We start from the raw sequence: 144,179 nt of genomic DNA on the forward strand, positions 1-144,179 counted from the left end.
TTGCTTGCTTGGTCCTTTTGGCAAGTTCTCGTTGGACTTTTATTTGCTTAATCTCCCTCAATTGAGATGTATGGGCCTTTAAGAACAGCACTTATTATTTTTTATTACATTTTACCTTTTGTCATTTAACTAATTGATTAATGTTTTTAAAAATAAGAGGCCTCCTTGCATTTCTTGCAAAATATTCTACTTTTAGAATCCACCTTATTAATACCTTTTAATGCTTGGAGTTTTATTATTGCTTGGACAAGGAGCATTGTTGTCCTTAGTTGCTTTCTAATAACAAGAGGACTTTCATCTGTAGTAGATAAGCTTCTGGAACCCCTTGAAGATCCATGGCATCAGAAGTGATTATGTCAGAAAAGAGGGAGCCTTTCTAGATGGATTTACAGAGCTTATGTTAAACCTTAGGGCTCTTCCCTTTCTAATTTACTTTTATGCGATTGAGAAATGGGACATTTTCTTCCTTAAACATGAGAAAATGGATATATATGCCTATTAAATGAGACAAGTTTTCAGAATAGCCACATGTTGGTTCTTGATTCACTTGATTCACTTGAGATTTCTAGTTATTACTTGGATTACTCTAGCACTTTATAAAACATTTCTTTACTTGGAATCACTTACCATTTTATAAACACTTCTTTAACGTTAGAAATGCCAAATGCTTCAAGAATGCTAAGATTTCATTAATGCTAATCTTGATTGAGTGAAAAAGATAACAACTGTGTGCCGACATTGAAGCATGGCTTCCACATAAAAAATGTATTGTCCTAACTTTCATTTTTGTTATGATGGTGCCAAGTGAGTTGGCATACCTCTCCATCAGGTTTGCATTGAAAAATCTAAGGCATGAAGGTATGGTGTTGGCAACTTTGAGGCATACTCTACAACGGATTATCTCCAAGTACTGATAGATTAGATTGAACATTCTATTGGAGACTAGTCATCAGTATTGTTGTACTTTTTGCAATGTACTAAAAAGAATGTGATTATAAAAATTGGCTCCTACTTGGACACTTTGTTAGAAGGAACGGTATGATATCGATTTTTCACACTTAGGTTGGTTACTAATGGACTATTCTCACTAGGTGTTTGAAAAGGGCAATAGCGGATGTTTGCAATTAGTTTACTTTGACATTGAAAACTAGTCCAGTAGTGTAGTAGGATAGTTGTTTGATAGGATGTACACACACGCACACACACACACACACATTTTTGCCGCTTGGTCTAAAAACTTTTGGCTCTTCCTCGCACTTTGTAGCTCTGATTGGTGCCCTGGTACTCGGTAGTTGTTTTGTTGCAAGCTCATCAGCTACCTTCCTCCTCCTCCTCCTCCTCCTCATCCTCCATTTACCTTCCCTAACGTGCATCGTGCTCCATTCCAAATCTCCCCTTATTTTCCATCAAAATGAATGCTTCCTTTTATATTTCATGATGTGGTCTTATGTAATGTAGTAATAGCTAGATATAGTGACTATGTGGTCTTATGTAATGTAGTAATAGCTAGATATAGTGACTATGTGCTTGGTGAGAAAGCTTTTGACTATTTCAAATAGGTGCAATTGGAGGGCGTGCTATCACATTTGTATGCATCTTGAAAGCATGTGCTAGCTTAGGAGCCATCCATATGGACTGAGGCCACATTTGAGATGGCAAGGCATTTGATGTGGTCTTATGTAATGTAGTAATAGCTAGATATAGTGACTATGTGCTTGGTGAGAAAGCTTTTGACTATTTCAAATAGGTGCAATTGGAGGGCGTGCTATCACATTTGTATGCATCTTGAAAGCATGTGCTAGCTTAGGAGCCATCCATATGGACTGAGGCCACATTTGAGATGGCAAGGCATTTGATTGCTTGAAGACATTCCTTAGATTGCAATGCATTCTTAGGTTCAGTAAGGAAATCTCTAGTGGCCTATAATGAGTGTATTCATGACATTTTTCCACTCAAAAGCATCGCATTTGAAACACGATTATTAGAGGCTCTCTTGTCCCCATTTAGAGCCTCTCTTGTTTTTCTAAGGGGATATCCACATGCAACCCTTTAGAGCCCTCTAGAGTAATGGTTGGAGACACTTTGAGTCATAAAAATATGCAAGTGTGTGGGAAGGAGAGTGTCGTAACGAATAACATTAAAATTCATGGGCACCACTTTAGAGAGAAGTAGAATCTGAATTTGAGGAATTTCCAGGCTTATATAGAGAACAAGTCTCGGCATATCAAGGTGATGTATACTTTGAGAGACTCCCGGCAGACTTCTAAGACTGCATTATTGGTAGGATTTGCAAAGTATGAATTTGTAAGTATTTTCTAATCTATATAGAGATGCATCTGGTGATTCATAAACACCATGTACCATTCATGTTTTTATTACTTTACATCGCAAATTGAATGAGCATGCTATAATCAAGATGAATTTTAGAGACACTCTCATCGATACAAAACATACATGTGAGTGTGATCTTGCGGTTTTGAAGAGCACTTTTAAAGAGATAGTGTCAAATGATTGAAAAGTGGAGAACAAAGGATGTGATGGTAAGAAGCAATGCTCCCCTTTGACTTCTATATATTTGGCACACTTTGCGTTCTAGGTAAGAAAACTTTTTGTATGTTATTCTCAAGACTGTGGGTTGAATATAATTTATTAGTCATCTTGAAGAATTTTTTGATTGTTTCTCTTGGTTTACAAGGTTGAGTATACAATTGAACTCAAGAAGCTATGGATAATGTGGCAAAGACATTGTTAGAGGAAAGTAGAGGAGAACCGGAATGCAAAGAGCAAGGGAGAGTTCATAAGAATGGTATTTACTTTTTTGAAAATTTCTTATTTTTTGATAATATGTAATGCTTGTGATAATATCTTACTTGAATGAAATTTCATTAGGTGTTGAACTACCTTGATTCAAAACTTTGAGATGTTTGTAAGTCAAAAGTTTTCACATTGCAATATGATCGTCATGACTCTCGTATCGCACTATCCAAATTAAGGTTCCTTCCAAATGTTGAGTTATTAATGGAGAAAAGAATCATGATACTCTTTCTTCTTGATGCAAATAAGATAATGAGAGACATATATTTTATGAATATGGAAGATAAAGATTTCAGAGGGTATAGGATTTACACTTAATTCATTGGTTGCATAACATTTTTTATAGCATACTAAAGTAATTCTTGTTTGCTTTATCATTTTTAGGTAGCTTAATGGAGAGACCTTTCTTGAGAAAGTAGGACTTGTGTGCACTTAGCATTATGATTTGTCCCGTTTATACTTTGCACCAATACTTAGAGGATATTAAGTTAGAGGGAAGAAGACATATGTGTTCTCCATGGAGTGCTGGAGATAGCAAATCAAAGCTCAAAGGTGCAAAGAGAGGGGATGGCATTACACCAAGGAAGGCAACAAGGATTGGTTAAACAGTAGCACGAGTCGTGTTCAGGTAAATATTTGTAACTGTAATGTTCTTTTAAGCATGATGTAAGTTTCTTCTATTCATAGCTTTGATAATGAATTTATATATCTTGCAAGGTATTCCTGTCATCAAAATAAGTTGACGGAGATGCCCAAGAAATGCAAAGGGTGGCAAGAAATAGGGAGCCTTGCCACTTGCATGTACCCTTCTAGCATATACATTATCATAATGGAAGAAACTATTGAAGATAGTCCATCTCATACATACATTGTTACAATGGAAGAAACTATTGAAGATAGTCCATCTCATCAAAATAAAGTGGAGAAAGATTTAGTTAAGCAATATTTTCAAGATAGATGACTCTCCTTTATTTTAAAAATTTGGATTTAGCATTGTGACATTGTGAATTACTACACTAAAACCGTTTCTATGGAGTGACAAGTAAAAAGATATTAGGAAAAGATCTTATGACTTTTGCATTTCATCCTCCACCATCCGTGGATGCTATGGTGTCCCATGGAAACACCTATGTTTGTGGTAGCGCTTGTAGTGATATAAATCAATTCCAACACCACCTAGAGATATAAACTAAGAGATGTGACAATAGTCACATATCAACAAAGGGAATACTATCCATTAATCAACCACGATCTTATATAACAACAACTAAATGCCAGTATTGGAAATATGAAAAGCCAATGCCAGTATTGGAAATATAAAAAGCCACAAGCTATCATTCAAAAAAGAAGATCACTAAGAAACGTTCATATGATATTTTTGTATGATGTGCAATACATCATTATTTCGTATGCACAATAATTACTTGGGATCATGTAAGAAAGGAACATACACATGATTGAAGTGAGTGCTTAATGAAACTACATGTGTGTGCACTTGCTTGGACTTTTTTGCTCCATTTTTATGCCTTGCTCGATTTTCACTACTCGAGTTTCTAACTATGTCCTCTGGCATAACTCTTTCAAATCTCTCGTCTTTGTTCTTTTAATGATATGTACTGTTGTTTGAATGGCCTCAACCCAAAAAATCCTTGGCACATTCTTTGCCTCCATCATACGTTGCACCATTCCATCCCTTCCCCATAATGACTCAGATCTTGCACTCCACTAGACTACTTTATTTTGGGAGTAAGAGGAATTGTGACTTGTCTCTTGATGCCCCTCTACGTGCAACATGCTAAGAAATCCTTACACACATACTCCGCACCTATGTCAGTGCAAAGAGTCTTCAATTGTTGCCCGCTTTCCCACTCACCTCAACTAGTTACTCCTTGAACTTCCCAATAGCAGTGGACATCTCTTTTAGAAAATACACCCACACCTTTCTTCTATAATTGTCTATAACTGTTAGAAAAAATAGATAGCTACCAAAGGATCTTGTGGGCCTGCGCCCACACAAATCAAAGTGTACCAATTATTAGGGTGGGGTGTGGTGCTCTTCTTCTGGCTATGTGGAAAGTGTTGCCAATGTTGCTCACCCTCAACGCAAGCTACATAAATAGAAGAAAGCTTTGGAAGTCATATCACAATCGTAAGAAATCCTAGAAATCTAATATCATTAGTGAATTAAGGAGCAAAGAGAATATTATATCATGGTAGAGAACAAGAATATATGTATTTCTTAGAATGTTTGAAGTGTATGATCCATACAATGATGCCGCTCCTATATAAAAAGTGAAGAGCCACACATGAAAAGGTGTCTACTCTAAAAGGTGTGTGCATGAAGAGGTGTGACACCCTGTGAAGGGTGTGACCCGTAATGAGAGGGTACACTACAATGTCACAAATAGAAGTGCCCTCTTCATAAGTGTACGGTCCTTTAAAAGAGTTTTAGCTCTTGTGAAGGGTTGTGCTTCATGGGAATTGTCCTGTTGAAAGGGCATATCCTTCCACAAGTGTCCATTCATCCAACCATACATAAGTGTGTCGATATGTGCCGCATAAGGAACTACGTGATGCTTTTTAACAAAAGACATCGAACATTCTTATCATGTGGAATACCAATATGATCTTAGTAATATAGAAGGTCATTTGCATAAGAATAGGATAAGAAATTCTTCTATTTAGAAGAAGAGGGTATTTTGAGAACTTATACTATGCTGACATCTTTATTTTAAACATATTTTCCTTTGAAAGAAGATGGGATGTCAACAGAAAGAGTAGAGATTATCATAGCAGAGGCTACATGTAACCTACTAAGAGAATTTGCAACACACATGGGGTAAGATCCTAGAGTGTACTCAACGGTCATATGGAAGTTGGCTAGAAAATCTACACAGTGTGCTTAACGAGCATCATAGTTGGTTGAGTATCCTAGAGTGTACTCAACGGTCATATGGAAGTTGGCTAGAAAATCTATGCAGTGTGCTTTACAAGCATCATAGTTGGCTAAGTAAAAATATACTTCAATCAGTGATGATCTATCTTCACTACGGAGTCAGTTCCCATAAGATAATGTTTCCATGTGCGGTAGGAATGTTCAAGAGCAAGGAACTCTTTATCATAAACTGGGTATCTAGTTTGCATGACTGAATAATTATGGCTGTCAAAAGAAATAACTCTACTTGCTTGCATTAAGATTGCTCTAGTAGCTATGTCAAAACCATCAATCATGACCTCAAATGGAAGATTTAGGTTAGCAATAGCTATAACGGAATTTGTAGTGAGTGCTTGCTTAAAAGCGGTTGGAAACTATAGTCTGTTTTGGGAAGCCACTCAAAAACTATAGTACTTTTCAAAATTTTGAACATAGGGGTTACAATCTTGGATAACATATTTTTGTGTAGTAGAAATTAGCGAAGCTGAGAAAAAAGTGTACATCATGAACATCCCTTGGAGTAGGCCAATTACAAATTACCTTGATGTTTTGGGGATCAATTGAGATGCCTTTATGATGAGATGACATGTCCCAAATATTCAAGCTTGGTATAGAATGTTAGATATCAATGCTCCACTCTCGTGTAACTATGCGGGAACTAGCTAACTCTACTTGTAAGCACCCCATATGAGGAGAAGGCATTTAAGTAGCTCAGTTATTCAGTAGGTCTTGGTTTGGACACCAGATGGGGGCCATGTGTGGCCTGATGGCTGGACGGCTTCAGATAGAGTTAGCACACCGCCAACTAGGCTACATGCAAGTGCAGGAAGGCATCCCTTGACTGACCGCACTGAGGGTAGACGGAGCATTTCCCAGGGCAGCCCACTCTCGAGTTGCGGGGCCCGTTTGGAGCCTCAAATGATCCCGGATGGCTCTGGGCCGAACGGTGACTGTAGGTCAATTGCTCTGTTTTATGCACTAGTTCTATCGTATAGTCAGTGGCCTATTTCGAGACCGACCCCTAGTCGACTGGTTTGGGCGGACTGCGTCGGTCACCCAATTGAGCCTAACCGACTATGACTGCTGGCTATATAAGAGCAAGCCTGTGAAGCCCATTTCAGCACTGGCTACAGCAACCCTGATTTCTTAGCATCCAGCATCTGTCTTCTACTATTTCCAACACGCCATCGAAGCTTCTTTCACAGGAGTGCACGGTTGGGAGGCAACGCCATCTATTGTATCAGTTCTACAGTAATCAAATTTTTGATTCTTCATACTATCTTGTTTTCTCTCTTCCGTATGAGATCCTGTTATCTATTGAGCACAGACGTATTATTTTCTTACATGGTATCAGAGCCTGGACTCTAGCAAGAAGATTTTGTAGTGTGTTTTTGTTTGCGAGCAGATTGTGAGAGATGGCCCAGCCTGCAAGACTGCAAATCCAACCGTTCGGCAAAAGCGAAAAGGTGGACGGCTCTAACTATCCACTCTGGAAGTTCAAGATGAAGACCATCCTAAGCGCATACGAGCTTTGGGACACTGCTACTGGGGTAGACGTGAGGCCGGTTGCGAGACCAAATCCAACCAATGTATGACAACAGATAGTACTAACTGCGGATGAGATTCTCGCGTAGACAAGAAGAAATGCAGATGCACTATGTTCTATTGTCTGCAGTGTTAGTGATTCCATCATGGCATTAATTCAACATGTCACCATAGCGGAGGAGGCATGGACGATCTTGAAAAATCAGTACGAGCCCACTAATCAGACGTGGATTCAGAATCTGGAGACTCAACTTGCGAACGAGAAGTTGTTTGAGTCTGAAGCGACAGAGAAGTTCATCACCAAGGTGAAGAATCTGTGCGATTAGATTTATGTACCAGATATCAAGAGGAACTTGTTGTCCATTACGGATCGGGACCTCAAAGTTTAATTCGATAAGAATGGTCCACATATCCTAGATCTTTAAGGAAAGGTCGTTGGTAAAGGTACATGGCGCAGCAACATTTACGAACTCTCAGCTTTCAGTGCTCGAGTGGATGTGACGAACACTAAGCTGTGGCATGAGAGGTTTGGTCATCTAAACCTTAGTTCTTTGAAGGAGATGCATAAAAGTGGAATGATTGCAGACCTACCAGAAATTTCAGATCTGCCCGATGTATGTGAAGCTTGCATGATGGGCAAGCAGCATCGGCAGCCCTTTCCTAAAGAGGCCAGCAGGGCAAAGGCTCCTCTAGAGCTCGTTCACACAAACCTCTGCGGAAAGATGGAGACGGAAGCTTTGGGTGGTTCCTACTACTTCATGACACTGATCGACGACTATAGTAGAAGGATATGAATATACTTCCTGAGGACGAAAGACGAGGCTTTTAGTAGGTTCAAGGAATGGCATATAATGGTCGAGAAAGAATCGGGGAGGAAGGTGAAGAAGCTGAGATCAGACAGAGGTGGAGAGTTCACATCGACTGAATTCGAAAGTTACTACTAAAGTCACAAGATCAAGAGGCAGAAACCCTCGCCACATACATCACAGCAAAATGGAGTAGCAGAACGTAAGATGCGCGTCATCTGCAAAATGGACCGAAGTATGATGAAAGGGAAAGATTTGCCAAAGACTTTCTGGGCTGAAGCATGTAACACTGCAGTTTACATCCTCAATCGTAGCTATACCAAGGCTGTGAACAAATCGTACCTACACCAAGGTTGTGAACGGGATGACTCCACTGCAAGCCTTTTCTGGTAAGAAACCTTCAGCTGCACATTTCAGAGTTTTTGGATGTGATTGTTTTGTGCATGTCCCTGATGCTACCAGGACCAAATGGGAACCGAAGAGCCGGAAGTATATTTTCTTGGGCTAGAGTGAAGAGGCGAAGGGTTACTGTCTCTATAATCCTGTTACCAAGAAGGTAATTGTAAGTCACAATGTGGTCTTCTCAGAACAGCCGCATCAATTGGAGGAGGATGCTTCCTTCCCAGACAACCAGGACTAGGATATCCATCCAGTACCACCACCAAAAGCAAACCGAACTCCCCCAACGGTGCTTGGGAGGATTCAAGACGAAGAAGATGAAGAAGAGCCTACAAAACCACAATAGAAATAGCCATTCTTGAAGTGGGTAAAGCAGCTTTTGGACGGAAGAGAACCTCCAGCCATTGAGGAGAAACCATCCGAACACCGTCGGTCCAAGAGATTAGAGGAGCAAAGAAGCATGCAGGAACACTTGGTCAACTATGCTTTGATGACAGAAGTGATCCGTGCTGATGAACCCAAGTGTCTTGAAGAGGCACAGGGAGATGATAGGTGGATGGAGGCTATGCAGTCGGAGTATGGCTCCATAATGAAGAACAACACTTGGAACCTTGTGGATCGACCACCAAAACGCAAGGTAATCGGAACCAAGTGGGTGTACAAGACCAAGTACAAGTCCAACGGCACGTTGGATAAGTAGAAGGCTCGGCTCGTGGCAAAAGGATTTGCACAGGTACATGGTTTTGATTATCAAGATACTTTTGCTCCCACAGCTCGACTAACCACAATTCGCAGTGTTTTGGCTTTAGCTGCCCAAAGAAGTTGGCCCGTGTTTCAGATGGATGTGAAATCCGCCTTTCTGAATGGAGATCTCAAGGAGGAGTTATACGTGGAACAACCACCAGGTTTTGAGATCCCTGGTTCAGAAGGTAAAGTCTGCAAACTGAAGAAGGCACTTTACGGGTTGAAACAGGCCCCACGAGCATGGTACCAACGAATTGATGCCTACTTTCTGCAAAACGGGTTCAGGAGGAGCCCATCTGATGCAAATTTGTATATCTTCAGAGAAGGAGGCAGGTGTATGATCGTGGTCCTTTATGTGGACGACCTTGTCATAACAGGGAACCATGAAGAGAAGATCTCGTAGACGAAGCATTTGCTAGGAAGAGAGTTTGAAATGACAGACCTCAGATGATGCATTTCTGTGGGATTGAAGTTTGGCAAGAGCCGAAACAGATCTTCATTTCACAGCTGGAGTATGCTGGAGAGATACTGAAGGCATTTGGCATGGCTGAGTGTAAGACAGTTGGTACCCCTATGGAGGTTGACGCAAAGCTCTCAAACGAGGATTCATCACCAGTGGTGGACGAAGCGAAGTACAAAAGGCTTGTGGGCAGCTTGATTTACTTGTGCAACACACGAACGGACATCAGTTTTGCGACTGGTGTACTAAGCAGGTTTTCCAATAAGCCCGAGGAGAACCATTGGAGGACAGGGATGCGGGTGCTGAAATACATCAAAGACACACTTGATTATGGCATCACCTATACCAAGGGAAACATCTTGAACGGATTCTGTGACTCGGATTGGGCAGAAACATGGACAGCAGGAGATCAGTGACAGGCTACTGTTTCTTACTTGGATCTGAAGTTGTGTCATGGGTCAGCAAGAAGCAACCCACAGTTGCTCTTTCTTCTACCGAGGCCGAGTACAAATCTGCATGCTTTGCTTCTTGCGAGGCAGTGTGGTTGAGGAGGATTTTGGGGGAGATGAGTGCAACAAGCCTACGTAGTTATCATGTGACAATCAAAGTTGCATGGTGATTGCAAAGAACCCGGTGTTCCACGATCGCACAAAACACATTGAGATTCAATATCACTTTATACGCGAGCTCATCATGGATGGAGAGGTTGACTTGGTGTACTATCCGACTACAGAGAATGCTGCGGACATCTTCATGAAGGCTCTTGGAAGAGACTTGCTGGAGAGGCATCTTCATCGACTTGGCATTAGGCCGAAAAAGTAAGTTTACTTGCAGGTGGACATTGAGGGGGGGTGTTAGATATCAATGCTCCACTCTCGTGTAACTATGCGGGAACCAACTAACTCTACTTATAAGCCCTCCATATGAGGAGAAGGCATTTGAGTAGCTCGGTTATCCAGTAGGTCTTGGTTTGGACACCAGATGGGAGCCATGTGTGGCCTGATGGCTGGACGACTTCAGATAGAGTTGGCACACCGCCAACTAGGCTACATGCAAGTGCAAGAAGGCATCCCTTGACTGACCGCACTGAGGGTAGACGGAGCATTTCCCAGGGCAGCTCACTCTCGAGTTGCAGGGCTCGTTTGGAGCCTCAGATGATCTCAAATGGCTCTGGGCCGAACGATATCTGTAGGTCAATTGCTCTGTTTTGTGCACCGGTTCTATCATATAGTCAGTGGCCTATGACTCCTAGTCGACCGGTTTGGGCGGACTGGGTCAGTCACCCAATTGAGCCTAACCGACTATGACTGCTGGCTATATAAGAGCAAGCCCGTGAAGCCCATTTCATCATTGGCTATAGCAACCCTGATTCCTTAGCATCCAGCCTCTGTCTTCTACTATTTTCAACACGCCATCGAAGCTTCTTTCATAGGAGCGCACGGTTGGGAGGCAGCACCATCTATTGTATTAGTTCTACAGTAATCAAATTTTTTATTCTCCATACTATCTTGTTTTCTCTCTTGCGTACGAGATCCTGTTATCTGTTAAGCATAGACGTACTATTTTCTTACATAGAAGACATGTCCCAAATATTCAAGCTTAGTACAAAAGAACTCACTTTTCTTGATGTTGATGTAGAGAGAATTTGCATGGAGAACTTCAAAAAATTGGCATAGGGGTTGCTTGTGTTCAATCAAGGATCTGCTAAAAATTACAATGTCATCCAACTAGTTGATGACACAATTATCAAGATATGACCTTAAGATGTCATTCATAAGAGTTGTGAATGTGTTAGGGTCATTGTTTAACCCAAAATGTTTAACCCAAAAGTATGACCAAACCGTGTACTTTGTTCAAAAGTTGTCTCATACTCATCACCTTCTCGTATGCAGATTTGGTCATAACCTGAACGGAGATCAATCTTGGAGTAGTGTGCTACATGTAAGAGTTGATCAAAAAGGTAATCAATGTGAGGCAATGGGTATTTGTTCTTGATTGTGAGCTTGTTAAGAGCTTTGTAGTCGATGCAAAGGTACAAAGATTTATACTTTTTTTCTATGAGTAGAATTGGAGAACCAAAAGGATTGCAACTAGGCTGGATGTGATGTTTGATCCATGACTTGTCATTGAATTCCGTAAAGCGCCCAAAAATGAGGCTTCAATGGTGGAGTGCTACTAGGAATAAGTTCCATTTGCATGGTCCACTCACCGTCGAGGTGGTAACTCCTTTGGAAAAATATGCCGAAAAGGCCAAAAAAATATGCTGAAAAGGTTGGAAAAATATTTGGTTTAAGTACACAAGAGAATCCTACTCAGGCATCTCTTTGACTAAGGTAACCAACAAAAGTACGTTTTGAACTTGTCTTTTACAAAACACTTCATTACTTGTAAAGACGAGACAATCGATGTTATAGGAGCATCCCTAGAACTCATTAACTCAATGAGTTTTCCGTTGTGGACAAACTAGATCAACTGACTATGAAAGCTAATTGAAGGATCGTAATCATAGAGCCATTGTTGTCCAAGGATGACATCATAAAGTGGCATGATGTCAAAATTCAAATTACCATGTTTTGTTGAATTTAGAAGGATAGCTCTATGACTCGTTTGTTCCACAAGAAAGTGGTTTCGCTTGCAAGTCCAATTTGGTAATCCATGTGATTAGCACTCATGGTCAGATGAAGTTGTTATACCAAGGAAACTAGTAATAAAATCATGTAAAAAACCAATGTCAATCACGATAGTGACTATGATACCTCGAATGGATCTTAACTAGCCACAGAGGCTTTGGAACTAGTGGCAAGGCTCATTTGAATGGTGTTAGCCATGCAACGTGCTTTGCCTTTCTTATCTTTTGTTGGAGGAGCATCTTCAACTTGCAAAGCGTTGGGTTCCATATTGGGATTTTGTCTGGTCACTAGTACAAATGGTGCAGTGTCCTTTTGATGATGTATCATTTTTCTTCGGCTATCCTCTAACAGCATCATTGGGATACTAAGGGCGTTCATTGCTAGGTTGAGGTTGAGTTTTAAGAAGAACGCTTCTATTGGGAACTAGCATAAGGTTGTTGGGATGCAGTCTTGAGACTATTGACAGCCTTGATTTCCAAAACATTTTTTGATTTGGGAGATATCTTGAGAGAAAAACAAGTGCTAGCAATTGTGGAGCTCTAGGAGTGTGTAGAACTGTAGTTCCTTGATCCTTGAAAGTCAACGATGCACTTTGCATAAGCAATAGCGTCTGATGTGGTAGAAATATTTGCACATGTAATGTGGAATTGACTCCTAGGATGAAGGCAAGAAACTAATCATCATCAATCAAGTCATCGATCTCCAGTACCAATGTGGTGAAGTAGGAATTGTAGGCAAACAAGTTCTTAGAGTTTTGTGCGTGCTTGGAAATCCGCATTGGCAAGTGCATACAGCTTATGGAGCACATGTTTGTGGTCCTTTGAGAGTGAGATAGCAAGCAAAATCTTTTTCTTTCAATTAATTTGATTGTGTAAAAGTGTAAGTGCATTCTAGTAAGCCATTGGTTAATAGTTCGATGATTTCACTAACCAACAGAGACTCCAACAGTTTGACGTCAATTCTTTTTTATTTAGAAGCTTGAAGTAGACGATAGAAAGCACGAAGTTTGATGTTCTTTACCTTTGAGAAATTGGATCCACAGGATCATCGATAAGTGGCAGGTCATCCTCATGTAGTGAACCGGCTCACAAAGACTAGTGCTGTTGTACTTTTTCCACAATACTGTCTTGTAGTTGAGAGATGTGTTTTCGCAAGAATTAATGTGTGCGCTGCAAAACATCTATAGAAAATTCAATTAGGAGAGGTTAGACGTGATGTAGGAGATCTAGGGAAGCCATGTCTTGAGTTCTTGAGTTGAGAGTTTGCATCGCATGAAGAGGGTTGGGGATACTCCCGAAAATTTCTCATTCTGTATGGGGACAAAGGTGAGGTAGGGGAGGCAGGGTGGAACCAACACTGGAAATCTCGTAGGGGAGGCCTTGAAGGGGGAACATTTTGAATGCATGTTACTGTCCATGAAGGGATCGATGTTTGTTGTAGGGTCCATTGATCTAGGAGAGGAAGGCACCGCTATTGGAATGGGTGGATTTCTTAGAGAAGGAGTTCCTTTGAAGTGAATAAAGTGTCTTGGTAAAAGAGGAAAGGTATGATCCATTTGGCCCCAACACTGAGGAGTATAATTGAGCATAGCGGAAACATCTCTTGCCAAGGATGGACAACACATTCAATAAGGAGATTATTAGCATGGCAAAGTCTAGGTTCATGGAACACCACTTGTACTATTCAAAGGAAGAAATGTAATTGGGACACCTCACAAAGAAAATATAGAATGTGATCCAATTCCTGGGGGTGTGCAAGTGATGCAAAAGATCCACAAGGCAACCACACCAAGGTAAGTGGATCGTGCAATTTGAACTTGGAATTGTGCAATGAGGAGTTCCTAGGGTGTCCTTTTGAAGTGAAGGAGATAAAGAGCATGGGGTATCACCTTGTGGGTCCATGCCTTTGTAAGGGCTTTGTCATTTGCTAATGTTTTTATGAAAGAACAAATTGTAAGGACTATGTGGAACCTCACAAGTGGCAAAAGAAGGCCACTCGACATAATGCAAATAATGCAATAGTATTGTTGGGGCTCTGTAGTTGCAATCCAAATGTGCCAACATATTGACACTGGAAATGATGTCCTGGTTATCTGGACCTGTGAATAGTCTTTAGCATCAAATGGGACCAAAAAGGGTGTTGCTACCAGAGCAAAGGGTGGCATTGTCGAGGCAATCATGTGTTGCTTCATTTGATGAATTTTAGGGTTTTGGAATGGGCAGCATGCAAGAGGACAATTGTTAAAGTTGGTAGAGTATTGATTACAAAATTGTGCGCTCGGAGAATAGGTCATTATAACAAGTAATAGTGGCTGATTGCAGTGAGTAAAAGACACATAAGAGGCAATAATTGTATAGCCAAAATCAAGGCAGAAGATGTAAAATCGCAAGCAGATTGGCAGAGATGGTGGTGCTACCTTGGGCGATTGCGTGACACAAACATAGACCAAGGACGAAGGCTACAGGTTGTGGTAAATCGGCAAGGTGGTGGGCTACAACAAGGTCACGACTGGCTGTGCAGATGCGACACATATTCGAAGGCACAATGAATTGAAAGAGGGGGTTCATAATTTGAAGGTTTTGTAATGGTGCCCAAGAGGTTTGAGTGGCCATTGTTGCAGAAATTAGATGCCTTGGGCAAAGGGGCATCTGCCCTTGGGTAAAGGGTTAGGTGTCCCCTGATGGTGCCATTTGGCTTTATTATTATAGACTAGCTTGAGAGATTGAAGCAACTCGTTGGCTAATGAAACTACGAAGCATGAATCCAAGGTTCTTGGCCGTCAAAGAATCCAAGGTTATTGGCCCAAGAAATACGAGGAGATAGTCAATTGGGTCGGGCGCCCATATTCTTCTCATGCATGTCCACCAACATGGTGAGTGGTACATGCCCAAAACGCTTGTGCCACAATGTGCTCAACAAATCTTTATCACGAGCAAGGAATGCATTTATTCGATAAAGACCACCATCATCGATCACAATCTTATTGATTTGGTGATTTCTCACCATAACTTGCTTGTCATCAAACTCATTACATACTCCATTGTTGTCTTCCTCTTTAAGTCTTTTACTGGCTCCGTCGACGACTCCCTTTGAGGCTAGGAATTAGGGACCTGTTGTTCACCTTAAAGATGGATGAACCCCACTATAGAGGGAGAATCTTCTCGAACTTATCAAGAGAATGAACCATCTCCTCCACATAATGGATCAATAACATTCATATCCTCACAATCGTTGCAAGGTATGATCATGTGGAAATGTTCTTTATCTTGTTTGTCTTCAGTTAATGAAGCTCCAAGCCACATTCTTTTGCTATTGGAGTGTGGACATCGATTGTTGCCAGATGGCGTTTTTCAACAAAAGGCGGCTTGGACTTATCTACTCGCGGCTTTAGCACCCAAACACCTTGTGATTGACGAATGCAATCAAATTTGTCTAGAACGGATTAGATTCTGCCAAAACAAATCAAATTTTGCAAGAACAAATCAGAGAAGGCATTACTATAAAAAGGAAGACACACTATAGTTGAATTTCAAAAGCTGTTGAAACTCTATTCGATATTTCAGCCCATGCATTCAAAGCTTTCTCTTCCCCATGACCAAAATGGAGAAAATGCCGCGTTTAAGAGTCATCAATCTACCTCTCCAAAATTAATCAAAGAGATTGAGGGCGATTGAGAGGGTCAAACCTCAACATCCTCTTCTCCTATGACTATTTGGAGCATGATGCAATAGAGATTCTTCAGCTTGCTAACAAGTGGAGAGAAAATTTTGTAGTAGCATCTTTGCATGTCACAGCTTGCAAAACAAGGAGTTACCTTGGACAATTTGGACCGATCCTCTTTCCCAAAAACTAGGGGCCGCTTTTAAACAGCGGATAAGTGGGGCATTAACTACTAACTTGAATGTCTTAAGATCCTAGGTTAATACAATTGGCTCACAAGGAGGCTCTATTGATTAAACCTTGCAACTGTGCACACTGCCTAAGTCACTTGAGCTACCTTATTACCGAAACTGCACTACCACTCGAACATCTAGTTCTTTACGCGAAATCGAATTGAAAAGTCATGCTTCAATTTAGCGGAACTTTTTCAACAACCTCTATTGAGGAGGATAGGGCAAGACATCAAACAATATACTATTGATGTATAAGTTCCACATCATCACCTTCATCACCCTACATTGAATCACGCCGATGCCGTTGCATTGAATCACGCCCTCCATCTCCTTCGTCGTCGTCGTCGCCATCACACCTCAGCCTTCGTCATCGTCGTCATCGCCGTCTACCTGCAGCTCCTTCCACGCCACCCTCCGTCTCCAGCAGCTCGCTCCTTTGACGCCACCCTCCGTCACCTGCAGCTCCACCACCCTACGCTTCATCGTCGCCATCTATCTATTCCCCTTGCCACTCTGAGGTTTGACGCCTCTGTGAGCGCCCGTCGCCATACGCCTGAGCTCCTTGCCGCTCTGAGGTTTGACGCCTCTGTGAGTGCCATAGCCAAACATATCAAGGGTTTTCGTCCTCCTCGAGCACGACACTGCCAACTACTACATCCTCCAAGATAGCTTCCTGTAGCAACACACAATGCCTTGGTACCCTGAAAGAGTTAGCTTCGAGCTCTCTTCGTCTCCTGCAGCTCCACCACCCTCTGTTGCTCGAGCTCCATCTCCTGCACCTCCACCACCCTCTGCCACCCTTCGTCTCTTGCAGCTCCACCACCCTCCTTCTCTCAGTGCCCTACCCTCTGCCTACTCCTTGCCTTTGCAGCTTGCTACTACGGTCTGCAGCAAATCTCGAGGGGGCAAAGGCATACAGAGTGCAGACATACGAGCACCCTTGAGCATCTATCTTCTATCTATTGCCTTCCCTTCCTTGCCTCATCCCATGCTCCTCCAGCACAAACATCCACTTTGAGACGTAACTGACCATCATCGGCCCAAAAGTGAAGGAAAAGTATCCCCTCACTCATGGAGATACATTGGAGGTTTGCGGCATAAAGAAAAAGGTGAGGGAGTGTGATTCAGTTTATGGTCCTTTCTCTCTTTCTAGACTTATGGATGGTTTGATGAATGGACACTTGTGGAAGGGTATGTCCTTTCGACGGGACACTTGCCCTTTCGACAGGACACTCCCTAATGAGGCATAACCCTTCACAAGAGACATTCTAATGAAGAGACATTCCTATTGTAATGTACCCTCTCATCAAGGGTCACACCCTTCACAAGGGGTACACACCTCTTCATGCACATACCCTTTGGAGTACACACCTTTTCATGTGTGACTCTTCACTCTCTATATAAGAGAGGCCCAATTGTATGGATGACAACACATCCACCCTACAGACATTCAAGCAATACAATTATTCCTTGTTCTCTGCTATCTCAATCTCCTTTCTGTTCCTTAGCACATTTCTAAATATAGAAAATCTAGGATTTCTTACAGTGGTATCAGAGCAAAATTCGCTCCTGCTTGTAGGAAATGCCCCCCTCCTTCTAGCGTTGATCTGATACATCTTTTCCACTAGAAGGACATCCGTGCACATTGTGCATGGAAGAGATGGAGAGGATGAGCGTAAAATTTTTAAAACACCTACCCGACCTAAAGTCATCTATGGCCTCTCCATCTCCCTCACATCACAAGTTGATGTGAATGGACACAGACATTTGACACTGTGCCTTTGGCTTGCGTGATGATAATATTATAGGAGTTATAGACACCACGAGAAACTACTGAAGTATTGGCAATTTCTCATAGAGTCTTGGGGTGGCTGCAGTAGTTTCATAATGGACAAAGGAGATTATTAGCACCATAGAAGTCAAACAAGGTTGCCCTTTTTCTTTGCAAAAGGTTGCACCATAGAAGTCAAACAAGGTTGCCCTCTGTCACCAACCTTATTTGGCCATTCCTTATGCCTTTACATTCATGAGTTGTCCATGTTCATTGATACTCTCAAGAGAATGTGTCACCCTTGGCTATGACAGGAATACCGATCTTGAATTATGCAGATGATGTACCTTATCGTGCAAGGATAGCCTCACATAGCCTCTGCATGCTCTACTAGAGTTGCAAGACTAGAGAAATCAAGGGATCAACTTGGGTAAAAGCAAGATTTATAATGTTAAACAATTCAAGACGAGCCAAGCGTGGAGGAGATTTTCATATAATGCAGTGAGCTATTGTCTTCTCCTTGAAGACCATGGCTTAAAATAGGACTTCAAGGGATGCACTTCCGTTGCAAGGCTAGAGTTCAGTGCTTACGGACCCTCTGACCAACAGCTATAAATGGGGCAGCTTTTTGCTACGCAATATACAGGTCATTATGTTCTCCATCATTTCCACTAGGCCCTTGATTCCACACCAAATTGTGCAAGCAGAGTTTTGGGCATCACCTCTGCAATTGGATGTGGCCTTCTAGACCTTCACATGCAATAGAGTGTCATGGACATGGATGCCAACAAGCTGTTTGCTTTGGACTGAGGGGTTGCATTTGTCTCTAGAGCATGTCTATGATCTGATGCACTATCTCCTGGCTGAAACTGAAGATTTAATGGTCCTCAGTCTCAATCTTTTGGGAGGCACATATCAAGCATATTCTTTGATCATGATGGATCATTCCCCGCCCTACCTCAATCCTCAATGTGTGCAATTAACATCTGAGCCGACAATGGATGACCTTATTGCTCTCATATCTACATAAATGCATGGTAGGGGCATCCAGGTAGGGTAACCTGTCCATGTCTAGACCCAATCTCCTGAGCCATCATGTGACTTGTGCATACCAAGATCCCTTGCTCCTCTCTGATGAATTGGAGAAGGAAGACTTTATAGGGAGATGCATCCAGAAGCAGGTCAGATGGATACATCCATCTTCACTGTATCAGCTGATAAGGGCACAGCTCAGTCGTCATGAGTCACCACATATCAACAAAGTTGCGTTTTGCACACGGTTGTGGTTTTCATATTGTGAGAACCTCTCTCTCTCTCTCTCTCTCTCTCTCTCTCTCTCAGCAATGTTCCTGAGGAAAGTTTTGTTTTCCTTTATTCACTACATTTTGGCTTGAAGTTCTGGTTGGTTGGGCCTATGGAAGGGGCACAGGCTTCGTTGGCACACTGGCTGAGATCTGTGCACCCAAGGCAGGTTGTATTGGCACACAGGCTGAGACATTGTGTAACCAAGGTGGTCCCTTAACAAGAAGGTTTTCATTTACAAAAACTTTTGAAGAATTTGATTACCGATAATAGGCCTCATCAAAAAGGCATACAACAAGATTTACTCCCAAGCCAGCAACCCTCTGAGATGTGGACAAAGATCTAGAGATTATGGCCCATGTAAAAAAGAAACCCAACAGGACATGCTGTGGGAACGCTTAACCAAACAATGAAGCTGAAGAGAGCAAGAACAAGAAAATTACGACCTGCTTCGCTCACTTGCCAAGGATATAATAAGATCCAAGGTACTGCGTCTCATATTGCTAACCATATCAGGGGTTACTTGATTCCTAAGCAGTATTCTGTATTTACTGGAACTCACAAGTCCATCCACATAGGCTTGGCAGAGTGCCTGAGCTATTGCCATCACGTACACACCACAATCATAACCATTTTCCTGCTGTGGAGTCCAGGGCTCCTCAAGCTTCGCACATGCAGCATCTGAACCTATACACAAACGATTGCAAATATAAAACTGCTTGTTTAATCACCACAGAACAATCCAGACTTCCAACTCGGTTGAGACCCTCTCTGATGAGTTGAGAACATCACGGGGACATCTATTTTATTGTTTTGCGAGCAGGAAGAAGCCCTGCCACACACTCATCCAACTAGAAACTCTGTATCTGTCGCCATAATCATCATTGATTATAAACTGAGCTTTGTCTACCCAAAAAACCAATGATTTGTACATTTGACAGCACTGGATGTTTGAGCCCCCATTTACAACACGAGACCCTTGAAATCAAAGTTGAATGCAATTCTAACGACAGGATTAATGATGGAATCCCTTACCTAAAAATGGTTTGATGATGGGAACAAACTTTTTTGCCAGTTTTGAATTCATTCCACCCATGCTATCGTAGTGCTCGAACCTGTTATGAATCCTGGAAAAGAAGCGACACATTGGGCAGTGATGCAAAGGTTTGGCACAATTTGCAAAATGACAGCTTTAAGACAAAAAAGCACCTGTAATAAACAAGCAATGACCAATGGGTTCCACCACCTGCAGACTCCATATCCTCATTGTCGTTCATAGCAAATATCACCACCTACAAGGAGGGGTGCATGGGCTAAAGCATAGTAGACATTTTATCTTTTCTTTCCAATTTCAAGCACTTTGACATGGGCAGAGAAGATCTAACCTTTCCAACCATATTGTGATAGAGAGAACCTTATGTGTAAAAAGTGATTATTGACACACAGTGCAGAATCTTCAGATAAGTCGATGACGCAAGAAAAAAAATAGGAGGAGCTGCAATAATTATCCCCATCTCACCTCACGCTCTGAAAGACGCAAGGGATCAATTGAGGAAGGAAGGCTGTCAACATCGGGGCAATGAAGGATCCAAAATGTGATGACAGGAGGGACGAAGAGGATAGAGGGAGGGCAAGTAGAGGTGAGATGAGCGAAGAAAAACTCGATAAGACGATCGTTGAGGTAGCAACGACCACGGAGAAGCTCCATATCTGACCTTCGCAAGAGCACATCACCGTAGCTAAGCAACCTCTCGTCAGCCATGAATGCAATTTGCAAAGAATACACTCCCCTACTGCTTATGCTTAAACTTAGAGGCCTGGCACCAAAGGCAAGTCCCGCATGCCTGGGTCCGTCACGGTCCTCGTATCTTCTCCGCTCTCTTATTCAATTCACATAGTACATACTTGAGGTGGCACCGAATAAATAAGGTGGGGGAACAGAGTTCTCGATGGGATGCCTAGCGGGTGTAAGTGCCTCACACAGCAAAGACGGCTCTCAAAACAAGTAAGTACAAGAACTCGTGAGTGTGTACATGTTCCAATGTTAACATAGTTGTTGATGACATTATAGTGGTCAGGCAAGTATTTTTGAGGTGTTGATGTTCTTGTTTCTTGGAGACATATAACGTCTGAATCAACAAGTTTAATTGTTTTGAAAATGTCCACACGGTACTATGGAAGTGATCTTGTGTTCAAGGATTCCAAAATTAGGTTGTGTTTGCTCAGAGACGCAGTGGCTTTGCTCGCCATTGTCTCCCATTGTGAGGTTTTGTTAAGTCGTTCCATCTCCAATTTGACATCCCTTTCAACAAGAAGTTTGAAGGTGTCAGTGAGGTATAGATCTTCAATGCATCTAACGCAGGAAAAAGAAGTGTAAGCAAGCTCGTGGGATCTTACTCCTCTTGGGGAGAAAGCGCTTTGTCCATGGTGAGCCCTTGTGCTCTATGTGTTATCCTTGCAGTAGTTGGTGGTTGTATTGGAAATTGTTGCCGTCTGAGAATGCTTGTTTTTGAGGGACCTACTTGGAGTTCTTTTGTTATACGAAGAGTGGTGCCCAACTCCACGCAATGTTTTTTGTGTATGTATCAATATGCGTAAGTCTTGTTTGCATGCCTACTTTTGGTTGTTGGAATAATATCCACATGATATCTTGAATATTGTGGATGGACATTCCCATAAACACACTATGAGCGCCATTGACCAAACCATCTCATTGGTTGATGTTACCTAAGCATATTTCAACTAGCATTCCTTCCTTTATGTTTAGTAATCCATTGGTAACTCTTGGGTCTTCAAATATTTTAGAAGACTTTGGAACGGATGGGGAGAAATGATCAATGGCGTGCAATGTTTGTTGCCTACTATTTGCAATCTCAAGCACTTTTTGGTTATGTTTGTTCATTTGGAGTTAGTGTAGAATAAATGAGGGAATGTATGACTTAATGATATTTCACACACGCAAGCATTGTTGATGTAATCAATGTCTTCTTGTGTGTGGCTACATTTTCTAAAAGAATTTAGTGCCCGGACGAAGGAGGCATTCTCTTGCCTCATGGTTGTTTGTAGCTCGTAACATTTTGGCATTGTTTCTCAGTATGTGCTTGCCATGCTGTCCAATGTGTTTGTGCTTTTCTTGAAAATCCAGTAGTATTCCACAGGCTTCACCTGATAGAAGTCACCGCAACAAATCACATCGACATCATCAAAGTAATTTGTGTGGTTTCTCTTCAATGTACGCATCCCCAAGTCCAAGAAGTGCATGGTTCGCTTTCCCACATGTGAAATCTTGTCGAAAACAAGTAGCTGCACTTGACTGTAAAGGGCTATTAGTGTATCCCAGTCTCTGCTTTGACAAAGATGTAAGGTTCTTGCTGTGGATTGGGAGTTGCATGGCAATGTGCACTGTTGTAGCTTTGCCGGTGTAAGCTAGTATCAACACTGTTGGAACGTCTACGTCAATATGATGGAGAATATTATGATAGTGTCGGACCAAGCCTTGCACGATTAATAGAAGCAAGTATGTCTTCCCTTCCTGCTCCGCCAGTGAGAAAGAGGTGGATCTTCTTTTTGAAGGCTGTATCCTCTTCAGTAGCATTACATTATCAAATAGTTCCCTATGTTCTGCGGTCAGCGTCTGAAGCCTATTGAAGAAATCTTTGTTTGGAAGTAAAATTTGTTTCTTTACTGAAATAATGAAAGGTCTATTATCGACCTTCTTGGGGATACGATGCATGTCTAAAGCTATGGCGTATCTTTCCTCTTGGCATGGTTGTTCGGGCTGGACGTTATCGAGCTCATCCTAAGCACATGCATGGAGTGTGTCCTCGCCAATCGCCTCATAAAGATCATAGTTGCAATTGAACTTGTCTCTTGTTCACATTGATAATCGATCGTATGGTGTGCCTCGTACGCATCCTTCCATGTTGTGTGATGTGCCAATTGTTCGGTCTCATTGTACCTAAAAGGGAGCTAAAAGGGCGGTAGAGGAGCATTTGCTCTCAATAGTAGTTCTTTGGGACCTTCACTTTATTAAACTTAGCAAACATAATGATTTTGGTTTTCTTTCTTTTTTTGATGGTGGTGTTGTCATGATTGTACTCCATTGCAAACTCAGTAAGGTAGACTTCATCCATGTTTTGATGAGCCGTGTACTTGTCAACAATTGATCTGCATACAATATCGATTGAGTCGTTGTCCAATGTTGCAAGGCAGACTGCCTTTTAAGCAAAAATTCTCGTGCACTCTTCTCATTTGTGTTGACAAATATGAACTCCCTTGTTGTTCGATGCAAAGGAAGGGATAGTGAAATAAATGAAGCTAATTGTGCACTCATTTACTGAGCATGCAAGAAAGTGTTTCCCAATCTTCGCATCCGTTCTTGTGTGCTTATATTTTCTTGAATACAATTGACATTATTTGTTTGAGACTGCCTATAAATGTGTTGTCCATTTTTGTTATGTATGAGGTATAATATGAAGCTGTTGCATATGGATCCATGACAAATTGAATGTCAATGTTTGATTGTTGCCAAAGGAAGCTTATCTTTTTATTGAATGCATTAGTAAGACTATCTTTTGGTATTCTCTTGAGAAGTAAGGTTGATTTAGTTATCTCTACCCAAATGCAAATAATATATGTAATTGAATATGCACAATCCATTTGTCTATGGACATGTTTTCAAGGGGTAGTTGCTTTAGTTCATTTGAAATTTCTTTGAATTTCTCCCTATAGTACTTCTTGTTTTGGCGTTCTAATGGGGTTAAAATCATTGTTTCTAGTAATGGTGGTTTTGGAGAATGGAAGCGGCAGGACCTTCCCTTGTTTTTTGCACAAGTTGATGTATGCCTTTGTGTTTGTATCTCTCTAATGTTTTCACTCAATAGAGTTTTATCACATGTTATGTATTTATCAATGGAATCGGTAACCTCTTTGTTCATGTTTTGCTTGTATATATCGGTGCATTTTTTACCCATACAATTCCGTGTTCATGTTGGCTCCATCTACTTTGGAATTCAGGCACACAAAGAAGTAATCAACTACTTTGCCAACTATGGTTTTATCTTTTAGAAGAAGATTCAACATATGTTGGGGTTTGTGTGCGTAATATCTAGCACAAGGAATTGGATTTTGCCTAACTAATTATCTTATGAGATCAACAATCACGTTTGATTGGCCTTCATGATCTCTTTGATTGAAAGTTTCTTGGAGATCCATGCACTCTGGATCCCATAGCCTCTCTGTATAGGAGAAGGTCACAAAGAATGTAGGAGATTAAAGTTGTTGCATCATCACAAAAGCTTCTTTTCAAAGTTTCTCCTTGTGATCAGGTGAGGTTCTTTTATTTTGGAAATCATGGAAACCTATACCTGAGTTGAGGACTTTCTCTATGTTGGTGTTATTCTTTATGTCCTTCACGGCGGTTAATGTTCTATTGAGCATCTTGCCCTTTCGCAAGTGCACCCATATTGATTGCATGACTTGATGAATCATCACTTTAATGGACTTGAAGAAGAGGTTTGGGATGTTTTGTGAAAACCTCAAGGATTTGTGCATTAATTCCCACTTCGCAATTTCGAAGTAACTCAACTTGTCATTTTCAATACATCTTGATGATGCGAAATACAATGTTGGGAAGTTTAACTCCTCACTATTTTTGTCTTTGAATAAACCTAAAGGCTTTTGATTCTCACAAGGAGCAACAAATGTTACATCTACATTGCAGTCTGTTATTTGTTCCGCACTTATCAAATTGTGAAAAAGAGTATCTGTCTCCAAGTCTTCCTGACTGTTAGAAGATTACCATCACTCTCCTCCAACATTGAAACATCGTCCATGCTCTCGCTTTCTTTTAACATGTCCTTGTACCATTGGGGAATCGGGATTTATAGTGACATTGTTGCTAATGTAAAGTGGTGTTCTTACAATATCATTCATTGCCTTCATTAGGATCTATGGTCGAACCTTTCCCATCAAATATGTAGATTTATATTCCAGGTTCTTCTTGATCCATACTATTATTGACCATATGCCATCCAAGCATCTTGGGAGCACATTTTGAATTTTGCGCTTGTCAGCCAATACATTTACTATGCTTCTCGTCACACCATATTGGCCATTCTGTGCCTTATTTGAGTAAATGCAATTCTTAGGGAAACTTTCTTCCACTTCATTTAGTATACTGGTAGATGGCAAGCACTATTCAATTATATTTGCAAAGAGACAAAGTACTTTGGTAAGGTTTTTGTTTTGATTGAACCTTTGCATTCCTAGCATATTAAGTGTTCTTTACTTGTGAATAGGGCATTTGAAGTGCCTCTCTTTGCAACAATCCATTGGTAACATTCATTTGTTTAAAAAGAAGTTTGTTTTTGGAAGGAAAATCGTTCGCAAGAGAAGCATACTTTTGGTAGATGCTTCTAAGTATTTCATTACATGTTTAGAGCAACTTCTAAATATTTCCTTGTACTTCTTCTTAGGCAAATGCTTCTCAATTGTAAGGGTTCTTTTTGTTTTTTTCGAATGCTTCTTCCTTTGACAGCCTTCATTTGGAATGTTGATACTAGGATCTATTGTATCACTCGGTAGTGCTTCATCAAAAGGACATGTATTTTTACTAGGTTCTAATGATAAGTTTGTCTTCTTTAGCTCCCTACACTCTTTGTTTTATGGCATCTTGCAAGATTTCAGCTATGTCATATCTAGCTTTGAATGCCATGATCATTTTCGACATCGTTGGCACTTTTGGCATTTATATGTATCCAATCAAGAATTGCTCCATTTCCTCAGTCCAACTTTTTCCTTTATCAAACTCCTTGCAAAATGAGCAAGGGTAGATCATTTTGCTTCGGATGCGTATGACAAGTTGAAATCTAATTGGTTTAATACCCTTGCTCTTGGACACGTATTGTTTATAATTTCTTTGCCATATTTGAGAGTAGATCTCAATATTAAAATTGTAGACTGTTGAGAATAGTTCCTGAACAAAACCATCTAAAGGAGAGATTTTGAAGTTCATGTCTTGCAATTTTTGCAAGTACCCTTTACTTGTTTAAATTGAGGGATACGAGTCTTGGGCGTTGAGATCTTGTATGCTTAAAATCCATTCATGTGATTCTTTTTCAACATACTATTTGAGTATGTGATTACTATAAGAAGATATAGTTTTCCTAGGAGAAAGGTGCGATATGGAATTTTAGTATGTATGCCAAGCATAGGCATATACATCTAGATGTCCGACAACTACTCAAAGAAAACTGAGAGAGAATAGAAAATATACACATCGTAAGAACAGTAAACAACAGCTTAGATTGAAGAGATAATATTTCTACATTTCTCGTTCTTACAAAAAGTTGATAAAATATAATTCAGTACAAGGGAGTTGGCAATTCCAACTACATCATGTTATTTCAAGAACCAAGTATTGAACATAGCACAACATCAAGCTTCTACAGAAAGATCATTTATAATTTACAAACTTTGCTAACAAAATGGGAGCCTCGTGGTGATACATCTACAGACAAATCTCCAACAGTCTGTAATTCTTTATCCACAGTATGTCCCAATTACACTATAATAAGAGAGTTTACATAAATCATGTATGTTCTTGGAGAGGAGATTCCTAAAATCTGCAAGAGCAGATGTCATACAATGTTTCTACTTTACTCCCTTAGAAAATATATGTTGAAAATATGAGAGAGAGAGAGAGAGAGAGAGAGAGAGAGAGAGAGAGTGCTACTTGTTCGGATTACCATGGTCCCAAATCTCTTATTTACAATTAGTGTTTCCTAATTTCAAGGGATTAGAGAGGGATTTAAGGTGTACCAATGAGAGGGCTCCTTTGTCTGGAGTAATGGTACATTGAGGTGTACAAAAGGACATGTTGAGCATTTATGGATGAGGAGATCTCTCATCCATGATTTAGACCCGTGATGTTCACTCCCAACCATTGATCTCATCTAAAATCCAAGGGATACATTCAAAAGTGTGGTAGAACTCTCCAAGCCATTAGATCAAGGTGTAGATCCAATGGATACCATCAAAGGATAGAAGGATCAAATCTAAACCCTTGAAAATGACAAGGATCTAATGGATGAGATCAAAAGAGAAGGGACCTCATTTTAAGCCATCCATTTAGAAATAGATCTAAGGGTGGAGATGCGAGGTATTGGAATCCGAGCCATTGATCTTAAGGAGATCAAAGGGTGGAGATGCAAGAAAAAGACGCTTAAATCCACACCATCCATTATGCGCTTGAATCTCCACCGTTGATCTCAATGCCTCCATCCACACCCTCCAAAATGCACCTCAATCTAGTCCCTTCTTTTGATCCTTTGATCTCCACCATTAGATCTAATGGTCCATAACAAATGGCGACCTCTCCCTCTTTATTACCCCTCTATTTTGTCAACCTTTGCCAGTTTGGAGCCCACCAAGGTACTTCCCACCAATATGAGCATCCTAGGCCTTTGATTCATTCACCATCCACCTCCATCCAAGGGCTAAGATTGATCAATTTTAAAATAAAGGTACCTATGCCAATTAAGTAAATGCTAGGAAATCCTTAGCCCATGGGTTACCATAGTGGGTTCACTTGATCTTAGCTTAATCCATTCCTTATGAGGCTCTTTTGAGACCCTAATTCTCCCCTAATGCCAACTTTAGAGATGATATTGCAACTGTGTCACAAGATCAACATGCAAGCTTAGATAAAGTGATTCTCCACTTGGCATGTCATATTATTAAGGATAAATTCATGTCTTTAACTCTTGAATTAAATGAGAGCCAAGGACACATAAATAATCTTTGACGACCATACCAAATTCACAGATGATGATTTGAACAAGAGCTAGCCTAGATAGAAAGACTAACCTTGCCAAAATAACACACCTTGAAATCAAAGGTAATACCAATGAAGAGTTAAAAACAAATCATTTTTCATCACATTTTGCATAATCAACTTGAGTTCAAGTATAATATCAACCCACAAGCTTCCATAAGATAAGCATTGGTAAACTCTATGAACTGCCCAACATTCTCCACTTGGCATGCCATGCTATGATCTCCATGAAACATGGTTGAATTGACACATAAACTTAAAACTATACATTCAAGGGGGTATCAGCTAGTCACCATGAGTTAATAACAACCGGATATATGGATTAGATAATATCGGCCAAATGGTGCCAACACAAGTACCTCCGAATGCTGTTGGCACTTTTACCCGAAAACTTGCATCCAAACTCATACGTATATGAGGAAGATTTGGATTGCAAATAAATACAAAGGCTTAAACATTTCAATTGCAATTCAAACCGTTAATACTCTTTCAACTGAACCAGGATATGGCTACAACTGACTGTCAATTGCTTGAAAGTTTGTCATATTGAGAAAGCAACACTACATGCATATGTCCACACGGGAAAGTGTGCATCGGGTTCAAATGCAGGTGCCGGTGCACCTGTGGAACATGTGCGCGTATCTTTGTGTCTGTGAGAGAGAGACAGATATATATATATATACAGAGAGAGAGTACCTTTCCAAATTGAGTCCGTAAAATGTGCCATACACCTTATTGCCAAGTAATACAATTTTGGAGAGGAAACAGGCCATTTCAACTTACATGATTTATCAACAATCAAATACAGAAATTTGTGTGGTTGCCATATACTTTGTAGCCAATATTCAAATTTTGGAGAGTATATCTGTGCGTATCCATTCCAAGAGGCATCCATCTATATGCACCTTTCATAGTACATCAGAAGCCAAAATACAATAATCACACAATTCCACATACTATAAAGACATGAGATGAAGACATATTACAAGAACTCAACTGGCTTTCTGAAGGTACACTGCCGCTAAATACACTCAAATGTAACAAGGAGATTTTCTTGCCTCCTGGATAGTTTAATAGAAAGAATTTCCGTATAAAAGAATGGCGAAGACCTGATAGACACTTCAACTCAAAACTGGTGGCTTCTAGAGAGTTTCATCACTGCTGTGAATTTGCAGTACTCATTTTCTCAGCAGACTCCTTCTCGAGTGCTTTTCTCCTCTCTTCAGCATGCTGTGCAAGGCCATGTGCCATAGCCTGATGCTGGAAGTCTAAAGAATGTGACAAGGTTTGAAATCTTGGAGGATCTGACAGAGACATGCCTGAAAAATGTCGTCAAAAGTTAGTTGTGTATCAGCAACAAGGATTGCTTGAAATTGCAAAGCGAACAAGAAACCATTACAGCTATGTATCCCATCAACCCAAACACTAGGCTCATGCACAATCAAGTCCACATACCATATTTAGCTCCACTTTTATATACACTTTCCTGCTTGATCCAAGTCGTCAAATTATTAAACGCATCAAGGCAAAACTTCTTGGGGTTTTCCCAAGACTAACGAGTAACATTAAGCTACTACCCCAATGTCAAGAAGATTATCATTGGATGGCATTTTTAGGGCTCTCTGGAAACATGATTATACTTCACACACACGTTTGCACCCACACATAGAGACCCATATACACAACTTACATATGTGTACAAGGTTTCAGTCGCCAGATGTTACATAGACACTGATTACATCATTTAATCACGACGAAGACAAAGGCAGCACAGACCTGGACCATCCAGCAAATTCCGTCGAGCAGATATTGACATTTATGGATATTGTATGGCCAGGTGCCACACAAATACTCATATACTTCTTTTTTTTTTATTAGGAGGACGAGGATGAGGACAGCACAGATGAGGACCATCAAGGGCCAGCAGTCCAAACGACTAATATGTGCACTACCTGAGCTACCTATACATGTGCCACCTCATCTAACATGTATGCAACCGAGATCTCCATTGTTAATGGGATAACATTGAGCAAGACTCAAATGTGTCCACCTTGATGCATCTGCAAGCTTATCATAGACAAGGAATACCAGGAGGCCGAGGGACTATTAGGACTACCAAGACTACTGCCAGCCCTAGATTATAGATATGCTCTAATATGGACAGGCCGCCATTCATTCCCCACGTGTTCCCCTCTACATTTTGATTCTTAAAAATGCGTAGGAGATGCATCCTGAGGATACATATGTCACCATCATACCAGCTGATGATGGCACACTTCATCTAGACTAGTTTATAGTGTATGCACCTCAACATAGTTGTACTTTTAACTTCATTGTATTTGTTCATATACATATTAAGAGAACCATGTACAACCCTTCTTTGTTGTACTTTATCTCATAGATGGTCTTATGAAGACATTTAATGCGATCAAGATCCAGCCTGATCAGAACAGCCCTCCGCTCAAACAGCTCATCCCTCTCACGCCTCTCTCTCTCTCTCTCTCTCTCCCACAGCCTGTCTGTCCATTCCAACCCAGGTCACTCCATCACCTGCCTCAACCACACGCCCCTCCTCTGTTCCAGCCCATGTCTCTGCTCCACCTCTCCCATAGCCTCTCCTCCATTCAAGCCAGTCCCACTGCAGCAGCAATGACTTCCTAGCTCCTAACTCTGGGCTGTGCTGAACCTCATGCCCTGTTCACAAGTTAGTTTACAATAGTGCAATGGCAGAGGCGAAGACAAATTGCAGCACAAGCAAAATCGTTGCACCCACAAGATGAAGGCCTTTGAGGTCCTATCATCCATGGCCAGCTAGCATAATGCATCTACACTTATACGATTTGAGAACCCATATCAGAGGGGTAGCAATATGTGAAACCTCCAAAAGACAATTTTTCATTACAGCAAGAAACCAGGGAGAAAAGCTGAATTTCCCAAGATGGAATCACAATTTTAAAAAGTAGCAACAAAGAAACTGAACACCTCTCCTCCATGACAGCTCATATAACTCCTAATGGCATGGTTATGAATGAATGAAAGAGAATAACCAAAGCAATGGAAGGCAAGATTGACACCCAGATATCAAAAGCTAGAATTGGTGGACTACTAGATGGAGTGATGTGACAATGTATGGTGCGCTTTTTTTGATATAAAAGAGTGATATATTCCATTCAAAACGAATCATACAACAGGTGGGAGAGAAAGTACTCTATCCCTAGCCTCAACAATGTGGCAAAAAAGCCATGGTGGTGGTCTAAAATGCCACGACATCCCAAAGGGGTCCAATGAAAAAATAATGAGCAGTCCCATGTCCTCATGAAGGATAAAAGTCTCCCACGAACTGCCAAAGAGGTGCCTGTACACCGCTCCCACTGACTCCTGAGAGTGAAGATAATCTCCACCCAAATGGAAGCGAGAGTGTCAGCCTCCGTGCATAAATGGTCCCCAAGGACAAAAGAACATCGCGAACACCAAATCCGCCATAGGGTAATGCTGGAAATCACCTCCCAGGCTGACCCTGCAGCTGAAGTAGGCATGGAATCCTGAGCTGGTACAGGTACCAAAAGTAAATCCTGCAGCTCCATGATGCTGGCCTCTGTGGGACCCCGTCTTTGGCGACGCTGCATGAAGAAACCGTGGTCTCCTGGCTCTGACTCAAAGATAGTAAAGGCTCCAGATCCTCTCCCCCAAAGGGCAGCGCCCCACGTCAAGAGACACTGTATGGTGCGCTTTAACTCAAGAGACACTGTATACCTTTTTAGATTCAAGTACCAAGAAATGGACAAAAAGAAGCTCATTCAAAATCAATTACAACAAATAGATGAAGGAATAGTTAAACTCCATTGACATCCGGAGAGAGAACAAGTAGGCAGTTATAGAGAAAGAAAGAAAGAAAGTTTGAATAGTCTCCAAAAGACCAAAGGGTCTATAAGACTAAAGAAAACCGGATACAACGAGAAAAATAAGGACTGGAGCCACTAAGGCGAGCATCTGTTAGAGGTCATCTTCTGATGTCACCGTAGAGAGAGAGGGCCTTGCTTGTGGGTGTGCCCGCCCAGTGAGAGGCTAGCATAGATGACCGAGGGCCTGTGCTGTGGGTGTGCTCGCCCCCCATGAGGATAGGTGTTCACCCCGTGTTGGCCTGCCATGTGGAGGCTGTTCAGGTCCTTCTTGAGGCCTGATGTGCTGCCACTTGGCCGCCCCTTTGAGGCACCTAGGGAGTCGGCTCCCTTGGGAGCAGGTCGGCTGGAGGGCAGAGGGCTGTGCAGATCCCGGTAGAGGGCTAGGAGCAGAGTCGGCTCCTAAGCCTGGATGGTCGGCTGGCAGGCCTATGCCTTAGGGCCTTGTGCAGCCCTTTATAGGCTGCTGATGGGTCGGCCATGCAGGCCTGTTGTCTTGCCCTACCCGACTAAGGAGGGGCTGGGGGCTATATATAGGCCCCCCTCTCAGCCCTCTTTGGAACATCTTGTGAAGCAGCAGTTCAGCTCATTCCAGGGCCTGGCAGAGGAGCAGAGCAAGCCCAGTTTTGCACCTGTGGAGCAGAGTAGTGGAGCAGTTCATCCACTCCCTTGTGCTCCCTTCCACGTGGTTGTTGAGCTGTGTGTTCCGAGCTCTCGAGCAGCCCGTTGTTTCCGTGGTTTTTCCCTAGATTTAGCGGGGTTTTCTCCAGAGATCACTTGCAGTTCTCTTGTGCCTCTCTCTCTTTTCTCTCCTTCTCAGAATGTGTGTGTGAGGCGTGCTATCTCTCTCTCTATTCCATTCATTTCCATTGCACTTCTCACAGCATCCACACCCGAGACTGATATCTGAGAACATAAAAGTTGAGGCTATGAAGGTCTCTTCACACAGACTTTGTATCGAGAGCCGCAGAGCAGAGCGACTACCCAGGGAGAGGCGCATATGCACATTGTGTGACATGCAAGACGTTGAGACAGAGGAGCACTTCATCTTCCAATGTCTTGTTTACTATGAGATCCGAGGCCGTTTCTACCGCCTCTTCAGAGATAGCTATGGGATTTTAGGATTCATTCATGAGGTACTCAGACACCACAAGAGGATACTCCGAGCACGGAGACAGGAGCACACTTTTTCCTTGGCTGATCCCTCTCAAAGCTCTATCACGGAGTTCTTTCAGCCAGATCACATGGACCCCCACGAGATGAGGCCTCAACATGACCATGACCCGGAGCTTGTGACCTCACAGTAGCCCTTGTTAGACGTAGAGCTACGTCCAGGAGACGTACCAGAACTGCACCTTTGAGTGGCCGACAGCACTTTATTGCCGATTTCATGCCCCCATTGCCTCATCCACCCTGATGTCCTGCTGTTGCTGATGATGGTGATGTGATGTTGAGATTGATTTATAGTCGACCATTGACATGACTATGTTGTACTTAGGACTTAGTACTACCATTCTGCATTTTTGCATTTTGCATTGGTGTGGATGCTCGTTTAGTAGCTCCACTACCACAGCTCGTTTGTACCAGGTTTTTCACCATCTCATAGACCCATCGGTCTTCCGAAGACTTTAATTAACTTGCTTTCTTTCTTTCTTTCTCTCACAAGGAATCAAATAGAAGTGGACTGAAATCTTACAAATGAATGAACGAAAATGTCTTTCAAAGGAATGAATGGAAGTCTCTCATCGGAAGCGAACTCTCACGGAGAACACTCAAGAGAACTTGCAATCACTCAATCTCTCACAAACACTCAATTACTCTCAATGTCTCTCACTCACTCTCACAAGGATGGCACCTCAATGAAAGGCAAAACCATGTACTCTGATACCATGAACAAATATGGAGAGAGGAGAGGGGAGATGAGGGTAGAGGGCACAGTTAGAGAGCACACCACAAATGACTAACTGTACATTAGATTTAGTCAAAAATAATGAATATATACAAACCCCTTTAGGATTAGGGTTAGGGTTTCCAACCCTTGTGCCTTAGCACTCTTTTGGTTAGTGCTATGCACATATGATCACATGATGTTGAGATGGATCTTGAACAAAGCCAATCCCACAAGCAAGCTAGCCTGCTATTGATCTTGCCGACACTAAAGGGCTCGGACAAAAGCATTCTCAATTAGCTCTACCATGTAGCATTGTCAAATGGAACTACCATGTATCACTGTCACAAGCTGGCACTATCACGTAGCACTGCCAATTAGCTTTGCCATGTAGCAGTGTCAAGTGGCACTATCAAGGCAACTAGCACTATTAACTAGCATTGTTTACTAGCTAGCACTATGAACTAGCTAGCAATGTCAGTGTCAACTAGCATTCTGAACTAACCAATACTGTTAACAAGAACAATTAACTATCTATTAACTGGTACTATTAATTAGCACTATTAAACAGTGCTATAATTCATAGTTCTATGTTATAGTTTGTCATAGTTTGTTAATAGCTTGTTATAGTCTATTCATAGTTTTTAACAATTTGCAATATATAATTGCAGCACAAAGAAAAATAAATAAATTTTGAAAGATATTTAAGTGTATAGAAAGAGAGAAAGATATTGAAATCTAGCAAAGCTATATACAACCAGTGCCCTAATACAAAAGAACCTACTATCATAAATTATGACAAAAGCATACAAACAGGATCCATACATTTCTATGATTGGAGAGAGCCAAATGAAGGGGGTCTTCACAAAGATTATTATATTAGGGATGGTTATTGGTGGAACCACAACAAAATTTGTAAAGCTAGAAACATGGCCACAACATTTATGCATGACTGTCATTCAACTTTTACTTTTATTGAGCATAAGAGGCAAGTCAAAAGGTCAAGTTGATAGTGCAACATTACATGAACTATTGGAATGTGCCGGTAGCAAAAGCATGTAGCCATGGATTTTATTTCAAGTTTCTTAATCCCCAAGTTGAGACAAGATCTGAGCTGGGATTAGTGGATTCAATATACAAGCTCAATTCATTTCAAGCAAAAATAATTTTATGGCATCTCTTTATATGAAGCACATTTTTATACCTCGTGGCATTCCAAGACACTCTCTATGGTCAAGATAGTAAGTTCACAAGAAATCTTCAAAAAGCTCCCTTTGATAATTTGGGAAGTACACGAGTTTTGAGTTTTCTTCTCCCTTCGATTCACACACATGAACAGCATGATTCCAAAATAGTTTTCTTGGGATAACTTTCCTGTTATGTTGAATTATCGAGTTACGAGAGAGATTAAATCGAGGTGAAACTTGTCTAAAATACCAGTATTTTCTTAACAAGACTCTGCAATACTTAAGGGCATATTTGAAATGATTTGCTCATGCAGACGAAAGATGAAGTTTTCTGCAACCAAATAGTTTTCCCAACATATTGTCTTTTGAATATGTTGAAAAGCACATCACCTAGTCACCATGGAAACTCCTCCAATCAATAATGGAGGGAGGACATCCCCTCCTCCCTGTTTAGAGTCGGAGCCCGACCGACGGGGGTCACAGTAGCCTTGGTTAGACGTAGAGCTACGACTAGGAGACGTGCAAGGACTGCACCTTTGAGTGGCCAACAGCACTCTATTGCCGATTTCATGCCCCCATTGCCTCATCCACCCTGATGTCCTGCCTGCTGATGATGACGAGGATGTTGATGATGATGCTGAGATTGATTTATAGTCGACCATTGACATGACTATGTTGTACTTAGGACTTAGTACTACCATTCTACATTTTTGCATTTTGATGGAAATGGGGAGAAGGTGAGAGACACATGACTGGAGACGAGCTGAGGCACGAAAATGATGTAGATTGATTGATAATCACAGCAAGTACATAGCCTCTTTTATAGGCTGGGCAAGCCTTATAGACACCTCATAGATGAGGTCACACACAAGAGAATCTAGATCCTATAATCTAGGTGAGGAATCACATGAGGTGGCACAAGTGGCCTCAAGATTCTTCACACTCACACAACTGTAGGACATTCCTAAGACTCTAGGACCACACACACTAGGACTCCGATTCCAACACATTTAGCATTTTGCATTGGTGTGAATGCTCATTTAGTAGCTCCACTACCACAGCTCATTTGTACCAAGATTTTCACAGTCTCATAGACCCATCGGTCTTCCGAAGACTTTAATAAACTCTCTCTCTCTCTCTCTCTCTCTCTCTCCCCCCCCTAGAAAACAAGGGGTGACAAAGACCGGAAGTACAGCCTCATCTGGACGAAGGCGGAGAAAATAGAAGACCCGAACACCAAGGTCTGCATATCAACACTCAAGGAGATATGCAAGATGCAAGACAAAAATCGAAGGCCTACGCAAGAAGCTGAGAGAGACTAGAGAAGAAGAAGAGCTCTCAAACCTTCGAGCCCAAATGCAAGATGAAATGAAGAAATGGCAAGAGGAGATGCAAAACAAATGGGTATGTGAGAAAGGTAAAATGATGCAAGACATTACCGAAAAAAAAAGCAACTTGACATCAAAAATTGAGACATTGGAAGCCCAAGTTGATGCCCTTAGAAATGAGAATCCCATTTTGTCAAAGAGGATTTTGGTGTCTGCCATGGGGCTATCACCAACTGTTAGGCCTCTGACCAGCACATTTAGACTCTTGCTGTCCCGTCGTTTTTCTTCCTCAATTGTTTCAGAAATGATCTCCCTTTTCTTTGGTGTTCTGTCTTTCTTTAGTACATCTTTCCATGCAAGCATATCTGCTGTCCCCTTCGTGATTTGTTGTGTGAACTCAGCATGTTTCCCTTGTACCATTGTTTGCAAAGCTGCCATTTCCTTTTTGAGTTGTTCATTCTCTGATTTCAGCATATCAATGATCTTGTACCCTTCCTCTGACGTCCCCTTCACATTCCTGAGTTGCTGCATTTGCTCTTTAATGGTGTTCAGCTCCTTGTTAAAAGGTGGCTGAAACTCCCCTTCTTCCCAATGAGCACTTGCTTTCAGTTTGTCCTCACTTGTGAATCAGCCTGGAGAGTGGGTAAAACAGATGCACTGACGAGGCCTTTGGTGGTAAAGCTGCGAACAGCCACAGATAAATCCACCCTTATGAGTACACGGGCAGCACTGAAGGGGACCAGGATCTTTCTAGATGAGGATCTCAAACTCCTACAACAGGAGCACATAAGGGAAGGGGTGGTGCGTGTGATGGCTGCAAGGCAAGAGGGGAATAGTTTACAAAGATGGTAGGGTGATCATTCGTGAGAGGGTAGAAAAAGAAGCACGAGATGCACCAGGAGGAGAAAGGGACAGCAGCAAATGACGGTGTCTGAACGATGTGGCGAGAATGCAAAACAAATTGAGGATGGCAGTGTGGAATTGTAATGGCACCCTATGGTCCGACCCAGGGGGGTTCTTGGAGACATACCATAACAGAGATGTGATCTTCTATACTGAAACACATGAAAGCCCAAAGAGAGGGCTACTTACAGTGACAGGATACACATGGGAGTCTGCCCACAGGAGGGAATTGAGGAGGGATAGTGGGGTACGAGGATCCGGAGGGGTGGCTGTCCTTTTCAGATCACATCTGAGGCCACTCCTCACTATGGTACGGAAGGAGGAGCATGCATGACCCATGTGGATCCGCATCTAGTTACCAGACACACAGCCGACCTTCATTGCAGTATGCCATTTTCCCCCGGAAACATCATCCTATGCACGAGAGGTCACCACTGATGGGCACAACCCATATGAGACTAATCATGATGATATCACGGAGTCCTCCAAACATGGGGACACTCTCTGCCTCGGTGACTTCAATGCACGAACTGGGAACAGACAGGTGGGCCTATTAGATTTCGATGAGGATTCCCTCATAGTACCGGAGATGGATGCAATAGAACTGGGGATCGTGAGGCAGTCGGCAGATGCAGAAGCACCAGTGTGACACGACCCCGCAGGATCTGACCCTATCACTGACCTAGAATCTCGTCCTCGAAACAACCAAAATCATAGCGCAGGTGCCTCGATCCTCCCGACCACCCCCGAGCACATGGGCTACAACTCGACTCATCCATAGGCCCGTATCTAACCCAAGCGTCCCATACCACCTGAGCCCGTCCAGAGGACCTTCGATACACCACCTATGATCCGCCGTGTAGATGGCCAGAGTCCCAGCCTGGGTCCAAGCCCCATCCATCAGTTGAGGAGCACTCAACTGATCTACACAATAGCACTAGCCCTCCCTCTATATAGAAGGAAACCCGCTATAGATAGCACAATGCTATGAATAGCTCCCTCCATATAAAGCGATCACTATATATGAATCAATTTCTATATATAGCGACCTCGGCTAAAAATAGCCATCCAGCACTATGCTATCCTGTAACCCACGTTAACCTGCTATCCAACCCTAGGTACACCATGCACATGACATACTACCCTTCCTCTAAGAACTCACTCTTGAGTTCACTAGAAAGCCCGAATCCTCTCTGTGAAGATGAGTCAATGCCAATAACTATACTCTGACTATCAATTTGAGTGTGCTATACGTTCCATGAGATTCAAATCAAAGAGAATCTAAGGCCAAAGCCACAATCTTTGATAACTAACCCAAGGAAAGTAAATCTCTCAATCTAAACAAGGTTACGTATCATTGAGTATTCTCCGCGAGAAATCAAGTAACGCTTGAATCCACAGAGTTAATTCCGTTGACATATCCGTACCCAAGCATGGTAAAATCTGTACCTGAAGGTAAATGATTCTATCAACCTTATCTATTGAGTATCCTTGAACTCAAAATCTTAGGTTGAGATCGAGGAATCATTGTTCGAACAACCCCATCAATTGAACCCCTTGAGGCCAATTTTTGGGTTGCAATTTCTATCAACCCTAATTCTTGAATTACTTAGTATTCAGAAAATCCCGCAACGGAATACCCTTGTAATTCAAATTCTTGGGTTGAAATACATGACAGACTTTCCATCGCAGAACAATTAGGTATCTGTTCATAACTCATAAACTTGTGCACAATAAACCGCTCCTATCACAGGATCATCCAATTCTTAGGATCTCTTATCTAGGAACATCAAGTTCCAAACAAGGCACTGACATACCATTATCAGAAGATATGCGGTAACCCTCCCTGAGATTGTGTCTAGACTATGCAGCTCCAGGGTTGAATCCAAAAAATACATGGCTTCTCTCAGGGTAAAGAATCTTAGTCAGCCCTCGTTAGATCCTGTCCCGCTTTTCTCCAGCCAGCCAAAAATAGCCAAAACGTGCTAAAATCAGGCCATACACTCCTTCCCAAAGCCAAGCGCCTGCCCCAATCATATCGCCCCTGTCTTTGATGCCCAAATCTCCTAGACAAGCCGCTTTCTGGCTTATGAATGCCCTTTCTTTCCTCCTACTTCTCAACTGCAACAAATCTAGGTCTCTAGGATAGGAATCTCATCCTTGAGAACCTAGAGCGAATTCTTTCCCTAACCAGCCCACTCTCACACGTCCCCACACAGCCAATCACATCAACAACCCAAGCGTGGGAAGTTATAGGTCAGAAACGATCCATCCTCATATCTCTTGCTGAAAGCATCGAGTCTTCTCATCGCCTACCCTTCTCAAGGAATCACGATTTCCAAACATGTAGCAACCGAGAGAGAGCACACAGCCTATGGACTTCTATTTCTTCAACAACTCTCCCAATCATGAGTGCACATCATCAGCCAACGATTCAGCCCATACATGAACGGAAATTCAGATTTGCAAGAGCAATCTCAAAAAGCGTACCTGGAAGACATCTTTTCTACATACCTCACGTTGAATTCAATCGTGATAGGACGGCTCTGATACCAAATGACACGATAGCCATCCAGCCCTATGCTATCCTGTAACCCACGTTAACCTGCTATCCAACCCTAGGTACACCATGCACATGACACAGTGATAGCATATGGGAGACATTTACTCGAGCTGGGAGCCATACATGACTTGATCATATTAAAGGTCTTCGTATATGGCCATCATCTAGTGGCCTCACCTGTTTCCCACATGGAGGGAGAAGTAGCACGGTAGACTACCTACTCAGCCCACTAGCATTGGCCCCATGGATACATGATTTTATGGTGCCACCTCCTCCACTTGGAGTTGACCACTCATATCTCACTTTCTGCATATCGGTCGCCACGCCGACCATGAGGAGGGCCCCTCCACCATCCGCTCGTGTCCAGATTCATTTTAACCGTGCTCTTGACCCAGTGTACATGAGCCACTTGGCTTCCGAGCTTCTAGTACTACTCGGGGATGGGATGTGGACCTCGCACATGCATCAGACACTCTCACATCGGTGATACTGGATGTTGCCGCCAAATCCTTTCCCACAACACGATCTGCACGTGTTCTAGATGGGAAGATTCCCCAAAATCCATGGTTTGATGATGAGTGCAAAGAGATGAGAGCCCACCGTACACGTGAGATAGCATTGAGACATTTGACTCCGCCAGAGGCACATCAGATATCACGCCGAGTGACCCGGCGTAAGAAGTGGGCTTTCCTCATGCGCAAGATGGACGAGGTGATCAGTTCCTTTCCTACCACTGGATGGGGACTCCTATCAGAAGGGAAGTCACCCATTCCCATCACAGATCCCACAGTCTGGCACACATATGCATGCTTCCTATATGATGTCCCAAGTCAAGCACCACCTGATATGTCCTCTATGCCCAGGCCCGCCACATGCCATTTGTTTACTCCACAGAATGTACGAGCTGCCCTTCTCCGGCTTCATAACCGACGATCACCGGATCATGAGGTACTACGCACTAAGCATTTTGCGCATGGGCAAGAGAACCTGACCCCGATATTAGCACAGCTGTTCAATCATGCCATATGCCATGGCTTCCCACCTACCTGGAGCACTACCACCATAGTACCGATGCACAAGGCAGGCGATCCCATGCACACTAGGAACTATCATACTCTTATGATTGGCCATACTTTGGCTAAGATATATGGGTCGGTACTAGAGAGGGAGATCAACAGTCACACAGAGGGCCACGGATAGCGGGCACTTGGGCAAGCAGGATTTCGGAGACACCACTCCACCCTGGATCACATTTTCACTCTGAGGGCTATTATTGAGGAGGCGAAGTCGAAGCACCAGGAAGTCTACACTTGCTTCGTAGACTTTCGTAAGGCATTTGACATTGTCCCACGCTCTTGACTGATCAGGAGATTACAAGAACTACAGCTCCCAACCATCATGATTTGGGGAGGCATGAGTTTATATGAGTCTGTCAGAGGAAGGATACACGCCCCAGGAGGCTTATCAGACTGGATTGAGAGCACCATCGGAGTAAAGCAAGGCTGCCCCCTGTCACCAAATCTCTTCGGCCTCTATATCGACGAGATCACTTCTTTCGTCGATCGATTAGGTGGAGAGGGTTCGCTCCTAGCTGACATGATGGTGCAGATACTGCTGTATGCTGATGACATAGTCCTCATATCATCCTCCGTAGAGGGACTGCAGAAACATCTAGAGGCTTTGGAGATGTTTTGCAAAGAGAGAGACATGACAGTTAACCTTGGAAAGACCAAGGTTATGATCTTCAACACCTCGCGAGCAATAGTATCCCGTCACCGTAGTTTCACATACCGGGGCGAGCCTGTGGAGATAGTGCAGTCCTACACATATTTGGGGATAGTGTTCACTGGACTAGGTTTCACGATGATCCATGCAGGTACGGCATGACTCACACGAGGACGGGGTGCTCTAGCCCGACTAGAGAGATGATGCTTCTAGACACACTTCCAAGACCCCCCAACGAAGGGCTGGCTCTTTGACACACTGGTGAGACCGATTGCCATGTACGCAGCACCTTTCTAGGGCAGTGACATTTCAGCGACAGAATGGAAGAGCTTTGAGAGATTAAAGGTGACCATGGGATCCAGGATGATTCGGAGTAAACCGTCAGTTCCTCATCAGATTATACAGGCAGAGTTCGCCATGACCCCCCTCCACGTTGATGTCATCTTCCAGACAGTGACGTTTCTCCAAAGAGTTTGGTCCTTACCCCAGTGGAGACTACCGAAACTAGCATTAGAGTCCTCCAGGTGACTAGCAGAGAGTGGTGTCGATACAGCATGGTATGCACCGGTATCCACAAGGTTTGGTAGCCACGGCATTCAGATGGACAGACTTCCTCCCTTTCAGTACAGCCTTGACGCACCACCCGAGATGATCCCACGAGATGAGATCAACCTTATCATATGGTTGGACCTCCTCCATACATCTAGGGCTTGGGGGGAAGAGGAGCTCTCTACCAAGATCCAGTTCTATCGTGATTACTTCCTGAGGATCTCAGAGCACGGTCTTATCATCAGACCTAAGTATCTTGAGGACAGGAGAGTCTCACATGCACTGAGGATCGCCATTGGTCAGCTACGAGTCTCATCACATCAGCTACGGATCGAGGTAGGGAGAGTTGCAGGCATACCCAGAGAGCAAATCACTTGCACACTATGCTAGATGGGGGAGATCAAGACAGAGGAACACTTTCTATGTGTCTGCCCAGTCTACTATGAGATTCGAGGACGATACCATTGCCTCTTTCAAGAGGGACAAGGCTTTGGCCCACTCACACGATTGATACATTTTCACGATCAGGTCTGTGTTGGGCTCTACCTGCTTGAGATGCGCCGACAGAGAGACACACTGATGCGATAGGCCAAAGAGCAGCATGGGTCGATGCCACAGGTCACCATCGACAGATCACAGACTTGTGTCATAGATTTCTTTGCATCTGAGTCAGCTGCCAGCGTAGCCGAGGGAGAGGAGCTTGATGAGATGAGAGCATCATGGATCAGCGGTAGGGGTGCACGAGGGACACACACTCCACGTGCGACGCAGAGAGAGCCCAGAGTATGCACAATCGAGGTTCGGTCTATCTCATCCCTTCTCAGAGGCGACCGCCAGAGAGGAGGCATCACCCTTAACGTAGCACACCAGATCCAGAGCTCGAGGAGACCACGCCCTCCCCCACGTCACGAGACAGCCCGACAGAGACAGAAACGAGAGCTTCTCACATCTCATCAGAGTGCCACCAGGTTACCTGGATATATGGAACCTGAGCACGTACTAGGAGTGCTAGCCCTGAGCGCCTGACACACTCATGTTACTATGCAACTCTAGTATTTTGTTCACTAGCTAAGCATGTTAGTGTTTTGGCTTTTGTTTTTAGTCAGTTTTTCAGCTTAAGTTCTTAGCAAGGGTCTTAGTGAACCCTTTGCTTCAGCCCTTGGTGGCTTGTATGAGGTACTTCTTGGATTCGCACTTTGTCTCATACGCCTGCGAGGCCTCTTGCAGACGTTAATCTCTCTCTCTCTCTCTCTCTCTCTCTCTCTCTCTCTCCCCACGCAAAGCATTTGATACGGTTTCGAGAGCCCGCCTTCTCTGGCACCTACAGGATTTGGGTTATGACCAAGAGATCATTTGGGCTGTCATGGCAAGCTACAAGAGTCTCGGGCAAAGTCCAGGCAAGGTCTAGGTGGATTGACGAAATCATGAGCACTATTGGGGTCAAACAAGGGTGTCCTTTATCACGTACCCTGTTTGGCTTCTACATTGATGAGCTTGAGACAGTGATGCAAACACATGGGAGGCGATGGATACTCTCTTGCTGGCATGCTGATCTAGATATTGCTGTATGCAGATGACGTGGCACTTTTTTCTTCAGTAGAGGGGCTCCACAGACACCTTGACGCACTACAGTTTTTTTGTAAGTCTCATGATTTGAAGGTCAACCTCTCGAGTTGTCATGCACCAGGAGCAGTTCACGTTTGATGGGTCACCCTTTTGAGATAGTTTCATAATACACGTATCTAGGTGTTGTCTTCTCCAGACCCATCTTCACTATGAGACCCGCGATGCAGGCCCGCCTGGGCAGGGGATATGCTTCATTGACCAGATTAAAGAGGCAGTGCTTCCCCTCGCACTTTCAGGATCCACGGACCAAGGAGCTACTTTTTGACTCCTTGGTCTGCCTTGCGGGGATGTATGGCAGTCCTTGCTGGGGCCAGGCTTGTTGGATATAGAGTGGGCTCGTGTGGAGCAGCTACAAGTTCTCATGCTATCGCGGATGATTCGTGGTAAGCCATCCGTTCCTCACCAAATCATGCACGCTGAGTTTGCTAGATGCTGCATTTCAGATCATCAATATCTGTACCGAGTCAGGGAGTATGGGAATTACACTTACGGGCGCAGCAAACTACCATGGCTAACATTGTCCTCCTCTATGGCACTTTTAGCGGGAGGTGACCAGCGATGCTGGTATGCACGCATAGAGAGATGGTTTGAACGACTCAGGCTCCACATGGATGGACTCCCTCCCTTCCAATACAGTATGGACGCTCCATTTTCTCCCCTCTTGTCACACGAGGTCAACTAGGTAATTTGTGAGGACCTCTTACAGCTACACACGTTCCGGACCTCTGGCTCGGACCAAGCGAGCTTTCAATGAACCTCAACTTCTATAAAGATCACTACTTACATATCACAGAGAAGGGTTTCATTGACCCACCAGGATACACGCAGATCCACTTACCCCACTCACCAAGGATCTCTATTGGGCAGTTTCGGGTCTCTTCGCATAGACTTCGTATTGAGAGCGGCAAAGCAAAGTGCCTACCCAAGGAGAGGTGCATATGTGTTAGAATTATTATTATATTCTAGGCAGTGGCAGATGTATTGTAATAAGTAGGTTAGGGGCACTTTTCCCTCATTGAGGTTTTTTTCCCTAACCACAGTCCAATCCCTAACTATGGTTAGTGGATAGGATAGGGTTTTGTCACTTAGACAAAACCCCTCACTCTCTTTTTTGTACTCACACTCGTTCTATTCAGTACACTTACGTTTTTCTCTCACTCATTGCTCTCCCTTCTCTCACATTTGGTATCAGAGTGGGTTTTCCCTGCTCTTGCTCCTGCTATACAACTGCCTCCAACCCCGTCCTCCAGCTTCAGCTCGCGACCTCCATTCCATACAGTCCGTACGACTGTACGCATTCCGTACCGCCGTACGGTTCTAGACGTCACATTCTGCATCAGCACCGCCATCCGTACTAGTCATGCACCGTATTGCACATCGCATTCTGCACTACCCGTCTGTCTTGTTTGCCGCCGTTGTCCGTACTGCACCAGAGCCGCTACTTGTCGTCCGTACAATCGTACGGATTCCGTACCTACACGCCATCCATACAACCTGTACCTGCATTCCGTCATCAACGCAGAGTTTCATACAGCTTCCGTACAGCAACTGACAGGTTGTCCGTACAGCGGCTGACAGATTTCGTAGAATCCGTACTGTACGGACTGTTGCAGTTCTCAAGAGCTAGGTACTTTTGCAGGATACTCCAGCAGGGTGGTCATTTGCAGAGTTTTCCTTTGCAGGTGCATCTTGGAGGGTGTTTTTGTCAGGCATTTTTGCATTGAGCCATTGTTTGGTTGTGGATTCAAGCAAGCATTTCTTTGTAGCAGGTGGAAGTTTGGGGCTTTTGCACAAGACTTGAAATTTGGGTGATAGTTGGGGCTTCTAGTGAATTTGCCCCAATTTCAGCTCAATTTCACCCCAAAATTTGGGGCTTTTGGTTTTGAACTGCAATTTTAGGCATTTTTTGGGCTTTCAGTTAATTTGCCCTCTTTTGGATGCAATTTCCTCGAAGAAATTGGGGCTTTTGGCATTGCAATTTGGCAGTTGAAAGACCATTTGGGAGATTTGCAAGAAATTTTGGACTCAGTGTGAGTCAAATTGCAGACTTTTGCCTCTTTTTGCAGATTTTCTTTGCAGATTTTTGGGCATTTGCAGAGCATTGTGGTGCATTTCAAGCCTTTGATAGGCTATGACAATAATTGTCACTGTGGGAAGATTTTCTTTGGCAGACTCGGTTGTGCATTTTACATCCCAGGAAGGGATTTTACTTGTCTAGTTTGCTGTGTTTTTTGACATTATCTGGCAAAAATGGCTCAGAACAACCCCAATGAGGTGTTTGGAGTCCTCACACAAGAGGATAAGTTGGATGGCACCAACTACTCGTTTTATGGTACGCAACATCTTGGTTGGCATACATCTTTGGGATTATGTCAATGGAGATGAGGCAAGGCCAAATTCTGTGGCTACACCTGTCACTCCTACAGCTTGAGGCAGGGGTAGAGGTCAAAATGCAGCACAAGTAATTGGAGCAGTTGTTGCTCCAGTGGCTCCCACAGCAGAGCAGAAAAGATGGGATTCTAGGGATGCACAAGCTCTTTCTGTGATTTCTCTTTCTGTCAAGAGGTTCATTATTCCTCACATTTGGTCATGCAAGACCTCAAAGGCAGCTTGGGAGGTTTTAGACCATGAATGCTCACCTCACAAAGCTTCAAGATTTGAGGGAGCAATTGCTGAATATAAATGAAGTTATTCTGGATTCAGAGATGATTACCACCACTCTAAATTCCCTTCCCGAGTCCTATCTTGGTTTCCACACCTCGCTGAATTTGTCATTGAGGGGGGGCAGCAATCCTCTCTCTTTCCACGAGTTGGTAGGACTTCTGTTGCAAGAAGAGCAGATAAGAAGAAATATGGCAACACGTGCTGGCGAGCATGCCATGCTTTCTAAGTTTAAGCCCAAAGGAAAAGGACAGCAAAAGCAACATGCCAATCAACCCGCACATCAGCATAAAGCTGATTGAGGACAGCCCTCTTATAAAGCTAAGGGTGATGCATATAAGCCTAAAAAGAAGGGCATTTGTTATCTACCTAAAAAGAAGGACATTTGTCACTACTGCAAGAAGCCAGGTCATTATATTGGTGAATGCAAGAAGCGCATAGCTAAAGAAAAGGAAAGGGATTCAGGTATGGCTGTGTCAAATGCATCAGCTCCTAGTGCACATGATGGAAGAGATGTTACAGCCAACTTTGTGGAAGAGCACTATCCCTTTTTGTCTTGCATTTCAGATTTTTCAGTGGATGGTTCAAATACTACAGCCACTATTGAGGATGATCCATATGTTTTCCGATCGCAGCCATCTAGAGATGGTGCTAGCACTTCAGCTGCACCCGATGATGCTTCTTCTTCTTCAGACAATGACACCCACGACTCATTTGAGGACAAGGAGCAAGAGGATGACGAGTCGATGGATGATGCAAATGATGGAGATGAGACTAGTACTGTACCTTCAGTGAGTCATGATTCATCTCGATACTTTATGATGAATCATAATACTATTTACTTTTCAGTTTCAAACTTTGATACCTATTTTTGTCAACTGTGAGTTGTCACTCGTGATACTTTGAAGTTCTAATTTGTAAAAACGATTGCTATGTGTTATGACCCTTCAAGTTTAACTTTGTGGAGTGCAATGTTTCTAACAGACCATGGTTAAGGACATGATCTGAAGCAATATCCTATAAGTTATCACTATAAACTATAATACTATATATGTAATGTCATACTTGCATCTACAATAGACTAATATGACATGTCACATCATATTAGATATATACAATATCTTATGTGTGTGCGAGCGTGTGCGCTTGTATCTTAACTTTAAGAAAGAATGTTTCTAACATTGTGTACCTGACAACCATGAATTGCATGATAGAGCACACAAAAAAAAGACTAAAAAGAGCTCACCTTTCATTATATCAGCAAAAAACACAAATGGGTCGACAACATCAATAGGCGACTCAGCATCCTCCTCATCTGTAAATTCATCCTCGCTAATATCCTCATCTTCCACTCGCCTTTGGAATGCACTTGCCTGGAATGTACACCCATGAGTTAGGAAATCAAGACTAATAATAAGATTTGATGAGACATTTGAAAACTAGAGATAAATCTTAGTTTTATTTTTTAATGGCAAACCTGTGCAGCTAACTTTTGAAGATTACGACTGTCTACTTCTTCACCCTCCTCATCTTCCTGCTCAGGATCCTCCCCCCAGTCATCATCTTCATCGGAAGCTGAGCCTTCAAATTCTTCATCCTCCTCGGAGTCGCCCTCTTTCTTTGCTGACTCTAGAATAGAAACACCATGAAAAGAAGCAGATCAAAAAACAGCTAAAGTGAAATGAGAATATAAAATAACCACATCAGGATCTTAAAATAGTTTCCTTCAAGAAATTCCATTAGGGTTTTTGTTTCCCTTGTTTCACATAGGGGGAGGAGAACATAGGAAACATAACTTGAACATGATATAACTGGAAGACTCAGCTGATTAAAAAATCAACAATGAAGAGGTAATTACCATTCTGGAATAAAATTATTACCAAAATGACAACAGCAGATTCTATGTTTTTCATTATTTGAAGCAAAGTGGAGCTGAGGGCTACCACTGCTAGTCTTTAATAGAGCATCAAACACAAAAATAAATCTCTTAATCCTGTCAAGTGCTGTTGCTACCATGAACTATAGATCTTCAAAATACCTGAATCGTCTAATTACTCACATTAATATGGTGACGCATGTTTACATTAAAGACTAGACAAACCTATTGTATTCACCTGCTATTTGTTCCTTGTATGCTACAAGCAACTTGAGCACGGCCTTGAACAGTTGATCAAGGCCTGACTGGACCTCTTGAGGCATAAGGTCAGCTGGCAAAGAAATAAGAGATGCCAAACCCAGAATGCACACCTTCTTGTCATGCTCCCTGCATAACATCCACATGTCCAATAAATTATACCTCTAAATCAATACAGGGACAACATGCCTTTTCATTAGTATTTCCTTATCAGGAAGGAGACCCACATTAAATTACTACTCAGATAACTATCCCAAGCTGTCTCTATTTTAGCATTCAAACAAATGTCTCACCCAATGAGACAGCAGTGTCAGATTTTACCTTTGGAAATGCACAGGTTGACCACTCTTTTTTCTCTTGTACAGAAGTTGTAACCAAGCATGAAAGACCTCTGTTGTGGTTCCCAGTTTCTGTAAGGCATCAATAGTAGCCCTTGCATTGTAATAGAGTGCATTTGCAACCTGTCCATGCCATATGCATATCAATGTCTCCTTTACTGAAATAACATTCTAAGGATACGTGAAAAGCCTGAGGTCTCTAAGCATAAATCCAATCATTGATGTCTACCATAGAATGAGATTGAGGAACGATATGACCTCGCTGTCCTTTCCGCATACTCTCAAAAGACAAAACAAACCAAAGCAGTAAAGATCATTGCAGCCTTTTCTAATTATAAAGTCCACATTTAAGACGCCCACAACCCCAAAGGGTGCCAACAGTTCCCATGCTCAAAGGTATTTTTATTGTACTTACTATTAACTAACGAATGACCATCCATTTTAAACTGACAATATGATGAGTTTCTATCACTCAGTAAAGGCACATCGCACACTCAGCCATGATAAAGTCTGACTATAGACACCACCACATAATCAAGCATGTCCTTTTAAGCTCATTCCATAAACACTATAGACAACACATTTTTACGTAGCATGCTCAAGTTAACAAATTTAAGGAAACTTACCTACAAATGGTAGGTGGTCGTTATGTGCTTCAAATCTGCAGGTGTAGGATGTGACATTGCTAATTTGGTACCATACAACACAGTAATAACCTTGTATACCAATATTTAACCTATCAAACAGAGATTAACAGCAGCAATTCAGATGAATGTTTGAATAATCCCATCAAATTGTCTTACAAAGGACCCACCAAGCTAGTGCCTTTTTTTTGGCAACCTTGTGCCATCACCAATACCCTTCTAATGTTATTGATGTACTCTTCAACTAGACTTTTTTTGCCAAAACTTGTATTCCTTGTATATTTTATATGAGAATTTCACGAGTGCCTTGTGAACTCTGTGGTGAGACTCAATAAATTTTGGTATATATACCTCATCTCATTGCTACCTTCCAATAGTGCATTGATGATCCCAATTAGTTCAAGCTTACCACCCCTGCGCACCCTATTATCCTACTATTATATACAGATGAGCTAGCAAGTTTATAGTCCCTACTTGGCAGTAGTATTGTTCCTATTCAGTGTTCTCGAATCTCAGCATATATTGCAGTTTCAATCTCAGCCTACCTTCTTACCATGTATGGGCAGTGGGCAGAAAGTTCTGGCACTACTTAGATTGTTCATCCATGAACTAAATCAGTGGATACAAACGCAAAGTCACTTGGGGGATTGAATTGTTCAGAGTCACCGGCATGCTTTTGAATAGCAACCTAGAAAAGTGCTACAAGGTTTTGTTTCAGAAATGTTTCATCCCTCTGAAGGTGAAACGATTAATTAATTAGTGCAATTTATGTATATATATCTAGATGAATCCAGGAACATGCCCAAAGTCATCCTTTGAAAAAACAATACACACACACACACACTTTTTTTTTTGGTGAAATCCATTTGTCATTATATTACAATGAACAGTCCCAAAGGAAGGGACAACCAGCTACAAACATCAAAAGATGTCATTCTATGACAAGAAGGCAGGATAATGCATATCCCGAGTATGCTGACATTTTTTTGGGTAAAATCCTTTCGTAGTTATATTACAAAGAACAGTCCCACGAAAAGAGACAGCCAGTTACAAGCCTTTTGACTAAGATCAAGTGTATTATCTATTCTTATCAGCTTAATATCTGATACGTGACCCATCCGGTCACATGATATTAACCCAATCTCTCTCTCTCTCTCTTTCTCTCTCTCTCTCTCTCTCTCTCTCACACACACACACACACACACACACACACCTTGACACTGTAAGGACTTGGGTACGCATTGTGGTAACAGATTAGAAAAAAGGAAAGATATACAGATTTTTCCACCAAAGCCTGAGAAAACTATGTTGCATATACATTTTTCCAAATAAGTCATCGGTAAAGGTTAAACCTCCCAGTCTCGGCACAAAGCCAAAAGCAACTTACCACTTCCATAAGAAGATCTTTCAGATAATTCTTTTTGGTTCTCCGGAATCTATCAATAGTGATTCTCAAATAGGGTTCAATCCATTCATCAACCCTCCCTTTGCAATTTTGTAGCACTGCTTCAATGAGCTTTGGTGCAGCCTCTATGTCCCCATCTTCCAAGTTCAGCTCTGCAAACACCTAGAAGAAAGAAAGGAGAAAACATGGGTAAACATGGAAACCACCAACAACCAAACATTTTCACACCGCAGGATTTGCAGCTTTATGGGGAGCTAAAAGCTGACGACTGCAAAGACTGGTACAAAATCTCCTTGCTTACCAAAGAGACCATTTTGAACAGACTTTGCTGATAGTCTGGATCTTTGCAAGAAAGAAACTGCTCAGTGCTCCTAGAAATGTAGTTGTCGAGAGGCGTAAGAACATCTGTAAACCAACCAGAAGCACACACACAGATTGTATACAAATAAACCTCTACATACACTGATATAAACATACATTTGCACATATGTAGACATGGGCACACCTGCCTCACACACATACAGACAGACAGATTCATTTATGTATTTACTTATTTATTTATTTCTACATTTAAATAGAGAGCGAAAGCTTTATGAATGCCTGCAAAAATCCAGAAGCACTTGTCCGACCAATGTGAAACATATGTGTCAATAACAATAAGGGAGGCCTAATTCGCTTCCCAAATGGTAGCCAAATACAAAATCAATCAGCAAACACATGGCTTGAGTACATTGGTGACCCCGCTTATGCACGTGATCCTAAACAAGAGATGCCCCTCATGCCAGTCAATGACACTAAAGCATGATAGAGATCTTCAAAGATGTACAGCTCTTTCGGTGCACAGAATTCTGGGCATAGTACAAGCAATCTTGAAAGAATTTTACTTTTTTAATCTGATGGTACCTGGGTATGTTACTGCACCCCCCCTTCCCCCCCTTGTGACATGTAACATCACATAGAGCATATAAAATGACACTCGGAAGTAGATGATCAATCATGATCAATCAAAACTGTCAAATCTGCCATCTAAGTCTGAAGTCATATCACATATGGAAAGACAAAATAGCAAAACTCTAAACTCTACATAAATGATACACATGCAATGGAAAGGAGAAGGAATAGGGTGACTTCATCCCAAAAGAGACTAGATCATCTAGGCATGGTGAGGATGAAGTGTCTAAAAGTCATGAACTATGTAGTAAGTTTGCTAAATTACCTTGGGGCAATCTTGAGTTAGGATTAATTAAAGTTCAAAAAGATTGGTAGGCAGACCTTCATAGATGAAGGAGATGGTTGCCACATGGCACCACTCCACTGGTCTATCTCTTGTGGCCTTGCCACATGGTACACATGCATGCACTCACCATCTCACTCACTCTATGACAACCAATCAGATGCAAGTATTGCATCTATGGCATGTGTTTGATGCAGTTTGATTGGGCACACTGTGTGAGTGTGCCACATATGATGGGGCTGAAGACTTGGCTATTGTGAGAAGCCACCATGAAGCTAGATTTTCCCTCTCATGTCCTTAGCTAGGGTTTGCAATATGTGAGATTCATTGTGTGTTTTTGCAGTCAATTGCTGCATTTCAAGTTATTTAACTTCAATCCTCGCAATTTGATTGCAACGGTTCATGCATGCACGCAGTGTGTGTGTGTGTCCAGATAGACAAACAAATATGGATTCTACCCCAAAAAAAAGTGTGAGTATCGATAGATTCCTCTGCCTACTTGTCTTATATTGAAATCTTCTGATGTTTGTAATTGCATGTTCCCTCTTTGGGGGCTGCTTCTTGTAATATAGAAATACATGGATTTCCTTTTAAAAAAAAGTGTATGCGTGTGGGTTTTTTTTTTTTCTTTTGGGGGTGGGGGGGGGTGTATCTGCAAAAATGGAGATTATACGGGCATATGTCAAAAATTTGCAGCCTGACATCGTGGCCTTGCAGGAGCATAACCAGCATAGTTATGCAGGCCAGATAGGGCATTTTGCAGGGTATGACATCTTCTATGCTGGTGAGTTTATGCTCCACAATCATCACATCATAGTGATGCATTGTCCTTGGAGGCGAAATGTCTTTCTCTGTGGAGATTTTAACAATGCGTCGCAGCCAGGGGATAACGCATCTGGTCATACGCATATGCTTGCCTGAGAAAGAGAGCAATGGACCCAATTACTCTATCTGTTACTTGGACCACCTCTAGAATGCAGCTTTGCCAAAGCACGTGTTACTCATTTTGCTAAACATTTTGGACACCCTGCTTCACAAAATCATATGAGTGATCTCGGCTCAGCAAGAGCTATTTCAGCATGTCGGTTCAATTCTGTCTCCACAACGGGGCACTACAACTCGAAGTTCCCTTCGCAGAGAGAAAATTGAAGGATGCCATTAGAGCATGTGGGAAATGGAAAAGCCTAGGATGGGATGGTTTGACAGTGGAGTTCTTTCTCTAGTATTGGGAGGCTATCTCACCTGCCTTACTATATATGATAAATCATGCCTGGGAAACACAACAGATGCTAGCCAATTGTTGGAAGAAAGGATTGGTTAAATTATTATCTTTTGCAGACTGGAGACCCATTACCCTCATGCCTATCATCTATAAGCTAGTTGCTAAAATGCTAGTGGCACGCATCAAGGGCTTTTTACATGAAGGGCTGCATCCTACTCAATATGATTTTATTCCCCACAAACATATTGCTGACAATATTGCCAATGCCTATGTGAAAATTGAATATGCCATGTACACTGAGCAAGATGTTCTCCTATTACAGGTGGATTTTGCTAAGGCCTTTGACACGGTACAATGTGACATTCTCCCATACTCCTAGAATCCCAGACCTGCAATGAAACGACCATAGAAACAACATAGATGGTTGCAAGCTCCCTCGCCACCCAACCATGATGTCCGCAAGGAAAAAACTCGAGAAGTGGGACATGCCCTCCGAGCCACGAGCTGAGCTGCTGGCACATCTCCCAACCAGATCCAATCCAGTCTAGCATCCCATACCACCAAGTGGTGCCCAATGGCCTTGGATCATCTACTGGGTCTTGGGCTACACTAGGAAGCAAGTGAGGATCCACAACACTATCTAGGATTCATATCGGCAAGGAAGAAGTAAACTTGCTCTGCCTACGCACTGAAAATTGAACCCCTGGGCTCTTTATATAGGCTCAAGCCTAGTTCATCTAAAAATAGTAAAAATCCTAATTCGAATCCTAATCCATATGTGCCTTTGCAACTTAACCCGAGAATCGCCTACCTGGTCCCAAGCCTCCCTAGGGTTCCTGAGCTAGTCGTGTGCACCTAAAGCACACATTAGATACGATCCATGCACTTGACATACTCCCCCTCCTCTAAGAACCCACTCCTGAGTTCATAAGAAAGTCTGGAAACTCTCTTTGGAGGTTAGCCAACGTCTCCCATGTAGAATCCTCCTCAACACGATTTCCACTTTATCTTGTATTTAGCGATCGTCCTATTTCTGACTTGACGTTCACAAAACCCAAGAATACGTTCAAGTTCATGTGGTACAAAGGTTAAATCTTCAACCTCTATAAGTTCTTGAGGAGCAGTCACAGTCACTCCTGTTTTCGTAATAGAACAGGAGGCCAGATGCCCATCCATGCATGGATTGACAGGTTTAATGTTGACGATTGGGCCCTGGATAGCGGTGGATCAGTATGCATTTCTCCTGGGGTTTCCACCTCAGATCACTTTCCGGTCCTATTGATGATTTCGGAGCCTCATTTGAGAGGATGCTTTGGCAATATCAGGATTGCATATGCCTTTTATGCAGAGGAGGACCTCACAAAGGCAGTTTTACATATTTGGGTATCTCATGTGCAGGGTGGAGTGCCCTCCCCTCAGATCTGGCTGCGGCCTTGTCTAGCATTAGTGAATTTTATCATTCGGTCACTAGTATCAGAAGACATGAGATTCTCAAACAATAGATAGCAATTGGCTGCTTTACAGAGGGAAGAGCAGAAGCCTATAGATGCTTGAATACACGAGCGCCTTGCCATCACCAGATTTTGTTGGATCAGAGAACAGAGTATGCCTTTCACACATGCAAGTCATTTTGGACTCAAATGGGAGAAGAGTCAACAAACATTTTCTCGCTACTCATGGCCCCATGCATAGTAGAGAGAGAGTTTCACATCTCATTGGCTTAGAGGGAGTTTTGCAGACAGATGCCAATGCCGTCGTGCACATAGCTACAGACTTTTATGCCTCCCTTCTCATGGCAGATCGTGGTACACAGGCTATAGATGATGTCAGATATGCTATATGGCAGTGCATTCCTGCGCTGGTGAAACCAAACATGTGAGCCTCACTTGATGCACCATTCACCAACACAGAGTTTTGAGATGCCAGCTCGCAGGGGAACCTATTGCCCAGGGTGCTTTGGACAGGAGCTTCAGATTTTTTTCATACATCACCTCTAAGTCCTACACCTTGACGTGGGGAGTAGGTATTGTGGGGCAGAGGGTTTGGTGCCTTTGCTCTGTGAGTCAGGTGACCATGCCTTCTTCATGCAAAGGCGTTATAGACGTGGCCCTAAAGACCACAGCACCACGGAGCCTTAGAATCTGTTCTTACTTCACATCCCTGCTCAAGACCCACTGCCTTCTCCACAAGCAGGCTCCGCTTGAGAGGTGGGTTCCAGCATTTTTTAATGGTATTCGCGATGTGCTCAGGTCATTGGTGGACACACAGCCACTGCAGCTGATATACTGGCTTCCATTCAGATTGAAGAGGCCAGGGATAGAGTTCTCACTCTCCCACCACTTGTATAATTTGTTTGGATAGAATAAATTACTTCTCAGTGTAATTGCTGCTGGTGAGATGTCTTAGCAGGACTTCATCATCATATTATGATGGTCTCACAACATACACTTTGATACCACGAGACACTTATTCCTCTGGCTGATTTGATTTACAACTCAACAAATGCATGGGGGAAAACAGAAGGGTAAAGAGCTTTAGAAACAGGAATCGCATAGAGTCTGCAATATCTATAAAAGCTAAAAAAGAACCAACTTACTGTCAAGGAAATCTATAGCCCATTCCTCCACTGCTGATAGTATAGGTGGCCAAAGACTCCACATATTTGGAGATATCACCGGAGAAAAATAAGTCATATATGATACTATTTCCAGAATCTCCTCAAAGATATCTGTGAACATCATTGACTCAGTAGACTTGACAATCTAAAGTAAACATGACAGTAAGTTTTGTAGTTAACTGAAATGCTTGCTTTCAACATGGGAAAAGAAGGTTAGATATACCTTGTCCATCTCTGCTTAGCATTCGCTGCATAATTGGAAAGAGTAAAGGTTCTATCTGAATAAACAACTGTGGCAATCTGCTGATTGACTCAAGAATAGTGCTTATCGCCCTTAGACATCCAGAAGCAGCCAATGCCCCTGAATCATCCTCGTTCTCCTCTGTTTCAGATGACTGTAAGCACTTCCAGAATGCTGCAGCCTACATAAACATCCCATTATATGATCACATTGCGCAAGACCACCCATGCAAGGTCAAGAAAATCATGAACATAAGTGTCATTGCCAAGGAAAATTAGAGCTTAAAAAGAAAGAGGCATTTGCACAAAGGTCCTGCACAAAAGATTGCAGACAACATGAAGTGGCAAGGACTTTAAGTATCACATGCTTAAAATTTATTGAAGAGTGTCTATTGGTTGTGACAAGGCAATAATAGCCTGTGGTTTGGCCGCCTCAATGAAGGGTCACAAAAGGTTGGTAGTCTCTTCAGGTTTGATGGCCAATCCAATGATCAGGATTGTACAGTTGTAAGACCATTACCAGAACGGTATCTAGAAATGGATCCCTTTGCAAGTGGGCTTCCTCTACAGAGATCAAGGAAGTAGGCTCCCTTAAGATGAGAGCCATCAAAAGGCTTAAGAATGCAAAGCATCACTTATGATCCGTCAGCAAAACAGTAAATTGATATGACATAGATTCCCAATTGGTCCAACTGCATTTATAATCATATAAATCCAAGTTCCAACCAAGATATTTTTCCATACTAATATGTAAAAACAGAATGATAGATCATGAGTCTACCAGATTTTGGCAAAGACCAAGTGCATAAGGTGCCATTTCTTCACCAAACTTCTGAACAATAGTCTCCAAAGTGAATACAAGGTCTTCATTCTCAACTTCACCCATAAGTTTGAAACACTCTGCATGACCAAGGTGACGCCTCTATAAAAACACAATGAATAGCATTCCTAAGCCTAAAAGAAGGCGAAGAACAAAAGACAAATCGCTTATTCCAGTATGATAATCAAGCCCCATACCATCAAGGAGCTGCGGTAGGATGGGACGAAGCTCATTAAGATCTGTTCATGAAAAGTAAACGCATTAGACAGTTTCAAAACAGTCGTCCTAGAAAACAGCGATTCACAAAAAGAGACAGCGAGGATGAGCAATACGGATGCTTGAACACGAAGCACAAGAATGAGTACAAATTTGCAAAAAGTGGACGACATTATGCAAGAACAGTGATACAAACAGCATTAAAAATTAGATCAATTAACAAAAGGGTCTTTCTGAAAAGCTAAGCGTTTATCATTAGAAGAAGAGCACCAAGAAAACACAGGAGTAGTGTGTTCTTTCCGATGAAAGCAAACAAGGCAACATCAAAAGGCTAGAAGTCTTGGACTCTAATTCCACAAAACAAATTTATATGTTTAAAACACATTTGTATGTTTAAAGTTGAATACAATGAACCATTGTTACCTTTGCACACGTCTATGAAAGACCGAAGTGCGATCACAGATTCAACCCGAACAGGTAGCTCAGAATCTTTCAGTGCAGCTACAACACAATTCATGCCTGAGCTGAAATTCCACTGGTCTGAGAAAGAAATGCTTGCATACTGGCCTGACACCCACGCAGCCTGCATGCAAGCTAGCTAGGAACATGATGAGAAGCGAACTGGCTAGCATGTCCACCTTAAAGAAATTGCTCAGCAACATATGATGTAACCTAGGAAGTAGCTAGTGTACGCACTTTTGCTCTAAGATGTCCACAAGGGCTATTAAACTCAGGATAGACATGTTGAACAAGCATTTGTTCCAACTGCGATTTGTATGGCTCAGTTTGCTTCAGCTTATCACTCAGGGCACCAACTGCCAAAAGACCACCATCCTTCTGTCTGTATTGCTTCTCACCAATGAGAGCTTCATCATACCTGGAGCTAACAGATAGGTTGAATCTTTAACGTTCTCTACTCTTTTTGAATGATAGAAAAGCTGTGTCTTGAAAAAATATATTTTACCCGGATAACTGCACACAATGATGAAAGTTTTCAAGGGTCTGTGGAAACAGAATACAGAAGAACTACCTTCTGAAGACTTCAACTACGAAGGCCAAGAACTTCTGGAAGTTCTCTTTCCCCTTTTTCCTGGCCAATTCTGATACGAAATTTATTGCTCCCGTGCGAGGACTATACATGTCCTGAATTATGTCTGAATCCACCACATTATATGAAATAATAAGGAATGCAGGTTTGTGAGTGAGCAAAAGAAAATGATACAAGGAGCCAGTTAAAATGAAGGATGATGTGAATTCAATGGTCCTTATCATGCTTCACATTTTCAAATAAAACAACCAAATCCATAAGTACCTCCAATCAGGTAATCAAGAATAATCCCCCAACAAAACGTGATTATTAACGGCAATTTGCTCACCGTAGCCTTTCCTGACATATTCATGAGGATCTTCATGCCACAATCTATCATCCACGTCATTGAAACACAAGAGAGGGAAAATAATCTCAAAGAGAATAACATCAAGCTGGGGTTTTAAGATCTGGTATGTTGCAGATTTTGAAATGCTGAAAGTCATCAACAAATCAAGTGATTTAACCAATGAGTGAGTTCGACCCAACTACAACACTTAATTTATCAAATAACCATTCTCTTAAAAAAAGGGAAAGCTTTCTAATACAAGTCTCAAGGATTCCACAGAATCAACAAGATAATAAAATCACAATCAAAGAATAGACATGCATGAATGACAACCAACCTCGTGCTTAAATATTGTAGCACAAGATTAATGACCCGATCTGGTAAGTATCCACCTTCACGTATGACATTCAGCAATGTTAATTGACACTCTAAAAAGTTCCCAGCAAATTGCCTCTGAAACATTTCAGCAAATGTTTTATTTTCAGGCTTTGACATTTTTGGGTCTCCAAATCTGCAAAATATCAACAATAGGCACCAAAGACTTAAATCACACAAACAACACACTCATGACTAGAAAGTTCAAGCTCCAGAACTGATACTGGGAAGGTTATCAGATATGACCTGTTATATAATCGATTCAAAATATGTATAGTCCACTTCTTCACCTTCCACCAACCCCACGATTTACGCTGTTCTGGGTCAGCAGGCTGACCCTCTTGTGGAACTGGTCTTTCAAGAAGATGATGAAAACATACCATCCATGCTGTAAAAGCATTTGAATCATGCAGCTGCTTTGGAATTTCCAGCTGAAAATTTTTCAAAACCTCAGACCCCAAAATTACCCTGAGGTACAGACTAGTTGTCACAGCGATACTGTAGCCAAACTGAACACTTAAAAGGAGAGTTCAGTCGGAAAAATACGTACATATATTGATGACCAGAAGATTTTGCATATAAGTTTGATCAAATCTGAGACCTCAATAGGGGGATTAGGAATTGACAGAAGATATTTAAAAATTCCAAGCAAGACCGGGAAAGTAGTCTCAATGATTTGATAGACAGGAATCCTTTCTTCTTCATCTTTAAACCTGCCAATGTGTGCACACCAAGATACTCCACATTGAGAAGCTATTCAAAAAATGGCATTACTAACACGTGACAAGTCAATTTACAATATAACTGCATTTCCATTTGACCTTGTGAGAAAAAACTAAAAATGTAACTACCATAAATGTATACCTGTATACACACACACAGAGTTACATGTGTATTTACGTAGATATGTATGTACCTTGTAGGCATGTATGTACATATGCATGGTTTCTCAAAGGCCAATAAGTTTGCCTCACTTACTTCTTAAACATGTCAGATGTGAGATCAATTTTTGACGATGACCTTATACTGAACTGACATGTTTCATTGAGTAAAGGGTGTGCATGCATCTATGCAGATATACACATACGTAGACATCCATATATGATGTGCGTAAGTGACATGTCTGTATACATATACGTATACGTAAACGTAACTATACTTAAACATATATGCAGGTTGTTTTTAAAGTTGACATCATTTTCTTAGGGACAAATTATTTATACTCATTTTAGCTAGGCTAGGACAGCGCTGAGTGTATGAGACTAATGGGCAAATCAAAAATATGTGTCCTGCCTTGCGGCATTTCAGATCATCTAGGGTTGTGGAAACCCTAATTAGCCACACATTGGCCAAGCTATATGGATCTGTCTTGGAGATGCAGGTGAGTACTTTAGCAAAGGTTCATGGATGGCAAGCCCCGAGACAGGTAAGTTTTAGGTGAGCCTACTCAGCATTGCATCACATCTTCACACTCAGGGCCATCATTGAGGAGGGCCAGGCGCACACGAAGATTGCTGCTTTGTGGACTTCCATAAGGCCTTCAACACAATACCTCGAGCCTCCTACAGCCATTTTGTAGGACATGGAGTACCGTTAAAAATTACATGGGATATCATACACTGTAAGAGACCATCGCGATCTATGCAAGCTACATGGCTCGTGAGTTACCGACCTCGCTTGGAGATGATGCAGACCTCGCCCATGCCTCAGGCACTCTGTAGCAATGGTTCAAGATGCTCCCGCTACAACATTCCCATGGACAACGCGACACCCAACACGCCCCCAATTGAGAAGATGCCCCAAATCCAGTGGGATGAAATGAGATCTTATTTGACGATGTCCGATGCCAAGAGATGAGATCTCATTCGAAGACGTCCGAGGCGCAATAACTGCAATCTCACGCAGTAAGAGGCTGGATGACGTGATTCGCTCTTTTCGAGGAGGGAGCTCCTCTATTGCATGGGGGCTTCTCTCAAAGGAGAAGCCACCCATCCCCAACATAGATCCGGCTATCTGGCACACATCCGCCACATCGTTCTATGATCTCCCAACCCATACACCCCTTGATATGTCCTCTTTGCCCAAGCCCACCACATCCACCTTGTTTTCCACATGGAATGTGTGGCGTCGGCATTGTGTTGACTCCTTAAAAAAGAGAGCCCAAGACCATGAGGGGCTATGGACCAAGCACTTTACACATGGATACGAGGTTTTGGCCTCGATCATAGCACAGATATTTAACCATGTTGTATGCCACGGCCCCCCCCCGCTCAGAGTACCACCACCATAGTGCCGATACACAAAGCAGGGGATCCCATTGATGTTGGGAACTACCGCACTCTCATGATTGGCCACGGACTAGCCAAGATTACGGGTGGTACACAGAGAGAGAGAGAGATAGAGAGAGAGAGAGAGAGAGAGAGAAAGGTGTATTAACGTCTTCAGGAGACCCGGGTCTACAGCGGCTTTGGGACACGCCGATCAGAAACAGGACTCTACTCTAGACCACATCTTCACTGTACAGGCCATCATTGAGGCGGCAAAATCGAGACCCCAGAAAGTCTATGCTTGCTTTGTAGGCTTTCAGAAGGCCTTTGACACTGTTCCACGATCTTGTATGATTAGGAGACTTCACTAAATGCAGCTCCTAGGAGTCATGATCTGGGGGGTGATGAGACTACGTGAGTCAATTACAGGAAGAGTACATGCCCCAAGAGACCCGTTAGATTGGATTTCGCGCACGATCGAAGCGAAGCAAGGATACCCCCTAACACGAACACTTCTGGGCTCTAAATTGACAGATCGTGACTGAGGGTATCCCGCAGCAACGGAAGACTGATAGAGCATCCCAAGAATTCACGCAGAAGTGTTTAACTATGGAATCCAAAACTTCTTTAGTTATGTGTACTTATGTCTGTGCAAGCCAGTAGATCCAAGAGAGCTATAGCACCAGCAAAAGATATACTTCCATCCTCAAATGGACACAATACAAAAGAGAGATTAAGAGTCCCACCAAACCGTGGTCCTCTGATCCTACCAAAAGTTGTCCTACTATCTCCTTGGCACTTCTAGATCCCTGAGCTCACGTGCTCCTCACTGAGCTTCTGTAGACTTAGTCTCCGTGCCGTGATCTTTTCACCTTGCTGCCCTAGGTGTCAACCTAGGTGGGCAGCTTGCTTCCAAGCTCTGTCTGCAAATCTTCTGCCCCTCTTTGTCCTCCTGGATGAAGGCCCAAGCTCCAGTCTGCTTCTTGTTTGCTGCTCCAGACGATGTTGAATGCAACCCAAAGGCCTCCCTTTTATAGGGGCTGGATGCCCCCATTTGGCAGACCTGGTAGGGGGATGGGGGCCAACCCAAACAGCCTTCCCCCCACCCACCTGCTGGTCTGTAAATCCCCCCTGGTGGGGGCACATATCTTGAGGTAGGGCTGGCCTTGCCTGGCCATGTGGCAGGCAGCCACTGGCCCAGGCCCTGCAGCCCCTACCCTGACCTGTTTCTGGCCATTTAGCAGACCCAAGGCCTGCCCAAACTAGGTGCAGTCCTGCTGCCTCTGTTCCAATCTTGTTCTGGCCTCTTCCAGGCCCTGGTGCCTCTGCAAACCTTCCATACAGCCTGTTGCACACCTCCATACAGGCCCGTACCAGTGTACCATCATTCTGTATGTGTGGGGCAGCATCCTGTGATCTGCCCGGTGCCAGCCCTGATCCAGGCTTCTAGATCCGCCGTACTACTGATGTGGCAGATCCATAAAGCTCCAGGCCTCCAACACCCTCTGACCTGCCAGGTATGAAATTCTTTGTGCTGCCCATGTGGCAGCCGCATATCTCTCTCTCTTGTTGTGAGCTTGCTGCCCACATGGCAGACAAGGTGCTGCCCATGTGGCAGCCACATCACCCTATCGTTCACCCCCCCTTTGCTCTCCTCATATGGGGGCTTACAGATGGGGAGGTGATCAGTCCTATTCCAACAACTCCTTTCACCGAAAACATCTTGGCCTAATGCCAACCTGTCGATGAAAATGCTCCAGTAGCTCTCATGTCATAACCCTTTGGAACACCTTGGTGTCGATGTCACTTCCAGGCTTTTTATCCAGGCTCCTGAGCCATCAGGTCCGGTTCCGCATAAGCACACCACCCTTGTACACAGGTCCATCTTTGGCAGCACCAGATGGCACCACCTCCTTCAGTCACATACCCACCTTCAAACTTGACTACTCCATGCACCACCATCCTGCAACTGTCCCCCGCATGATGGGTGAACACCTTGAAGTCCTCCAGGCACCATGCTTTCAGTTGTTTCAACCTGTCCTCCATCTGGCAAGGTCTGCAACCAATAACATACTTGAGAACTTCTCGAAGGCATGAAGCGTCTGCGGGGAGCGGCTGACCAGAATAAGGGCTGACTAGAAGGGGCCGACACAAGATAAATCAGTTCTGACCAACAACACGCGCAAGCAGACCATAAAGACTGAGCCTGTCCGTCAGCCTATAGATAGGCCCCTATGTTGCTGCAACAGTGCTGCCATTTTGGGAGCCCTGATTCCTCCTACATGCACCCAACTCAGGGTATGCACAAGCATACCTGCCTGACTTCTACCCTTCTTAGCTGCCCCAATGTCCTCATATGTGGCCTCACAGGTGAGGCAGCAACCTCCAGCAGAATAGCATAACACCACAGTGCTCAGCTAATCTAACTGAAGAAGCCGCCCATGAAGTGCTAGCAGTGGCTGAAAAGTAGCCCTTCTATGCTCCTCGGTCTCAAATGAGCACCATCCCATATAGTGCCACTCAGGTCAAATTGAAAGCTCTAGATTCTGATTTGATTCTGCACCCTGGGCACCCTTTGTCTTGCGAGACATATTAAGAACTTCAGGGGCATCCTCATGCACCCCCTCATGATCTGACAACACTGTGATTATGCAATACTTGGTTGTTCCAATGGTTTTGCATACATCACCATGTTCAAGGACCATTTCTGTCCACACTCGGAGCATATGCTGGACCTTTTCTCACTGTCCATAATGGCTTTCAAGTACAGTATTACTTTTTAATTTTTAACTTGTTTCTAACTTTTCTAATACAGTATTAGTTTTTCTGCCAGACTTTGCATTTGTTGGTCTGCATGGCTTGGCTAATGCATTGTGCTGTCAAAGACTGTACGGCATTTAGGGAAAGGAGCTGCTGGAGATTTTTATCATTCCTTTCAAGTAATTTAGTCTTCTTTTGTACATCCAAAGTGCTCCAACCCTCTCAATGTGTGTGCACTTTTTGATCATGTGCCGAATGAAAGTGCAATCCTTGAATGTAAAGTAGCAGTTCCCCTCTCTCAGAGTTGTCCTACACAAAGTGATGTAAGATTAAAAATTGCTCCTTATATTTCTGAATGGTTCCTCTGTGAGGCAATGCACGAAACTCAGCCAAATATTGCTCCAAGATGAGGAGAGGTACTAAGCCGGTCACTAAACTGGTCCCAAATGAAAGCTTGCCTAGCAAATCTCTCATGTTGCTCCTCCAAATGTATACTGACATCCTCCTTGGGAGACGGCAGAAGTAGTCTTCTAGCTTCGTAATCCACTCCTCCAGCTATTTAGGGTAAAAAAATCCTCTTTGAATTTATGCCAGTGAGCTTGCCCTTCAAGTCTTTGGTGGGATATTTCATCTTTGACCTCCATACTAAGTTCGTGGATTGTAAAGTGTTTGAAAGCATATCATCAAAGGCTGGCTGCCAACCTGTACCACGCTTGTGCTGGGGCATATAGCCTCTTTATATGAGACTGACTCATAGGCTTGGTACCCACAATCACCTCCACACAAAATCAAATATACATGGGTTTGCCTATCTGATCTCTTGATGCATCAACGAGCGGAAAGTGTGAGGCAAATGGAGGTAGAGAGGACTCACCTCTCCCAAGTTAATCATGGCAAGACCCTGGAGCCTCACCCCTGACACTGTGTCTGAGGGGGAGAACTAGCCAAGGCTGCCCCTGGCAAAGCTCTTTCTACTCTTTGGTAGACCTGCCCAAGAGACAGCCCTACCTAAAAGGATGTGAAGAACTGCAAGGGTACCAAGCATCAGCCATAAAGTCTCCTTGTTAAGGCCTTGTGGGGAGGGACAAGCATCATCTGTGACTGCTTGTACCTATCTTGCAGTGGAAGGTATAGATTGATCTGCTCACAATACAGCATTTGTGCCTGGATCTGTGCCATGCTCTGTAGCTGAGTCACCCTCTATATCACCAAAGGCATCTAAAATTTTGGTCTGTCCCCCCAAGAGTTAGTAGACATGACGCATTCTCGTGGTATTAGCAGGTGCTCTAACAATTGCTCATACAATACCGCCTTTACTCCTCATCAATGCTTGGCATGAATTCATGGCAAAGCTCATGCTACTCTCTGGTAGACCTGCTCACCAAGAGACAGCCCTACCTAAAAGGATGGGAAGAACTGCAAGGGTACCAAGCATCGACCATAAAGTCTCCTTGTTAAGGCCTTGTGGGGAAGGACAAGCATCATCTGTGACTGCTTGTACCTATCTTGCAGTGGAAGGTATAGATTGATCTACTCACAATACAGCATTTGTGCCTGGATCTGTGCCATGCTCTGTAACCGAGTCACCCTCTATATCACCAAAGGCATCTGAAATTTTGGTCTGTGCCCCCAAGACTTAGCAGACGTGACACATTATCGTGGTACTAGCAGGTGCTCTAACAATTGCTCATACAATACAGCCTTTACTCCTCATCAATGCTTGGCATGAATTCATGGCAAAGCTCATGCTACTCTCTGGCAGACCTGCCTAAGAGACAGCCCTACCTAAAAGGATGTGAAGAACTGCAAGGGTACCAAGCATCGACCATAAAGTCTCCTTGTTAAGGCCTTGTGGGGAGGGACAAGCATCATTTGTGACTGCTTGTACCTATCTTGCAGTGGAAGGTATAGATTGATCTGCTCACAATACAGCATTTGTGCCTGGATCTGTGCCATGCTCTGTAGCTGAGTCACCCTCTATATCACAAAAGGCATCTGAAATTTTGGTCTGTCCCCCCAAGAGTTAGTAGACGTGACGCATTCTCGTGGTACTAGCCGGTGCTCTAACAATTACTCATACAATACAGCCTTTACTCCTCATCAATGCTTGGCATGAATTCATTTGGTAGTCTATGAATATGTTTCAATGCCATGATGCCCTCTCAAGGCTAAGTATATCAAACAAAACCAAAATATATGTAGGACATGTCACCAACTAACAAGAAGAGCTGCTTCACAACTACTTACAAAGCTGCAAAAAGGATAGATGCAGAGCAATATGATACCGAAGTAAAGACCTAAAAATCTGGAGCATATGCACCTAATATTCAAGCACCAAATTCTGCGATATGTAGAAGAAGCCAAAGAGATGACTTGTCTGTGGTAGTTTCATAGGCTCCATGTATCGCACGAGTCAAGCTCACCAAGCAGCTCACCATCGACATGCACCTTTTTTGCTTGTCTGTCAATACCTGTGTGTACAAATTTGATGTCTGCTTGCTACACATACTAGCTGCTCCAGCTAGAGTAGAAAGAAAGAAAGAAAGAAAGTTTATTAAAGTCTTCGGAAGACCGATGGGTCTATGAGACTGTGAAAATCCTGATACAACAAGCTGTGGTAGTGGAGCTACTAAACGAGTGTCCATACCAATGCAAAATGCCAAAAATGCAGAATGGCAGTACTAAGTCCTAAGTACAACATAGTCATGTCGGTGGTCGACTATATATCAATCTCAGCATCATCATCAATATCATCATCATCCCCAGCAACAGCAAGATATCAGGATGGATGAGGCAGTGGAGGCATGAAGTCGGCAATAGAGTGCTGTCGGCCACTCAGAGGTGCAGTCCTGGCACGTCTCTTGGTCGTAGCTCTACGTCTAACCAGGGCTACTGTGACCCCCGTCGGTCAGGCTCCAACTCTAAACAAGGAGGGGATGTCTCCAAGTGTGATCTGTGTGTCGACCCTCTGTTTGAGCTGTCGGGTCACGGGTTCCGAGTCACGATCATGTCGAGGCCTCGTCTCGTTGGAATCCATGTGATCTAGCTGAAAGAACTCCGTGATAGAGCTCTGAGAGGGATCAACCGAGGAAGAAGTCTGCTCCTGTCTCCGTGCTCGGAGTATCCTCTCGCGGTGTCTAAGTGCCTCATGAATGAAACCTGCCAAACACCGCTGGTCTGGGTAGGAGAGGAAATGGGCTAAAATCCCATAACTATCTCTGAAGAGGCAGTGGAAACGTCCTCGGATCTCATAGTACACAGGACACCTGAAGATGAAATGCTCCTCTGTCTCAACCTCCTGTATGTCACATAGTGTGCACATGCGCCGCTCCCTGGGTAGTCGCTCTGCTCTGCCGCTCTCGATGCAAAGTCTGTGTGAAGAGACCCGGAACTACCCAAGAGAGATCCTCATCGAGTGGGGTAGGTGAATCTGTGTGTATCCTGGTGGGTCAATGAAACCGTCTGCTGTGATATGTAAGAAGTGATCTCTATAGAAGCTAAGCTTCACTGGGAGTTCACTCGGTTCCAACCAGGTCCGAAAAGTGTGTAGCTGTAGTAGATCCTCACGGACAACCTGGTTGACCTCGTGTGATAAGAGGGGAGAGAACGGAGCATCCATGCTATACTGGAAGGGAGGTAGTCTATCCATGTGGAGCCCCAGTCGCTCAAACCATCTCTCTGTACGTGCATACCAGCACCTCTGATCTCCTCCTACCGCAAGTGCCATGGAAGAGGATAAAGCTATCCATGGTAGCCTGCTACGCCTCGAGGTATAATCCCCATATTCCCTAACTCGGTACAGATATGTGATGACCTGAAATGCAGCATCTAGCTGTAAAGGGGGTGACCCAAACTCAGCCTGAATGATCTGGTGAGGAACGGATGACTTACCACGAATCATCCGTGATAGCATGAGAACCTGTAGCCGCTCCACACGGGCCCACTCTGTATCCGACAAGTCTGGCCCCCAACAAGGACTGCCGTACATCCCCGCTAGGCGAGCCAAGGAGTCAAAAAGCAACCCCTTGGTACGTGGACCCTGAAAGTGTGAGCGGAAGCACTGCCTCTCTAGCCTGGCCAATGAGGCATACCCTCTACTCAAGCGTGCCTGCATCGCGGGTCTCATAGTGAAGCTCAGTCCGGAGAAGATAAAGATAAGTGTATGATGAAACTATCTCAACAGATGACCCCGCAAATGTGAACTGCTCCGACGCATGATGGCTCGAGATGTATTGAAGATCATGACCTTGGTTTTACCCAGGTTGACCTTCAAATCATGAGACTCACAAAAGGACTGTAGTGCATCTAGGTGTCTCTAAAGCCCCTCTGCTGAGGAAGACAAGAGAGCCACGTCATCTGCATAGAGCAAAATCTGGATCAGCATGCCTGCAAGAGAGCAACCTACACCCCCCTGTGTCTGCATCACTGTCTCAAGCTCGTCAATATAGAGGCCAAACAAGGTAGGCGACAAAGGACACCCTTGTTTGACCCCGATGGTACTCATGATCTCGTCTGTCCACCCGGATCCTACCCGAACTCTGCCAGAAACTCTCTCGTAAAGTGCCATGACAGCCCAAATGATCTCCTGGTCATAACCAAAGTCCTGTAGGCGTCGTATGAGGCAGGCTCTCGGGACTGTGTCAAACGCCTTGCGAAAATCCACAAAGCAACAATAAGCCCTCTGCTTCCGTGATCTTGCCTCCTCGATGATACATCTGAGCGTCAGAATGTGGTCCATGGTTCCATGATCACGCCGGAATCCGGCCTATCCTGCTGCTCTGAGTCCTCGACACTCTACAAGTCTGCTAACCTCGGAGTCAAGTACTGATGCATAAATCTTGGACATGACATGTCCAATCATAATGGTCCTGTAGTTCTCCGGGCTCATGGGATCCCCTGCCTTGTGGATGGGTGAGATAGTATTAATGGTCCAAGTGTGTGAAATCCCAAACAAACCGCTTCATTAAAAAGCTTTGCTAAGATCGGGGCTAGGAGGTTAATCCCATATGCAATGAACTCAGTACATAGTCCCTCATGATCCTTCGCTCGGCCATTATGAAGTTTCATTACAGCATCCTTTACCCCTCCTCTAGTGAAGAGGGTGCAGGATGTGGGACGAGGCATGTGTGAGAGGCTAGGGACTGGCTGATTTGGGATGTCATAAAGTGTGCGTGCATAATCAAACCAGAGCGTTTTTAGGAGTAACCCAACCTCAAGGTAAAACTATTAACTAGCATCTAACAAGAAGTGGGATTCGTAAGCCCAATCTACACCCACCTATAGTCTTGACGCAATAGGCAATATCAGTCCTTTGCTAAGGAAATGCTACTTACACAAGGCCCACTGATTAGAATCAACGACAGCCAAGGAAATTGAAAACGTACCCAGGGAGGCTTAGACGAGCACTAACAAGACACAAATGAGTAGGAACAGGGGGCCCCTGAGGGATGGCCAGTGTTATGCTGCCTCCATAGCAACGTGGGCTACCATGCAGCCTTGCAGAGGCTTTCTCTTTCTCCACAAGGATCGTTATGCTGGATCAATAATGAAATTTCGCACTTTTTGCCCAAGTTGGGGGAACTACATGCACAATACTGCCCCACAATGTGCTCACTTGGGCACAGATAAAAGCCTCTTGATGTGATTGTTGGGCTGGCTGTTAAAATGGGTATGTGTAGCTAAAATAGCAATTGACTTTAGTACCCTCTACATTAGCCATTTTAGTCCGTTCTAAGAAACAAAAACTTAGCTTATGACTTCCTTTTGTGCACTTTTCAAGGGAGATGCAATTTTGTTACTTCTTCCACATAAGAACCTGGCATAAATTCTCTTTTCTTAACCCCTTTCGCCAACAGGAAATCAGCATGTATTCTCTTCCAACATACGTCTTGCACATTTCAATAGTGTCATGTACTCTCCTCTGGGCAACTCATTTCTATTGTAATGTGCCTTTTGTTTCGGTGAGTGTTGAAAATTCATGAATCCCTATAAAATAATCCCTTTATTGTCACTCCTTAACATTTAATTACGATTCTCAAACACTACTTTGATCACATTCAACTTATCAAACCCCTCTCAAATTTCAATCTCTCTTTGTTGTTGAGCTTGCATGACTAACCGCCCCGAACCAAACCCTGACTTAGTAGATGAGAACTATTTTGCAAATCATCCACCTAAATTATCACTGGTGTAATACAGTCGAGCTAACACCTGACTGGTCTAATGCACTCTACCCAGCACCTACCAGTTCCATAAGCACCTTGCGTTTTCTCCTAAATTTTCATCTGGTTGGTCAGAATTAAGAGCAGAGTTTGTCCATCATCAATGCTGTCATGAGAATCTTTCGATACTTACAAGATCTACTAGCATTCGTTTTCCGTGAAAATTGATATTCGTATTTATTTGCTGAAATCTTTCCATGTTATAAAAAATAAAGCACATTTCAAAGAGAACAAGCTACCATACGCATATTTTTTTGATTCAGTAAACCCTCTAATGATTTCTAAATCATAGCATGCATCTCAAAAGATTTCCGCAAATCATATTAGTACTAAGAAGGTATTCATACCCTGTTCTGTCCAAATGACAAAATGAGTAGTCAAAACTCTTTCAAACGACAATCAAATGCTAGAACTATCTTGCAAAGGCACTACTTACTCGTATTTCCTAGTGAGTATCCTTAAAGCATACAGTGCACCATAAACCCGCTGTTGATCTTGAGACTTGAGATTTGCATCAATATTGAGGAGAAGAGTAGGCCACTGCAATGGATAATCACTATGTATAACCGTCTTTAAACCATCACCGAGTTGAACTCTATACTTTGGATATACACATGATATCACAACCAACAAACACAAAATATAGCAGGGAATATTAGAAAACTTTAAGAGCTTGCATTTATCCTCTCTTAATTTTAATCATTCAACTATAGAAATCTGTGTGTGTGTGTGTGTGGGTGTGTGTGTGTGTGTGTGTGTCATACACAGACACATAATGCAGGGGTACAAATTGCAAGCTATGACCTCCTTTGCTGTCACACAGGGATGATGTGTTTCTACTGAAAGGTCTTAGAGTCACTTGCAAAGATGCTTGCACTCCTCTATTCTTATCAATTTTCTAGCGCGAGATACAAACAAACAAATCATATTCATGTCACATTTGAGGGAAAACGTTTGTAGATCCTAATTGGGTCTAGATTTGTACCTACAAATGGAACATGATATGTGGAGATAAGAAATCTATGAGGGGAAAAGCATTTCAACTTGATAATAGAAGCAAAAAATAACCCAGGGAGTTGGGAGATGAGAAACCGCTGTACATTATGCTAGTACAAACAATGATTCTTTATGGAAACCTTGAATTTAAGGAACAGATGATATTGGACGAGAGTAAAGAGGGTGCGAATAAACTCATAATAGAATGTCACCTTGTGGCAATTGTTAAAATAGACATGGAAAACTCAAGGCAATGGAAGAAACCAAATAAAATAGATGGTATAGAGCAGGAATTCCAAATATATTGGGGGATAGATGTGCCAGAGCTCCTAGCAAAGACATTGCCATCAAGGAGCTTGTCACTTCCTAGATCAAATATAGTAGTATCGAGGTCATCCCTTCCAATATAGCCTAGAGGGCTGGATCACGTTCCTATTGAGGCAAGTGGGGAATCAAACCATCAAATCGGATCTCTCGCAACTGTACACCTCCCAAGAGGCTAGATTTGTAATTGACCTTTACTTCCATGTACATACAGTTCCATTGTAACTCGTTGATCTATTATTGTTTACTACCACATGCTTATCAATCATATGTGGGAGTTTTTGTGTGAGCTCTTTTTATATGAGTTCACACCGGTTATCTACGTCAACAAATCATTTGCCTAGATCATCATTGATTCCAGAGACGTCACTTCACATGAATTTGGCGGACGATTTTACTTACCCTAGCACCCTTCACCTAATCTTTGAGTATCAGCATGCCATACGAAATGAGATGTTTCAGACATCCGTGATGTTCTGTAATCGGCCGAGGTTCTTATACCTTCATTAGTTCCTCACGCCTACATACTAGCCTTGGAGGAGAGCCTCGCCTCAATTAGTTCCTCACGCTTACATACTAGCCTTGGAGTAGAGCCTTGGTGTGATGGATGGTGATCCTTGACTTAACAAGATATGAGAGCAGTACCTTGATGTCTCACATGCAAATTAGATAAATCATCATTGATTTCAAGGCCATTGAAACCGGCCTTCAATAACTAAAAGGGCAATGATCTTCTACTATTCAATCATAAATTTCACAAATAATCACAATGCAAGCTTCAGTCACTTCAACCACTTAGCACAACTTAGAAACAAACTTCAACAACAACAAAGGTGAAGCTAGAATGCCCCTGTTCAAATGCCATGGCGCCCCTTACGGTATTTATTTAATACTTATGAATGGAAATGCTTTACAACAAGGGTTCAACCGCGCACTATTTCTCTCTGCAAATGCTCTACCTATCTTCAAGGCATCTAATCCAAGTGCACCACTAGAATTCTCCCACTGGCAAGGCATACTCAGGCATCCACTTCTGATCTGACCCAACTAAGAGGCATTCAGGCATTCAAACCACTGGCAAACTGACCTCAACGTAGCCTCAAGGCTATCACATGCCTACACACTGCCCTCTAACCTTTCCCTAGGCACACCCTTGCCTCTAAGTGCTTGCTAGAGCCTGTGGGAACCTGAGAGAACTCCAAACACACAAATGCACTGCAAAAAAGCTCAAAGCAAAAAATCACAATCAAATGGAAGGCAAATACCAAATACCCGTGATATGTGGCAGAGGGGCGAGCTCTATCTTGCACCCATCCCCTGTCCAAGCTCCTAGCAGGGTACTGATACCTTCCGGCTTCCAAGAAAGTGAGAAGATAACAGACAGAAGGCGGAAGGGAGGTGAGGAAAGGGCTGACGTGGATGACTCGTCAGCAAATCTACCCCCAAGTGCCACTGCAACGTCCAACCTCGGGATCTGGATCAAGGAACTGCCTCAAACTGAGTGCCTGGCTCAGAATAAGTCGAATCTTGCCTCGTATTGTGAGCCAAGCTGTCCGTACAGCTTCTGGTCCTCAAAATGTGTGTATGGCATCCGTACAAGCCCGTACAACTGTACGAACTGTCCATACAACCTGTACGAAAGCTGTACAGCTCCGTTGAGCCCGACTGGCTGCCTAGGAAAATGCGCCTGTAGTCCGTACACTATACAGACTACCTCAGGAATTGCGCTGCTCCAAGTGCAGCGCCCAAAAGACTAGTGCACGTACAGGAAGGTGCTGGGAGGTGCAAGCATGCAAGCGGGAAGGCAAACAGGAATTCCAACGTGGAAAAATTGTCAGGTGAAGCTTCTGCAAGCCGGCAATGCTCTTGGGGGAGCTTGGGAGGGATGGTAGGTTGGGGAAAGGGACATGCACACACATGCATGCCACTTGGCCCTTCACTGAAGCTCTAACCCCCATACTGAGGATAACGTTGGTTGTTCTTGGGCCCAACCTTTAGACCCCTCTTTAAAGCCTTTGCCTTGTCCCTAGGACCTAATGGCGCACCTAGACTTTGCCCCTAGGACTTCTAGGAAGCGTGCACTTCCTCTAGCCAGCTCCTCACGACCAAACCATTACACACTTAACCATGATTAACCCCGATTTAAGCATGGATTGAGTTATAAAGACACTTTACATCACTTCTTAAGTCCCCATGACATACCCTTCTCTTAAAACAACAAACTATCCAGGTTGCTGCTGCAAAATTACAGTGAAAGTAAAGTAAATAGGCAAAAATAGCCCATACTAGAATATACATCATCTGTAAGATACGACCTGCAATGATAATATGGGCTAGGAGAGCTCGAGAGTCTATCCATACATCAATGCATCCTCTGTGTCGAGTGTCATGAACACCCATCATGGAGACCTCACGGCAGAAATACTGTCAGCAAGCAGCATCTCGGGTGAGATAATCGATGCCACCAAGCGATCTCCACATACATGAGCAGTCTGAATCAAGGGCAGTGGAGTTGGCTTCTTCGGACTGCCCATCAGATTCGGGATGAAAAGAGGACGAAAAATTCAGTGTAGTACCCATATTCTCAAAGATACCTCTCTAGAAAAGACTTGTCATTCACGGATCTCTATCACCGACAATTGATTGAGGCATCCTGTGATGTTTAAACACGTGAGACATAAAAAGTCTTGCCATTTGGTCTGCTGTAATCTTCTTCCTTACGGGAATAAAGTGGGCCTGCTTGCTGATTCTGCAAATAATGGTCCATATCCCATCATGTCCCGATGGTGCACGAGGAAGATCAAAGATAAAATCCATGGCAATGCTCTGCCAGGGTCGAACAAGAATAGGTAAAGGCTGCAGCAGTCCAGCTGGTTTCTGTCTGTCATATTTCACCTTCTGGGAGGTGATGCATGTCATATGCCTCGACATCCTTCCTCAATGACGGCCATAAGAAATAGTGCTCCACAGCTTTGATGGTGAGCATGACTCTCTGTCAACACTTTGGGCCTCAACTGTTACATGACACACTGTCTGCCATGCATCATCAGAAAACCGTCTTTGAGAGTATAGTGCTCATGCCTCTGACCATCAACCAACTGATCATAAATCCATGAAAATCAGCATCATTGGCATATTGATCCTTCATGGGATCAAGCTCTTATGATATGCAATGATCACTACTGAAACTTGTGGCTTAACAGACACTGCATCTGGAGTGGGCTTTCGTGAGAGTGCATCTACAACAACATTCTTCTTCCCAGGCACATGCACAATCTGAAAATGAAACATAGAAAGAAAATTTGCCCATCTCATATGCTTCTCATGGATGTTCTTCAGGTGTGGCCAATTCCTGATGGCCTCTACCTTGGCGGGGTCCATCTTGACTCCATCCTTGGAAACAATGTGCCCGAGAAAATGGATCTCGTGCATGAAAATTTCACTTTTCTTGGCATTGACAAGCAGCTTATGCTTCCGTAGCTTCTCAAGAACAATTGCCAAGTGCTTCTTATGTTCAGCCTCATCCTGAGATAACACAATGATGTCATCGAAGAAAGTGCCAACAAAGGCTCGGTGTTCTCTAAAAATCATGTCCATCATTCTATTGAAGGTGGCAGGTTCATTGGTTAACCCAAATGGCATGACAAGAAACTTGTACAGACCAAATGTGGTACGAAATGCTGTTTTGTGAACATCCTCTAGCTGAATTCTGATATTGTGATAACCACTCTTCAGATCAAAGCGGCTGAACATTTCAGACCCCTGTAATCTATCCACACAAGGGATCGCCCCGAATTCTCAACTTTCCAGCCAGCTCTGGAGAGATGAAGTTGGCCTTTGCTCTCGGATCGAAAAACATCAGAGCTGTCTGGTCTCTGATCTTGCCCCATGCCCGGCATAACTCTGTAGCATCTGTAGTCTGAACAGCCCCAATCAAGTCTGGCAAAAAACCAGCAGAGTGCTTGGGCTTTTTATTCTTCTGATCAGTCCTCTTTTCCTCCTTGTGCTCACCCTGCTCGGTAGGAGGGAACTTCCGCTTCTTATGTGGGCATTCAAAAGCCATGTAGCCTTCCTCCTTGCAAATATAACACTTGTTGGCCTCATAAAGAATTTGCTTTTCCTCATCTGACATACGGGTCACCTCTGTCCTGCAACAAACTTTGCCTTCATGGGCTGCGAAAACTTTCTGAACTTCTTAGGGGTTCCATCTTGCTGCCCTTTGACTTTGATGTCTCTTGTGAGCTTCCTTTGAACCCAGAAACTTTCCCTTGCATTAGTGCATAAGCGGTAATGGCATTCTCAACCAACTAGGACATATTGGAGACCCTTGTCTTCGTGCAGTAGTCCCGAGTCTCCTTTGGCAACCCGCAGCAATATCTTTTAATTTGCTCGGACAGCAGTACATGTCTGTAAGAATTCACTCGCAGTAGGGCTTCTTATTGTAGTCCTCTAAATTTCTGCAATTTGCAGCATCTAACTTGTACCAGGGGGTCATGATATCCACCTCAAAAGTTGTAGTGAGCCATGCTGCTGAGAAGACCTGCTTGAATTCGACCCAAATGGTAGGTGCTATGTCTTGCAAGAGAAGGTTGGTCTACCATTGGAGCGCATTGCCCTTCAAAAAGGTGGCTGCCTTTCGGACTTAGGAGGATTTTGTGAAGTGTCCACCCGAGTAGGCAGCATCAAACTATTGTGCGAATGTCAAAGCCTTCAATCTGTCCTGCATCCCATTGAGGGTCTCAAACTTTATAGTTGCCCCTCCCTCGTAATCTTTCAATTTGCCAATAGGGGTGAGATTGTCATAAATGGGGGGCTGTAAAAATGGTGGGGGCATCACTGCTCCCGCATTTGGAGCCATTCCACCCATACCCATGGTGGGGCTTGGCATTCCTATTAGAACATGAAGTCAAGTGTGAGGGTGTCCTAGAGTCCTAGAGTTAGGTGAGCTAGGTGTGTGAGGTGGAGGTCTAGTGACCTCACCTATGATGTCAAAAGAGAAGGCTGCCCAGCCTATAAATGAGGCCCTATGTACTTGCTAAATAATCAATCAGCATAGAGTTCACTCTGCCTCAATCTTGTGTCCATCATGTGATTGTTGTCGACCTCTCTCCTTTCTCCCTGGTTCCAACATGTGGTATCAGAGCCATGTTGTAGCTAGTCTCAGCCACCATCTTTCCCTGCCATCTCTTCCTAATGCCTCGCCACTTTCTACACCATGTTCTTCTCCTGATGCTGCACTGATTATGCCCACCATTTTCTTCTGAGTCTGCCCGCCATGTTTGTATTCTTGTCCTCTCGCAGCCCAATTTGCCATGTACTGTTGCTGTCAGCCATTTCAAACTTGCTGCTGCCTTGTGTACTAAGAGGCTGTCACACTATTCTATCACGTTATTTCTGAAGGCGCTCTTAGCAAATCTAGCGCTCCTATTATGCCACACGTTCTGGAGGTGAAGCCATGGAGTCTTGCTGCCAGCTTGCTTCTGCTTCATCATTTATCAAGCCGCCACTTTTATAGAAGTTGCTCGCTACAAGTCGCCACGTTAGAGTATGCATCGCCGAATCTACATTAGATGCCCTCGCTGCCTTACTGTGACCATGACCTTTGTCTTGTGATGCTGAGTGAATGGACGATGCTGCTATTGTATCAGTAACGAATGTCCACTTTTTCCCAGGCTGAAGCATCGCCGCTTCATCGAATTGACCTCTCAGACTACACAATCGTGGAATTGGCATCTATGACTTCTTGAGAAGGGCCTTGCAGAAGTAAGGTGGCATTCACAACATTCGCCTGCTCCTTCCATCTCCGTTGAAGAAACTATAGATTTACAAACTTTGTTGAATTCTGCCTTTGACGTTTTACTCTCCTTGATGAGAATTGAGGCCTCCCTCATGTAACATTTAGGGATTTTGAGAGATTCGTACACAATTATCTCCAATTTGTACAATTATTTGGGGATTTTGCTCCATTTATCAAAATTAATTCAGATTGAAGTCATCTACTCAACACTGGTCACTCTCAGCCCGACATTTTGAGAGTCATGCTGTAATTACCTCACGCAGCTGCTCCTATGGGCTTCATCGACTCATTCTTCGAGGGCATTCATGCCGGGATCTTCATCGACACTCGGATTCTGGATGTGCATACACCTGTATGCGGCAACTGTTCTCTCATTTCGAGATATTTTTTTCCTTTGCATTTCCATGGACTTTATTGTAGGTCTGCCTACGACAAGGTGAATATGATTCTATCCTTGTGGTGGTTGATCGTCTTACCAAGATGGCTCACTTCATTCCAACTAGAGAGTCTGTTAGTGCCCCGCAAGTGGCGGATTTGTTTATTAGACATATATTTCGTTTGCATGGATTACCCAAATCCATAGTGTCAGACAAGGATGTCAAATTTACCGGTCATTTTTGGACTGCGGTGTTTGAGACACTAAGGACTGAAGTTGGGAATGAGTAGTGGGGATCATCCAGAAACAGATGGTCAGACGGAAAGAATCAACCAAATTTTAGAGGATATGCTTAGAGCATATGTGTCATTGAGGCAACATACATGGGACAAGTGGTTGCCATTGTTAGAATTTGCCTACAATGATAGAAAACATTCCTCTACAGGATTCAGTCCATTTGAGCTAAACTATGATTATAGACTAGCGAATCCAACTATAGTTGGAATACCTCAGAAAGTGCCTAGTGCCGCGAATTTTGTGGTTCATATGCGGGAGATGCTAGCACTTGCGAGAGCTAACATCCGCCAAGCTATGGATAGAGCTAAGGTGTATGCGGATGAAAACCGATCCGCTAGAGAATTTAAGGAAGGAGAAAAAGTTTTTCTCAGAGTTCCTTCGCACTCTAAGTCTTTGACTGCAGGAGAGTGTGCTAAGTTATCACCTCGATATTGTGGGCCATGGTTAATTCTAAAAAAAATAGGCAAGATAGCCTATAAATTAGAATTGCCACAGGGTTGTAAGGTGCACCCAGTGTTTCATGTTTCTCGTTTAAAGAAATTTTTTCATACAAGTGACTCACTAATCGAGGGTGTTCTTTATTTTCAGGAGATAGAGGATAATGCAAGACGCAAACCAACAGGAATCCTGGACCGAGGAACAATGCAAGTACGCAATCAGCAGATACCCACAGTGTTGGTTGCATGGCATGGTCTACCTCTATCAGAAGCTACCTGGGAATCCGTATACCAGTTACGAAGAGTGTTCCCAGACTTTATTATCGAGGACATTGATGCTTGAAGAGGAAAAGAATGTTACGCTCAAGTTGAGGTAACATGACCTCCGAAGGGTCAGTCAACATTTTCCTTTAAAGGATCAATGTTTGTATTATATTTCTTTGGGCTTCATGTAAATGATCAAAAAGAAATCAAGGTCAAGGTCCTAGGTGAGGGTGATATGGCACTAGACTAGGTGGATCTAAGGCTAAAGGGACCTAAATGCATTAAACGTGCCTAGGGGCAAATGGTTTCAATGATATCCCAAGAGAGGGGTAAATGAATGAAGACATGTGGCATACTAGATCCATCTAGGGAATTTTGGGGCTTGGTGGAATTTTGTAAGTAGGAGCTTCACGTAACAGTTGATGTTTTCGAGAGCTTGCAACCACCGAGGTTGGCTGGGAGGACAATTAATGTGCCTATGCTCGTGATTGGAGAAAGAACAGAGGCGCAACAGATTTGTCCAGGTGCACCACTAGAATTCCCACTAGCAAGGCATACTCGGCATCCACTTCTGATCTGACCCAACTGAGAGGCATTCAGGCATCCAAACCACTGGCAAACTGAACTCAACGTAGCCTCAAGGCTATCACATGCATACAAACTACCCTCTAACCTTTCCCTAGGCACACCCTTGCCTCTGAGTGCTTGCTAGAGCCTGTGGGAACCTAAGAGGACTCCAAACACACATATGCACTGCAAAAAAGCTCAAAGCAGGAAATCACAATCAAATGGAAGACAAATACCAAATACCCGTGATCTGTCGCAGACGCGCGAGCTCTATCTCGCACCTATCCCCTGTCCAAGCTCCTAGCAGGGTACTGATACCTTCCAGCTTCCAAGAAAGTGAGAAGATAACAGACAAAAGGCGGAAGGGAGGTGAGGAAAGGGCTGAAGAGGATGAATGGTCAGCATATCTACCCCGAGGTGCCACCGCAACGTCCAACCTCAGGATCTGGACCAAGGAACTGCCTCGGACTTAGTGTCTGCCTCAAAATCAGCCGAATCCTACCTCATACTACGCACCAAGCTGTCTGTACAACTTTTGGCCCTCGAAATGCGCGCATGGTGTCTATACAGGCCTATACAACCGTACGGATTGTCCGTACAACCTGTACAGCAGCCGTTCAACCAACTAACTGTCTACCTAGGGAAATGTGCCTGCTGTGTGTACATTGTACGGACTGCCTCGGGAAGTGTGCTGCTCCAAGTGCAGCGCCCAAAAGACTAGTGAGGGTGCAAGAAGGTGCAGGGAGGTGCAAGCATGCAAGCGAGAAGGCAAACATGAATTCCAACGTGGAAAAACAGTCAGGTGAAGCTTCTGCAAGCCTACAATGCTCCTGGGGGAGCTTGGGAGGGATGGTAGGTTGGGGGAAGGGACATGCACACACATGCATGCCACTTGGCCCTTCACTGAAGCTCTAACCCCCATACCAAGGACAACGTTGGTTAGATAAATCACTTCATCATCTAACCATTGGTAAAAGTTTGGGGTTAATCAAAGTTTCCTAGCCTAAATTATGAGCCTAATTGTCATGGGCATCCACAAGTCCGTGGCCATGCCAACTGGTGCCAACGTAGCAACCATGCAGGCATCTGTACAGCCATGCAAGCAGCCCTGCGCAGTCAACAATTAACCCACACCATATAGTCGATGCCACGTCATCACAAGCCAAAAAAACAAAGCGTTCACTTCTTGGTCAAAAGTCAGCGCGTCGACTTTTTTGTCAACGTTGACTTTTGCCCAACCTGGTCAACGGTCGTCGTTGATCAGCCCACTAGGGTCAACGGTCAGCATTGACCAGGTCGGCCAGCCTGTCCTGTAGCCTATCCAAGGGTATCCTTTTTGGCCCAATCATTCCATCCAATCTTGGGGTTGAGTTCCAGAAGCACGGTAAGGTTTTTAAAAGCGTTTGCTATTTGGAATGTGGCTATGATAAATCTTCCTATGTTAACTCTTATTTACACATCCTGTTTGTGTTGGAACGGTCACCTCCCCATCTGTAAGCCCCCATATGAGGAGAGCATGGGGGGGGTGAACCTAGGGTTTGAGGGAGTGCCACACGGGCAGCATCCTGGCTGCCATGTGGGTGCTAGTCAAACAACAAAGAGTGAATTACCTGGAGACATCAGCATGGCTGCGTCAGAAGACACCTTTGTGAAAGGGAGATGGCGGGGACAGGATGTCTTTCATCTGCCCTGGCAAAAAGGATCTGATGAGGAGCATGATTGCGTGGTGATCCAGAAGAAGAGGCGCTTGCATGACCGGGTCCTTGGCAAGGTATATGGGCAGGTCTATGGCCTGCAAGCAGGGCTGGCAGGTGGCGGGGTAAGCAGTCCTAAGGGGCTGGGCCCTGCATGGAACAAAGGACCAGCAAATGGCCCTAAATAGGGCTAGATAGGCAGCCAACCAGCCAACCAACTGGTCGGTTGGTTAGGACTGCTACAGACCAGCCAATCCGCCCAATTAGGGCTGGCTGGTCGGTTGGTTCAAGGGGGCCTTGAGCCCTATAAAAGGAGAGGCCCTGGGCCTCATTTCATATCCAACATTCAGCAAGAAAAGGAGCAGACAGGAGCAGCCAGAAGCCACTCCCTTGGGCCTCACACTCGGGGTGAAGGAGAGTGGAAGGTGTGCTGCAGACTGAGTTCTCTAGAGGCTGGACCTTGGCTGTCTTCTAGGGCAGCAAGGTGTTGTGATCATCATATCATCTGGAGCAGCAGAGCCTCAGCAGACTGGAGCAGCAGATCAGCACCTATAGGGCCTACATCCAGGAGGTGTATAGGAGGCTGAAGAGCTGCAGACAAGCTGAGTTAGGGCTGCACACCTAGGCTGACATCCAGGGCAGCAAGGTGTAGACATCAAGTCACGGTGACCAAGTCTATAGAAGCTCGACAAGGAGCACGCGGGCTAGAGATAGCCAGCCAATAGGAGAAGTACCTAGGCTGCACACCTAGGCTGACATCCAGGGCAGCAAGGTGTAGACATCAAGTCACGGTGACCAAGTCTATAGAAGCTCGACAAGGAGCACGCGGACTCAAGATAGCCAGCCAATAGGAGAAGTACCTTGTGGTTAGATCAGAGGACCACACCATTAGTGGGACTCTGGATCTATCTCTTTTGTATTGTGTCCATAGCTTTGGACTGAAATATATTATTTTGGTGGTTTCTCTATCTGGCTGGTTCATTGTCTATTGATGAGTCTGCACATCTATTTTATGCACATAAGTTAACAAGTTTGTGATTCCACACCCCACACCACACTGTGTGAGCTCCTGGGCTATTCTATCAGTCTTCCGCTGTGCGTACCCTCTGTTGGGTCATTTCTAACAATTTGTACGAAAATTTTGGAGCCCCAAAAGGAAAACGTTGATCCGAATGCTCTTACCATAAAACAAATGAAAGGCCTATTTTCAACTACTATTGCAAAAGGGATGATTGAGGAAAAGAAATTTATCACTTGTGTATTGAGTGCATAATCTCTATTAGTTCAATTAGTGTTGAGCATGAAAGAGTGAGTCGGTCTATCTCCCGCTATATTGGTATCAGAGCTTCAGTTTTCTTTCCCGAGATAGGGAGGGTCAGTATAGAGACAGCCCCCACTGTTTATGGTCCATACAAGATCCGGTAAGGACACCATGAGCGCTAGTGAGCAGTCCAAAACAAGAGGGGAGAAGGGATCAGGCTCCAACCCCATCCTGCAAATACTTCCATTTCTGTGATGGCAGCCATGTTGCAGTCTATGATGTAGATGCAGCAGCAACAGTCCGAGGCTCTCTTCACCCGCATGACCCAGCTTCAAGAAATGCAGGAAGATCGTGAGCAAGCCGCTAGAGTGTGCAAGAGGGTAGCTGAAGAGGCAAAAGAAGAACGCGATCAAGGGGCTCGAGAAGCCGAGAGGGCAGCTTGAGAGGCAAAAGAAGAACGCAATCGGGAGGCTCAGGAAGCTAAGGAACTCTAGGACCGTGAGGCTTAGGAGGCCAGAGAGCTCCGAGAACGCACCGCTAGAGAAGAGAAGGAAGAGCGGGAGCATACCGCTCGAGACGAGAAGGAAGAACGGGACCACAGCTCCTCATTTCTCTACTCCGACCAGCAGGGGGGAAAAGGAGAGACTTCCACCTCCTGTCAAGCCTTCCTTTTCAGGGAAGCTCAACCTCAAACGGTACGATGGTGAGTCTATCATCATCGTACCATTTGAAGTTGAGCTTCCCTAGTTCTCTCACTAGCTCCTTCAAATATTCAAGAGGGATGAGCTGCTGCTCCTCCCTGTGAGCTACTGCCCCCCCCTCTCCCTCTCTCAGCCAGCCCCCTCTCCCTCTCCCTCGCTGCCCCCCCTCTGCCCCCTTCGCTGCTCCTCCTCTCCCTCCCCTCTCGCCAGCCCCCTCTCCCTCCTCCCTCACCCTCCCTCTCCCCTTCCTCCTCCCCGCCCTCCCTCTCCCCCCCCCGCTGCCCCCTACCTCTCCCTCCCTGCTGCCCCTACCTCTCCCTCCCCGCCCTACCTCTCCCCCACCCATCATCCCCCCCGCCCCCCTTCTCCTCCCCCGCCCCCTCCCCCCCACTGCCCCCTTCTCCTCCGCCCTCCCTCTCCCCCGCCAGCCCCCCCGCCCCCTTCTCCTCCCCCGCCCCCCTCCCTCGCCCTCCCTCTCCCCCCCCCCCCGCTGCTCTCCCCCTCCCCCATCTTTTCCTCTTCTAACCCACCCTCCCTTTCCCTCCCTCCTAACCTGCCCTCCTTTCCTCTCCCCCTCCCCCTCCTTCCTCTCCCCTGCCCTCCCTTTCCCTCCCTCCTATCCCCCCCCAAAGGAGACCCCCCCCCCCAAAAAAAAAAAGAGAGAGTTTAAACAAAAAACCTCCTCCCTCTCCCTCCCCGCCCCCTTCCTTCCTAACTCAGCTCCCCACGCCTCCCCCTTATCCTACCTCCGTCTCCCCCTTCAGTCTATCCTCTCCTTCCCTTCCCCTCTCTCCTACCCTCTCTTTCTCCTTCTTCCTGCGCCTTCGTTCAGGGCGTCCTGGGCAGTAGTTTCACGGACGAAGCTTTTTCAGTGTTGGAATTGGCCTTTTCACATCGATTGGCGAATGGATCCCCATTCAGCCAATCTCCGTCCACTTCCACTGGCCGCGAGAACCGTCATTTTTTCAGAAGACGAGTTGCAGCAGCTCAAGAAAGATGTGGAATTAGAGGGCTCCACATCACTTTTCGCCCGCATCATTGGGTCACACCCTTCCAGATCACAGGCTAGAGACTGGATGCTGGCGGCGTTACCAGGAGACCTCGCCCCACACCTCAGGGATATTCAACTTTTGGGACGTGGATTCTTCCAAGTGGTTTTCAACTCCCATGAGTCCACAGCCCTTGTTCTCAAAGCTAATCCCTTGGCTTTGGGTTCGAGGAGGATCTTTCTTTTACCCTACACCTTGGGCTTCGATCCGGTCGAGAAGGACAGGCAGGTCACATCACTGTTCAGTAGATTTCCTGGTCTTCCTCAAGTCTACCATCGACTGCTTGCCACTATCGGAGCCACATTCGGAGTGGTCACTGAGATCCCCTCCCTTCCTGGCATGCCTTCTTTCTCGGCAAAGGCAGTCAGTGCAGACGGGGTGCCTCGTGTTAGGGTCATTGTCTCTGACCCTAACATCTCAGATGACCACATTATGCTTCAGCGTCCAGACGGCTCTCTCTTTCGACAGAGTCTCGAGATTTCAGGTAGACAGGACCAATGCAGGATTTGTAGGACCCTTGGGCACTTTGCTAGAGACTGCCCAAGAAAGAGAAAAAGACCCAAGAGGTCTTCTAGTGCGGCTCCTTCACGTACTACCACAACTGCACCTCCCCAGCGCCCTGTACCACGCACTGCAGGACCACCAAGAGCAACAGGGCGCCCTGCTTCGCACACCCCAGGACCACCAGGGGCAGCAGGGCGCCCAATGCCCACAGCACACCCAGTACCACGATGGAGACCTATCAGAGCGGCTCCCTTACCTCAGGAGGAGACTTTTGATCCTGTTCAGACAGACGCCTTCCAGACTCCAGAGGTGGATGTTGCTGCAGCCCCAGACACTACAGTTCCACATCAGGAGGGGCCTTTAGATCCACCAGCCCCAATCACTTTGGTTTCTGACCCCTTGGTTTCTGACCACGAGGGGGCTACAGGTACTTCTTCCCCGCAGACTGTTCCTGCCATAGTCAGGACAACCGAGAAAGTGCAGGCGCAGATGAGGGCTCCTGATTCCTCTTCACCCCAGCCACAGGCCTCCTCAACCCCCAGCTCCAGTTCTGCTGATAGAGGCCTGGCAGGTCCTTCTCCTCCATCTTCCACGAGTGCAGGTCTTCTTCGCACTCCTCGGCCAGACTTGCTTATCAGGAATTCTTTTTCGGCACTGGCAGATTCGGCGACTTTCATGGATGATGAGGAGTTTGTGCCCTCCACCTTAGGGGTCCCGGTCATTGGGATTCCTTCTAACAAGGCCTCCCTTTCAGCAGGTGTGGGGATCCTTTCACCTGTTGAGTTTCCTGCCCTTAGCAGGAGTGTTTCGGCCCAAGGGAAGCTGGTCTCCTCTATTAGGTCGGGTAAGCCTTTCCATCCAGCATCCTCCTGTTGATGAGGATAGTCAGTTGGAACATACAGGGCCTAGGTGGAGTTCCACACCATCGCCGTAGGCAGCTGATCCGAAACCAGCTTCATCCAGGTGTCACTAGAGGTGCTATTGATATCCTTTTTATCTAGGAACACAAGCTGGATGCCAGTGATTGCTCTAAGTCTGGCAAACTGCTTTCAGGACATACCTTACGGTCGCCTGCTATGGGCACAAGGGGAGGTACTTGCATTTCGATCTCTCTTTCTATTCTCCCCTTGGTTGCTGGTCATGGTATTATCTCCCCTTCTAGAGTTCAATGAATCATTATTTTGATTGGAGGGTGTAAGATTGGTCTTCTCAATCTTTATGCTCCCAACAACAGAGGGGAGCGGATCTCCTTTTAGAAGGAGTTACTCTCTTGGGCCCCCATTGCAAATTCTTGGATCATTGGTGGCGACTTCAACATGGTTGAGTTGCCTTCAGACAAAAAGGGAGGCAGACAGGGTGGAATTCATTCTTTGGAGAGGGCAGCCTGGGATGCCTTCCTCTTTCAGTTCGGTGGCAGGGACACTTGGTTGGATGATGCCTTTCATATTATGCCACAGTCACTCCTGTACTCTTGGTCGAACAGGAGGATACACATGCCCATTCATGCACGGATTGACAGATTTTATGTAGACGATTGGGCACTTCACAGAGGAGGATCTGTATGCATTTCTACTGGGGTTTCCACCTCATATCATTTTCCAGTGGTGTTGCACATTCTTGAGCCTCATCGGAGAGGACGCTCTGCCAGTGTCAGGATTCCGGATGCTTTTTATGCAGAGGAGAGCCTCACGGAGGATATTTTACAGATTTGGGTTTCTCACATACAGGGTGGAGCTGTCCACCCATCTCAGGTAGCTACAGCCTTATCCGGAATTAGTGACTATTACCATACAGTCGCTGATTCTAGGAGACGTGAGATTCTCAAATGTGAGATTGGTATACGCCAGCAGTTAGCGTCCCTTCAGAGGGAAGAGCAGAAGAGGCCCACAGATGCTTGGATTCAAGAGCGCCTTGCTGCAGCAAGGGCTCATTTGCAGACATTGTTGGATCAGAGAGCAGAATATGCCTTTCATGCACGGGAATCCTTTTGGATTCACATGGGTGGCAGGGTCAACAAACACTTTTTCTCTACTCATGGGCCCAGACATAGTAGAGATAGTGTTTCGCAGCTTGTTGACTCAGACGGGGTGTTACAGTCAGATCCTAATGCTGTCATGCGTGTAGCTTCAGATTTTTTTGCATCCCTTCTTACTGCAGATCCAGGCACACAAGCCATTGATGATGCCAGAGAGGCTATTTGGCAGTGTATCCCTGTATTGGTGAAGGATGAGATGTATGTTTCTCTGGATGCACCTTTCACCAATGCAGAATTCAAGACTGCATTACTTGCCCTTCACAAGGGCAAGTGCCCTAGTTCAGATGGACTTACCCCCTCCTTTTTTATTACTTTTTGGGAGCAGATTGGTGATCACATCACATCAGCCCTGCAGGGCGTGTGGGACTCTGGTGAGATGCCGGACTCACTTACAGATGGTCTCATTCATCTCATCCCAAAGGGGGGTAATAGGAATCTTGTGTCTCAATGGAGACCCATCACTCTATTGGGCACTTTTTACAAGATTCTGGCGAAAGCCATCAGTCTGCGGCTTCAGGTTTTTCTTCCAGATTTGATTCATGACACGCAGACAGGGTTTGTGCATGGTAGAAGCATTTTTTATAATATTTTCTCATTTTGGGAGGCCTCAGAATGGGCCACGCAGAGCCGCCAGAGATTGGCCATTCTACTCTTGGACTTTGAGAAAGCTTACGACAGAGTAGACTGGGATTTTTTAGAGGGTACTCTATCTCGCTTTGGTTTTCCAGATGCATGGATTAAAGGAGTATCCTCTCTCTACAGATCAGCCCATAGCCAGTTGCTCATTGGGGGGGTAAGAGGGGACAGGTTTCAGATTTCCAGATCCGTCCGACAGGGATGTCCTCTTGCCCCGTTTCTTTTTCTGTTTGTGGCGGAAGCTATGAGTATCTACATTAGATCTCAAGCTGATATTTATGGGCTGAGGCTTCCTATTCGCCGGGAAGAAGAGCTCCTGGATAGTGAGTTGGCAGATGACACGGCTATTTTTTTGGATGCCTCCCCGAGGACGCTCACTTCCTTCCGGACAGCCTTGGATTTGTTTTGCACGGCTGCAGGTGCACACATTAATTGGCATAAATCCAGTACCCCGGATTGGGGTAATGATATTGGCTTCACTTGGGTACAGAGGGGCGTCTCCGTCAGATATTTGGGCTGCCAAGTTGGGGTGGGCATCTCTCCTTCACAACAGTTTGCTCCGGTGTTGGAAAGCATCAGAAGAAAGCTCCGAAAGGCAGCCTATCATGTGGAATGAAAGGCAGCCTATCATGTGGAATGACAGGATTTTGGATGAGCTTGGCAGACCACTTGGAGCTTCTCCTTACATGCAGTGGCCAAGATGGGAGAGGGGCCCTGCATCTACAGTGGGAGCATGGAAAGCCTTCAAGAAGCTTCTTGCAGACCGACAGGCCCAGATGGTTCTTAATCTCAGAGGGAGTCTAGGGAGAGCCCAACAGATTGATGCAGCCTTGCCCTTGGATTGGGTGGACACAGATGACATGCCTATTACTTGCTCCACCTGGATGGGGGCATTTTCCAAATTGGGAGTTCCTTTACACGGGATTGCTTTTCTTGACACACATGAGGATGCCTTAGTTTTTTATGTTTCTTCAGGGGGCAGGCTGTCCAGATCCATAGACGATATCTTGTTCCACAAACGATATCTTGTTGGAGGTACCATTTCAGCCAGTCAGGATAGTGGGCTTCATGGAGCATGGCTCTCTTTCACAGTGGTACTTGGATCCTGACCCGCTTCTCCTCGCCCTTGGTTCATGGAGGCTATGGCTCTTTGGAGGTGTCCCAATTAAGTTTTTGCAGTGGGACCCTGGGAATGGGAATGGATAGATGAAGGGCGCCGAGAGAAGGGCATCCCCTTCTTTTGTTACACGGTCAGTAATGCCAGGAAATTCTAGCTCAGCTGTAGGGGTTGGAGGCCCACCAAAGCTCATCATTGGGAGAACTTTCAGATTCCTGCTGACTTGCAAAAAAAATTTTGGCAGAGACTCTGGAAATCCCACCGGAATAGAAAGATCACTCTCTTCTTTTGGCTTTCTATTCATGGTGGGATAGCAGTAAACCATTGGAGATCCAGGTTCGGAGCTGACCCTTCTTGCCCTCGCTGCCTTTATGCTTTGGAGACAATACAGCACTGCCTTTGGGATTGCAGACAGGCGAGAATCATATGGAAGGGGATTGCAAGACTTTTCAGCACTTTTGTTCGCCTACCTTTCTATATGACCGGGGGATCAGTGGCTTGGCTTACTCTTTCAGGGCCCCAGGTATTTTTTGAGAGACTTGATTCCTCTTGGGCTCTTCACATCCGACGACACCTTGTGGAGTCGTGCTCTCTAGAGGATGTTCCGGCCACTCTTTTCAGGACTGCTCACTCCTCGATCGACTCTCCATGGGAGATCCTAGCTAGCATTGCAGCATGGCACATTTGGAGAGCCAGATGCACTGAGGCTTTGGAAGGTTCTCAGGTTCACCCTTCTCAGATCTTGGCCAGTACTTGGACAGATACGATACACACTCTGATGACCATTTGGGCGACTATGCAAGGATCATCTCGAGCAGCCTCCTCTAGGAGAGTTACTTTTCTCAGAGATTGGAGAGACTCTCCCTTCTTTGCTGAGACGTCTACAGGGTTGAGATGGCACTTTCAGCCTCAGCCTTGGTTTCTTTCTACCTCATTCCTCTGAGGTGTTTTTTATTACATGCTTAGCATGGTGTATTTCCGCACAAAGCTTGCTCTAGCGGGTTTCTTTCTTACTTAATAGAAGTCTCTTTTTTGAAGAAAAAAAACGGTACGATGGTAAGCAAGAGCCCTTAGTGTTGACTTCATGGCTCAATCTATTCGAACGTTATTTTCGGTGATGCCTACGAATGACAACGAGCAATGCATCAATGCACCTGACAGGCGAGGCGGTCACCTAATGGCTCAAGTGCCTAAAAGACCACTGATGCAGATGAAGAGACACCTCTTTACAGCTGGACAGAATTCCTGAAAGATCTCCGATCACAGTTCCTACCACCCCAGTACCTGGACAGGCTCCAGAGTCAGTTCTACGAGCTACGCCAGGGAGACACTGAGTCAGTGAATCATTATGCCAACAAATTCACCCAAGTGTTTATACAGCTGCAACTCGAGGATAATTAGAAGCTGAGCAAATTTCTCAATGGGCTGCGTACAGACATCCAGTTGTATGTCAGAAGTTTTAGGCCACGGGATTATGAGTGTGCATACGAGCTTGCTTAGAGTTTTGAGCTCATGCACAAGGGTCAAGGATCAAGCAGGTCAAAAGTAAGAGCATCCAAGTACCCGCCATAACTGCTGTCCTCCTTCGCCATCGAGCTCTTCTTCTACTGCCTATTCCCACCATCAACTAGAGTGGAATCCTGGGACTAGCGACACGAGCACTCTATACCAAGGAGAACTGCTTCCATTGTCATGTGCCAACCAAATTAACGAAGATTGCCCGCATTACCAAAAGCTTCTAGCAGCAGGAGCCGCGTCAAGTGGTTCAGCAACAGCTTCAACTCCTACAGCAAAAACCTCAGTAGTCATCAAGAATCTTGAAAATCAGCAAACTACAGGGACAATCTCAGTAGTCATCAAGGAGCTTGAAGATCAGCAGAAGGGCGAGCCTTGTCAGTTTCCCAACATGTTTCAATTCTGTGGACAGATTGGTGGGCAAAAGGTCCTTATCCTGGTAGATTCAAGAAGCTCAGAGGACATCATTTCCACCAAAGTAGCTAAGAAGGCTCAGTTGCGTCTTACACCAACGGAACCAATGGCCTTGAATGGTGCATTTCTAGGGCAACAAATAGAGAGCAACATACAAGTAGCTTCAGCCACTCTGAAGATCTCAGGGTGGGTAGACTGTCGGCCACTCAGGGTCGCACCTATGCAGGCAGCGGACATCATCTTGAGGACACGATGGTGGCACCAATTCAAAGTCCGACCAAATTATCAGAACCAAGGCTTGGATGTCCAGGCCATGGGTCCAAGTTCATTTCTTGGCTTAGAGGTGTTTCGCCTCGACCTTTGATTTCAGTGATTCATAGGACTCAACAGGATGTGTCTCTCTTCCTCCGTCCCTATCACCTATATGCATTGAGGAAAACCAAATGGAGCATCATCCTCCAGCCAATATCTTTACCAGAAGTTAGCACCAGACCCGGGAATTCAATTCCTACAAATCAGGCTTCATGAACTAAACGATCACCTCCGGATTCATGGACCAGGCATTAAGATCAGGATTTACCAGCCAGATATACCATAAACAGTCACCTCCTTCAGCACGATGGTAAGCCCCTTTCATACCCTAGTTTGAGCTTAAGGGGATGTCATGGGCATCCACAAGCCCATGGCCATGCTAGTTGGTGCCAACGTAGCAACCACGCAGGCATCCGTACAGCCATGCAGGCAGCCCTACACAGTCAACAGTTAACCCACGGTCAGCAAGCGACCATACAATCAATGCCACGTCATCACAAGCAACAGTCGGCGTTGACCAAGTCGGCCAGCCTGCCCTACAGCCTATAAAAGGTCAGCCTTTGGCCCATTCATTCCATCTGGTCTTGGGCCTTGAGTCCTCAGCAAGGCAGCCAAGAGGCCCAGCAGCAGCAGACCATGGCCTACAGGGATCATCAGAGACGATTCACCTCCTCTCTACAGTGTCTATTCTAGTACAATTTTGTAGTGAGGGTTTCATCCCTTCATATAGTTGTATTCAGCTATTTGGGCATTCATACATCCAGTTATATAATTCCTCTTCGGAGGCCCACTATATTCTCTCCCTCTGATTCTCTCATTCACATCCACAGCATCACTTGTGTATTGAGTGCATCGTCTCTCTCAGTTCAGTTAGTGTTGAGCAGGAGAGAGAGTGAGTCAGTCTATCTTTTGCTACAACAACAAGCTTAGGATAATTTGTGTGTTCCAGGCCTATTCTAATTAATTATGTGCATGGGTAGAGGGGTCATGAGGCAAAGCTTTTAAAAGACTAATTTCCAAAAGAAGAATTTATTTTTGGGTTAGTTATTATCTTATAACTCATATTATATCAAATTAATTAACCCTGATCACTAATTTATCTTTTTGTTTTAATTCTTTCCATTGCTCAAATCTCCTAATTTAGTCTATCCTCCTTGATTCAATTCATTTTCTTTTATCGGTTGGAGTGCCATCTCGCCCGCCCCTGTTCTCACCTTGCTCTATCTTTCTCTTGGCCATCTTGTAATTGCCTGGTCTTGCTCCTAACACTTATTCTAATAGCTATGACTACTCCTAGACCCAGTTTGAGCACATCTAATGCAAATTCACAGAGCCCACAAACTCTGTAAGTCCACTTCTTGTTGCTGTCTACCTGCTCTGCATTCTAGCCATTTGGAAGCCATCCCTCAGTTTGAACTTCCAACCTACATCTATTTTCCTGTCACAGTTTCATCAAGTTCAAGAGCCAAAGAGAACAGGTTTCTCCCTGCACGACTCGTTGCCCTCCTCCCCGCCATCTCCTTTCTCCCTCACCTCGCCTCCTTCCTTTCCCCCCCGCACCTTTTCTAGCTAGCCACCCTTCATATTCCTCCCACCCTCCGCCTTTTTGCTGTCCCCGTGGTCAGCTTTTGTGCTGCGCCATTGCAGGCTGAGTGCCGCCCCTCAGTACCTTGTTCTCGTGACCCCTAGTGCCTTTCCAGTGGCTGTTTGTGGTCACCCTGCCAGCTCAGGGAGCCTGGCAGCTGCTGATCAAGGTTTTTTGCAGGACCTGGGAGCTGGTGGAAGCCTCGCCAGCCCATGCTGGTGGCCCAAGGACTTTTGCGTAGGGCGGGAGCAGCTCTTGGGCTCCGCCCTGCACCTAAGCCTTCTCGTGGCTGCTTTGGCCTCTGTCCAAGCCCGGGATCCCTTGGTGGCTGCAGAGTGCCCTTGGGTAGCCAGCATTGCTTTGCTGGAGCACTCTCTAGCCTTCTTTCGAAGGGCTCTGGCCGTGGAGTTTCCCAATTTCAGCTTCCTTGCAAGGTTTTTTCTCGAAGATGCTGCTCACATCACTTGTGAGCGGCCCGTATCTCTTTTGAGAATCGGAGGTGCTGTGCCAGCCCTTCCAGCCCGCCTTTTGAGGGATCTTGAGCCTCTTTTTCCCTCGCCTTTTCCTCCCTTTTTCCACCCGTCCTTCCCTCCCTTTCAGCAGCAAAGAGTTCGTTCCTTATGAGAACTGAATGAGTCTGGCCAGAGGATCTCAAATGGCAGCATCCTCGACTCCCCAACCAGGAAAGGTTCTTCTCTACCCAGAAGACAAGTAGCAAGTGAAGAAAGCAATCAAATCACTTCAAGACACGACTCACCATGTACCTCACTTTCTGGCAATGCTCCATTTCTCGGGGCTCCCGAAGGAGTATCGTACAATCCTCCAAGCATACAAACCCCGTACCCTGGAGGAGGGGACTTTCTTCGATGTTCAGACATATCCCCGAGGTTCTGAGCACCTAAGAGCTGGACAGCTCCTTAGCTACCGTGGCTGTTGCTCCAACTACCCCTACCACCCCCCCCCTCTGGCTCAACAGGAGGAGGAATCTCGCGACCACTGCTCCGGCCATCCTCGTCGCCTCCCAACATTTAGTTCCCCCTACCCCCCCCTCCTTGGATCTTCCCTCCCCCCGCTAATTTTCAAAATGAGCTATTAGAGCTCGCCAAGGACGAGCGTGTAGAGGTGGGAAAAGCAAGGGGGGAATAGCCACCCAAATTTAGCTATTGGAGCTCACCAAGGAAGTGAACATAGGATAGGCGGGTTAAGCCTGAAGGGGAAGAGGGCGAGATGAGAAGAGTGGGGGCGGGCAAAGGCACGTTAAAGGAGAAGCAACAAGGAGGCAAGTCAAGTAGCAAGATGGGAGTGGCTTTTTAAGTACAAAGTTTGGAGAAGGAAGGGAGGTGAAGAGTGTGTCAATTCACATCAAAACGTGTTAACACATAAGGTTGGACTCATGTAGCCCTCCTTAGGGTATAGTCCGGTCATTATTAACATCCTTACCATCTTCTAACCTAACCACCATTAACATGTCTAATTCCTCACTTTATTACAAGTGTTGCGTGTCATAGATGTTGTGCTTCTTCATGATGAGTAGTAGTAGATGGGTTTGATTTTGTATTTTGCTCAATTTTGGCACACTTTGCAAATTATATTTTATTTTGGGGTTTTATTTTTGCATTCAAATAGTGGGGAGTGGTCCTCATCTTTACATTAGGTGCCTTGGGCAGGCCTGATGTTGATTTTTAGGTAATCTCAAATTCTTAGTTCTTGTACGTGAAGAGGGGGCTCTCCCTTTCTAGAATTGCATTTGTCCCCCCACCCCCACACATGCAATATCTATCCAACATTTTTTCCCTGTATATTGTGTTGTAAAGTCAAATGCATCATTCTTTCATAGTTGTATCCATTCAATTCTTGCCTTGTACCGACCATTACCTTTAGTTGCTTGTAATGAGGGAATCTCTTCAGCAACTATGTTGATATAGTGAATGTTAGCATATTACTTGTCCTTCTAGGTGTTTTGGTTAGCTTTCTCCTTTTGTGGTAGCCTTCATCATGACTGAATCTTTACTTTACCTTTGGACTTCTAGCACAGACGCAATACACCCACCTTTGCATAAATGGATGCTCAATTGTGTGTGGGTATGTGGATATGTAAGTGTGAAGCATCTGCTCATACTATGGTCTACAACTGCAAACATTGGGCATTGACGATGTCAGTGGGGATGTCATAGGAGTTGGGCCTTGCTACATGTGACGTAGTTTGTGGTTTTCAATCATGTGGGTGACTTTCCTAAGGTTGAGACTGCAGCACTTGTTTTGTTTTTCAAGGATGAATTTGGGCATGTTCGTCGATTTAGGTAGCTACATGCTTTCATTGTATTAGCAGACACGTGAAATTTACATATTCAAAAATCTCATGTAAGTTATGGACTTTTGATGTTACATAATTTTGTCTATCTTTAGTGGTGCATTGCCCTCGTCTTTTCTAAGCTTTTTCACTTAAAAATGCTTGTTTGGAAGAGATTAAAATGAAATATTAAAGCCTTCATATGCAATGTAATCTAGATGAAGAGAATGTGGACTACATTTTGGTTAGCCTTCCCCTTTTGTAGCAGCCTTTATCACAGTTGAGTATGCCTTTCACCTTCAACATTGTGTTGGGAAAGACCTTGGTATAATTGGATATCTCAAGTGTGTATGGGTGTATGGATATGGATGTGTGAGACCATATGTTTGTACTGGCCCGTGCGATGTGCGTCCCATTTTCCTTGCCATGGAGCCTTCCAAGATCCTTGTTGCCAATTTCATTTGCATGGGCATGCCACGTTTTAAAATTAGCCCTAGGTCCTAGTTGATGAAACCAATGACCAACTTTAAAACTCAATTGCTTCTTGCCCCTTCTAGTGGGACCAAACAAATGGGCAACTTGGGTCCTAAGGGTACTTTGCCCCGTCTTGGGTCCAAACCCCAAATTCACCCCAAGGCACAATTCCTAGGGAGAATTTTGCACACTTCGCAACCCAAGAGTTAGAGGCGAAGTAATCCCAGTGGTATGAGGGGGCGGTGGCGGACTGAGAGGGAGAGGGGATGGGAAGGTCGAGAACAGTGGCCATGCATGCATCACCTCTTGTGGGGGTGACATGGGTGGTGGAACGGCTGGGGTCTCCAAAGCAGTGGAGGAAGAGGACTCCAACAAAACGCCGCCTATCACGGGAGGGGTGGCTAAAGCTGTAGACTTGATTGGTGTAGTTCAAGTAGACTTCAATGGTAGGGCTGAAGCATGCCCTCTCGACGCAGGTGAGGGTGTAGATGTAAGTGAATTAACTCCTATGGAAGCAGATGTGATTGTGGCTGATGATGATGATGACCCTTTATGAATCACTCGGCTGTCCACTCCGATTGGATACCATTAGCCAAGGATGCCGCCCACCATTAAAAACACTAATGATGTGAGGTCCATGGGGATGTCATAATAGCAAGCCCTTGCTATCCATTATGGAATCTATGATTTTCAACCGAGATTAAACTCACACTGTTTGTTTTGTTTTTTGAGGATAAGTTCCAGCACACTTCTAAATATATCTTAGAAAGCATTGGAGCTACTCATGTTTTTCTATGAACCTTCTCCATTCCTTGCAATATTCTTGGGTTGGTTTAGCCGATCCCGGTCAAGGATCATTGTTTGCAACATACAAGGCCTCTTCATCTCCTAAATCTCACTGGTTACCTTTTTGCATTTTGTCTTTAATATGTTGAAAAGGTGTTCATGCCTTCTAGGACTCTCTTATTTGTAAATGTATTCTCTTTTATGATTATGTCTGCATTCCTAGCGGCGGTATTTGCATGGCCATTTCTTTCCCTAGCAAAGTAAAAGAGACCCATTTATCATGTGTCAGTTGAAAATGTAACGTGCAATACTCAATCGCATGTTGGGGAAAGAAGGAAAGTGTATCAATATCTTTAGAAGACTAAAAAGGCATACAAGTGTGACATGCCAACAGGGAAAGGCTAAATGCATCGTCCCTTGACCACTAAAGAAGAACAACAAAGTATAAGGTGCAACTTTGTTGAAGTATGGTACAACATATTCCATGCTGGCTGAGGTGTGCCATCATTTGTTGGTAGAATAAAGATCAATATACCCAACAATCAAGCTTATGCAAAACATGGGGTGCAAAACAAACAAGTGCCATATGATCGATTAGTACATACGTCTTGTAACAGTTCATGCAAGCATTCATGCATCTTCCTTGTTGCACATACACTCACGCTATCATTCCGTTCGCTTGTGGTTCGTGGAACACATTGTCAACACAATAGAGATACATACGCGTAATGGGCATTCTATACCATTCTGCTAGCTTGTGGTTCATGGAGCACATTGTCAACACAATAGAGATACATATGCGTAACGGGCACTCTTTCCCATTGGAGGGCCATTCTCTTCGCTTGTGGTTCGTGGAGCACATTGTAGAGATACAAACGCGTAATGGGCACTCTTTCCCATTGTCCACCATCAATATCTGCATGATGAGTACAATGTCTCAATTTCATGCAAGTATTCACTTCGGAAAGGTTCTTTAGTGTTATCGAGAGCATTTATGCGGCCGATGCTAGGCTCACCTGACACCAAGCAAGTACATTTCATTCTTCAAGACACAACATTCAGCATCTCAAGATGCTTGCGTACTAAGCATCATAGGCTTCAACTGTCAATGGACAGTAATACAAAATTAAAATTCATGGATCACCTACGGCATGAACTACTGGCAGTATTAGGCAGTAAAAGACATGCTTAATACAACATATAATCTTAGGCATATGGGACACTGTGAAAGTGGCAAAGAAGCCGAGTAGTACTCACAATGACACCCAAAAGTTTTGTAATTAGGTGGCTTGATGCAGAGTTTGCTACAATTGCAATTGTTGTCTATTTGACTGAGCCCATTTAGGCCACATAGGCATGCAAAATTGGAATGCCTCGCTAAGTCTGCTAATTTGAGAAGCCCGGTCAGAGCAGCATGATTTGTCTATACTTCGAATGTTGAACCATGCAAATATGGATGCAATTTGGAAATAGCCCACACCACTGCAAGGCATTCCAGTTCAGTTGCTGCATATCTGGATTCAGGACATGTGAGAGATCTGCTGATGTAAATTATAGGGCGCAAGTCACCCTTTCATCCTCTTGTAGCAACAAGGATGTCGGATGGCATCTTGATTGACCCTGGGGATTTAGATGGGCTGGTGGACAATGGATCGACTGGATTTAGGGGGTGGAGACCGAGTTCCCTTTCAAATTTGAAGAATTCATTTTTGGGATCCATTGGAAAGAAAGCACACAGGCAGGTAACGAGTGAGTCTATGGAGGAGGAGGAGGCCAAGGACATTCAAATGGTGGCTTGGAACACAGCACCTAATCCTTCTTCAGACGCATCAGTGTGAATGATGAATGGGCTTTGAGGATCTGGATGGCGTAACAGCACATCATCTTTCAGAATCTGCCGAATTTGATCAAAAGCATTTTGGCATTCATGTGACCAAATATACTTGGCATACTTTAGCAATAAACTTCTGAGTGGAGCTGACAGAATTGCAAGCTCAAGCATAAAGCGGGAGCTGAATGTTGCCATGCCTAGAAACCTTTGTAATTGTTTGACATTCCGAGGTACTGGGTATCTATGTAATGCTTCAACTTTTTCTGGATCTGGCCAAATCCCATCACTTGCAATCACAAAGCCTACTAGGTGGTAAGCGACCAGAGAGACTAACTAACAGGTGATAACACAAAGGATAGAACGTAGCCACACACAGGGAATGCACAAGAAATGCATACGAAAAGCTCTCTTTCATTAATAGAGGTAAGCTCCTTTAAGGCAACCCTTTCAGGCGTGTACAATGGTCCTGGACAAGCCAAGAAGAACCGGAGAGGAGCGCATGGGAGCGGCTGAGCTGGAGATCTCGCCTTCTGGCTAAACACCACGTGTCCATCAGCTGAGCTGGCTCACAGGTGAGCTGGCGAAGCACTTGAAGTGGCATCCACGTCGTCATGATACTTATCTGCATTCTTTGTCTATTCTCTAAGTGGTGATCAGTGTGTGTGCGCCTCATTTGTGACTGACGAGAATTCCCAGATCTGTCCATTGTTGTTGAGGTTGAGTGATCAGTAACCTCTATTTTCAGAGTTTGGAGCGACCACAAAAACCAAATCAATTAAACCAGCACCTAACGTGGTTCCTATAAGAAATCCTAGATTTACTATATTTAGAACTGTGCTAAGGAACAGAAAAGAGACTGAGATAGCAGAGAGCAAAGGAATAACTGTATTGCTTGAATGTCTGTAGGGTGGATGTGATTGTCATCCATACAATTTGGCCTCTCTTATATAGAGAGTGAAGAGTCACACATGAAAAGGTGTGTACTCCAAAGGGTATGTGCATGAAGAGGTGTGTACCCCTTGTGAAGGGTGTGACCCTTGATGAGAGGGTACATTACAATAGGAATGTCTCTTCATTAGAATGTCTCTTGTGAAGGGTTGTGCCTCATTAGGAAGTGTCCCGTCGAAAGGGCAAGTGTCCCGTCGAAAGGTCATACCCTTCCACAAGTGTCCATTTATTGGAAGGTGTCCATTCATTAAACCATCCATAAGAAAGAGAAAGGAATACGTCACAGATCGTGACATCCCCTCCCACTCAAAAGAAGACCCTGGTGGAGATAATGAACCGATGTAGAAAATATCATGGTAGATTCTGAAAATACTGCTGTAAAAGATCAGGGTACTGCTGTAAGTCTTCATCAGACTGCCAAGTAGCGTCGGAGTCGTCCAGATCTCGCCAAAGAACAAGGAATTCCGTGATAAGTCGATGTCGAGTCTCTCGCTGTCGATGGTCCAGAATACGCTCAGGAATAAGGAGAACATAATCGTCTTCGATTTCTGGGACATAATCACCTGCAGGAGGAACTGCTTCATCGCCTGGAATGTACGTCTTTAGCCAAGAAATATGAAATGTTGGATGGATTTTACCCCATGATGGTGGTAAATCCAATTTATAACTTAAAGGTGAATTTTTCTTGACGATCCGGAAAGGTCCATAGTATCTGGGTCGCAACTTAGGAAACACAGACTTAACCGTCTTATAGCAATGTGGGGCTACAAATAATAGCACCATGTCACCAGTGTAAATTCCAGGTGACGTCTATGTTTGTTGGCAGACCGTTGATACCGCTCTTGCGCTTTTCGCATATGATCCCTGACTTGCAGTAGAATGTCTTGCATTTCTTGAACCAATTGATCAGCTAGGGCCACTCGATGTTGAAGTACAAAATTTGTTGGTACAATCGGAGTGTGTCCATAAGCTGCTTGGAATGGAGTCATGCTGATGGCACTATGGAAAGAGTTATTATAAGCAAACTCGAGGAGTGGTAGATACTCTTCCCAGGCTGCGAGGCGTGACTGAACATAATGTCGAAGCATTTCTTCCAGAACTTGGTTGACTCTTTCACTCTGTCCATCTGATTCTGGGTAATAGGCTGAACTGAACAGTAGAGTAGTACCCAAAGATTCGAACAGTGAAATCCAAAAGTGACTGGTAAACTTAGGATCTCTGTCGGATATGATATTCTTGGGTAATCCATGGTGTCGGAAGATGTGTTGTATAAAGAGTTTGGCTATGTCCGGGGCCTGTGCACTGCTTTTGCAAGCAACAAAGTGTGCCAATTTGGACAAGCGATCAACAATTACCATAATCTGAGTATTACCTCTGGAGGATCGTGGTAGTGTTGTAATGAAATCCATGGAAATACTTTCCCACCTTTCAGTTGGAACTGGAAGAGGCTGAAGAAGTCCTGTTGGAAGTCGTCGACTTGCTTTCATTTGTTGACATGATAGACAAGATGTAACCATGTTGATGACATCTCTTTTCATCTGAGGCCAGTAGTATGTTGCACTGAGTAACCGATAAGTCTTATTGATGCCTGGATGGGCAGCATAAGGAACTACATGATGCTCTTTTAACAAAAGACGTCGAACATCCTTGTCATGTGGTACACAGACGCGATCTTGATAATACAGAAGGTCGTCCGTATAAGAATAGGATGAGAAAATCTTTTGTTCGGAAGTCGAAGGTTGATCTTTGGAAAGAACCTGTACTGCGATGCCGAAGTCTTTATCATTGAAATACTTTCCTTTGAATGAATTCGGAACATCCACAGATAATGTAGAGATTACCATGGTTGATGCTAGAGGTAACCTGCTGAGAGCATCTGCAACTACATTGCGTAGTCCTGGTATGTACTCAATGGTCATGTGAAAGTTGGCCAGAAACTCAACCCAGCGTGCTTGTCGAGCGTTCATGACTGGCTGAGTAAAAATATACTTGAGAGAGTGGTGGTCTGTTTTAACCACAGAGTCGGCACCCATGAGATAATGTTTCCAAGAGCGATAAGCATGTACAACAGCAAGAAACTCCTTATCATAGACTGGATATCGGGTTTGGATATCAGAATGTTTATGGCTGTCAAAAGCAATAACTCTGCCTTCTTGCATCAAGACTGCTCCTGTAGCGATGTCGGAAGCGTCGGTCATGACCTCAAATGGAAGGTTTGGGTCAGCAATAGCCATAACTGGTGTGGTAGTGAGTGCTTGCTTGAGTTGTTGGAAACTATACTCTGTTTCGGGAAGCCACTGAAAAATTACTGTGCTTTTCAATAATTCGGACATAGGAGCTGCGATTTCGGAAAACTGATAGACCTTTGTATGGTAGAAGTTTGCCAATCCGAGAAAAGAGCGGACATCATGAACATTCTTAGGAGTAGGCCAGTTTCGGATTACCTCGACCTTCTTGGGATCCACAGAGATACCTTGAGCTGAAATAACATGTCCCAAATATTCAAGTTGGGTCTTGAAGAACTCACTCTTCGCAATGTTGATGTAGAGAGAATTTGCACGGAGAACTTCAAAAACTTGGTGTAGATGTTGTTTGTGCTCATGTAGGGATCTGCTGAAAACGAGGATGTCATCGAGGTAAACGATGACGAACTTATCGAGGAAAGGCCTGAAGATGTCGTTCATTAATGTCATGAATGTGGCCGGGGCATTGTTTAACCCAAAAGGCATGACCAAACATTCATAGTGTCCATACTTTGTTCGAAAAGCTGTCTTGTACTCATCGCCTTCTCGTATACGAATTTGATGATAACCTGAACGAAGATCAATCTTGGAGAAGTGTGTTGCATGTAGAAGTTGATCGAAAAGGTCATCAATGCGAGGCAATGGATACTTGTTTTTTATAGTGAGCTTGTTGAGGGCTCGGTAGTCGATGCAGAGGCGCATTGACTTGTTCTTTTTTTCCACAAGTAATACAGGAGATCCGAAAGGGCTGCGACTGGGCCAAATGTGACCTTTGTCGAGTAGCTCGGTGACCTGTCTTTGGATTTCTGCATTTTGAGTGTGAGAAACCCGATAAGGAGGCTTCGACGGTGGATTACTGCCGGGAATAAGTTCGATTGGGTGATCCACTGGTCGTCGAGGTGGTAACTGCTTTGGCAATTCCTGTGGAAAAAGATCCAGGTAAGGCTGGAAAAAAGGTTGGTTGAGGTATTCAGGGGGATCCTTTGTTGGTGTCTCCTCGACTGCCGTAACCAACAGAAGTGAAGTCTTTGCTTGGCGTTTACGAACCCACTTCTTTACTTGTAGGGCAGAGGCAACTGGGGCGAAAACTGATTGATGGATCATAGTCGTAGAGCCATTGTTGTCCGAGTATGACATCGTACTGAGAAAGAGGCATAATGTCGAAGTTCAACTTGTCCGTATAATGTTGGATGCGAAAAGACAAGTTTTTAATCCTGGTGTTGCACAAGAAAGTTGTTCCATTTGCGAGTTCAATCTGATAGTCCATGAGGCTAGGACTGGTGGTCAACCGAAGTTTATCGACCACAGAACTGGCTAGGAAATTATGAGAACAGCCACTGTCGATGAGGATGGTGACCGTTGTTCCACGAATCGATCCTTGAACACAAAGTACTTGAGTGGCCAGGGAAGGTTCGGGGTTGCTGGCAAGGCTCAGGTGGATGGTATTCGCCATTCGAACAGCTTTGCCTTTCTTGTCTTGTGCTGAGGTAGCATCTTCTTTTGGGGAAGTGCTAGGTTCCATATTAGAATTTTGCTTTGGTCGCTTGGGACAATCGAACCATCTATGGTCGCCTGTACAGATGGTACAAAGTCCTTTTGAGCTGGAGTTATTCTTCTTGTCAGTGGCCGCACCTTTATGTTGGGGATGTCGGTAATGACTTTGTGAAGAAGAAGAAACACGATCCTTGGGGGAGTGCTTCTGTTGGAATCCAGCAAATGATTTCTGAGGCTTCTGGGGATCTTGAGACTGTCGCTGACCTTGATTACCGAAGTTTTTGCGAAACCTGGTGTTATCTTGAGGGCGAGCACCTTTGGCCATAGGAGAGTTCTGTGTGCGAGTAGCACTCTGCTTCCCTGTGTTGAGGAAATCTGTAATGCGCTCCGCGTAAGCAATAGCGCCATCTGTGGTGGTGATATTGGCTTTAAGAACATCAATGCGTAACAAGGGTTGTAGGCCTGAGATGAAAGCATGAAGGCGATCATCCTCAGTTAAACCATCAATCTCTAGCACCAATGTGGTGAACTGAGAGATATAAGAAGACAGGGAACCCGTTTGCTCCAACTGTCGAAGTTTTGATCGTGCTTGGAAGTCCGCATTGGCAGGTACAAACTGCTTACGGAGCACGTGTTCAAAACGTTCCCAAGTTAACACACTTTTTCCGTCCTTTAAGCGTCGTTGCCACCATAGAAATGCTGTATCCTTCAGGAGGAAGGCTGCCAAGGCGATCTTTTTGCCTTTCGTGAGGTCAACAGTGTCAAAATACATGCGCATTTTGGCGAGCCATTGGTCAACAGTTCGACGATTACGTTGACCAGTGTAGGCTTCCGGAAGTTTGACGTCAAGTCGTTTTGTTTTGGAAGCTTGAAGTAATCGGTAGAGAGTACGCAGTTCAGTATTTTCTACCTCGGGGGGGAAAGAATCCGCATCATCGTCGGGTTGCGTCACGTCGTCCTCTGTATGTGCTGGACTTCGAGAATCTTGGAGTTGTTGAACTTTTTGAACCAGGTCGGAGATGCTGTCCTGAAGCTAAGATATTTGAAGTTGCAATAGAGATTCACTTTGGGTGTTGCCTTCAGGGGTCTTTTTGGGACTTGATTCTTTAATCTCGGGAGAGGCTTCACGCGAGCGGTGCGACATGTCGGAAATCCCTGTGAGAGAGGCGCGAACTTGCGCTCTAGTTTGTACCATCCCTGAAAGAGGATTCGGGCTGCTCCCTGAGGTTGCTCATATTGGAGGGGGCAGGCGAGGCAGGATGGAACCACCCGTGGAAATCTGGTAAGGGAGGTCCTGTCGGAGGTAACACTGGAGATTCTGAAAAAGGTGTTACTACTCGTGATAAGACAGGGGTAGGTAGCAGAGTCCACAGATCTGAAAAAGGATAAGGAGCTGCTGTCGGAAGAGGAGGATATCCAGGAGAGGGAGTGCCTTCAGGATGTAAATACTGACTGGGAGAAGGTACACCCTGTAGAGGAGGATATCGGGGAGCTGAAGGAGGTGGAGAGTACCCTGGGGATGCCGAAGGTGAAGGGTAGAACTCTCTCCAAAAATGAACAGCAAACTCCTGAGGAATATCGTGTTCTGGATATCTTCGTGTCTCGTGGAACACAACCTGTACTGTGCTGAGGAAATAATGTAATTGAGGTGCCTCACGCAGAAGGTAGAGGATGTGATCCAAGTCACTCGGAGGGCACGTGACACAGAAGATCCAAGATGCAAAGGCTCCAAAATGGGCTGGCTGTGCAATTTGAACACGATATTGTGTAGTAGCAGGTGCCTGAGGTGTCCTTGAATGGCCGGGTGAATTACCAGGGGTTTCCATGCTTTAATATGGATTCTAATGATTGCGTAGAAGAAGGCTGCAAATCGTTGTCCGGAGGTCCATGTTGCAGTGTTTTATGAGGAGTGCTCGAGGCTGGTCTGGTCCGGGCTGTCAACGGGCTGTCTTCATTGCGAGAGGAGGCTGCAAGTGTTGCTGATTTAGCAGGAAAAGAATGGCGAAAACTGTTGCAGTTCCCTTGTTTGTCGACCGAAAGGCTGGCTGAAGCTGTGCTCCCGTTGCAGGCTGGAAAGGAGCAGGCGAGGCAACACCAACAGGGCTATAAAAGGGCAGAACCTGGCAGCGACAGAGGCCAAGGGCTGGCAGCGGAAAAAGGCAGAAAACCGGCCGCGTGCTGCTGCGTATGCAGAGGCTGTACGGACAGCGCATGGCTGTACGGATGGCGTGAACTTCTGCGAAGGGCTGTACGGCAGGGCGTAGTCTGTACGAACGTCTGCGCAGGGATGTACGGCAGGGCTGTACGGATGGCGCAGGCTTGTACGGACTGTTGCGCAGGACTGGTACGGATGGCGCAGACTTGTACGGATTGCTGCGCAGACTTGTACGGATTGTTGCGATGGCTGGCGCAGGCTGCGGGAGATCCGTACGGCCGTTTTTTTGTTCTTTGTGTTGGCTGGAAGGTACGACGATTCGTTGGGCAGCCTAAGGGTTATTTGCCCCAATATTAAGTTGGGGGTTAAGTTAACCCTAGGGTAGTTAGGGTAACCTAGGGTTAGGGGATGGGTTTAATTTTTATCCCTTTTTACCCCTCTAGGTTCCCTTTTGTAGGTACTTGGGCCTAGGAGGTGTGCCTATTCGAAGGGGTGTGACCCTTGGAATAGGTGCACCTGTTCATGAGGGGATATGTCCCTATTGTTAAAAGGGATGCGACCCTGCATGAATAGGTATGTCCCTTTGCCCACGATGGGGTATGTCCCATGAGTGAGGAGTCGAGACTCGTCACCAAAAGGTGTGTCCCATGGTGGAAAAGGCGCGTCCCTTGGTTTTGGGACAGCCCAAGCACCTTAAAGGACACGATTTTGGTCGTGTCCATTCACATCAACTTGTGATGTGAGGGAGATGGAGAGGCCACGATGACTTTAGGCGTTTTAAAATTTTACGCTCATCCTCTCCATCTCTTCCATGCACTATGTGCACGGATGTTCTTCTAGCGGCAAAAATGTATCAGATTAGCGCTAGAAGGTGGGGGGCATTTCCTACAGGCAGGAGCGGATTTTGCTCTGATACCACTGTAAGAAATCCTAGATTTACTATATTTAGAACTATGCTAAGGAACAGAAAAGAGACTGAGATAGCAGAGAGCAAAGGAATAACTGTATTGCTTGAATGTCTGTAGGGTGGATGTGATTGTCATCCATACAATTTGGCCTCTCTTATATAGAGAGTGAAGAGTCACACATGAAAAGGTGTGTACTCCAAAGGGTATGTGCATGAAGAGGTGTGTACCCCTTGTGAAGGGTGTGACCCTTGATGAGAGGGTACATTACAATAGGAATGTCTCTTCATTAGAATGTCTCTTGTGAAGGGTTGTGCCTCATTAGGAAGTGTCCCGTCGAAAGGGCAAGTGTCCCGTCGAAAGGTCATACCCTTCCACAAGTGTCCATTCATTGGAAGGTGTCCATTCATTAAACCATCCATAAGTCTATAAAGAGAAAGGAATACGTCACAGATCGTGACAGTTCCAATAACAGGGGGGGGGGGACTGGCTGGCGTGATTGTAAATACTTCACACCTAGAACTCAACAAGCTTTATCAATCTGGTCCATAATTTAGTATAGAACAGGTGCTCACTTTCATATGCAAGGAAATAGAGGAAGAGAAAGACACCTGATTATGGGAGGGGCATGAATGAGAGACTCTAGAAGGTTTTCACGAACTGCACTTTTGTCAGTGTCAGAAATTTCCTCGACTGCAATAAAATTTCAGCATAAGTGAAATTGCCTCTTCCTCCGTCTGCAGAGTACATTTCTTGACTGTCCTGAGGAGAAGATGCTTACCTACTTCATTAGGTTTCCAATGCCTTGCGACCATATTCTTGAAATGTATGCTTGCAATTTGGCGGACCGAAATATCTACATTTGCTGTCACGATAATTTGTAACAGGCCCACAAGATGCCCAGGTACATGTTGGAACTGAAAGGGCCCATAAATCAATATATTAGGTGTACAAAGTCCAATGCAAAGAATATTCATAAGCAATAACGGGTTTGTATGTAAAGTAACGAGTCTCATACCATTAAAAATATTTATTTCATTGCCAAAATTTCCCCGATACAAATAAGAAGAGGCATAATGTTGCGATATCAAGTGACACCATTTTTTGTGAGGATCGTTGAATGACGCCAGAATTTGACAGATTATACATATTGGGCAGACATGTTAAACTTTAGCGATCGCTATTAAAAGGCGTGGCATGGAGTTTATGAGCTCCGTAATCCAATTATCCGCTGACTCTTTGAATACAACGATCGATTGAGCTCTCGTAAAATAAGTGGCCCATGCACGTGAGATTTTTTTGCGTAGCATGGGCAGCGCCAGTAAAAGTGAAATACGTTAAGGATCAGCTTTCGGAGCAAGGTCGTGAAAGGATCGATCCTGGGATTAGCTTGTGGATACGATAACACAACTTCCGTTGCTCGGAGTGATCAACATTCGTGCAAAACCGAAAACGTCGGGCGATCAATCGGATCCGATAAATGCCGATCACACGTTCGGGAGGGATACTTACCATTTGAAAAGTTCAACTTGTGAGGTGCAGTTGCCGTAAAACCTTAAACCCCGAAGAAGGTGACCGAGCTAAACGTTTAGATGGAGAAAAAACCAACCTGGGTAAGGCGATCTTCGCCAGCTTTACGCTCATCGGGATTGGTACTGAGGGCGAGCTGGAGGACGCAGGCAAGAGACGGAAGATCCATGAGGAAATCAATGGAGGAAAATGGAGAAGCTCTCTGGCTATGGCGGACGCCTAGTGTGATGTTGATGATGAAGATGAAGATGGTGGTAGGTTCCCCTTAGGGTGGGTTCACACCACTCCTCCCGACACCCGACAATCATCGGTCTGCTAGTTTATGTCACTAGGGATGGTCGACACCCAATACACCACCCGACACTCGACAATCATCGGGCTGCTACTTTATGTCACCTGCTTATGATTGAGGAGGAGATGGAATGCGCCAATCGTGTAGCAGTTCGAGGAGTTGGCCATGGAGTGGGCAGCCTTTATTGGTCGGACGCAAATCTTTTGTGTCACTGTTTGGGCCCGTCCGTCCTATTAGCCAACTAGGACATCAACCCTTCACACCACCTTATGGAAGATGGTGTGAACCCAGCTGTAACCTTACTTCGATCACCTCACTTACTCCCGTGGTCATCCTAAGGCCCATCCGACACCCATCTTCAAAAAGGTGGTGTGAAGGGTCTAGCCCAGTTCAAAGAGCCCTACACCAATTAAAGGAGGGTAAGGAGAAGAAGAATCGTCCACAAGAACACGTCATAAGGCAAAGGAAGTGGACATCTAGGACGGACCATGTGGTCATCCCTTCTCGAATCCAAACTCTTGTGCCAAGGGTGGCTTTGAAGAAATCGTCCCATAGGACCCCCTAGGCTCCCCCCTACAGTGCTTTGGTCCCCATGTTCATTTTACTAGGCAAGAGTAAGTACTCTTCCTATATGAGCAGATCTTGACCAGTAACCAACTTGGCCCAATAGGCTCGGACACTGGCACAAAATTTGTGTCCAGCATCTCGCCCACCTCCATGGGTGGCGAACATAACTTCCCACAAATTGGGATATGGAACTCACGACGAGAGGCCCCAGCGTTCTACCTCAATCATTGCACCAATCATGCTTTGGTGACAATTAATTGCAGCCTTTAATATATGTTATAAACCCCATGTGATGTGAACCATAGCACAGGGTGGCCATCTGTGACAAGCATTTCAGATGACATGGTCAGTTGGTCTGACCCTCCCTAAGCGTGGTTAAACAATGAGGGTGCCCGCCCAAGTTGAGTTGATGTGGCAAACATGTTCACTGCCCAAGCTTGACGGGCAGTCAATCTAGGCCACCCATTGCCTGCCCAAGCTTGGGCATGGGGCCAGTGTGTGAACACCCTACAAACTTAAAATGCATCCTTAGCAAAAACAGCAACAACTCATGCAGTTCAAGTTTCGCCCACCTAAGCTAGCTACCCATGTTTGCATCCCTCAAGATGCTCCCCAGTTGTATGTCAGCGTAGGCCACGAGTTGTTGGCACCTTGCAATTGGCTAGAGTGGGGGTAATCAACAAACAAAACCACTAGTAATTCTTTAAATGTCTAGTGTGGTCTAATGAATTTCATGGTAAACAAGTTTTCCAAATTGTGTAGAGTAGTTAGGTCTTCCAACAGGTGGGTGTGGGGAAGGGCAGAGCAGGGGGGGGGGGGGGGGACATCTTTAATGAACAAACAAAACCACTTTAAATGTCTAGTGTAGTCTAATGACTTTCATGGTAAACAAGTTTTGCAAAGTGTGGAGAGCAATGAGCTCTCCCAACTGCCAAAAGAGATGGATCAAGGATTCCCCAGGAGCCAAACATCTATGACAGACAGTAGGGGCAACATGTTGTCAGGCTAGGAGTAGACCAAATGGAATAACCTCTGACATTACCTGCCATAGAAACACATGGTGGTGAAGGAGTAATTTACAACTCTAAAGCACTTGCAATCTTTTGCGCCACCACTTGGCACAAGGATGCATAGATCAAATCTAATTTCCCCAATCTGAAATCCAAGGTGGAGGCATCAAAACCTTATACAAAGTGGCCACCACTGTTACATTAGCCAATGGCAAAGGACGAGTGCCCGAATCTTAGCAATGTAGTTCCCAATCTGTAAGACAATAAGAGAGCTCTAACTGTGACATTGGTAGGAAAGAATGAAACATCTAAGAAAGAGAAATGCCAAAACTGTCTATAATGCGAGCTTGCCAATGAACCAAGCATTTATAAGGTTCATTTTCAAACTTATTCCTCTACTTTTATACTCAGATTTCTCTATTTCCATGTACTTGTTCTAATTGAGGGTGGATTAGATGCCATAAATGGAATATTATTTTGGAAAATGTAAAGGATGCTTCTATTTCTCAAAAATTGTAAAGTATGTGTCTACTTTGTTGTTGATAAGTTGTGTCATTATGTTTGATGAAAGAGAAGATGCACATTGAAGCCATTAATAATTGTAATTCATTTCATTTCATTGTTCTAAACCATTTAATCCCTTTGATTAGGGAATGTTGATGGGAAGCTACCAATCTGACATGTTTTTTGTGTACTACATGCCATAATTTGCATAAAAATCCCCAAAAAATGTCTCCACATTCACTAAGGTATCATGTTTACTTGGTAGGTCTACCTCCCTAGACCAGTGTGTCAATTGTGTCACCTTCACCATGCCTCTATTGGTGCTCACCCTACCCTCAACCAGTGTTATGCTTCTCTATGCCAAGCGACACTTGCAACCCATCACATCCTCTTCTGTGCCATTAATTGTTGTGCAACGACTGAGTTCGAGACATCTAGATAGGTTATCACCCTAGTCGCATTCGAACCCTCAAACATTCTAATTAGAAACTCCATGCCCTTTCTATAGAGTTGCCATCAATTTCACCCCGGAAGAATTGTAATTAGAGGTGCATTTTGTTAGATTGTGAATAAGATGGTGTAAAACTACCCTTGGGCCATTTGTTCCCTTCACTTAGGACGTTCTTCCACCTAGGGTTAGTATTAGAGCATATATATCCTCATTTTGGTCTTTCTCTATGTTACACGCACTTCTGGAAGATGGAGCAGACATCTTCTTCAATGTGTTCACTACTATTTCCAACATTTCTTATCATTGTTTAAGGTCCTATCCTTTCTTCTTTAAGGTATATACTCTTGTCCTTCCATCACTTTGTTGGGAGAAGAATTCAATTCAAAAGAGTCACCTTAGTTCCAATTAGGTCATCTTCAATTGAAGCTCGTTTTTCTTAGTGTGATAATTTGTTTGAGAACTTCCAACCTCTCTGAGGTTGTTTTACTTCTTTACATAGGTCCAACCTATTAAACAACACCTTAAGCTCGTTTTTAAGGTAATTTTCCTTGAATAAGCTAGGCAAAATCATTCCTAGAGTCTCTACAATAGGCTAAATCGCATGCATGCAAGAGTGTTCACAACAACAAATTCCAAAGTGTCGTACCTTTTGACTTGGAGATCAAAATGAGGTCATTTAGCCACTCAAATTGTTCTAACCTATGGTATCACTTTGAATGATTGTTATGATGTTTGAGACTTCTGTACAAAGTTATTGCCCTTTAGGTTAGCTTGTATTTAGAAAAAGCTATCAAAATATCTATTTATAAGGTTTTTTTGCCAATAAGTGTGGTGGTTGGTTGAGAAGCCTGACAAGGTTGGTGGTTGCAACAATTGTGCTGGTGGTTACAAACAAGCATGGTGGTAAAAAAAACCGATGGTCAAACAAATGCGGTGGTTGATTGACAAGGACAGTGGTTGAGTGACAAGCACAGTGGTTCACCCTTAACCTTTATGGTGATTGACTATTTTCTTGGACAACTATGGTGATTCTAAATGGTCACACAATGTCACCTAGTGGTTCTTGAGGGGTCTACGATGGTTTTGTAGTGGTTTATTATTGACAAAAGTTTTGTGTAGTGACTTTTGAATATGCAATTTTTATGCTCTAGCAGAGTAGATTTTAATCCAATTCAACTCCATTGTAGGACATCTTGCCCACAAGGTTGCCATTTATCACTTGCAGATAGAATTTGATGTGGATCACTATAATTAGATCCTGGGATGCCAACTCAATATGTAATATATTACTACCCTTGTCCAAAATTCAGGGTATGGGGGGACAAGGTCCATATATAATATGCATTGATTTCCTTTAAAAATTTCAAATATGCAAGGGAAAAATATGAAAATTTCATGTCAGCCCTCCCACAAAATATAAGGTATATACCTTGAAAAATATGCAAGATTTTAAGATTTGTACATATTTTTCATAATATGTAAGGCCAAGGGGGGGGTCTTTTGGATGGGGGGGGGGGGGTAGAACAAAAAATACACTAAAATATGAAAACCCATCTCCTTTCAAATTAATGTAACTTTTAAATGTGTTACACAAATTTCAAGGTGTAAAGACATATTTGAAGCTCTTTAAGTGTAGAACACAACCGTGTTAATTTGAATAATTTCTACTCATGGCATATTGTTAATTTCATCTCATACTCATGATTTTGATAGGTTTTCTTACTAAAGGGAGTTGGCACCCCAAGAATTAGATGCCAACATTTTATATGGCTACGCATCCCAAAGGGCTATGGTTGTCAGTTTGATCCACTCTTATTACAAAGGGGTGAAAAATGGATTTGTAGGATTTGTAATAGTGGGTTGAGTGATTTGTTAGGTATCAACCTAGCACCAACCTATCATGGCCTTGATCAAAGGGGTTTGATCACCTTGATTTATGGAGGGAAGGTGTGTGTGGATTGCCAAGTGTCCAACTACTTTGTGGACATTTCTAAAAGTTATGTATCTTTATCATATTAGATACGAAAGTTTTTACATGCATCTTTTGGCCTTCTCGTGTTGTCTACTTCTTGCCATGGCCACCATGAGTCTACATGATAGAGTAGGTTGAATACCATAGTTTGGGATTTTGCACTCCTTTGCCCATTTTGTTGGCGCATGTAACTGTAAGGCAGGTTGAGGAGTCTTTTCTATCTCGTAAAAAGCAAAATCAATGGGTTACCCATATGCGTCTAATACCAAAGTGGGCCACACTCAACTAGGAGTAGAAAATAGGGTTCCCGATTTTTTGTTTTTTTGGTGCATACCACGGTTGTTTGTAGGTATACTTAGGTGATATTTGTTTGTAGGTACATTCCATTTGCACCTATTTAGCTAAGCATTGGGATGTTGGGTTAGTGTATTTTGTTGTTTTGTGGGTAGTTTGTATAACAATGGCTCAGAAGACATATTATTTGGAGGAGCTTTGTCTTAAGAAGACAAGATTGATACCATAATTACTCCTTTTGGGGTTTAAAAAACCTCCTCATTGCCAGAGGTTTATGGGAGCTTTTAATTGGGAATGAATGCCATCCCATAGATGCTGCTCCTAGTGCACTACCCACACTTTGTAGAAACCAAGCTGTAGTAGTGGCTAGACCTACACCGGCAAATAGTGTCATCTACTATAGCTGAAGAAAGAAGATGGGATATGCATTATGCACAAGCTCTAGCCTTGATTTATTTGTCAATCAAGATGTTCATTATTACTCACATGTAGTCTTGCAAGGCTTGTTTACGTGTGTGGCATGTTTTGCAAACAATGTATCAAGCTAAGAATGAGGTAAGGGTATCATTTTTTAAAGAAAGAGCTTGAGGACTTGAATATGCATGAGGGAGATAGTATGTCAAAGCGTCTCACTAAGGTCTAGGATCTTAGAGAACAACTCCTCAGCACCGATGAGATCATTTCTAGAAAATATGATCTCTAAGACATTGCAATCACTATCAGAGTTCTACCAAATTCTCTCTCTTTTCCTTTGAGAGGCAAAGCTCAGTTTGAGTAGGTAGTGGGTTTATTATCACATGAGGAGTGGAGAAGGAAGAAAATTTATCCTCATCTTTGCAATTTATCAAAGGAGTAAAAGTCAACCTACAAGTGGTGCACAATATAAAGTTGCTTTTGGATAACCATTTGACAAGACAAAGGTTGAAGTAGGCAAAGAAAAGAAGAAAATAAATGCCATTACTATAAGAAGCCAAGTCATTTTATGTAGGAAAATATTGAAACAAAAAAGAAGAAGGAAGCTTGAATGTCGATTTCAAATTCTAATGCTTCAAATGCTATCAAATATATTTTCTTGAAAGTTTATTAAGGTCCATAAAAGACCAAAGGGTCTATATGACTAGAAAAAAACTAGACACAATAAAAGATAAGGTTGGGGCCACTAAATGAGCACCCATACTAAAGGTAAAAGCAATACATCATGCTGTCACTATGAGAGAAACCCAAAAGGGGAACACCAAGGGTGAGCCCCTTATTGCCTACTAATGAGTCAAACATTCATTTGAGTGGTGGACCAATGTAGGCTATCTGTGATAGTGACTCTAGATTTAGTGAGTTCTTGCGCCATGGAAGAAAGTTAGTGATAGATCTCGATAGACCATTGTTGATGCCTAGCTTATCCAAAGTCCATCCCTCCTCCTCTAGTAGTCCTTGTGAGGTAACACTATCTGACAAGTGTTATCATCCCTCTAGTGGGCTGTTTCGATAGGACATGTTTGCAGTCCTCATGTGTGTGTCCACCCGTGATCGGGTCTATTGATTTGTGCACTCTAGCTCTGGCTCTGTCTAGGATGCTTCTATCTTTGGCTCAGATCATTGGATAAAAAAGTTGCAATTTTGCTTTGGCTAGGCTAAGCCAATCCTAGTTGTCCTCTCCTCTACGCTTGTATGATCTGATCTCTGTGTCTCTGGGCCTCAAGAAGGAAACTAGACACACATCATTGATCAAAATGTGCAAAGAACTCTTTGAGTGGGCCAAAACTACTACTAAAAAGCCAATGGTGTTGTCCATGGATCTCATAGTGCATGGGACACCTAAAAGCAACGTGATTTACTATCTCAGAAACTTGCATATCACATTAAGTAGTATAGATTCTTCCCTCATGTGGGATGCCCTCTGCCCATCCTATCGCAAGCCATAGCTTGTATGAAGAGATCTGAAACTAACCAATCCAGATTCTCAATAAATGTGGCTAGATGACTTTGGGTGTAGCCTAATGGTTCAGTAGACACCTCCCCTGACATCCATAAGTAGTGATCTTTGCAGAAGCTGAAAGGTTTTTAGGTGCTAACTAGGTCCTATATGTGTGGAAATACAAGAGATCCACTATGATGACTCGGTTCACCTCCTAGCAGGATAGCGGAATGGATGGAGTCTCAAGGCTATAGTAGACCACTTGCAATATGTCCATATGTAGTCCCAAGCTTTGTGTGCCTGAGCATACCAGGTCCTCAAATCCCCCTCTGCAGACTAGCAATCTCAATTTGCATCGTGAGGATGTCTTGGTACCAAAATCCTTGACCCTATGGAGATTAGTGATGACCTATAAGGTTGCATCAAGATCTAGAGGGGTAGCCCCAAACTCTGCTAGTATGATCTGATGTGGGACTGATGGCTTGCTGCAAATCATGCAAGCAAGAAGCAAAACTTGAAATCTCTCTATGAGGGACCAATCTATCTCTAATAAGTTTGTCCCCCATAAGGGACTATTATACATACCCTTTGGGCAGACCGGTGATAGTTAAAGAGAAGAGATTTGGTTTGGGTTCTTGAAGATGTGAGTGGAAGCACTGATGCTTGAGTGTGGAATATCCCTTGCTCAGATGGGCTTGCATAGCTCATCGCATCATGAAGATCATGTCCAAAAAGAGAACCCCCTGGTATGTATAGGATGCAACAATCTCCATTCAAGCCCCATCAAAGGTAAGTGCTCTCTATGTGTGGCCACTTGGGATGTATTGAGGATCATGAACTTGGTTTTATCCAAGTATAACTTCAAATCATGCCTTACATCATGAAGAATAGAGAGTGTCAAAATCCCATTGGAGACTCTCAGGCAAGGACGAAAGTAGGCCACGTCCTCAACATATAGTAGAATCACAACCAAGGACCTAGCCAAAGGAGATCTTGCCCACCTAGAGTTATGATGGACTCAAGCTCATCTTGGGGTAAAAAGAGAAGAGATTAGGAAAAACATCAATAATTGAGGGCATTTGGTGCTTCTATCATTTGTTCTAAATGAGGAATAGGTGTAAAGAAATAGAGATTCCTCTCCTAGAGGCAAGAGGTGATAAAGAAAGGAAGCTACAATGGGCAATAGGAGGCCAAGAGGCAAGAGAGGTGCCAATAACTTTCAATAAAGGTTTTATATGTTTGAGCAAAGGAGGAGGAAAGTTAGACTTTTTGGTTAGATTAATTGAGCTTCAATTACATTTATGAATTGATAATGTCTCTATAATGGATGGTTTGCTCGTTTTTTGTTGCTCAGTTTAATTACTTTGCTCGGTTCTTTTCGCTCACTTTTCGGTCATCGTCCTATGGAGAGAGATTACCCAAACACCAAATCATCTGTATTCAAATTAGGACCACATCATCGTCAGATACTTTCATCGTAGTCTGCTACTTTCCACCAAAGACTCACATTTTTCCAAAAAGCTTTGGAAGGCTAGAAAGAATTCCCCATACATGGTCTTGTCTCAGGATATCATGAACTTTTTGAGTCAAGGAAGGTCCTCCTTCTTGAAGACTTCAACACAAGGACTATTGACCACCAAGTGTTGACCATTGATTTTTAGCATGACTTGATTATGTTTCCTAACATTGATTTACATGAGGTAGGTATCTCTTGAGTATCCATAGATCAATGATGCTGAGCCACCTCATATGGGCATGCCTTTATTCATATGGGTAGAATGCATGACTTGATCATATACAATGGTCTAAAGAGATGGCCCTCCTCTAGCAGGCTCACTTACTTCCCACATGGAGGAGGGAACAATGTAGTTGAGCATATCATATTATCCCATACCTTTGACCATATCATGCCTACCTTTGCCTCCCACATCACAAATTTCTCTATTCCCCACACAAGTCCTTGAATTAATCACACATAACTCTTTAGCTTATCCATCCCACTACTACCAAGCACATCATGCCCCACTTACACTACATTTTAGGAAATTCATTTTGACACTAGCCCATGCCTATGTTGCCTAACTATCCACTATGCTTGAGGACCTTGATGATATCCCTCTTCTAGAGGATAGAGCCACACTTATCACCCTTTCCCTACATGATGCCACCATTGAGACCTTACCCCATACCAACTACATCCACCTGTCCACCACCCGTTGGATCAGTCCCCTACAAGACACGGTACAATGATGAGCGGAAGGGCTTGCACCATCCACTCAAACTTTAAGACCAAGCACCACTTGTTGATAGAGACCACATGAAAGTATCATAGCTTGGTCTGCTAGAAGAAGGGAGACGTTATCTATCAAAATGAGGAAGAACTACTAAACATTGTATTTATAGTAAAAATTGTAAGGATTTTGGGTAGAAGTTTCTGGAGTAGAGATCCACATTCCCTCTCACTAATCCACTTATTGGGCATACCTATGCATGCATTGCATTGCACTTAGCATTCATACACTTAGCAAAGCTATTCAATGAAGTAATTTATGACAATTTTCCCTCACACTTGAACCCTTAACACCATTATCGCAATCCGTGGACTCCAAAGACTATAGGAGCATCGTGATTGGACATGTGATGTCCAACATTTATGCAATAGAACCATGTGATATCCAAGCTTTATACAATAGCACTTGACTCTCATGTTATCTAAGAGGCAGAGTATGGGGAATTTAGAGCGAGGGGGCATGCAGGCTTTTGGGCAAATCATGCCACACTAAACCACGTCTTTGTATTGAGAGCTATCATTAAGGAGGCTTGAGCATGAAAGTAGAGAGTTTACCATGAGTTTGACTATTGAGACGATACTTGATCTAGGGTATAGTTAGACTAGGTAGTTTGAACACCAGATGAGTAGGTATTGGGCAAAGTCAATAACTTGATGGGGTGGACAGAGGAGATCATGAACATGATTGGGGTCAAACAAGGTTATCCATTATTAGCAACCTTATTTGTCCTATACATTAACTTTGCATGACTCTAAAAAGAAATTTTTTTGTTGCCTTTTGCATCATAAATAAAATAAAAAACTAGAGGGAATTTTGTTGCATTATTTCAAGGATATCCAATTTTTAAAAAAATTACTTAGCATCCATAGTCATATAAACCTTACCATATACACCATTTCAAGGTCAAGTTTCAACGTGAAGCTTGAGGGGCGGTAGAGAAATCATATTAATATGTTGTGTAGAGATGGTCCTAGAAGGCTTGAAATCTTTGCTTGCAGAGGCCATAACTCTTGCTACTATTTTATAGACCTCCGATCGGGATGATGTAAAAACCAAAATTGTATTACTCAAGCTCATATAGACCATTACAAGGTCATATTTCAACTTTAAGCTTGAGGGGTGGTAGAGACCGTGTATTATTACGTGCTGCAGAATGTTCCTAGGAGGCCCAAAATCTCACTTGCAGAGGCCATAACTTTGGCTACAGACCTCTGATTGAGATGATTTAAAAACCAAAATTGTAGTAATCAAGCTCATCAACACCATTCCAAGGTCATATTTCATCATAAAGCTTGAGGGGTGGTGGAGATCGTGTATTAATACGCGGTGCAGAATGGTCCCAAAATGCCTGAAATCTCTACTTGCAGAGGCCATAACTTTTGCTACAGATCTTCAAGCAAGATGATGTAAAAACCAAAATTGTAGTACTCAAGATCTTCTACAACTTAAAGGTAAAATTTTAATAATTAGCATATGGGAATGGTATGTGAAAATCTTTATTTCTTATTTGGTTTTATGCTCTTTGATGGAAATTATCATAGTTTTTTGGTTGTGCTTAGGGAGCTTAGGCTCTCAACATCTTTAACCCTAAACTTGATGATGCATGGAAAAAGGATTCATTGTTAAATTTGGACGAATTAATACTCTTGATTGTTTGAATGTTGGGATTCATTTTGTCATTTTTTGGTGAGAGTCCACCTTATGTTAATAAAGAAAATGAGGAGAGCACCAATCAAGATCATTAAGGAATTTGTCCTTTTTGTTGGGATATTCATGATTTTAAAGTAATGATGATTCTCTATTGTGAGATTAAATTACATTTTCGTTACTAATATATAGGAGTTAAAGTTGTTATGGAAGAGATCACAACTTATATATTTTATAAATTTTCACCTATGGATATCATCGTGTGTCATGGAGACATAATTGAGTATTTGGGGATTAAATGTCCATGGGATTGGAGTTTTCTAGTGAAAAAAAGCTTGGTGGATGAAAACATCACAAGGTGGCTAGAAATAGCATGTCCTAGACACTTGCTATTTGTGTAGTAAAGCACTAATATTTAGAGTCTTCTATCATTTTCCAATACTAAGAGGTGATTTTTAGCCTCTATAGTATCTTTACTTTATAAAATTAACAATAAAGTCAAAGATTTTGATTTATAATTATAGACATTGTGTTTTATTTTTATTTTTATGCTACATAGCTAAAATAGCATTCCACCGGGATGTATACAGGAATTTCTCCAATATATTTGTAACTACAAGCCTTTGGCATGTATTTTGGTGGGAAAAAGGGAGTTGGTTGCTCCAAAGACTACTTTTTTAAAACATTGTATATTAGTGTTATAGAAGGATTATGTGTATGCAATGATCCTCTTAAAAGATAATATTAACGAGATGGATACATTAGGGTCACACCTGGGCATAACTTTTCATGGTAAGCTCATATTGCTCTTCTGTAAAGATGAAATGTTCGAAATTGTGAGCTCTACATTGGTTTCCATTACCTAGCCTCATTTTTTCTCCATGTGGCTTCATTTTAAGAAATAAATAAAATTTCTTAAGGTAGTGTGACATGAAGTTGTGGGTAATAAAACTTCACGCACCTCTTCACTTCCTACTACTTCCAATCTTAGTGATAGAGATCTTTATCATTGGCAAAGGAACATTAAAAAGAAGCTTTTATGCCAAGATACCACACTATACTTTCCTCCCTTAGATGAGAATGAAGATGGTAACATCCCAAGTGATGTTGTACTCAAGCATAGGGAGAAGGAAAGGATCAGCGTGGCGGAGGCCATAATCTCAGCAAGCTAGTCTATGCTAAAGAGAAGAGTGATATGTTGTTGAAAGAAGATCTTGAGGCTCAACATGACATGAACTGATATATATCAAGGAGTTTGAAGGGGCTGATTGGGTCGGATGGGTAAGTTCCAAGGAAACATTGCACCTCTTTCATAGATATCTTTACAGTTAGCTTAAAACACTCTACAAACTGTCATCAAACATAGAGGTCTATAACTTCCAATAGAGACATGATATCAAATATTCAAATTTAGATATGCGCCTTGAAATGGGCTTTGCTTTGATATAAGTTTTGTAAGGAAAAGAAGTGATCGAAAAGATATGGGCAGTTTACTTGACGGGGGTAAAAAGTATCATAAACATAGATTGTCTGACACAGAAACTCATAACTTTTTGGGTTTGTATCAAACAAAAGACATAATTACACAATGCAATGCAACTTAAAGAGAGATTTGTGTTTATATAACTTTCATTAAAATCAGACCACCAGCAAAAAGTTATGAGAAAAACACTGACAAATAGCCATGAAAACCACACACTCCTTCTAATGGTGCCGACTTGGGAGAATACTCCCTCCATGCTTAGACTTTACCAATGATCTAAAGCCCATAGAGGTCTCCTAGGAGAGAGGAAGCATGCCCTTCGTGGCTCGTGAAATGGGTGGACCATGTGTGCACAATGAGTGGCCGAGTAAGAAGCGCTTTGAAGACTTTGAAAGGAAGAAAAGAACAATGGAAGGAGAGAAGACTCAAGGGAGGTAATCTGAAGTGACCTTCATTTCCAATAGAGTGAGACTCTACTCAAATACAACTCCATATGCTATACACGCAAGGGAGAAAAAGAGGTTTCATCCATATAAGAGGGAGCGAGAGCTCCAAGACTACTCATAGAAAGAGAATAAACTAGAGAGATATGGACTCAAGAGTCTACATAAGAGGATAGATGCGAGAGAGAGAGAGAGAGAGAGAGAGAGAGAGAGAGAGAGAGAGAGAGAGAGAGAGAGAGAGAGAGAGAGAGCTCATGGAAGAGGCTTGAGGAGACTAGAGCTATGATAGCATGAGGCTCAATGGTGGAAGAGATTGTTGAACAAGGGAGAAGAGGGCTCCTTTTATAGAGATTTTGTCACCCTCCTTCACCCATTTATAATTGCTGCCTGTAGATTCCTTTCCCCATCAATCACATAAGCTCGTATGTCACCATCCATGTCCTTTTTGGCTACTCTTGCCATGTGTCCCATCAAAATATGCTCAAGACTCTTAAAATATTGAGAAAGTTAAGAGTCTCCCCACATGGAGCCCATAGGGACCCTCTCTTTTCCATATATCCAGATCCTCCTTATTCCACATAAGAATTCTAGAAGGATTTCTTTTGACTCCACACTCTTCCACATGCCTTCCATACGCTTGGTATGTGATCTCTCTTATATTATTGGAACACATGGACATGAGACCCACCTCTTTATATGACTCACTCTTCCTATTTTCTAAAAACCCCATAATGTCCCACACAAATAACTCTCACCCCATACCAAGGTATTTATCATTCATACACATGGTATTTACAATGATCCATTCCACTCATTCTCTCAATCCGATAAAATATCTTAGAAAATAGAAATAAGTGAGAGCTGCTAGGTTATCACTTGATACTCAAACTCTTATTAAACATAGAGAAAAAAAATACAAATGCTAAATAAAATATATCAATTTTTGGCGTCACAATAGTAACCCAAGGTTGATGCTTGGGGTTGATATTTTTGGCTAGAGTTGGAAAAAATTTTACTCTCCTTGCCCTTGAGTGCCATGTTTGTGAAAGTTTGTGGTAGTTTATTTTTTACACATACTTGCATATGTTTACTCGTTACTTAAGATGCTAGTGTCCCTGAGAACGGTGCCAAATGTTGGCTCTTTCCCATGGCTTCTACAGGAAGAGCAGGGTATTCTCAGTATGTAGGGTTCCGAGGCTTTTTGTCACCTATATAGATATATCGGTGTGGTCATTTGTAGTATAAGTGTAGCTTAGGAGCTCGGCTCGTATTCCGGTGAGAGATGTAGGCTTAAGTATGGTAAGCAAACATAGTGCAAGCATGTGTGAAAGGAACATGCATCATCATGATCGGGGAAATGAAGGCTTTCTCCTTCATTGGGGGTTGAAGGGTTTAGGAGGAGTTTAAGAGTTAGAGGGAGGTTCAAGGTTCAGAAGGAGGTTCCAAGGTATAGAGGGAGGTTCTAGGGTTTAGAAGGAGGATCCAAGGTTCAGGGTAGAGTACATGGCAAAGAACTCGTCTCCCTCATAGGTCATGGAGGTCAAGGGTTGAGGGAGTAAGGGTTTAGGGGGAGCATAGGAGTGGGAGAGGAAGAAGGTGTAAGAGCATGGGGGAAAGGAGAGAGAGGAGAAAAGAGGAGGAGGAGGGAGGAGAAGGGAGGAGGAGAAGGGGGAGAAGGGAAGAGGAGAAGGGAGGAGGAGGAGGGAGGAGGAGGAGGAGGAGGAGGAGGAGAGGGAGAGGAGGGGTTGCAAGGTTGGAGGAGAGGGGAGGAGGAGTTGCAAGGTTAGGACATGCTTTTGGATGTGGAGTGCAAGGAAGCATGGACACTTGGAGACAATTGCTTGGAATACCAAAGTAGAAATCAACACAATGCCCCAAAGAGTGTGGGCTTCATTCCATTATGGGGTATTTATATAAGTTGGAGAGCTTCTCTCTCTACATGTAGGAATTGTAAGACATTCTCTCTCTACATGTAGAACTTGCATATAGAAGTTGCATGTAGGAGTTGCAAGTTGTAGAGTTGTATATTGCATGTAGGAATTGCAAGTTGCATATAGGAGTTGCATGTTGCATGTAGGACTTGTATGTAGAACATGCATGTAGGAATTGCATGTAGGACTTGCATGTAGAACATGCATGTAGGAATCGCATGTGGAACTTGCATGTAGGACATGCATGTTGGATTCCTAAGAGAGATTATTCCTAGCCTTATGCAAGCACAAGTAGAGCTTTGCCACTACTCTACACACACATTCTGTTCTACTTAAGTCCATGTTGTCACAGAGACAACAGTAGTGATCTCTCTAGGATTTAGTATTGTTGCATTCTTCTTGCACGCACATATGACACCCATGTATAGTCACACTTCTTGAGTATTTTTTGGCATTGTTTCCTGCATACATATACATCAGCCTTGTACAGCCTCTTGATGCTCGACACTCAGTTGTCATCATTATGTTATAGGCTTGATCATTGGCATACACATGTTCTCATAGGAATTGGTTTTGATAGTTTAGCATAAGGCCCCATTGGTAGCTTGAGCATAAGCCTCTCAATGGCAGCTTTCATAAAGTGTTCTCATGGATAGACACTCTTGCCAGTACATAGGTAAGCCTCTAGGACAGAGCACCAGACCGCCGCCTCCAACATGGAGTTATTCACATCACATAGTTGGTGATACACCAGTCATGACCGAGATCCGTGAGTGGGAAGACAACCTACTTCAACTTTTCATTGCCATAGGGTATGTACTAGTTTATCGACAATGACTTGAGCCTCATTGGCCTTGAGAGATCAGATGTAGATGCTACAGATGTTACCATAGATCAGCCCATAGATCCTGATCATGCACATTCGATGGTAATCCCTCAGCATGAGGCACACTTCTCAATAAGCTCTCAACACGAGGCACATTTAATAGCAAGCCCTCAGTATGAGGCATATTTGACAATAAGCCCTTAACACAAAGGTAGTCCTAGTCATATCAACATAGTCTGATTCTCATGATGCACAACCATCATCTTCTATACCTTTGGCTAATAATTTTATATTATGCAAGGATATGTGTCGAAAGACATAGGATGAGATTGACTATATGTCAAGGGTTCCATATGCATTAGCAATGGTAGCTTGATGTATGCAATGGTATGCACAAAGCTAGATATTGTACATGCAGTGGGAGTTGTGAACAGATTTATGAATAATCCAGGTAAGAAATGATGTTGATCTCATACATCGTGCAATGATTCAAAGGAAGGAGCTTTCTAAACAATATATCTTCTCCTTCTTCTTTAGGTAACCATGAAGAATTTTATCTAGAACAACATGCAATGATCCACTCCAATAATTGCATGCAAACATATCATTCCATATATGTACTGCATTCTCATTCATAGGAAAATTATACAATTTTCATATAGATAAAGAGCATCCATGCTTAAACTCTTAAATAGTATAGAACTACAATAAAATATTTCCTACCGCTAATGGGCAAATAAGGACTAGCCACCATCTGACCATCTAATATTGTTGCAATCACAACTATGCCACACCTTAAGTGATCCTTTGTGAGATGGTACCATGTAGGTATATCATCTCCACACATATCAAAGCGAAGGGGAAAGTCAAGAAACACATTACTTGCATGTAAGTAGCAGGGTGAAAGCATGGTAAGGTGGAGTGTTATTTTAGCTATGTAGCATAAAAATAAAACACAATATCTATAATTAGAAATCAAAATCTTTGACTTCATTGTGCATTTTATAAAGTAAAGATATTATAGAGTCTAAAAATCACCTCTTAGTATTCAAAAATTATAGAAGACTCTAAGTAATAGTGCTTTACTACTAAAATAGCAAGTGTTTGAGACATGCTAATTCTAGCCACCTTACAATGTTTTCATCCAGCAAGCTTTTTTGCACTAGTAAAGTCCAATCCCATGGCAATTTAATCCCCAAATACTCAATTATGTCTCCATGACACACAATGATATCCATAGGTGAAAAAGGATAAAATACATAAGTGGTGATCTCTTCCACAACAACTTTCACTCCTATGATATTAGTAATAAAAATGTAATTTAATCTCACAATATTAGAAATAGAGAATCATCATTATTTTAAAATCATAAATATCCCCCAAAAAAGGAGAAATTCCTTAATGATCTTGATTGGTCCTCTCCTCATTTTCTTTATTAATGTTAATAAGGTGGACTCTCAGCAAAAAATGACAAAATGAATCCCAACATTCAAACAATCGAGTATTAATTGGTCTAAATTTAACGATGATACCTTTTTCGATGCATCATCAAGTTTAGGGTTAAGGAGGTTGAGAACTTAATCTCCCTAAGCACAACCGAAAAACTATGATAATTTCCATCAAAGAGCATAAAATCGAATAAGAAAAAAAGATTTCACATACCATTCCCATTTTATCTGCATAATTGTTGTATCCTTATGCACAATAAAAAATATATGCTAATTATTAAAATTTGACCTTTGAAGTTGTAGAAGAGCTTGAGTACTACAATTTTGGTTTTCACATCATCTTGCTTGAAGGTCTGTAGCAAAAGTTATAGCCTCTGCAAGCAGAGATTCTAGGCATTTTGGGACCATTCTGCATTGCGTATTAATACGTGCTCTCCACCACCCCTCAAGCTAAATGATAAAATCTAACCTTAGAATGGTGTTGATGAGCTTGAGTACTACAATTTTGGTTTTTCAATCATCTCGATCAGAGTTTTGTAGCAAAACTTATGACCTCTGCAAGCGAGATTTTGGGCCTTCTAGGAACATTCTGCACCACGTATTAGTACATGGTATATACCACCCCTCAAGCTTAATGTTGAAATATGACCTTGGAATAGTCTATATGAGCTTGAGTACTATAGTTTTGGTTTTTATATCATCTCGATCAGAGGTCTGTAGTAGAGTTATGGCCTCTGCAAGTAGAGATTTCGAGCCTTCTAGCCTCCATCTTTGCAGAGCATTTTAATATGCTATCTCTACCACCCCTCAAGCTTCATGCTAAGGTTTACATGACTATGGATGCTAAGTAATTTTTTTAAAAATTGGATATCCTGAAAATAATGCAAAAAAAATCCCTCTAGTTTTTTATTTTATTTATGATGGAAAAGGCAAAAGTAAAATGTCTTTTCACAATCATGCGAAGTTGGGGTAAAAAAAGAAGAGGTTGGGAAAAACATCAAGACATGATGGCTTTTGGTGCTACTACCATTTGTTCTAAATGATGAATAGGTGTAAATAAATAAAGATTCCATTCCTAGAGGCAAGAGGTGATAAAGAAGGGTAGCTACAATGGGCAATAGGAGGCCAGGAGGCAAGAGAGGTGCCAACAACTTTCAATAAATATTTTATATGTTTGAGAAAAGGAGGAGGAAAGTTATACTTTTTGTTTAGATTAGTTGAGTTTCAATTAAATTTATGAATTGATAATGTCTCTATAATGGGTTTGCTCATTTTTTGTTGCTCGGTTTAATTACTTTGCTTGGTTCTTTTCGCTCGCTTTTTGGTAATCCTCTATATTGGCGACCTATAACACTACTGTTCAAGGGTCAACCCGCATCAGCCCTTTTGAGGCATTGTATGGTTGCTTGCCAAAATTTCCTCTAGAGATAGGCTTCATCGAAAAAGATCAAATCAAGCACAAGAAGGGAGCGCATTAATGGGCCAATTATCTCCAAGATTCAGAGTCATTCCTTTGCCAAAATGCTATAGAATATCTTTAACGCACTCAAGGAAAGAAAAAGAAATTATATGACGATTGTCATCGACCAACTAGCTTTTTAGATGGAGATTTGGTAATGCTAAATTATCCAACTAAAAAGAAAGGACTAGTAGAGAAACTTCTTACAAAATGGACAGGGCCATATCAAATCCACTGCTCAGTGGGAAGTATGACCTATGAACTGCTACAGTGTAGCCAAGATCATCGTTGAGCAAAGATCATTGTGCACATTTCTAGAATTAAACTTTTCCATGCTCGTTTAATTTTTTCTTAAGGGGGGGAAGACATGACGACTTATGAGTCCACGTATTATCCACGTAATTGAGTGGATCTGGCACTGGCTTTCTTAGCTGATTAAACAATTGAAGCCATTGTGATTTGAGCATAAAGCTCTCTTGAATTGGACGGGCAACTTTTGTCTTGGCCCATTTTCCTCCCAACACTTATTCTTGCTCTATCGTCTTGTGTAGTCTCTTTCTATGTCGCATACTCTCCCATAGTCTCTAAGTTATTCTGTTGCTCCATACAATCGTTATGCTAGGTTGGATAAGGGTAAGATAGGCCACCTATAGACTAGAGTATAAGACTAATGATGCGATCAACAAAGCACAAATCCAAAAAAGAAGGGGCAATAACCTATAACAAAACAAAGGAGATTATGACTCTTTAAATGGCTTTTTTGAGTAGCGCAATGCACTGAGATACAGTCACAAATTAAAATTTGCCAATCATCACATTAGTTGTTCGTCCTTGGCATTCATTCATTTATTAATCACCGCCTATATTTCATAATCCTTAGCATTTATTTAGTCATTGCTTACTTCCTATACTTTAGGGTGCCATTTTTGTCATGAAGTATGTGATTTTTTACTTATGAATCCTACCATTTAATTTTATTTATTTTTTAAATAATGAGTAAAAATTGACATGAGAGATGACACAGGGTCCTTTAAGATCCAACCCTCCTTGCAAAATGTTAGGGGTGGTGTTTTATTATTGACTTGGTAATGTGCAAAGATTTGTGCCATTTGAGAATTGAAGCCCAACAGGCTATGCTTACAAGAGCTCATAATTCAGCCTTGGTTGCAACTTATATAATATTGTGACATGGACTATAATGATATGAATTGCCATCCTGTGATCTTGCATCCAACTTGGCTATGTTTGATGCGGATTCTAAATTTTCACTCAGATTAAGAACATGCATCAAAAGAGAGGAATGTTCCTGGGGCTCCAACTCCCTCTAGTGAGAAAACCTATCAAAATCTTGAGTATGAGATGAATTTAACAATATGCCATGAGTAGAAATTATTCAAATTAACATGGATGTGTTCTACACTAAAAGAGCTTCAACTATGTCTTTACACCTTGAAATTTGGGTAACACATGAAAAAGTTACATTAATTTGAAAGGAGATGAGTTTTCATAATTTAGTGTAGTTTTTGTTTTACCCCCCCTCATCCAAAAGACCCCCCCCCCCCCCCCTTGGGCCTCACATATTATGAAAAATATGTACAATCTTAAAATCTTGCATATTTTTCAGGCTATATACCTTATATTTTGTGGGAGGGGGACATGAAATTTACATATTTTTCCCTTGCTTATTTGAAAATTTTAAAGAAAATCCATGCATATTATATATGGACCTTGTCCCCCCATATCCTAGATTTTGGACGAGGGTAGTAACATATTACATATTGAGTTAGATGTTGAGAGTTCACGCTCAACATCATGTGATCATGTGTGCATAGCACCATCACGTGATCATATGTGCATAGCACTAACCTTATAGAGTGCTATAAAGGAAAGGGTTAGATCCCCTAACCCTAACCCTAAAAGGGTTTGTATATATTCTATTTTTTCAACTAATTCTAGTGTACAGTTAGTCATTTGTGGTGTGCTCTCTAGCTGTGCCCTCTCTCCTCATCTCCACTCTTCTCCTCTCCCCTCTTCATATTTTGTCATGGTATCAGAGCTCCCTTGTCTTCCGTTGAGACATTGTGATTCTTGAGAGTGTGAGATTGAGAGATTGAGAGGTAGTTTTTCATTCCATTCACTTCCGTTGAGTGAAGGATTTCCGTTCATTGAAAGAGAGAAATTTCCTTCTCATTGAGAAGAATTTCCTTCATAGAGTGAGAGAGAGAGATCTAGTTTGTGAGAGGATTCATTGAGAGAGCTCTTGAAAAGTTTCATGAGAGATCTATGCTGAGAGATTTCTGCTATTAGAGAGACTTTACTTTGCGAGAGTCTGTGAGAGAGAGACAGAGTCACTTTGCAGGTCCTATCCTGAACTGTATTGGTGGCGAACTACTTTAAGGGGAGCCTTGCCTTGGTGGGCTGCAGCAGCGACACCTACAAGCGAGATGGCGACGTCCTTCTCCAACAAGGCCAAGGTGACCTCCAACGTAGCCTGCTTCTCGGCTCCGCCTTCGACTGCTCCAAGTCACTAAAGGAGGCTTGTGGTCACGTATGCAGCTTGGCGTGCAGTCCCAAGTGCTGTAACCCCAACGACTCCTTCAACAACGCTCCTCCGCATGCCAACGCTCCTCCAACTCAAAACAGCGCCAACGCCATAACAAGGCTCTCAGCCTTCTTCAACAGTAACTACGACCTCTCCATCAACACCCACGCGACTCCAACGACTGCTATTCCAGCCAGCTCCAAACGGCCGGCTCCTTGACAGACTCCCCACCGACGCGAGCACCAATACAACGAAGCTCCGCATTGGCTTGGCGAAACCGCACCGTGAGCGCCAGCGGCGTGCGTGCCACCCACAAGTCCTTACCGAGCTGCTTCTGCAGCTCCAAAAGAAGCTCTTCAGTGTACTTGGCCAAGGCCTCCAGTCGCAGCGCCTTCTCCACTAGGTCGGAGTAGGAATGGCGAGCATGGTAGTCCCACAGCAGCATAGCGGATAGACCGTTGCGGGAGCCCGCGAAGGTGGTGTCCGGCGTGCCGACACGACGACCTCACAGCGCCAAACGTCCCCTTGGCTTCTTAGCTCACACAGGCAGCTCATCAACGAGTCTTCTCCAACGAAGCGGACGGCTCCTACGATAGCCCACAGCACAGCCAACGGGCTCGACGGCCACCTCCATCAACGGAGAAGACGCCGGAATCCCCAAGATTCTGTCAGAATCTCTGAAAGATTCCGGTCGACCTCCTTGTGACACGTGGACTTATCCACTCACCCTATCACAAGGGTCACCACACAGAGGTGTGGTCAATCATCTGCCACGTGGCAACCTTATCAGCCACGTCACCTGCCACGTCATCAACCACATCACCTGCCACGTCATCAGTGACACGTCATCAGTGACACGTCATCAGTCATGTCACCTGCCACGTCATCAGTGACACGTCATCAGCCACATCACCTGCCACATCATCAGTGACACATCATCAGGCCACGTCATTTGCCACATCATATGTGCCACGTCATCTGCCACGTCATCTGGCCACGTCATCAATGACACCTCAGCAGTCCAGTCAGCACTGACCCCTGCAGGCACAGTCCCTTGCCAGGCACACTGTGCACACACAGCATGTGCACACTCCTGCCACCTCAGCACAGAGCTTCACTGGCACACCTCTTGCTAAGCACAGTGCCACATCATCACTGCATGTGACTCACAGTGACACATCATCATTGAGCACCATTTGCACTCCTTTTGCCCCTCCACCTAGATCAAGTCATATCTCTTGATCCAGGAAGAATTTGAGGGTGCTCCAAAAAGGAAAGTCGCTCGATTTTTCGTGCTCTACGCACTCGTTACATCACGCGCACATTTCGGCGCAAGTTACACTCACATTTGAGCCTCGCCGACAAAACCACTTCCTTCATGCACATTTGCCTCTACATCGACGCATCTGACCCAGCACTTAAAAAGAACAAAGGAAAAGGAATTATTTACTGCTCTTTCATCGATCGACGGTTGGTTTAGATCTAGATCAGAGTAGACTAGATCGCCATAGAGGGGACGCTTTGAATTCCCCAAGTTGCCAATCTAAGCCATGCCCGAAATTCCCGACTAGTACCTACTCGGAGTCAGTCCATACGCTCACATCCGATTTCACATCATTACATTACCTGAAACCTTACGTTCATCAGTTCAGTGAGCAGACTTCAGAGTTCAGAGGCATTGCAGAGATTGATTCAGTGGGCAGATAGCACTTGATTTCACACACACATGCCACCATTGTAAAGCCTATTTGGCTATCTCACGGCATCGTGCACATCATTTTCAGCCTTGTAAAGCCTCTTGGCTATTCCCGGCATCATTGCCACAAGCCTTGTAACACAGGTCAGATCTTATTTACTGCAGTTCTATCTTCACCGACGGTACAGAGATTTCACTTGGCATCTTCAGTGTATTTGCAGTTGATTCATACAGAGTTTTCCAGGACACTTTTTGAGTACATTGTTTGCACCATGTCGACTAGCAACCTCAATCTGGAGGCATCTGCTAAGTTAGACAACTCCAATTACGGTACATGGAAATACCGAATGGAGACCATTCTTGTGCTTCAGGACAAATGGGAGTATGTTGATGGATCCATACCTAGACCATTGGCCGATCCAGCCACCAGTAGCTCTACTCCATCTGTTGTCACAGCACCAGCAACGGGATCTACATCGGGATCTACATCTACACAAACAGTTTCCGCATCAGTAGCAGATCCTGCCATTGCCCGAGCTCAAGCAGAATGGGATAAGAAAGACAAGTATGCCTATCACCTGATCAAGCAGAATGTGCAAGATGTCATGCTAGCACAGCTCAACACAGTCAAGACATCAAAGCAAAAAAAACATAAGGAGCAAATATTTGGTTCAAGTTTTTTGTCTCCGGTCCTGTAATCATTGCAAACAACCCCTAGCATTTCAAGTGGAAATCTAGCTAGATATGTAGGTGGTCTCGATCTTTCAAAATAATTGAAATAGATATTAATATATATAACCATTACAAATGGCTATACAATTGTGCTTCATCTTAGATAGTCATTAAGATCCTTTCTTACTTTGCATATTCTAAGGTTACATGGATTGTGTCGCCACAAGAGTAGTGGGCATCCAACCACAATAGGCACTTGCATAATGTTTAAGAACATTGAGTTGGTCGTATTGGTCATCATAAACTCAGGTTCCCTGAAAATTACTTAAGCATGGGATATGTTCGCAGCTCTCTACGAGTCCAAGAACACATCCAGGATTCTCACCTTGAGAAACCAGATCAACTAGAGTTTCCGCAACAGCAGTGAAACCGGTCATGCTTATGTACTCCGCATCAAAGACTACAACAATCAACTTGCAGCAGCAGGAGAGACTATGAATCCCGCAGAAATGGTTCAAGTAATCCTGAATGGACTAGGAGAAGGATATGAGAATCTAGTCCAGAGTATTGCCATCCAACGGCAAATTCCAACACTGGAAGAACTTCAGTCAGTTCTACTTGGTGAAGAACTCAGGACTCAAGCCATTCAAGCACGTAAAGGTCATTCTAATGATCAGGCATTCACCGCTTCAGACAGAAGCAGAGGCAAAGGCAGAAACAGAGGTAGATCATATCAGAAAAGTGGTCAAAATCAAAGTCAGAATCAGCATCAGCATCAGCATCAGCAGCATCCTCAGCAACATCAAAATCAGCAAAGAGGAAATCATTCCAACCGAGGAAGATTCCAAGGACGAGGGAATGCATCCACCAATGTGTCAAACATTCAATGCAACTATTGTCACAAGTTTGGACACTATGAAAGAGATTGCCGCAAGAAGCAGTATGACCAAGGCGGTCAATCCAGCAGTAATCGAGGGAATTCCCGAGGAAGAGGAAATCATCGTGGTGGACATTCTAGTCACAGTCATTTTGCAAATGAACATGGCAATATGTTTCTTGCAAGTGAGGAATTGCATCAGACTGCTACAATGCACCTAGACACTGATTTCAATTCCAAAGAAGATTTCAGTTATCAAGTCGACCAAGTGGAACAGGATCCTTGGTATATCGACAGCGGTGCATCATCTCATATGACAAATCATCAGGAATGGTTCACAGAAATGAAGCCATTAGAAGGTCAAAAGAATGTCATCTATACAGCAGACAATACACCGAATCCGGTTCAAGGGACAGGTGTTATCCCTATGAACAATTTCACTGGTACAAAAGGATTAGTCAAAGATGTGCTCTATGTTCCGAAGCTCAGTAAGAACCTTTTGTCAGTAGGTCAAATGACGGAACACAACTACAAAGTCATCTTCGACGGTGATGAATGCACTATCAGAGACAAATCCAAAAGAGGTCAGCTAGTAGCAAAAGGTGTCAAGGAAGGACGCTTATACAGGATGCTAGCTACAGTACCAGATAAGCATGCCATGTCCGCTCAAATGCAACAGATGCCACTATCTGCAAAATGGCACAAGAGATATGGTCATGTCAACTTCAAGTACTTGTTAGATCTCAGGAATCAAAATATGGCAATTGGGATTCCGAAGCTACAGTTTCTTGGAAAGGTTTGTGAAGCATGCTGCTTCAGCAAACAAAAGCGAACCAACTTTGTCAGAAGTACCTCTCGTGCACGAGGTATTCTTGATTTAATTCATACAGATGTATGGGGTTATGCCCAGACCCGCAGCATCAATGGTTCACTTTATTACTTGACCTTCATCGACGACTACAGCAGATATTGTTGGGTCTACTTTCTGAAAGAGAAATCTGAAGTGTTTGCCAGATTTCAAGAATTCAAAGCCATGGTAGAAAACCAAACAGGCAGAAAGATCAAGGACATGAGATCAGACAGAGGAGGTGAATACATGTCTTCAGCATTCATGAACTTTTGCAAAACTCACGGCATTCGAAGACAATTCACATGTGCAGATACTCCTCAGCAAAATGCAATAGCTGAAAGGAAAAATGGGACTTTAGCAGACAGTGCTAGAGCAATGCTTAGTGAAAAGCATCTTCCGAATCAGTATTGGGCAGAAGCAATAGCTACAGCTAACTACTTGCTTAATCGGCTTCCTACCGAACCGATACAAGGAATGACTCCTTATGAAGCATTCACTGGACACAAGCCACGCATTGGGCATCTCCGCATATTTGGTTGCATAGCATATGCCCACATACATGATGATCATCGCAGGAAATTGGATGCGAAGTCACGCAAATGCATCATGGTTGGCTACAGTGAAGAAAGTAAAGCATACAAATTGTATGATCCCATCAACCGCAAAGTCATTATCTCCAGAGATGTAATCTTCGATGAGGAATCAGAATGGAAAACCTCACCTACACAGGAGATAGAAGCATCGACTTCACAGTCATCTACAGAACAGGTTGATGAAGAAGAGCAAGAATTGCTAGCAACACCCCAATCAGCGTCACAGCAGCTCAGACGGTCTACTAGGGAAAGCAGACCACCAGCCAGATTGACATATGCTCAGAAAGGCAAAGCAATTCAGGTGGAAACCACCAACTATGCTCTTATGACTACCATCATGGCTACAGAAGAGCCAGTGTACTTCGAAGACGCAGTAGATAAGCCAGAATGGCAAACTGCAATGAATGAAGAAATGGATGCTTTGTATAAAAATAACACTTGGGAATTATGCGACCTTCCACTAGGAAAGAAGGCCATAGCCAACAAATGGGTATACAAAGTGAAGTACAATCCAGATGGCAGTATTCAAAGATACAAAGCCAGATTAGTTGCAAAAGGATTTGCACAACAATATGGTCAAGATTATGATGAGACTTATGCTCCAGTAGCAAAGATGGATTCCATACGGTTCTTGATATCACTAGCGATACTCAGTAAATGGAATGTGTATCAGCTCGATGTCAAGAATGCATTTCTCAATGGTTATCTAGACGAGGATGTCTACATGCAACAACCAGCCGGTTATGTTGAACCAGGAAAAGAGAACAAGGTTTGCCATCTCAAGAAAAGTCTCTATGGCTTAAAGCAAGCACCCAGAAGTTGGTACAGCAGAGTTGACAAGTATTTTGCTGATCTGGGATACATGAAGTCCAATGCAGATCATACTCTCTACTACAAAGTTCAAGGGGAAGATATTACTATTGCCCTTTTGTACGTAGATGATCTGATTGTGACAGGAAGCAAGGATAGCTTCATCAGAAAGCTAAAACAAGACTTATCTGCAGAGTTCGACATGAAAGATCTTGGACTTATGCACTATTGTCTTGGAATTGAGTTCTGGAGAGATTCAGATAGCACATTTATGAGTCAGCTCAAATATGTTGACAGTCTCCTGAAGAAGTTTCATATGGCAGATTGCAAGATTGCAGCCACTCCCATGGAACAGAGTTTGAAACTTACTAAAGATTCAGAAAAGCCTACAGTCAATGACAGATACTACAGGCAACTCATTGGATCTCTTATATATCTGACAATCACACGGCCAGATATTTGTTATGCAGTAAGCTCACTAGCACAGTTTATGGCAAATCCAAAACAGTCTCACTGGAATGCAGCCAAAAGAGTCTTGAGATACATCAGAGGTACAAGACAATTTGGGATAGAATACAGAGGAAGTCATCCACGGTTGCATGGATACTGTGACAGTGACTATGCTGGAGATCATGAGACCAGGAGATCGACACAGGGATATGCATTTTTCCTTGGTCAAGGTGCTATATCATGGTTGTCAAACAAACAGCCAACTGTTTCTTTGTCTTCGACTGAAGCAGAATATAGGGCACTCACTACAGGTGCATGTGAGGCTATATGGCTCAGAAGACTATTGTCAGAAACAGATTACTTTGATGAGTCAAAGCCAACAACAATATACTGTGATAATCAATCGGCTCAAGCATTGGCCAAAAATCCAGTATATCACTCCAGAAGATTGACAACATCAAGAATATTAGCATTGAGTAGTATCATGATTAAGTCTCATGAATGGATGAGATACTGACTTATTACTTGAATATCAATACTTGTATTCGTATTGCAAGTCGAGAAATAAATAATCTTGCACACACTAGTCATGGATATCTCTTTTATCTTCTTCAAACATAGAAAAATATATTTAAAATACAAGGCATACCACTCCAAACAAACAAACCATCCAGCTATGTCTTTGAACAAACTACTGCGATTATGTATACAATAAGGCATACCAAGGGAAGGGCATCGCATAGCAGAAGGTCATGTATATTAGAGTCTCAAATAATCCGAACAAACAAACATCTAGCTATGTCTTTGAACAAACTCCGATTATGTATAGGATAAGTACTCTGCTATGCTCTTTGAATCATGTCTAGTATGAACCTTAGAAGAATTGTTTTACCTTGCTCTTGATCGAAGAAGGTGTCATCAAGGTACCCGACTAATGCCATTGGCTTGAAGGAGGAAATCAAAAGTGCTATGTAAGCCAAAATGTGATGATAATTATGTTCATAGGTTGATTTTAACACATTGAGTGGTATCCATAAGCTGCATGAGCATAATAACATAACTAAAATGTGATAGCATAATTTCATGGGCCACATGATGATGCTATCGCTCATCGTTGTTACTTGATTCCTTAATACAAGAGCAAGACAATGTAATTTCTAGGGCCACACGGTGATGCTATTGCTCACCGCTACTACTATTTGATTTCTTAATACAAGCATAAGACAATGTAAGAGCAAATTGAATTCATAAGTTGGAAGAAGCATGAGCTAATGATTCTTCAAGATATTTAGACTCCATCCATGGAAATGGAGCTTCAACTGACTACCATACATATGAAGCAAACTTGCACAGGACTGCAGCAAGCATGCGACCACGAATGTTGCAGTCCAACATCTTGATTCAAACAACTCAATAGAAATAGGAGCTTAAAATCGAGGATCAATCAAGCAAATCATCACTCCATCAATGTTATACTTGGATACTTTAGACAACCAGGATTTGAGCTAGTGGAGTATGGTAGCTAGTGGACTATGGTAGCTGTGTGGCAGATAATGAATTGCTTTGCACAAATAAAGGCTAAATTAGTTCACTCACATGAAGCTTCATGTCATGTTGCTTTTTGTACAAGAGAACGTCCATGATAATAGATACCCTTCTTACCAATATTCTTTCATGAGCTTCTGCTACTGCAGCTAAGGGTTGTGGTCTAGCTTGGGACCAATCACCCATTTCAACTTGTTGTAGCCTAGTTTGTCGATCAAGGGCACATATATTTCTTTCAGTTGTGGTCAGAGACAAACGAAATGGTCCAACCGGAATAAGCCCGCATCTTCATTTTAAATCTTAAATAGGGAAATGTGGCATTGCAAAGAAAGATGATAAAACATCCACATGTTCATATTTGAATACACCATGTCAAAAATAACATACATGCAAATATTATTAGATGGTTGACCTTGCGACATAACTATATAACATTATTAAGTCTTTCAAAAAGTGTCTTTGTCAAAAAGTCTAGAGAGAGCTAAAGTGTTTGATTTTTCTGACACAGTAGATGATGACTATGATTATCATGGAGAGGGTAGATAGAAGTTGAGTTCTAGTTTGAGAAGGATAAGAACCTTGGAATTCACCATAAAAGAATTAGTAGAGACCTATGACAATGACTTAAAGTCGAACAATGATATTGGCCCTCATTGCTATGATGATGGGATGGATTCGATGGAGTTTGAGCATGCACGAGAGGACCAAGAATGCCAGAAGCATGAGGAAGAGATCTCTAGTGTATCCTGCCTCCCAAAAATTGTTTGCGATGATGTTCCAAATTACCATGAGGCTACATAGTTTTGGCAGGGACTCGCTACTCCTCCAAATTCCCTCCTTTTTTCTCCTTTATTACTTGGGGTTAACTTAGTGCCATTTGTCTGTGAGTCTTTGTATCTCTAGCTCGCTGCCTTTTTTTGGGCAATAAGTTGTCCTTCAGGAATGATCCGATTGGTAGCTACTGTGACTCAATGTCTCTTTCGGTCAACTTTTATACTTGTTTTCTATTTTCGTCTCTGTCGGCTTCGTCTTCATGCTCTTCCTCATGGTGCGATCCTTCTCTCTGCACTAGATTCATTACTATCTGAATGACTTGCACCCTCTTGGTAGCTTGAACATGCTCTAGAATTGTAACTTTGCTATATTCCCTTGGTTGTATCTAGAGTAGAAGATGACTTGCCAGATGCCACATTGTTTCAGATAGATGCTGTTCCAAATTGGTGTGCAAATATCATTGGGTACTTAATGGCAGGAAGACCACCCCTTGAAATGAAAGCATTGGATGCCATAAAACTAATTTTAAAAGCTACACTCTATCAACTCATTGCAAGACAACTATATGAGATGGGCAAGGACTAAGTTTTAAGAAGATGTGTAATGCCTCATGAGATCATTATCCCTGCTTCTAAATTCTTAGCCTCCTTGATTCAAAGGATCAATAGTTTGAGCCCATCCATCTTTGTTCCTAATGTCGTTTGAGTGGGCTCTTGTCTCGGAATGTTTTTTAGGGTACATCTCTATCCTGCCTATCGCTTTCTTGTTGTGAAGGAATGGTAGTTTGCCTTTGCTCTTGGAGCTACATTGGGCTCCTTCTAACAGTTGAGACCACCATTTCCTTGACTCTTGTCTATCTATTCCTATCTTTTCCATTCCTTTTACCAAGCCTAATCTCCAAAAAGCTCTCTATAATTCCTCTCCGTACCGTTCTCTAGTAGGATCACCAAATGTTAATCAAATAATTGTCGCACTTCATTCTCTTACTTTTTAGATTTGTGGATGGGTGTTGCATTGGCCAAGGTAGAAGAGAAAGTCAAGGTGAGATATTTCAAGTAGAGAGAGAGTGTGTGTGACTTGCATTGTTCAGAAGGCAAAAGTTTCCTATTCTACTTGAGCTGACTCTCATCGGCTACCTTGCAAAAGCCATCTATGATGTTTCTCTTGAAAGGGGATCAAAAGCATTATAACTCAAGGTTGTGCCTTTGAGTGACTAGAGAGTATGACACCCTCAACTCACCTAACTACACACATGTGGAGTCAAATCTCTTTACATCGGCTTCCATCTTGCTATATACCTATATTTTTCACAACTACCAGTGATCCTTGTAGTCAAGAGGACGTGCCCTTTATAGTGTTTCAGCCATGATGTCTGCATGGATTCCCTCATCCACTTACACACTCACCTAGAATTCATTGGCCATTTGAATCATGACATCCCACACCAACTGTCATCATGTATGCGGGTCTTGACTGCCTCACTCTACGGTGCCTGTTACTCCACTGCCACCTTAGGATCCCTACCCTTCTGGTCTTATTGCTTCGCTAGTTGGTGTTTTGAGATATTTGACTTCATTGATTTTCTTCACCCTCGCCCATCACCTTTGCCTTCATTGGGTCCCATTCACCTTTTTCCCGCCGCTCCCACCTTTGACTTTCATCTTCTCATTTTGCCTTTTGGAGCTAGAGATTCATCTTCCTACTTGACTCTGTTCACCTTCGATTAGATCGTTTGTTCAATATTCTTTATCCTACCAACTTTGTCCTTTATCTTTTCTCCTTATCTTTGACCTTCATTGTTGATGTTAACACCGCTTTTCTTTTATGTTAAAAAATGTTAGGGGCATTGAATGGCCCACATGGTGGGTTACTTTTGGCTCATCAACCACAACTGGCACCTCATGTAATATAAAGTGTGGCACGGGCAAGTTACACTAGGATTCAAATTCAAGAAAGGAAAAGATACTCTTTGAAATTCATTACCTCACCATCCTTCGATAATCTCTATGGCATTCATTGGTTTGTAGATGTAGTACTAAACCATTATCGCCATATGCTAGATATTGTGCAATCAATCACTTTCACAATCATAATGACCACTCTCTCTCTCATCCTCATCCTTTCACACCGGTCCACCTTACCCCAACACACTAGATGCAAAAGCTATGGACTACAATCTTAGATCATGAGTTATTCCTTCCATTTGAAATAGAAAAATGGTTCAAAATCCTTAATTTCAAAAAGTAAGATGTTCATTAAGTATTGTGTTTGGCTTTACTTTATATTAATTGAATCATCAATTACTTTCAACAACAATGAGGAAAAATTTAAGCAAGATTTTGTTTTTGGGAATATATATAAGGGCTTATGTGGTGGGTAGAACAAAAACAGTTGGATCCATAATGTGAAACATCTAGAGAATGCTATCATTATAATCTTGCTGTAGTTCTATGCTCATTGAAGGCTTGAGCATCACCTTGACATGTGTTTATTATTTATTTCAATAAGAGAAACTCATTTTCAAGTTCACACTTTGTCATTATACTAAAGTTAGGTTAACTCACGACCACTCTAAATCCAAAATATAAATAAATTATATTTTTCTTGTGGGAAGATAATTGGGATGCTTTCTTTGATGGATGTGGAAAGAAAATTCAAAACTTTTAATGGTTATATGGCCAAAAAACCCTCCATGTTAGATTAATCAATGATGTTAGTGTCTGGTCTCACAATTGAATTCCTTCTAAAATTGAACTGTTGTGTACTTGTGGGACACACCAAATGCTAGCATTTTTTCATGGAAAAAATTCCACTATGTGGAGGATTTATGGCCCCCCTTGCTCCTTTTCAAAGTAGGATCCAAGTAGGGCCTCCTAAGTGCTTCCAAGGCCACTACATGCACCATGTTTTTATAATGACACATGTAGGCCAGTCCTTTAAATAAATGAAAAAGGAAAGCTAAGGGGCCTCATAAGGGACTCCATAGTAAGGAGCAATGAGTCAAAGAGTGGATGTTTGTGTAGTAAGGAGTGATGGTGGCAAGGAGGAAAACTAGAAAAATGAATGAAGTATTTTTTATCTTTGAGGTGATTAAATAGCAAACATGACTAGATCTCACCATCCCTAGTAGGTTCCTCAAAGCGTTGACAGTTTACACATTGTTTGTTTGAGTAGGTTTGGCATAATTTTTGGGTCAATGTTAGATCTTCTTCAACTACCAACCTTTGTGGCTAGGTTGCATGCAAGAAATATAATGTACACAAAATTTTCTTAGGATTGTGCTTAAGAGATCATCCTAGGTTGAAGTACATAACAAGATCACCAATTCAATGTTGAAGTTCATAATATGCAAAAGGTGAGATATATTGTGACTAAGTGTTCTAGGCATACATTGCATTGTTAAAAGAACACACATATTTCGAATAAAGATTTGGCATTATTGCTCAATCGCCTCTACACTCACTTCTATGCATATGATAGCTCAAATGAAACTATATGATCAAAACAGAGAATAGTTTACCTTAATCAGTATATGTAAGAAAATAACTTTAATGCAGATCAAATTACGTAAATGAAATTGCAATGAAATAGTCTAATTTTGTTACACCTTCGAGGGCTTCTCTTGTTCTCCACACCTAGCCACGACTTCCCACAGTGCTCCCTTGAGTCCCTGTCCTCTTTCTTACGTGAACTCCCTTGTTTCCACCTTCTCTCCTTTTTGGAGCCTCTCTTTGGAAGTCTCCCCTGAACCCAGTGATTTCCACTTAGAGCCCACCTGAGTGCCACATGTCCATAAAGGACCTTAACCTTGCACTCCCCATTCTTGCCTAGGTCTCAGATAGTTCCTAGTACCTGACTCTCTAGACTCCCATCAATCAAGCACTATCAAGCCCTCTCAATGTCCCGCCTCACCATAACCGCTCCTTAGACTTCTGTGGTTATGGCTGACATAACATTCCCTTCCCCTTAAGAATGGTTTACATCCTCGAAAACAAAATTGGGAAACCTCCTCTGGAGATTGCTTACCCTTTCCCATGTTGAACTCTCTTCAGGTCTAGCTTTCCACTTAACCAGACATTCTTGCCATATTGTATGTTGTGTTCTTTTTTCTTATTTATCTAAATTTCTTTCTGGTTCATGTGGTAAAGATGCAGGTTCAATGAGTTCAACTAGGAATTCATTTCCAATGAGGTTATCGTCATCTCCTAATTTTCTTTTTAGCCTATTAACATGAAAAACTGGATGTACTCTACATCCCTCAGGTAAAGCTAATTTGTAAACACATTCTCCAATTCTCTTAAGTATTGTGAATGGTCCACAATACCTAGGAGATAACTTCTAACATTTACCTATCTTTAGAGATTCTGAAGATTCAGGTACCTTGAGGTAGACTTTCTCAATACTTCAAACTCTAACCTTCTATAGTGGGGTTTTGCATAACTTCATGCTCTATCCTGAGCCCTTCTTATGCTATCTTTAGCTAACTTAAGCCTTTGATTCATATCTTCAAGAAAGTCTTTGACCGCCTTGAACGTTCTCTTTTTTGAGTCCCATTGTCATTGGGGCTCTTGGTTGAAATCCATACATCATCATGAATGGACTAAAACCTATAGTTGAATGTTTGGCACTATTATATACAAATTCTAATATGGGCAAATACTATTCCCAATTAGTTTGCCATTTACTTACATATGCTCGAAGCATATCCTCAATGATCTGATTGACTCTTTCAATTTGACCATCACTCTGTGAATGATCCACGGTGCTCATATTTAATGAAGTTTCTAACCTCTTAAACACAGCCCTCCAAAAATGGTTGTTAAATTTGCTATCCCGATCACTAACAATACACCGGTTGGTAGCCCATACAATCTATAAATATGCTCCACAAATAGCCTAGCTAATTTTGGAGTTTTAACATCTTCATTGACAGGAATAAAATGAGCCATCTTGGTCAACCAATCCACAATTATCCACACAAAGTTGTGCCCCCTCTATGTCCTAGAGATTACACAATAAAATCATGGAAAATGCATTCCCATTTGCCAGATGGAATCTCCAATGGGTGTAGGAGACCCCCTACCTTGATTAATTTTTTTTTGGACAAAAGACCTCCTACCTTAAGGCATTCAGCCTTATTGACCTAGCACTTTTGGAACTTTAATACATAGTCTTGGATGTCCTTCCCTATTATAGGCCAAAAGAATTATCTTTTCAGAAGCACATATGTCTTTTGAATTCCCGGGAGTCCAGCACTCGGACTATCATGACATTCAAAAAATATTTGGCGCCTAATGTCATTATTATCCGGGACACATACTCTACCCTTGTAGAGCAAGTAGCCATCTTCAATAGTATATTTTTTCCACTTGAGTCCTTTATCACCAACCTGTCGTGTGTCACCATTTCCATGCGACTCCTCAGTGAAAGCCCCTCGATTAGTTAGATCCTTATTTCTAATTGCTTTTCATATTTCAGAGAAGTGAGGATTAAACTCACATTTCCCCCTTAAGGACTCTAGGAAATCATTCTAAAATTGAGTAAAAATCAATCAATTAACAATTGGCATTCGGCTAAGAACGTCTCCTACCACATTGAACTTTCCCTTCCGATATGTCAATTGTATATCAAACTCTTGCATTAATTCAGCCCATCTAGCTTTTCTACCTTTAAGCTTTGGCTGATTGCAAATCCACTTAATGCTTTCTTTATCAAAGATGATCTCAAATTTTGCACCATATAAATAGTGCCTCCACTTCTTTAAAGCATAGACTATAGCATATAGCTCCTTCTCATATGCCGAGTAATTCCTTTTTTGCTTTCAAAAGACACTAGTCGACCTTTTTGCAAAAGTACTACCCCAACAGCAAAATCACTGGCATCTATCTCAACCACGAATGATTCATTGGGATCCACTACCTTTAAGATAGGATCTGTTGCTATAGCTACTTTTACTTTTTCAAAACTCCTCTTTGAGGTTCATCCCATATGAAGGTGCTTCCCTTCCCCTTAAGCTAGTCGATCATAAGAAAATAGCAATCTTAGCATAATCCTAGATAAATCTCCTATAGAATCCGGACAAACCTAAGAATATAGGTAATTCTTCTAGGTTTGTAGGATGTGGCCATTCCAATATGGCCCTTACTTTTTTAGGGTCCATACAGACCCCTTCTTGGGATATTATATGTCCCAAGTACTTCACTTCTTTTGCAAAGAACTCACATTTGGATTCTTTAGCAAGAGTGAATTATCTCTAAGTAGCTGGAACACTTTTTGCAAATGTTCCAAATGCTTTTTTCTAGTTTTACTATAAATAAGAATATTGTCTAAAAATACTACAGCAAATTTTCCTAAAAATGGCCTTACGACACTATTCATAAGTGTCATGAAAGTTGCTGAAGCATTTGTTAACCCAAATGGCATTACTTTAAAATCATAATGCTCATACCTAGTACGAAATAATGTCTTCTCGGGACATCCTCTTCCCTAATTCATACTTGGTGATATCCTAACCTTAAATCAATTTTAGGAAAATATTTTGCCCCTTGCAATTGATCAAAGAGCTCATCAATGTGACGCATAGGATACTTATTTTTAATGGTGATTTTGTTTAGTGCTTGGTAATCTATGCATAAACGCATAGTACCATCCTTTTTCTTCACCAGTAAAACTGGTGCAGACTAAGGTGAGCTACTTGGTTGAATTTGGCCTTCGTAAGGTATTCTGTTAATTGTCTTTTGACCTCACATTCCTCTGTTTGATTAAGCATCTATGGGGGTTTACAAACAGGGGTGTCCAAGAATTAAATCTATTTTATGATCTACTTCTCTCTCAGGGGGTAAACCATCAAGTAAATCAGACGGAAAAACATCTTTAAATTCAAACATTAAATCATTGAAAGAAGATTTATAACTTTTAACCTTATCAAAAATAGAATGACTTCTTTCCAATATAGAAGACATAAAATCCTCAATAAAAGTAAGTTCATAGAAATATACTTCGCATTCTTCTTGGTATAGTAGTCGTTTCAATTCCATCGAACAAATAACAGGAGAGTTGGGCACATCATGTTCTCCTTGGATCTTGAAGACTCTACCCTCTTTTTCAAACATAATGGAGTTATTAAGATAACTCCGCTGTAAGTTATGCCCAAGACTATACAACCATTCTCGACCAAGCACTACATCTGTTTGATCGAGATGCATGATTTGGAGATCCAAGGCATCCTGAAAACCTTGAATATCCACCTCTACACCATGTATCATGGTGTCCAACTTTTTTATCACTGCTCTTTGCCAAAGAGACCACATATTTATGGGCACTTCGACTCTCAGGCAAATTTAATTTCTTAACTAATGAGTAGTTCAAGCAATTATGTGTTGCACTATCATCGACCATAACTCTTACTCTTTGCCCCTTAAATTTTCCATGCATTTTTCATTAAAACATGAGGACCAAAGGTGGGCTGCCACATTGCCGATGATAGACAGCACATGTGGGTGCTATCCTCATGATAGACCTCTACATATTTATGGGCAGTTGGACTCTGAGGCAATTTTAATTTCTTGACTAACGAGTAGTTTAAGCAATTATGTGTTGCACTATCATCGACCATAACTCTTACTCTTTGCCTCTTAATTTTTCCATGCATCCTCATTAAATCATGAGGACCAAAGGTGGGCTGCCACATTGCCGATGATAGACAGCACATGTGGGTGCTATCCTCATGATAGACCTCTACCTCAGTGTACTTTTCAGTACCATTAAGTATCAACACTTGCATCGCATGTACTTGTTTTTGTGGAGGTCTATTTGGGGCTTTAGTTCCCGCTTGTTTATTAGGGCAGTTCCGAGCAACATGGTCTTTGCCCTTCCTTTTCAAATTGAGAAATTTGTTGAACTTAGGAACAAAACCTGTTTGCTCCAAATTTCCAACTTTGGATTTCCCCGTCGGATCGTCATATATTTGG

The 144,179-nt window shown here is 43.2% G+C and overlaps 2 protein-coding genes and 1 pseudogene across 4 annotated transcripts; 1 reads left to right on the top strand and 2 right to left on the bottom strand.

Annotated features, from left to right (window-relative positions):
* Positions 1 to 19,600: 19,600 nt before the first annotated feature.
* LOC147898176 (Cysteine proteinases superfamily protein) lies at positions 19,601 to 21,319 on the bottom strand. Of its 2 annotated transcripts, XM_087379643.1 has the most exons (5): positions 21,094 to 21,319; positions 20,819 to 21,009; positions 20,509 to 20,591; positions 20,335 to 20,426; positions 19,601 to 19,986 (listed from the first exon to the last, which is right to left on the bottom strand). In XM_087379643.1, the coding sequence occupies exons 2-5, from the start codon at positions 21,005 to 21,007 to the stop codon at positions 19,739 to 19,741; spliced, it is 612 nt and encodes a 203-aa protein (XP_087235769.1). In that variant the 5' UTR covers positions 21,008 to 21,009; positions 21,094 to 21,319; the 3' UTR covers positions 19,601 to 19,738. The 2 variants fall into 2 exon arrangements, with proteins under 2 accessions (XP_087235769.1, XP_087235768.1); XM_087379642.1 differs by having other exon boundaries at positions 20,819 to 21,319.
* Positions 21,320 to 28,908: 7,589 nt separating this feature from the next.
* On the bottom strand, positions 28,909 to 107,117 carry LOC147898177 (importin beta-like SAD2). Of its 2 annotated transcripts, XM_087378931.1 has the most exons (22): positions 106,950 to 107,117; positions 106,122 to 106,257; positions 105,952 to 106,033; positions 70,770 to 70,928; positions 59,636 to 59,798; positions 59,332 to 59,516; positions 59,048 to 59,221; positions 58,711 to 58,856; positions 58,365 to 58,488; positions 58,031 to 58,211; positions 57,758 to 57,917; positions 57,316 to 57,357; positions 57,080 to 57,198; positions 56,282 to 56,480; positions 56,038 to 56,169; positions 51,287 to 51,390; positions 50,968 to 51,147; positions 48,920 to 49,059; positions 48,579 to 48,727; positions 47,942 to 48,093; positions 47,711 to 47,837; positions 28,909 to 29,454 (listed from the first exon to the last, which is right to left on the bottom strand). In XM_087378931.1, exons 1-22 carry the CDS (start codon positions 107,037 to 107,039, stop codon positions 29,291 to 29,293), a joined length of 3,108 nt encoding a protein of 1,035 aa, XP_087235057.1. In that variant the 5' UTR covers positions 107,040 to 107,117; the 3' UTR covers positions 28,909 to 29,290. The 2 variants fall into 2 exon arrangements, with proteins under 2 accessions (XP_087235057.1, XP_087235058.1); XM_087378932.1 differs by lacking the exon at positions 70,770 to 70,928.
* On the top strand, positions 50,624 to 50,740 carry LOC147898178 (U2 spliceosomal RNA; annotated as a pseudogene).
* Positions 107,118 to 144,179: the final 37,062 nt, after the last annotated feature.

The sequence above is a fragment of the Dipteris shenzhenensis genome, chromosome 9 (genome assembly GCF_047967505.1).
Source record: "Dipteris shenzhenensis isolate YYH24624 ecotype China chromosome 9, Dip_SZ_1.0, whole genome shotgun sequence".
NCBI classification, from domain to species: Eukaryota; Viridiplantae; Streptophyta; class Polypodiopsida; order Gleicheniales; family Dipteridaceae; genus Dipteris; species Dipteris shenzhenensis.

What these genes read in the sequence shown, in the direction of transcription:
- LOC147898176 (XM_087379642.1), bottom strand. Translation starts at nt 21,061, where the DNA reads ATGGCTGACGAGAGGTTGCTTAGCTACGGTGATGTGCTCTTGCGAAGG. An exon ending in TCATTGCTTGTTTATTACAG is followed by an intron (nt 20,427 to 20,508) that starts GTGCTTTTTTGT and finishes CTTCTTTTCCAG; the next exon opens with GATTCATAACAGGTTCGAGC. An exon ending in CATCATCAAACCATTTTTAG is followed by an intron (nt 19,987 to 20,334) that starts GTAAGGGATTCC and finishes GTTTGTGTATAG; the next exon opens with GTTCAGATGCTGCATGTGCG.
- LOC147898177 (XM_087378931.1), bottom strand. Translation starts at nt 107,039, where the DNA reads ATGGATCTTCCGTCTCTTGCCTGCGTCCTCCAGCTCGCCCTCAGTACC. An exon ending in TTTCATAGACGTGTGCAAAG is followed by an intron (nt 57,358 to 57,757) that starts GTAACAATGGTT and finishes TTTCATGAACAG; the next exon opens with ATCTTAATGAGCTTCGTCCC. An exon ending in TGTTCAAAATGGTCTCTTTG is followed by an intron (nt 51,148 to 51,286) that starts GTAAGCAAGGAG and finishes TCTTTCTTCTAG; the next exon opens with GTGTTTGCAGAGCTGAACTT.